This window comes from Cinclus cinclus, chromosome 1, assembly GCF_963662255.1.
Source record: "Cinclus cinclus chromosome 1, bCinCin1.1, whole genome shotgun sequence".
Taxonomy (NCBI): domain Eukaryota; kingdom Metazoa; phylum Chordata; class Aves; order Passeriformes; family Cinclidae; genus Cinclus; species Cinclus cinclus.
Genome location: NC_085046.1, coordinates 31,698,382 through 31,842,560, shown reverse-complemented (window position 1 = coordinate 31,842,560; position 144,179 = coordinate 31,698,382). Strand labels below are relative to the sequence as shown.

Here is a 144,179-nt window from a genome sequence, read left to right as displayed (position 1 = left end):
AAGCAACCTCCTTCTCAAAGCATCATTGGCTTCAGAAGGATACACAGAACTGTGGGTCAGGTTTTGAATATCTCTGACAATTTCGTCAGCCTCTCTGTGAGACTTGTTCCAGCATTTACCACATTTACAGTAGAAAAAGGTTTTTCTTTTATTTGGGTGGAAGCTCAGTGGATTTCCTGTATTTCAAATTGTGCCCATTGTTTTTGTGCTGTCACAAAATAAGAATGAGAAAAGCCTGGCTTTTTCTTTTTGCACCCTCCTTTTAGGTATTTATATACATTATTGAGATTCTCCTGCTCTGAGTCTTCTGTTCTTCAGGCTGAACAGTCCCACTACTCTCAGTTTTTTCTCATGTCAAATGTTCCAATCCTTCCAGCATCTTTGTAGCCCTTTGCAAGACTCCCAGTGTCTTTTCTGCAAGCTGCTTGTTCACTTGGACACCTTTCCTTTATTTCCTGCTTGTCAGGATGGACCACTCAAATTTAGAGGTGATCCTTGAAAAATCAGCCAGCTTTCCTGGACTTAATCACAGGGGCTATTAGTGCCAGTGTTACTGCAGATATACCTACTCCCCTGACCAAATCATCAAACACATCAGCAGCAAAACCTGGCCTGCTGTAAGTGATGTCTTGGGAAAAAGAATCAAACTCGAGGTCCAACCCTGTGGGGTCATCAGCACACTGCTAAAACAAAGTCCTTAACCCTTAGGTGTGCCCAGCAATCCTGAGAAAATTGACTGTAAAGTTGTTGTGACACTTATCCCACACATATAGCTGATATGAAATTTATTCCATGGATATAATGAAATTCACACTACAGGGTATATTTGAAGCCCAAATAAGCTAAAATGAATCATGTATGATATGAGACTATCCATTTTGCCATAGGAACCATAATTTCTGAATTGTTTGATATATCCCTGTGTCTGAACTCTTACTTTTCACATTGAACACAGCACTAGCTGGATTCATGGCTAGGTTTGGTATAAAGACCATGTCAGACAAGAAGCCTATTCATTCCTCTATCTTCTCTGTGTCAGTCAACAGACACCAAAAGAACATGAAAATACTCTCTGTGTCTCCTGGTTCTTCCTGAACGTGTGTTTCCCACTTTCAGCAGTCAGTACCACAGGACTTGCCTTCAAGGTTCCAGGCTCTTTGAGAAGCAACAAGTAATCACTTGTCTCCCCACCCCTTTGTTATTCCTTAGATTTTTCTCATTTCTGCCTAACTTTCTTTATAAACTGATGTCCTAATCCAGTTAGTTTCAACTCAAGAAGAAGCTATTCTATGTGCTAGGTCATTCCTGATTCCTTTTTTGGTGCAGACCCCTAGCTCAGCTAACTCTCTTTTTAGATAAAGTAATGTTCAAGATATGAGGGCAGCATGTGCTTATACAGTGGCAAAAAGTATATTCCTCTTCAGTTCTCACCTTCCTTCTTGATTTCTAACAGCTTATTTTAGAAACAGCTTTTCAGAAAGCTCTGGGAATAAAAGTTCAACTTTCTCACAGGCAAGCATTTCAAAGCCAGAGACACACCTGTACTCTCACACGTGTACATGCACATTCACATAACTACAGTGTCATATATACATAGTCACATAGCAAGTCCTAAAAACTTCAGTATTTAAAAATACAGTCTTCCCTGAAGTTTTTTTGAGAGTGCTTTATGGGATGTAATTCTAAGTGATCTGAACATGAAGGAAATATTGTCAGGATTTCCTTCATTTTCTCCTTCTCTTCTCCATTTCTCCAAGGTATTTTTCTCATGCTTTTTTCAGCCAAACAGAATTGCATGGACTGCTATTTATTTGAAAATCCAGCAAGAAAAGGCCAAAAAAGAAATTTCCCTCTAGAGCTATCACTAAAAATTATCTTTACATGGGGAGTTTCATGTTTTTGTGAGCTCATAAAAAAGTACAATATTTACTTTTGTACTCCATAACATTTACTCTTGCTTTAATTTTTTGCCTAAGCTTAAAATACTGGTTTTGACATTTTTCCTCAAGAATGTGTTGCTTAGTTGCCAAAAGGGAACTAGCATGAGCTCAGGCTTTATTGAGGAGGTGAAATTTTATTGCGCTTCTCCCACCTTTAAAAAATTCTGTGTTGTAAAATTTGGCATTATTGTATATTCCAAATTCCATATGTACCAAACAAGCTAATTTAGGACAATGTAGACCAGACAGGCTTTTAAGCAGAAACTATTCCTGGAACAAAATCTGACAGGTCTGCACAGCTGGAATGGCTTTATAATATTTTGGAGAGGTTTTCTCTTACCATATGGACTGTAAGAACAAAAATTCTCTGGAGCTGATGCAAACTTCCAAGACCAGATCTCTGGAATTTCAACAAAGAGGCTAAAAACTAATAGCAAAAGTCGGCATCCACAGTGCTGTGGGACTCCTTTGGGATACATAAATATATATCTCCCCATGTCCATGAGTATGTGGAAGGTGCATTCAGAATGGAATTTGTGGTCATTACTTGTGGTTTGCATCAGCTGTCTGCACCCAGAGCCCTAAAACTACACCCTAAATGCTTTCTTCCTCCAAATCATTTACTCTATACCCCTGAGAATTCTGCACCACTTACTGTCTCTCATAATATATTTGTTTACTGTTCAGTAAACCTCTTACCCTGCTTTGCTGTAAAAGCAGCTAGAGTCCTCCTGATTGTTTTGTGGCTCGTGTGGTACAAACAGCTCTATTGGAGCGTAGGAGGTTTCACAATGTGTCTACGTAACCTGTATTAACATTGCTGGGAGGCTCTTGTTTTTGTCCAAGGTAAAAACCCATCCCTTCAGTGATGTGTACATCGTGTTGTCTCTGAACACATCCCACTATAAAATACAAAGATGTGGTAATCTGGAACCTGTAAACTTGCAGACCTGTATTGCTCTCTTCTTTTGCACATATTCACTTGTCCTTCCCATTTTACTGTCTTCTGTGCTAACCCCCTGAGCCACCAAGGGCAAAACACAGCGTGGGATGCCTTTTGATTTCACTGTCTCTCCAGACAACACTTTACTCATGCTAAGAAAAGCAGCACCTTTAAGGAATATGTTTCTCCAGAGACCTTTGCAAAAATAATCAGTAGAACTGGGGTTTATCTGTGTAATCATTCTGTAATCTGGGTCAAAACCAGCAATCTAAATGGTAAGCTCCTTTTCTCCTATGAAAAATGTTCATCTTCCAATCTAGAGTTAGAACATTTTGGATCTAAAGGATCTGTCTCACAGATCTATGCACACTTCTCAACACCCTGCGTCTGAATGCTCAGTGCTCCTACTTTACCAACAGCATCGTCTTGTCAAATTATCACTCCAGACACACACGAGAGCCCATGGCCAACATACTCATGGGATATAAAGTACTGTTGGTTACTCCCCCTCCAGAGGAGACAGCAGAGTGCCATAGCCACCAGCTCTGGCTGGTTCTGACAGAGCATTTTTGATTCATCCTGCAGGGAGACCTGAGTCCTGCTGCCTTGATGAGGCCAGCAACTTTGTTGACTCACCCTAAGCAGCAAATACATGAGGAAAACCTTCTCAGATGATGAGCCTACAGCTGGGCAGAGACAACACGGGAGATCTGGAAGAGCTGTGCTAAAGAGAACACTGGGAATATAAAACATCCAAGCCAGCTTCCAACATAAGGGCACTCACAGTGCTGGCCCTCCAACAGTACTGATTTAATGGGAAGCTGTTGCATGCTGCCTCTGTCTCTTTCTTGGCAGTCCCTCAGCTTCATAATTAAGAATGATGCAAGTGTGATTAGAATATTCAGCAAAATCTGAATAGTTTATGGTTTCTCCTAAGTTATTTCCCATGAATCCGAAGAACTCATAAGATCATTCTGAATAATAAAACAAGTTATTCTTATAGGGGCAAGGTATCATTATCTAATATTCATCATGACAGAATATAGTCATCTCACAATTTGTGCTGCAGTATCTAAGATATTATCTAACATCCATTATCAGCTAAGTCTTGAATTGCCTATATTACATTTATTTAAAGAAATTCAGACAGGTGAGATGTTCTGCAAAGAAGCCATTTTCAAACAAGCAAATGGGGGAAAAGGCACTGACTGCTATAAGTGTAATAAACTCCTACCAATGTCTCAAACTCATTATAGTTCACTAAAAAGTATAAAGGCTGATTATGTATGATAAAATAAATAGAGAGAAATAGCTTCCTTTCCTGTAAAGGAAAGGAACAACAGCTACTCCTCATCTGCCCAGCATGTTTCCCATCCTTTCTGTTAATGCTGCATTCATAAAATAACCCGTTTTTTTCCCCTCAATTTTGTAAAGCTAGGCTTTGAACACAATTTAGGATATAGGGAATGCAATTTGAGAGCTATACTTACTGTTTCTAGGGAAGTAATTTAACTGATCATTTCTTTTTCAAGCCCAAAAAATTGAAGACATTTTGCAGTGCTGTTGATATGCCAGTTCCTCCCTCTGTCTTACCGATAATCAGATGGTAATGAGATGAAATTTAGTGTCATGCAACTAGGCAACTAGGGTGCCAAACAGGTTTTAAAAGATTTAATCCTGTCAAAAACCTCACAGAAATGTAAAGCCCACCAGGTATGCGATCAGTGGTAGAAGAGTTAGAGCATTCTAATTAATCATCTTCTCAGCACAAACCAGCACACCCAAATCCTCACAATTTGATAACCCTGGGGGAAAAAAAGCTATTTTGGAATAATAATGGTTAATATAATTTCAGGTAAAACAGACAGGATCCTGATGTCAAAATATATATTTGGCAAAGACTTTTTGTGGTGAGTTTGCTCATGTTTTTTCCCTTGCACATCATGAGGATTTAATCTTGCCTGAAATTTTCATCACCAGTTTCTTATTGATGATGTTAAAAAGACAAATTCAGACTTGGTAGGATGCTAAGGAAGACAAGGTTTCCCTGGAGCCTGGGAGGGGCTGAGCAAATTCCTCTCAGCCCATGGATGAGCTTCAGTACCTGTTCAGGGGCAGGCAAAGCAAGCAGTGAGGCTGAACCCTTCCTCCCTTCTCTCCCCTCTGCTTCAAAATCCTGCTACTGGCACTATAAAACTCAGTTTGATAGTGATGCCAAGATGCCTGAGGAGCAAACAGGGCAGATTTACCATGCTGAGTGCATTTATTCCAAGTCTTTCTGGTTTTGTCTTTTGAATTATTGAACAGCAGAGTGAAGTAAATGAAAAAGGGACATCAAAACACAGCTGCAGTCAAACATCATTTCATGTTTGTTTCCCTCAAGGCCAAATATGTATCTTGATGTTATATAAATGGATTAATAATTTGACAAAATAAATCATTTTTTTACTCATTTAAAGATTGCTTTTCCTTACATCAATCCCATTTTGATGATGAGATACGTGCATCAAGTCCTTCTTAATCTCAAGCCACAGCCCTACTAGGACTTTTCTAAACCAGAGCATATGGAATCAAGGATTCAATACCTGGGTGACAGTGCAGCTCAGAGCAGTCTAATCTGAAACATTATCCTTTTAGCTTCCTCCACTGAGAAAGAAATTGAGCTTAATAATAATAATAATAATAATAATAATAAACACCACAAAACCAAGAGTATTGGAGTAATATGAAGTACTTCATCCCCTTCTTAAAGTGTTCATGAAATGACTGTGTTTGGCACTTCATGCCATGGTCAGTTGACAAGGAGGTGATCAGTCAAAGATTGGATGTGATTATCTCAGAGGTCTTTTCCAACCTAAATGGTCCTGTGATTTTGTGAAAAGGCTTTTGGCAGTGCCCCAAAACCAGCACCTGGCCTAATGCCCTGGAAAGGTCAAGGGAGTGCTGGCCTGCCAGTACCACCAGTACCCCAGGCACTTCGAAGCAGGGATATTCCATCACTGCTTCCAACAGCCACTGCCAGGGGCAGGAACACACAGAAATGCTGGATCTGTTTGGCCATAGAATCAGGTTTTGCATATCTCACAGAATTAAAGAGGAAAAATGCAGCAGTGAAAAAAAGGTTTGCACAGTGAAGGGCCCTTGTGCCCACAGTGAAACTTAAAGCTCTGGGGTCAAAAAACTTTTCAAGAATCCCTTTCCCCACTAATTCAAGCCTTTTCTATGCTGTTTGCAATTAGGGGATAATGCATTTAATTACAAATTGCACCAATCAGTCTTGACTTCCAAAAAGGTCAAGGAAAAGTTGTTTTCCCTTACTTCCACTCATGGAATTGCAAGCACAAGCCAGTGTGCAGACTGAAACAATAAAAAGCAGTGAGTTTGTCTGTTGGAGTCTACCTCCTTCTTCACTTCCAGGCTGCTTTGGTCCAGTGATTCTGGCTGGACTTCTGGTCCCTTGCTGCACAGTAGTTCTAAATTGGAAAAAAAACCCAACCAGCCAACCAACCAACCAACCAAACAAACAAACAAAAAAAACCCCCAGAACTTTGCAGAGCCAGCATGTCCTTTATGAAAATACCATTCTATCTTTAAAAATAAAACATAAAGAGAAAAGCCAATATGCAAAAGAAAAGGGTAAAATGCTCAATCTCTTAAATTCAAGAATAAACACCCAAATCTGTCTACAAATTATTTTGGAAATATGTGCTGTGGTTTAAGTTTGGCTGTAGCACAGGAAGCTAGTCACTCTTGAGGAGAGATGCCAACAATTTTGCAGTGAGCAATGTCATTCAAGTCTTCTGTGTGAGCTGCAAGCCTAACAAAGAAGCTTTGCAGTGTTTCTGAGCTGGGGGTATTATTAGGCAGCAGCATATGTAAGCATCCTTGACACATACAGCTTGTCAACACATTTCAATCTCAGGAGGAATCTAAATAAAATCTTTGCCTAGTACGTTCAATACCGATCTCAAGAGGCATGAAGGAAAGGGGAGGGCAAGATTAACACACATAAACTGTGGAGATCTTGGATTTTGAATCATCAAAAGCAATGAGAATCAGCAGTGGCTTACTTAATCTTTTATTTCCTTTCCATAATGAGCCTTCCTCTATGAATGCAGTTCTCTTGCCTCTCAGCTGTTTTCTGCTGCTTTATAAAGCAAACACAGCTTCAAATTTGACAGTTTTGTTGTTGTTAATCTGTGTTCTGGAACAAACTCTCTTGTTAATCTAAAACGCCAGCAACTCTCAGTCCCATCCTACCTTCATTACAGTCTTTTCAGTGCAAAGACTTTCTTCAACTTCTTGTCTTTTCAATGCTTTGTCTCCCACCCACAAACTACGTCCACATTTGCATTTCATCCTTAACCTTAAAAAGGGAGACAAAACTAGCAATGCTGCAGGGCAGTAACACCACATTCTATAAACTGTCTGGTCCTCAGCTGATAGAAATTTTTCTGACAAAACTTCAACTGCAAAAAATTGAGCAGGACAAGGACAGCCAATAACAAATTCTACCAGCCACAGCAGCATTACAAACACCCACAGAAAAATTGCTTGCTTCTAACAAACAGCTTCTGAGGAAGGACACATTTCGGGAGTTGTTGCTTCTTAAAGCCTGCAGCATATGAGCAGCATTAGCTAGGTTTGTAACCTCTGGTTGGAAATAATATTTAATAATATTTAATAAGAACAGTCCCTCTGAATGTGACAGAGGAGCTGTCTGCTTCACATCCAAACTCCCACAGCAATGAGCAGCACATGCCTCTGATACAGAACAAGTACTGAGCAAGTATGCCAGGATACCTCCCCCAGTGCAAATTCCCTGCTTCAAACAGCCTGAAGCTTGGGCACATCCTCAAACAAATTATGATCTACTGCTTAGCAGGCAAAGGAGTGTTCTTCTTTTACTTTTTCTATGTTTTGGCATAGATAAGACTTTGCAAATAAAGCCTTCTTTAACAGCGATTTTCACTGTTGGCCAGATGCTGTGTAAGGAAGGACCTCCTTTGGTTCATTTGCACCCTCCACAGTCTTCACAGACTGCTCATTTTTGCAGTATAGAAAGTTATAATGACAAGCATTACTACTGCATTGTTCAAATCGTGGCATACGTGGCATTTAAAACCTGAGCATTTTTTCTTTTACTCTTCCATTTCAGTTAGCTTTTTAATTCAAAATACTAAACTCAGTTGAAGGATCCTAAATACTTATGAAAACAGAAAACTAAGAGGTGCAGTTTCCAACTTCTTCAAATTCATGACTTGTTACATTTTATACAAATCTGCATTTAATTTTCTTTTTTCTTTTTTCTTTTTTCTTTTTTCTTTTTTCTTTTTTCTTTTTTCTTTTTTCTTTTTTCTTTTTTCTTTTTTCTTTTTTCTTTTTTTTCTTTTTTCTTTTCTTTTTTTTTAGTAGATACCAGACATGAAGATATTTTTAATGCTTACTTGGAGAGAAATCTTTTTACTGAAGGAAACTTCTGGATCCATGCCTGAAAGTCAAGAATGATCTGAATGTAAGTATTTTAGCCCTGGAGACTGGACACCGAGTTTCATGTAGACCTGCTTGCGTGTATACACTACCACAAGAAAGCTTTCTGGCCATCCCCTATTAAACAAGGCAGATGCTGATGTGTCTTCAACACACCATGTCCTCTGCAGAACTTCAAATTGCAGTCTTGGGCCTGCTCCAGACAGAGCCACGTGTTGAAATGAAGGGAACATAGGAACATATTGGAAAATCAAATTTAAATGTGGGTTTGCTCTTCATCTTAGGGTAAAGCCCCAGCAAAGGCAGCGTCATAGTTACTTTTCCCTTACCCACTTCCCGGAGTGTTCAGCATAAACAGCTTACTACACTAGAGTCAAACATCCCTACTCCCTAACACACTCATGGCTGCTTCTAGCTCTAAGCAACTGTCACTAAAGCAAGGTTAATTAATAATGCATGCAGCCCATTTGTGGGTATACACTTTGCAAAATGCTTCAAATCCATCATCACTTGGTTTTAGTGAAGAATGCGCAGCCATGTAAGATACCCCATTTGGCCATGTAAGCACACATGGAGAGGCAGGAAAAAGATGTTTAGAAAATGCTTCTGTTTCAAAGGTCTGATGATGAGATGTTTGCCAGCAAATAGCATTTGAACTTCAAGACAGAGAAACGAAAAAAAAAAAAACCAGCTTTAACAGCATCACCTTCAGTGAGATTTGGTAGAGAAGCATGGCAAGCAACAGTGGAGACATTCCAATACTTACAGATGCAACTTCTTCTCTGTAAGTTAACAAGTTAAGAAGAAAGCTAAAATGCTAAGTACAAGAGCTTATTAAAAATATCACACAAGGAGAATAATCAAAGCTCAATCATGACTTGCTTAAATTCACTCATAATAATTACAACTACAACTTGTTATTAGAGTGGCCCAAGTCTTGGATTTCCCCCCTGACAACAGTTAAAACAGTTAAAATCGCTACATAGCAAAGTTCATTGGGAGAATAAAAGCTTTGCAGGAGTATAGGAGGAGTATTCAGAGGGGTATAAATACTACTTATAGGCTTAATATGTAAGGGCTGTTTTGAGTGGTACTATCTGTTCCCTCTCTTTCTCCCACACAATGCAAGAGTTCTCACGATGAGCAGGGCTGCCAGAGTTAAGAAAGCAGATCCAAACAAGCACATCCTGTACCTGTCAAGCTCCTCAGTCCAGCACATCTACCTATCCACTCCTAGTGCACTTTCACAGCTGGATTAAGATGATCTAAACCCACATCCTCATCAGAAGGACTAGTGCTGTCCCAGCCACTTGTTCATGCCCTGTTCCAGAGGCAGGGCTCACACAAACATCTGGCTGCACAGACTCACACGGTGATGCACAATTGAAAATTAACCCTGACAAGTATGGTTGCTGACTGAAAACAGATTCAGGTCACTGCACAGCTGCCTGTAAGTCCGTGCTGGTAGAGGGAAAGGAGCACACAAAGCTAGGCAGACAAAAGGCAGCAGTGGCTGGTTCAGAGATAGCATGGACTTAGATTAACTTGATCTGTCAGCAAGCTGCACCCTGAAATCAATCCCTACATTGCTGATGAGACCCCCAACTCCCAGGAACATTAGTTTGTTACATCTTTTGCTTCCTAAGGTGTGTTTCTGGAACAGCCAGGGGCGCCTACCCAGGCAAGTGGGGGACAGGGCTGTCTTCCATCTGCCTATCTCCTCAAGAATTCCTATTCAGTCTCCGCTGCTCTATGCCCCATCCATGGTGATGGCAATCAATATTACCTAGTTCCCTATAGAGCAGTATTGGAAATAAATCCCTTTTGTAGAACTTTTCAGACTACACTAAAGCACAAATTCTTCTCTCTTTTTGGTACAGCTTCTGTTGAAGGCACTTCTCCTAGACTGACATGCAATGTAATGAATACATTTTTGTTACATTTTCACAATCTACCTTCTCTGGTTTATATCAAATGGGACATTCAGCCCAAGTTACCAAATACAAATATATGAGATTAACATCAGGAGACAAAAAATTCTTATCTGAGTTGCATTTATCATCTATCAGTTGGTCATCAGCTCATTAACTAAAGATTACTGTCTTCTAACCTGAGATGTCTTGAGATTCTGCCTGAATACCGGGGGTCCCTTCTGGTTAGCAGACAATTTTTTTAAAAACCTTAATGTACAAACAGAAGACAAATAGCAGAATTTGGAAGAAAACTGTAGTTTGAATCACAGATACTTAAACCATTTAGCTCTGTGCAGGCTGACCATCTCACAACAGAGACTCCATTACAACAAATACAAAATGAGGGACAATCAGGGTGGGACAGCTAAACCACAGATTATCCACAAAACTGTTTCTCTCAAAGGTCTTTCTCAGAGCTCAGGGAACAGCTCTGGAGGTGTCTTAAATGTGATGAAGTTCACTCCAAGGAAGGAAAGGTCTAAGAAACAGACACTATAAGAATATAGGTAAATAGGTCCCATATAAGTATAATTTTGGAGGCCTGGTGGGAGTATTGTTTTGATACTTATGTGAAAGCAATAGATAGAGAATATGCAAATGAAGTTTAAGATTATATTTTTATCACCTTTCAGGGCTTTAAGATCTCCACATGGTGGGGTTGGCAGGGTATTCGTAGCAGATAATTCAAACCAAAAAAAAAACGCCAGAGGAAAATAACACACTTTCCAATTTCAGAAAATAAAACAAAATCGGAGAACAATTATCAAAGCTTGAGCTATTTTTTCCATTTGAAAATAGAACAAAGCAAGAGTTGATGAGTGAATTGTAAAAATTAATGGTTCAGGCTCAACATGCTTTAGAGGAGATAAACATCAATTTAAAACAGTTTTGTAAAACAGGGCGTGAAGTTGCCAGCCAGTTGCAACCCAGTAAGGGGGGGTTTGCCTCTTATTTGATTTCTGACATGAAAGTCACTAAATCCCAAGTCTCCTGATGAATCACTGAGAGTGGGTTAAGATAAACCACAACTCTATATTTTTTGTTTCTTCTAAGTTTTGTGTTACGGTCTAATAAACAAGATTTCTCTTGAGTCATCAAGCAGTCAGCTATCAGCATTAGATTTATTCTCATTTGCTGAAGAGTATTAAGTGCCACTATCACTTAAGCCAAGAAACTTAGCTCATTTTTGCTAAAGTAGACAAGAAATATAACTTGTTTTAACAATGGAAGAGGGCGATATTTTTAAAGCTAGCATATAACATACTTGTGGTAAAAATCAAGAAACCTTGATCCTTTTTGAGCACTTCTTTTTCCCAGAGTCTGGGAAAGGAGTAAATCACAAACACCTCTAGATATCAAAGTCTGTATCTGAAGGGATCCATTTTCTTGATGATGATATTATTAATAGCCATTTATTACCACAGCTTGTAATCTACACCTCTTTGTCCACAACACTCACAGCAGTACACAGTGGACCAAGAGCATCCATACAGATTTAGCTCTACAGGGGATTTTTGATAGCTGTCAATATCTTATATGGTAATAGCATTTCCAACCAACTAAATCCTAGACAGAAGCTGTCACTAGGCCCTTGGTGGAAGGGAGAGAAACTATTAAACATACATCAAACCAGCTGCCATGCAAACCTAAAATACAAGGAAAAAAATGTACAAATAGATTCATTGAAAATGTCAGGGGGAAAAAAAACAACAACAAAAACAAAAATAAAAAACAAAACCCAGTGGTTTGAGGCTAATAGCAACCACAAGTTTTTTAAAGTACATTCATACACAACTACAAGAGCTTTCAGAGCTGACAGCATCTGCTCTCTCTGGCCTTTCACAGTTTAAAATGCAAGTAAGTCCTTCAGTCTTAACCAAGGCAAAGAGAGAAGAAACAATTTCTAAATAGGAGTAAAACCATCTGTAACTGTTAATCATCACCACACTTTTGTAGGAAAAGTGAATAACTAGCTCTTTTTGATCCTGATTTATTTTTACCAGGTTTTACCCAAACATGCAATTTGACACGAAACATATGCAACCCATCTGGGACCTACTCAAAGGGGACGATGCAACTTTATGAACATGCAAGTTGCATGTCAATGGGAATCAGGTGTGTCAAACACCTTTCTGGATTAAGAACCTTAATGCAGGCAGACAAGAAGTACCTCTCACCCATTTCTCCATTCACCAAATTTACCGTGTGGGTGCTTTGCCAGGTCTCAGCCTTGTCAGGAAATGCATTCTTTCTCACAGATGATCAGCTCTTTGCAAGTATTGACATTTTTGCAGTAGTCTTCTCTATCACTGTTCATGGAAAGAAAGGGCTCTTTTCAGAAGAGCTGCAAATGAGGAAGGTTTTGTCACACACATCCCCCCCCCCCCGAAGATATTCAAAATCATCTGAACACAGTCTGGGACAACTGCCTGCATTTGAGACCAGATAATCTCCAGAGGTCATCTCCCTCACAGCCTCAACCATTCAGTGATTCTGTGATGTGCAACCTCCTCTCAGGCACCTGCAGAGGGATCTGTAGTTCTGAAAAGAAACAGAAACAGAAAAAGGCTGCCAGAACAGAAGTACCTTCAGAACGGTAGTCAGAGCATTTGTGTGTCACATCTAAGCTACTCAGCAAAGAAACTCTGTCTTCAGCCCCAGTCTTTCTCATGGCTTAAATACCTGTATCAGTTTGGGATTTACTGGTGTTCTAGATTGCAATAGATTATTTCTAAAATAGAGCCAGGACCATTTCAGGCAGTGCTCTGGGAGCAGCACCAGCCCCCACTCTTTGTAAGGTAATATCTCTGCCTGAGCATCTGCAGGCAGGACTTCTGCACACCACATCTGGCATCAGAGAGGATTCAAACCCACACACCTTTGCTTCTAAGGCTACTGGAGTTTTGCAGATGTTTAGGGGGAGAAAGATTTTTAGCCACATTTTGTCTGGTGGACCAGAGCTGTGCTTGTTCTCGTGAGTGAAAGAAACCAGCAGTGTTTTTGCAGAGATGGGAAAAGCCATTCCCACTGCAGCATCATTAGGGCAAGATGCTGAGAAGGAAATGGCCGGCTGGCTCATGCCAAGTCTCCCATTCCCCACAGCGGAATTTCATAACCACCAACCAACTCCACATACATGAGGACAGGATGCCACTGACCTACTTTTACCCAATTGTTTGGGCAAGAGTGTCAATAACCTCTATTTTCAGAAGGACTTTTAGGTACCACCTGCTGTGTTGCAGACATAGAGACTGACAGATATGATATGAATTCCATAGCCCACAAACATACTCATCATTTGGGTCTCAAGGGAAGCCTTGAAACATCTGAAAATTACCCTTTAGGACTTAGGCACCTAATTTTGCTAAACCCTAAATGACTAACCCTTTTTCTATTTCTCTGAGATATGACTGCAAGAAGGGACATGTGAATTAGAAAAGACAAGAATGAGAAGAGATTAATATTAAATGAGCAATATAATATAGGAGAATATGAATTATGCAATACCTGATATTTATTAACTTCCTTTATTTCGCATTCTGCAGTGATAAATCCTGAGGAAAGACTGTTAGTGCCATTTAGGGGACAAAACTCTGAACAATTGAACAAGATTGGTTGTGCCTTTGGAGAAAAATATTTCTGCCTGTCACTGTTCAAATTTGGCAACTGAAACAGGCGAAGCCACCAAAAAGAGATAACTAGAATAATGAATGTTAAATAATGTCATATCTATACAATTTATAAACTCTATATTTAAAACTCACTTAATTGCAAGCAGAGAATTTCCCCAATGTATCAAATCTTACATTTTTCACTAATAATGAACAGCTTGAATTTAATCTTGACTCCATAAAATGAGCTTTCTTTATCTTAGCAATGGCCATAAAGAAACATTGTGATACTTAAGATACCCAGATTAATTTGTGAGGGTGGCAATACAAAGATACTGCTCTAGAAGCAACTTTAACATTTACCAAAGTCACTCATGGATTTTTATGTCCAGTCAGGAAGATTATGACTATATAGTCTGGACTGCTATGAAACGCGTGACAGGCAAACAATTTCTTCTTCAAAAACCATAAATTCCTGTTAAGATGCCTCCTCACTTTCCAAGGGATGTGTCGATTTTCAGATTTTATGTTATATTGTGTGACACAGTGGCTGTTAGCCCTTTCTGTTAAATATGTACCCCATGTGCATAGAGTGTCTGTCTATACACGTACAAGGGGTTTTAAGAGGGATATAAATTAAGAAATCTTACATCTTTCAGAAGAATCAATTGGATGTACACTGTAAGTCCACTTGAAGAGTCCTCCTCTTCCCTTGACCCGCCCCCAAATTGAACCAATCAAACATTGCAACCATCTCATCACCTGAGGCAACATTGTGACTTCACCTTCTTTGTAAAACCTGGACCACAAGGGCAGGACACAGGCCCAATCACATCTTCATAAATACATCTCCATCAAAGCACTGTATCACCTGAATCAGCATTTTCATTGCCATTAAGGGATCTGTGGATCCTAATACCTCAAAAGACACCAAAAACCTTTTTCCTAGAAATACAACTGCAAAATCAGCCTTTTCATCACTATGGCAGGAACTTATGCTGAAAACAGCTGTAATATTATCACAGAGTAGGGATAAGCTTATGGGTTTCCGTAGGTGACATCCTCTGGACCATGAGCTGCATTGAAACTCCAGGCTTTCCAGAACTGAAGAGGAGACCAGTCTTCATGAGCAAGTGTGGTGGGCCAGCTTTGACAATGAGCCAAACTCGCACCCAGCTGCTCATTCTCTCCATGAGATGTTCACACCTCCCAGCTTGTTCCTGTCCACACAACTGAACTAATTTAACAGGGCAGTAAATAGCAAGAACAGAAATAAAAAGCTTGTGGGATGAGATAAAAACAGTGAGATTTCTTCCTGTTAAAAGTGTGGCTTATTGAAAATTAACTTATTTTGTTGCCTACTGATTAGGGTGGCAGGAAACAAAATGACAAATACTGAAACAATAGCTTTTCTTCCCCTGCCTTTCCCACGACCAGCCTCCTTCCTTGTCTCCTGCCTCCTCTACCAGCACCAGGAGGTCTGGGTGGAGATGAGGATGATTATGATCAACACACAGCGGTTCCTATCTGCTACCCCCTCCTCCTGACATCTTCCCTCTGCTCTGGCATGGTTTTCCACTGGTTACATTCCTTGTCCAGGAAGTCTGCTCTGGGGTGGCCTCTCATTGGGCTGTGGTATCTGCTCTGGCACCTGGAGCACTTTCTCCTTCAGCCTTGTTTATGAACCCAGTTGTTTCCCACCTTCTTTTCCCTCCTCCTGCCCAGTACTTCCTGCCCTTTCTTAAGCACATTTTCCCAGAGGCACCATCAGCTGGGCTGATGGGCTCGGCTGTGTCCTGCAGTGGGTCCACTGGAGGCAGGCATGTGGTGCATGGGTAGACCTTGGTCTGTCCTCAAGGGGGTCACCCCTGCCCTGCTCACCCAATGCAACAGGAGGCAGAAGGAGGCAGCACCACACTTCCAGTTTCTGCACCAGCTCACTGCCAACACCTGCCTTGGGCGTTTTGGAACGTACCAGATGAGCACTCATTTCTGAAACCTCACACTTGTGAGGCACTGGAAACCCTGGCAAAGCATGTGGTTTTACTATATAAAGGATTCGAAGAAAGAAATGAGATAGAATGAAGGATGGAGTTATTTGGACGGAATGTCCTTGATGGTTTCAAAAACCTGCTGTGTAACTGGGAGAAATCCAGACTTGCAGAGAGCAGAAATGGAGAATGAGTGGTGAATCTGCAGTGTCAGAAAGGAGAGGAAACATCTTTTCAAAAAAAATTGCAAATTTATTGGCACTTCAGTAGAGAACATGCAAATTTTCATATATTTAAATGGTCCTGAAGTGTACCAGGTGGAGACACCGCAAATGTTTATTCCCACACTAAAAACAGATGCCTTATTCTGCAAATTACATTTATCATCCATACCTGGAATAAATCCCCTTGTACTGTCACAAGGAACACTGAGCTTCAGTGATTCTTTTGAAGGCATCTGTGCTTCCTCAGGTGAAACTTGGCAAATCCTACTGCTATATATAACATCTACTAAATAGGAAACCCCCTCATCTTGATGTGATCATATATTCTACACCATAGCAAAGAAAAATCTCTAAATCTGAAGAACAAGATTGAGATGAAAGAGACTGCTGCAAGCACTGCTCTGTATCTTGGAGAATTAGACATGTTTATGACAGAATTTTCTTAGTCATATAAAAATACCACATAGGGAGCTTAATTTCACTCTGGCTTTCAGTGTTTGGCAACATTTGGAGGCATTTCAGGCAGCAATATGAAATGAAATAAAAAGAAATAATTATTGGTCTGTGAAATTAAATAAAAAGAAAAAATTACTGGTCTGTGATTAAAACATTAAAATGTTGCAGCTAGAAATCAATTATTATTATGATCACTTTGAGCCCCTTTGTAGGACTGGAGCTAAGATGCACTTCTGAAAACTGGTCATTTCTCAGAAGTATGAAAATGGTCAGGGAAAAATAACCTGTTTTGGTCTCCACAGGCAAACTAGTTTTGATTTGTTAATATTCAAACAAACAAAAAAAGGCTCTATTTTCTAGCTGTAGACAATTTCTCTCAAGAAAATCCAAATGAAGTAGGACTGTACAAGTTTCCTGAAGGCTCTGTTCTTTGCTCTGCCCTGCTTTTTATTTCTTCCCCTCAAGTAATGTCCCCAGGTTTCTCTGCTTTATTCTCATCATGATTTTGTTTAGCAGTGGTATTCTTACACCAAATTCAAATAGTTCTGCTGTTTCTCATTCAAAACTGAAAAGGTCTCTAACTATTTCAAGACCAAGGAAAACTGGATAATAAATACTGGTAATGCTCTGGAGAGCACCCATGTGGCAGGTCATCTGAATAGAAGTATACAGAATGAAATCTTTCCAGAGCAACCCTATACTGATCAGCGCTCCCAGAAACACAGGAAATATCATTTTCCAATGTCATACGACCTGATGGGAGCCCAAGATGCACAAGATGCTTGATCACTGACTTTTATGCGCCCTGAATCCAGAGACATGATTTCAAGAATAATAACACAGAAATGTAAATGTATTCTAAATATTTTTCCTTTACTACCCGGCTAGAAGTTATAGAAATGGCTTCAATATATTGGTTTTGGCATCCAAAGTCAAACAACATTTCTGAGATTAGGCATTGTGAAGAAGGAGATGAAGAGCAAGACAGAAACAAGCTATAAGTTTAATCAGCACAAAGCCAGAGGTGGGTGAAGGTGGAGTTCTGAGCTGTTTTCTTCTAAACATCTGCTAAGGCTGAGGCACTGATTGAAAACAACTGTGTTTGAGCGGCGCTCTGGTTGTAGTAATTAGTCCCTCAATCTCTGCATGCAGGTGTTTAATTACCAAGGTCCCGTTAGCGACATGCTTTTATTGAATCGGCGTCTTCCTTTTGTGGCCTTCATTGATGTGTGTTCAGCCTTGTTGGGATGGTGTCCTTGGCGGAGCACATCTTTGACCTTCAGGGTTTGTTTCAGTTGTCTGAAAACAGGCGTGCGTGAGCCCAGGGCTGAGCATCACGGGTGCAGCAGACAGGCTGTGCAAACAAAGGTTACCCACTAAGGCACACCCTGGGGGAAGCAGGGACTCGTGTGGACTCCTGACTTCCAGGACACACATTACTTTTAACCAACCACTCCGAGACCAGGATTAGAATCCTCCCTCATTCAGAGCAGCACCAAAAGCCGTTTTAAAAGTTCGGTTGTTATCTCACATTAAATCAAAACCTCCAGGACAAACTACACTTGAAAGTTCTTTGCTAGTTCCATAAAACAAGAATAAAAATCTGTTTTACTGCTTTAAACTGTCTCTTAAGTGTCTAAAAAGGGAGCTCCTTTTAAAATAACCATTTGTAGTCACCTTCACATTTCTTTCCCAGAAGCACAGAATTCCTATTCCAATCTTATGAACAAAACAATCTTTACGCTGACACTGACAACAAATTCTTAAAGAGTGGTACAACCACCTTCACCTTCACAGCAAAACTAACCAATGGTTTATGATGTTTGTTATTCTTTCCTCAGGAAGGCAGGTGATTTGAAAGGAACAGAGAGTAGAGTTGGCCCAATGGAGTAAGCAACATTCTTAAAAATTTCTGAAAATTAAGTCCAATGTTCACTGTCATCTGTGATCCGTCTTTGTGTATTCATCTCTCCTTCCTTTCTGTATGTGCTGCCAGTGACCACAGCTGAACTTCTGAGACCCTCCCTCAGGGATTTATTCCCAAGTGCAGAAGAACACTTCTCTGAAGATGTTCACGCCAGAAGTTCCAGCACTAAACTAAAATGCACATTTTATTTGACCCTGCCTTGAACAATGGTAGATCCATCACTTTCAGCAGTAAATTGTCTCCTCAATTACTTTCACTTTCAATCTTTTGCAACACAACCCCAAAAATGTACTGTGATGGTTATCCCTTGAACCAGTCTTCTCACTACTGAAAACTAACTGCTAATCTTCAGACCCAGTGCTCTCCTCCTTACCCACAGATTTGGCAAGGCTGAGCACCAGCTGACGCTCAGCTTTCTCACCTTTTAAAGCACTTACAGCAAATTTATGATCCTCTCTCACCACGTGCATGAGAACATTGGAGGCATTTTTATGAGGAAAGCTGTCAATCCAGATGAGCTCTTTATTTAAAAGATTTAATAAAATAGGAATTAATCCAGGGAAGGCTTATAAACCAAGATATGAGGGATGCCAAATATGGCACCTTGGTGTCCCTGTCATTGGTGTGAAGTTGCAGGCAGAGCTCTGAGCATGTGAAGTCCATGATGAATGGGCACCTGACCTACACCCCATCCCCTTGCTGACAGGTTCAGGGTGCCCCCAGGTGCCAGAAACAGAAGGTTCTTCTCCTGGCTGTCATTTTTTGGCCCTCAATAGCCTCAGAAGTTTACTGAAAGCTGGAGTGGTCTCCTCCTGACAGCCATGACACTGTTTTCTAGGAGCTGTTCACTCAAAACCTGATGCCAGAACTACCCTGATCACAAAATAAACAAAACCCACAATTTCATGTAGAGTGTTTGCTTTACAAAACTGCAACAGAAATACTGAAGTCTGCCATTTTGTTTTACTTCTGACAAAAGAGAAACATCACCTGCATTGGAAAGGACAGTGACTACTACCAGGAAACTGAAGTGTATGCTGCCAGAAATTTGTTGCATCCTCACCAGTAAAATTTCTGGAGACACCCAGGATGCATACAAAATGTGTTTGTAGAAATATCAGGATTAATTCTGCAGAGCACACAAGAGCAGTGCAGTGTTTACACCCCAGACTAACCCAGAAGGTGTTCTGTGTCTCCTCTTGTCCCAGCAGCAGCCTGTGTAGTGATGCTCAGGCACAGGCTGTGATGAGGAGGGCTGTCCTTGCAGAGCATCCCTTACACCACCCCTGTACCCACAGGCCATGTGCTCTGTGGACAGGACTGAGAAGAGCAGTGCTGGACACAATTTGCCTGGAAATTGCATTCTGTTGCAATAAGCTGCACGACACAAAGAGGTTTGATGATGGGGCACAGTGGGAAATCTGAGCTGTCAAAGGGCTGAGCAAGGCTCGCCCGGACAACCTCCCACCCACGGATGTGGTCACTTCCTAAACATAAGAATTTTACGTGACCTCTGTCCCTCCCAATAAAAGCAACATCTCAATTCACAAAGCAGGACCTTTGTTTTTATTCATCAAGATTTCAGAAACAAAAATACAGGTCTGAGCAATTATCCCTGCAGAAAAAGCAAAAGCAAAACTGGAATGCATTAGCCATAAATGAGGCAATTAAGTCTAACCTTTGCTAACCTGGCAGGCCAATGGTATAAACAGTATGCCAAGAGTTATTTGGGTCCTATAGATGCCCTTTAAAAAGCCAATTATCTGGAAATGAGTGACTGTGTCAGATGACAATATAGCAGTCCTTCAGAAAGTGCTGGGAGGGGGGGTGTGAGGGGGTGTCTCTCTGCCTGGGCCCACATACAGCTTTGCAGTATAATTGAACAGCTCTCCTTGTTCAGAGGAAGGCAAAGGTTTCTTTCTGTGGAAGGTCTTTGAAATTAATTACACTGCCTCTTACTGTGGAGCAGTAGAGCACACTTGCTATGTCAACATAGTGAGTAGGTTACTAAGGTAGAAAAGAAAAGGTACAAATGCAAAGCAAAAAAAGACAATGGACACAGTAAGATGTATGAGAGTGCCAAGTCTCAAAAATGCCAGGATGAGATGAAACAAAACTAATTCAGCTTGTATTACTAAAAAAAGAAAGAAGAAAGCACTAAAATGGCTGTCAGGGCACGTATACAAGCAATGGTTATGAAGAAGGAATGCCCATCCAAGGACAGGGACAGAAGGGGAAAGGAGAGCCTTGATTTCAATTTGGCTTTATAAACAAAAATGCACATCTACATGCTATTTCAGAAAGAGCAGCACATCAGTCATGGGACTTCTCCAGCTGACATGGCTGACCTCACAACAGGCATTTCTGTCAAGCAATGGGGGGCAATTCCAGGTCCCAATACATATTTGAGTTCAATTATTTGCCACATCCCTTTTTTTTTTTAAGTTCATTAAACAAACTAAAGCTACACTGCCTTTCTAAGACTCAGCAAGGGAGATTCAGGAAAACCTGAAAGGAAGGCAGTGAATGACATTTACCTACCATCTTTCTTCCATATGCCATATCTATCTACATGCCTCTTCTCTCTCTGCTGTCTCACTCCCATCTTGTCCCACCTTCACTTGCCCCACTGCTCTGAGCATCCATCCCATCTGTCCTTCACTTTCACTGTCCAGAATCCACAAGCAGCAGAGACAGTAAAAGGGCATCAGAGACCATGTTCATGAGCTAGCACTGGGATGCAAGCCAGCATGTGCCTTGTGGGCACACATCCAAAGGATGTTGCTGCTACTTGTCTGAGACGGGCCCTGATTATCTGCATGATGGTCAGGGGACTCATGATGCTCTTGGGGACTCATCTTGTCCAGACCACTTCTTTCTGCCTGTGAAGGAGGATGGTCTGGTTCTCACTGGCCCCAGTGACACACAAAAGCCAGTGCTCATGAAGAGCCCCTGAAACAGTAAGAAGACAATGCTGTCTGGGGTGATGAAATTACATACAAAAGCACTGTTGCTGGTGTAGGCTCCTGTCTTTGCACATACTTGTCTTCTCAGGCCAACAAGAGAGAATATGAAAATCCATAAAGCAGCAGAGAGCAACCAGAAAAACATGAGATCATAAAACAGTGAAGAACTGCATCATAATTATTTGCTCAATTTTGACACACAGACTATATGGCTACAGCTTTGGAAAACAAAACATGAATATCACAACATCCAAAGAAAGTGAAACAAGCAGCAAAACTAACCACATCCATCAGCTCTGTAACTATCCCATACAGCCCTGCCCCCAGAAACCTTTTTAATATTCATTTATTAGTTTCCCACCCCAAATTCAGATTTCAGCAGTAGAGTGCTTTCTCCCAGGAGGCTGTAAAGGACACAATTCACTCACACCCCAGCAGCTGATGCTCTGTAACAGCAGTTTCTCTGTGTGCTGCAGGTGACATGTACAAAAAGCATGTCCTGGGGTATTGCACATTTAACGAGCTGGGAACTCTTAACAAAAGCAGATTTCCAAATTTTACATTTAATAGAACTTTCAGTATAAGTAACTAAAATGCATAGACCTTAATTAAGCTGCTTGTTTTGGCTGACTGTATTAGCAGAACTCTCTGGTGATCTGACTACACCTTTACTTAATGGCAGCAACGGTTGTTGTACCCGATTTGACGTTCATACAGCTTTACAGTTCATTTTCTAAGAAAAAATATCTCCAGAGAAAGAAATCCTGTGGTCCTTCCAATGATTTGGAAGACAAAGAGCACACTAAGCTCTTCTCAGCAACACCAGTCTCCTCAGTTATTAACTTCCCACTCAGTCTACTTACTGCACACCCCACTGATACTGGACCTAGCAGATTGTTTCTCAGAGGTGTTCCAACAAAGTCTTATCAATTCATCCCTGTTCCCATTGCTACTTTTTTTTCCATTTCATTAACTGCTTAGATCTGGGTTTTCCCTTCATTTATGTTATCATGGCAGCAGTTTCAATACACCTCAAGCCACCCTCTGTTCAATATCCACCAGTCTCAAAGTTGCTCTCAGCTCTTTGTTCACTCAGTCCTGCTGAGACAGCCCAAGATTAGGTCTGCTCACACTGCAGCCTGGACATGCGCTTCCATTGACTCACAATGGGAAAAGAGTTAGTACAGAGCATAAAAAAACTTACTCAGTCCTTACTTAGCACTTTTGAAATCCATAAGGGCTCTCACTCAGGTCTGTCCTTCAATCAAGTACAGAGGACAACCACAAAAAAACCAAAAGTATGAAGGTTACTAATGAATACTGCAAGTAAACGTCAAATACCTAAGAGACATCCTTTGGAAAACAGCAGAAAATGTTGAGGTCTGACCTAACCTAGGTGTTTGGCATTACTTGTGCTACAAGTTCAGCACAGCAGACTTTCTTATTTATGGATGATGTGTGAAGCACCTCCATCTGCTATGCAAGATTTACCCACTTCAAGAAACTGGCAAAAACATGAAGGATAGAAGGCTCCTGGCAAAATAGTTTCATTGGAAAATAGAAGTTATATTCGATTCTATCGCAGAATAGTTGCTTCTTCTCACCTGGGAACAAATCCTGTTCTCCTGAAGTCATTCCAAGGCTTTTACTGACAAACACCATAAAAATGTTGTTCGCAGGTCTGTCTTCACACACGTCTTATAGTCTGAGATTTCTCTTCTTCCCTATATTCTGCATTCAGTTCAGCTTATTTTCACATGGAAAAAGTGCCCACAACAGTTTAGACATCCCAGGAGTCCTGTGCTTGCACACATAGTGCTCAGACACGGTTCTCTTTAGATACTGTACAGAAAGAAGCTTGGTATTCCGAAGATTAACTTTATACCACTTCTCCCTCTGCTCACAGCACATTTCCAATTCTATTTTTATGGTGCTTCATGTGATGCTCAGGATCTGCAGGCCTTCAGCATCCTCTCTCTGCTGATTCTACCCATGCATGACCAGTGCCTGCTGCCCCTTCTTTCAGAACCTGGAGAAGTCATCCCGCTCAGAGAAATTTCTTCAGCAGTCCATCCAAACTTACCATCTCATGTTTGACCATCTGAATTCCTTCAAAACAGCCTCTATACAGTTTTTTCTTGAAGTTCATAATTGCTCTTCTCTCATTTAGTTCAGTTCCTTAGATGCTACCTACACGGGAATCCAAATACATCTACACTGACCACCCAGCCTTTCTTATTGATTTAACTCATTCTCACTCTTCTGTGCATACTCTTCTTGCAATACTCATTTATCCTATTTCTCTGTTTTTAATCTGTCTTTCCATCCATTATTAATGCAAATATTTTTTTTCTCATTCTTTTAAATATTTTAAATATTCTTTACTGGTCATGTTACATGTTGTTCAGTTGGTTTTGGCCAAAGACCCCAAATGACAGGTCAGACTCAGCACACTGTAACATCATAGCCTATCCCTCTGTTCTCGCTTGTTAGCAGGACTTCTCACCAGCACCGTTTCAGGGTACCAGATGCATCCCCCATGGTAATTAATGCCCATTTGTGAAGTTCCCCTGCTGCTTAAACTCCAAGAAGACTGTGTGTGAAGTCAGTGCATATGAGTTCTTAACTCCAACTGCACACAACAGCCAGAAGATGGATGGACAGTGGCATTAAATGCTCTCATAAGTAAACAGTTTTGACATTTCCCTGGAAATCTCCCAGCTTCAGAAGAGATACCAAGCAGTCCTGTCACCTGGAAGAGTTAAATTCATCATGGCAATGGGTAGCAGAAGGTAGCTCAAGTACCAGGAGGGAGAAAACTGGCAAAGGAAAATAGCAAAAATAAAAATCACTTTACCTGAAAGATTCTTAAACAAAAGCAAACCTTAATAGCAATGCCCAGAAATCACAATGGTCCCTCAATATAATGTCTGTGGTGGAAATTAAACTGAAGGGAAAAACATGATACGACATTTAAGTTTGGAATTGTAACAAACCTTTGCCTTTAGGTCTATACTAAACCCAGTTTGCCTGCATTCATACAGGAAAAGTAATCAAGGATTGGAATTACCTCTATTCATCTGTTTGGGTTATTCTTGCCTCCCGGTGCTGTAAAGACACAGAACTCCCTATTCATTTTTTTCCCAACAAAACCAAATGATTGCCAGTTTGTTACCACACTCAAAACTTGAAATAAAAACAAGGATCCCACACACTCCTCATGCAGCCTCTACAAAGGGACTCTTTCTTGGAACAAATTACAGTAATATGGGTCTTCTAAGGCATGGACTCAGCAAACAAAAAAAAGCAAGGGTTATGATCTCCTTTTTTTTATGTACTGAAAAGGCAGAATAAATGGAGTTTTTTGCTTGATGTAAGTCTTCTTTTTGTTTAGCACTTTTGTTAAAAAAATTAGGAATGTCAAAAATGTTACATCTTTACTTCAAAACAGCCCAGAAATATCAGGTAGGAAACAGGGTTCTGCAAGTTTAACATTGACAGCTTCTCTTACATTTGCCAGAATTTTAAGATAAATTGTATTGTCTATTTTACAGGCAACATACAAAAGAGAATTGTAAACAGTCCCAGAACAAAGCATCTCCCTACCTCAGTTAATCAAATTCATTTATTTATAATGTATGATCCTACTAGTATTCCAGTCTTTCAGAAAAAAAATGGGGTAGGCAAGACAATGTCATGCTATGAAAAGAAACAAAAGCAAAAATTCTATATGTTATTTCAGCACATCTTAGAAGAGCAACAAGAAGTCCGACTCTTTCCATTTTGCAAATAATTACATCAGTAATTTAGAAGCTGCACCATCATTTCCAAATGCATTATCTATAACAGGAAGCCTCAATTAAATCAGTTATTAAATCTAATTAATTAAGGTCGCATGATTTCTACAGAGGTGCACTTGTTTTTGTTCAAGGGAGTCGTACTTGGTCGTTTTTCTAATCAGCCTAAACAAAATCGATATATGAGAGTTGATACTACCTCTTGGTAGTTGAAGGATGAATTCCAAGTAATTTAGTTACAATTAATTTAGAAACACTTTCTCTACTCCAGAAAGCCTACTGAAATTGCCTTTTTCTCTTATCTCAGAATCAATCATTTCACTTGAAGATGGGGAGGGGTGGGGGGTTACATCCCTTCCCTCTGCAGTATTAAATGACTAATTAATATTTTCCAGGTAACATTTTAAGAGGAAAAGGAGAACTTAGATGATAACAGCTTGTCAGAGCTTGAGGAAAAGCTTCTGTCACACAAATGGCCATGGCTGTTTAGCCAACACCAAGAACTCCCACGAGCTGCTCCACTAAAGGTGTAACACAAAAAGGTTTGCTGTAGTTTTGACTCATGCTCCCTCTCTTCCCACTCACATCCCACTAGCTTTTAAAAGTATTTTTCATTTGGATCTTCCATTCAACAGCTCCTTCAGGTTTTTCTCATGTCTCCTACATCATTCCTTGTCCCTTTTATACCCTCTCTTGTCCTTCTCTCCCTTTGTCTCCTGCTTTCTCCTATTTTTTCTTCTCCAAGACCATTCCTAGGCATTGTAAGTGTGACTGCTCAGCAATCAAGAAGAAAGGGAAAACCCAGGCACCAAGGGAACTTTACTCCCTAGGTCTAACTTGAAATAGACTGACACAGGAGCAATTAGAATGTAATTTTATGTAATAAGATGATTTATTCATTAGTACAAGGCAGGGATAAAAGCTTACAGCTGATGAGAGAAGCAGGTTTGTTACAGCTGTCAGTTCTACCAGCAAAATGTATTAGTCATTTAATTTCCTTTTTTTTTTAAACGCCAAAAGCATCCTATAATTAATGTGTGTTCCCTTCCTTATAGCAGGAGGTTTTGCACAGAGTTCTTTATTTTCATAATGAAAGGAGGACAATTAAAGTGTCATGAGATGATTGGTCTGTCAGTGAGTTTGATTGACCATGTACTACAAAAAAAACCCCATATCTTTTAAAATATATAGTAAGGTATTGGAATCAAAGTACCTATACTTTTTCACAGAAGGAAGGTTATTAAGTATCAGGTAACTCAAGCATACTCTTAGCCAAGATACTTACATGAAGATTGAGATGGTTTCTTGTCAAGGACAGCTGCTTTAACAGGAGTCAGCTCTTATTTATTTCCTGCTTTCAAAGCAATTTCAGTCTAGAAGTCTGATTACCAACTTCCAAAACACTTCTAAGGTTGGCTTTCCAGCCCATAATGATTAGTTCCAGCAAAAGATTGCCATGGAAAGCATCTGCGTCATTGATGACACGTGGAGGAGAATGAAAACAACAAGGCTTTGGTTCATAATCTCACACACCAGCCACAAGGCCTGAGATGTGCAGAAGGTAAAGAGCACTCTGCTTTACCTATCAATGGTCATGACTGGAGACCACACTTCCCACTCTGCAGTACCTCCTGGGTTGAACTTATGGTGGATAGTACTCAAAGCTTGTCCCTTTGCTGTCTGCTGGAGAACAGGAATGCTTAATCCTTAGCAAGACTATAGCTGAACTATGGTTCAGTACTTAGAGGGACTTAGCTGGCAGCATAACATGGCAGAAAGGACCCTTGCCATGTACCAACTTTCCCAGGTCGCAGGCTGTTCCACCCTCCCTCTTCTTCCCATCTGCCCTCCGAGGACTTGGTGCTCTTCAAAATATGAAGTTACAGACTAGGCACCAAAGAAATGTGCTTATCACAGAAACGCTGGTGATGCTGCACTTCAGGCAAGATTTTCAACCTGCATCAACCAGACCCTGTTTGTGCTGTTCATCACCCAGCCGTGGAGAGCAGGAGCATCACCTCGCCACTGTCGTGAGGGGATTGGGTTGTTCTTATGTGTCAGAGTTCAGTAGTTATATTAGCATGTATGGCCCGTGTTAACATTTCAGACACCAAGATAAAAGCACAAAGAGCCAGATCATGATAAAAAGGGAGGTTACTGGTGTCCTGGTCCTTCCCAGGGCTGTCCTTTCTGGGTGGCCATCCTTACTCCTGTTCCCCTCCACAACTTGCCAGCACAAGATGCCAGCTCTTGGTGGGACCTTGAGCTTGCCTGGGGTTTTCCCAGTTCAGGAAACTGCCCCCCAATCCTCATGATCCTCTAATTAGCTGCTGAATGTGCCCGATCACCTCAGCAATCTTTGTCATTCAAGTGACAAAGGTTTTCAGTAAAACTACACCAAGTATTTTCAGATTCAAACTTTCCCCAATCAGTCACCAAGACCACAAACACATACAAAGTACTCACAGGTCTGCTCAGCCCTGCAGCTGCACAAAAAGCCATTCAAACACCTCCTCCAAGAAATCTCAGGAGGGATCTTCCCTTTACTGGGGCAGAGGGGAAGCACCTGCCTGTGCCAATCCCCAGCAGCTCGAGAGAGAGGTGATCCTTCCCTTTTACTCAGCACTGGTGAGTCCTCTGGACCACGAGGTCCAGATCTGGGCTCACAACTACAAAAGGAACATGGACATACTGGAGAAAGTGAAACAAAGATTCACGAAGATGCGGCATGGAGGGGGGATTTGCCACACACAGAGAGGTGGAGAGCTCACAGCCTGAAAACTAGAAGGCTCAGGGGTGATCTTATCAAAGTGTATAAATACCAGATAAGAGAGTGTAAAACAAACTGAACCAAACTCCTAATGAAAGGACACAAAAGGCACAAACTAAAATATAAGAAATTCCATTTAAACATAAGAAAAAGTGGCTTTTTTTATTGTCAAGATGATCAAATAATGGAACAAACTGCATGGAGACATTTGAAGTCTGCATCTTTGGAGATATTTACCACCCAACTGATCATGGTCCAGACAGCCTGCTGTAGTTCCTGCTTTGGACAGGACACAGGACTGGACAATCTCTTGCTGCCCCTTCCGACCTTGCAAAGAGTGAGGTGGGTTTCTTTACCTTCTCCTGGTTCAGGATTTCCCCTCAGCCTCTGATCTTCAGTTTTCCTGAGAAAGAGGCTAATAGCAAAAATACAGTATGAGCTAATGGTCTGGAACACTTTGCTCCCTTTAAAAAAACAAGTCTGGTTGCATCATACTTGTGTACTATTATTAATATTACTCCTACTACGAACAGCTGAACAAAATCAGGAGGTGTATTTCTCAGAAGTTCCCCTCCTTCTGCTGCTTATTTCTCTGTCTGAAGGCAGCTGTGACTGGATTAACCTAAGTATCTCTGCAGCAGATATGCCAAACAAGCACAGTAAAGGGAAATCAACAACAAATTATGACCTGTGTAGAAAGATACACTATTTTTGTAGTCAGGTACTGTTTGTAAAAAAAGAAGAGGCATAAAAACAGCCTGTAAGATTCTGGTAAACTCTCTTAAGGGGCAAAGTCAGTCCCATTTACAGCAGATTATTTGGGATGCACTTTGGTCCCATACAAATACTGATGTAAATGCAGTTTCCTGCCCAGCCTGATGGCAATTTACCAGAGGGCAGTGTGTTGTCTGGCAAGTCTTCCCCTGTGAAAGTCATATAGGCAGCATACTCTAAATAGAATGTTTGTCCAACAGGACGGGGCACTTGTGGGTATTTTCATTACCCAAACAAAGTTTAGTGTCTTGCTAATCATCTACCCTGTAGCATTCTGGCCACAAGAGAGCTGCTGCTTGCAGCAAGGGATTCAACAGCCAGCTAAGGACAACAGGCCTTTGCATAAAATAGATTAAAAACTTTTAAAACTGATTTAGAGATGTACTGAACAAAACTTTATAATGGAGAAAGTCTTTGTTGAAGTCATCTTTGCAAGTAGAACCTATAATTTGAGTGCTGCAGGTCTCTGCAAATGTCAGGTTGCCTTTGGTACAAAGCAAATTGTGTCCAGCTTCCAATAAAGGAAAAATGTCAGCCACTTTTTAAGTTTCCTTGGGCCGGCACATCTCAGTTGCACACAGTTAACCCAGGTCTCTTTACCCCTCTGGTAGGTTCTCTGCCACAGAGAGTTTATGACACAGGTTTCCTCTTTTTAATTTACCTGCTTCAAGGTACTTCAAGTTCACACATTTTTTTCTTGCTGAAACCAACCTGCCTAATAGTGATGGCTTAAGACAGAGTGATACATTAAAAAATTTCAAAAGACAGAGCCAAGTAGAACAGAAAAATAGTTCTCCAGCCCAGCCTCCATTCAATAGTATAGACCTACCTATGTCACTCTGCCAGACAGATACCTTATCTCACTACAAAGCCATATATTCCAGAGTTTAATTATGCTGAATTAGAAGGGGTTTTTCCTGTTAATATCATAGAGTTATATAGTGATTTGGGTTGGAAAGGACCTTAAAGATCATCTAGTTCCAACCCCCACCAGATTTCACTAAACCAGGTTGCTCAGAGCCCCATCCAACCTGGCCTTGAGCACTTCCAGGGATGGAGCATCCACAACTTATCTGGGTAACCTCGTCCACCCTCACAATAAAGAATTTCTTCCTAATATCTGATCTAAACCTACTCTCTTTCAGTTTGAAGCTGCATCTAACTTTAACTTCCATTGATGTAAAATTCAATCCAATAATCCCCAAAAGAAAGACATAGGTACAATAACTCCATTTTGTTCAACTCTGTTCTAGGTTTGTGCCTCTTTGAAGAATAAAACCTTCTCTTTACCCAAGTCTTTTTACTAGCCCATAGATCTGAGTTTGTAGACATTTGACTTTTTTATGCTACTCTCCTTGAAATCTGGAAAAGGCACCTTGGCCAAAAAGAGTTTCCCTATTATTTTACTGAAATGAGAGATTAAAGCATTGAAGTCACTGGACGTATTTTAAGTCTTAAAAAATTCTATCTTCTCCAATTGTTTATGCTTAAGTTGTTTGACATTTCACTTGATAAAGCTAATTTAACCTGATTTTTAGACTACTAACATGACCACTGCATGGTGAACATACATGATTTTGCATATTCTTTCGAAGTGACTTAATATTGCACAGCCAATGGAAGTGAGTTATCGTACTAAAATTTGTAAAAACTTACGATGTAAATGTAAGATTTGGAGATATTACACCGTGTCTGATAGTTCATGGACCATTCCAGAATTAACGTATCTTTTCCAATGGCACAAGTGACTCATTTTTCACAGAGCAGAGATGTAGCTGATTTAAAAGGAAACCAGAAAGCAGTAGTCACGGAGGAATCTAAATACAAATACCAAAATGTGTATGTGTGCCAGTGCAGGATAGTTTCAGCTGTCCTTAACATGGACAGACACATGGCAGAGAGGGACCCTGGTAAGCATTTTTAAAACCCAGGTTTTGGGTCTGGGAAAAGTGCAGCCTCTTTGTGTCACACTATGATTGCATTGTTAATTGGCCCAGGCAGTGCCATGAGCCAATGCCCCAGCACTTTCAGCTTGTATGGCATTTACCTTAGCATAAGCTTATTTATATATCAATATCTATCAGTATCTGAAAGGAGCATGGCCAAAGGATGGAGCCAGGCTCTTCTCAATGATGATGAAAAACAGGACAAGAGGCAACGGGCAGAAACTAATGCACAGGAAGTTACACCTGAATATGAAAAATTTGTTTACTGTGCAGGTGACTGAGCACTGGTACAGGTTGCCCAAAGAGTCTCCCTCACTGGAGATATTCAAGAACCATCTGCACTCAGTCCTGTGCCCTGTGCTCTAGGAAGGCCCTGCTTGAGCAGAGAGGTTGGACCAGATGATCCACTGTGGTCCCTTCCAACCTCGTTTGTTCTGTGATTCTGTGAACTGAGGATACTGATTTGATAGTGAAAGACCACGGGTTCAAAGATGCTGGTCTTATATTTATTTGCCCATAACTTGTTTCTTCTCAGCACTGGTTCCTGAAAAAGCAATATTACTAGAGCAAATTAATTCTCATTAATTAAGGCAATTTCTGATTTTATAATGTACCCCTACCTTCCTATCTATCTAAAGATTGATCCATACTGCAGAGCTTTTCAAATTTCAGGTTTAGTAGGTGGCAGGTACTGTGGCTGACATAGCATCTAGAAAGAGGGGGCATTCCAAAACATATCATACCACTTAAAGATTTTAAATTTTAAGTGAATCCACAGAGAGTAATGGAAAAAGCATGTGTTCTGTAATTAAATTAGAGCCATCAACTATTTGAGAGCCTGACAGTACTTCTGTAGTAGTAGCACTGCTGATTGCTTCCTGCTTAAGTCAGCCCAGGACCACTCTGCAAGTGTCTGTGCACTGATCCATAGTGGAAGGTCACCTTCAGCAAATGAACAAATGCATTTCTAAACAACTTGAACAGACTACAGATTTTAGGTTGAGGTAGTAATAATTAGATAATCTGAATGCCTTAATGAGCTAGTGCTACACTGAAGCACAGGAAGCTGTTTTGCAGATTTAAGAGGTCAGCGGGACAGATTTATTATATATACATAGGAACCATCAGACTTGCCTTCTCTCCTACAACTGGGGTGAGACAAGACAATTCTGCCACCTTACTGTTGAGCTGTTTATCTGATGACACACTAAAAAAAGAAATGAATAGATTTATGAATCATAAAATTATACTAACTGCAGCAGATGATGAAATTCATGACTCAAGCTACTAAGATTACCATGTTCCAAATTATACTACTTGCATTTATTTTATTTATTGCTTTGCGGCTACCATAATTTGTAGTTATCATCAATTAAATGACAGTCATAAACCGAACTTTTAAAAGATAAAAAATTTGATCGTGATGTTGAGCCAAAAAAGCAAATAAAAATGTCAAAAGATTAACTTTATAAGCGCCCTAAGGTATTAACATATTAACACAACTTGCCAGCCTGTCAGCACACTCTGACTAGGAAATTTCCAATGCACTGAGTTCAATAAAGATTCAGCACTTTGGTTCACCTAACATCACTAACAGGTTGTTTCCTGCAACTGTGTTCTTCCAAAGGACTAAACCTGTAACTTCTGGTAGAGTTAGGAGCAACGGGAGCTAATATTACCTCTTGTGTTTGAAGTGGTGTACTATCAAGTACACCTTAGGTGAACTACTTAGAGCAAGTTCCAGTGTATATTTATTAAGTTTCCTATCAAAACCTATCTTTTTTTAAGAGACACTTTCACTGAAACAAAAATACCCGGGAAGGAAGAAGAGGCATTCTAAAACCAAGTCACTGGTATCCAGTATCCCCCTGAACTCTCCACACAATTTCTGTCTGCAACAGTAGGAGCAGAAGACTATAAATAAGAGTGAGATTTTTGATCCTATCTTTAAAGAATAGCTCTTCCCTAGTAAAACACTGGGAAAATCTGCAGCACACATGCAGACACGGCTGGAAGTCTATTATTAAGTTGCAGGGGAAAAGGCAAATCACTAACAAAATACCCAAATGTTCAGCTTCACAATTTCTGCACATTAGCAGTCATACTGTGTGCAAATGGCACCATGAAATAAATAACAGTGTCTCCAGGAGAACACTAGCACCAAACCATTCTCACTATCTACAATAGCAACATTTGTAGAGGCAATGTAAGGAATTAATACTGAAATACAAAGTCTGTCGACTCACAGTGACTGAACTATAAAGCCCCAAGAGCAAAAGATGTCTCAAGAATATAGAAGCTTTGAAGATATGTCACTGTTATACAATCTAGTAAGGCTCTAGTTAACAAAGTATTCCCAAAAAGTATCAGGAAAAAGGCATTAGTGTAAACATACTGTTGTCCAAGCAGAACAATTTTGAAATATTTCTATTTTTCATGTGATATGTTGGAAACTGTGCCCTTAACTGTGCCTGCCAGTCACAACCAGCCTTCAAGGAGAGCTTGGCTTTGGTTTTGTGAAATCACCACTTTGACAATTATTAAATTAAACTAGAAGGAAGAAAAGTTGCTGTGGAACAGAACCACATTTCCCAACAGATTTCAACTTTAAACAAAGCTCTATGGGGAAAAATAATGTTTTTTAAAATAACCCCACTTCTACTTCCATCAGCCTTTACCTGCATCTCCTGATCTAGAGGTGAGTAGGTTTTTCCTTTGAACCCAGCTTTCATCACAGTACTTGGACCAGACCATCTAAACCGTCTTCAATCTACTTGCTCCAAAAGAATTCTCACATTTTCTCTCCTGAGGGAGATTAAATCGATCCTGGAAACTGAAACTCTTGCACACAAAGAAATCTTCCCAGTTGTGCTGGCTATACAGATTCATGCTGCATGTGACTTTTATGCTGCACAAGGCTTCTTGTGTGTTTATTCAGTGTTTCAGCTGGGTAGGACTTGCACAGCCTGCAATTTACCACAGTTCATGCAAACACAGCATAAAAATTTGAAGTGTGTTAATTACCACTAAAATAAAACCTTCTACAGAGCTTCAAGACGCTGGAAATAAACTGTCTAGTGGAGACGTAACTCTTCTTCTCCTTCAAGAATTGTCTTGGTGTCTACTCTACTGCTGCCTAGGCAGGGCAATAACCTAACCCACTCCAGGGTACCTCAGGCAGCACTACTAAGAATTTGCATTTCACAGATCTTCAGGTTCCAGTAACACCACAAGAGACTAAGAGCAACAGAGAAACTTTATTGCCAGAGTAGGGAGAAAGAATGGAAGAAACATTCTCAAGAATTTGGTTAGAAAGAACAGTTGCAGCAGTGCAGGGAGGGCTCAGTAGGTGAGGGAGAGGAGGATGCGTATGTTCCCTCAGCCCCCACAGCCAACTGCATGCACCCAAGGCTGTAACACACACTTTTACAGCACAAGCATCATAGGGCACATCTGGGAGAAAACCCAAGACACACCTGATAAGGGCAAAACCTGCTGTTGAGGCATCCAAAGGAATATCATCTTGTATCTCAAAGCAAGGTTCCCATTCACCATCTTCTTTGACTTCAACCAAGGTCTCTTTCTCCAGAGCTGTCACTTGTCAGTGTCCACTATAACAATGCCAGGTGGTACAGCTCTTGGCTTTGCTGAAACACCAGCCCATGGAGCTAGAAAAGGAGGTCAGAAAGAAGCCAGAGGACTACTAAAATGACAGATTAAACTTGCAATACCATATTCAGAATACCAGAAACTTCTGGTCCACACCAGGACTGCCACGATGAGACAGAACAGATCTGGTCTGCTTGATTATGCTACCAGTTGTTAAGGTTGCAGGAAAGTTGAGCAGCTGAAAGTTCACAAGAGAGGAAAGGTATGTCAGGGAGTTTTGGCAAGCTCTCTCATCTCTGCAGCACGGGAAGTGAAAGGGGGTACTGGATACTCACCCACAGGCAGCTAAATAGCTTCTGGCAGCACAACAGGAGACAAATACAAACCGACATCACATCTTCATGCAGAAGAGCAATCTTGTTTCTCTCCACCTGCTGATAACATAGCTTACAGCATTAACACACAGATGCTAGACATATATAACACACTAAAATATATTTACCAATAGTCCAATTCAGTATTCTAACTCAGCCTTCTACGTGGTGTGGTCTTGATGTATTGCAGTCCCTGAACCTAAAGCTGCCAAAACCCAACTCCAACACTTGATCCCATGTGCCATCACCACATGAGGTAACAACAGATTTAGGGCAATTTGAAAATTGTTTATCTAGCCATGATGTGTCTGCTGTGAAAAACACACCAAGTTGTCCAAGACAACTGCTGCAGGAGCTGTGGCACCATGCATTAGCTTAGTGCCTGTCAGCACATACCCAGAAATCTGAGGAAAGTTTTCACCAGGGTTATAAATTATGTGAATGAAGATCAGACTCTCAGTCTAGAAAGTCATCAGCTTGCAAGCTATCAGACTCCTGATTTGAAATCAGGATAAATTCATGCCAGTTTCCTTGCAAATTGGGGAAATTAAGTGACTGCAGATGAAATTAATCTTAGCCCATTTAGGAGAAGTTTTTGAGGCAGATGCCTATGAAAGATATAATTTAACCTGCAGGTTATACATACTTGCAGGGAAAAGAAACTGTTAAAATACCAGTGAGCGCTAGTTAGAAGCATTATCAGAAATCTCTTTTGAAGTACAAAATGCACACCCCAACCCTTCTCAAAACTACATAGGCACAAGTATTAAATACTGATTAAGTTAACACCAAACTACCTGGAAAGATGCAGTAACGTTATCATGGATGTTAAGGTAGGCATGAAGAATAAGAGGTATTGAACAGAAGAACAGGAGTCTCCAGAGCCGACCAGAGGTGTAGCAGTCAAAACTGAAATAGTTCCTTCTGCTCCACCCAAACCACGGAGACAAGGAATGCTGACGTTCTCCCAACATGCGGAAAGAACTCCTCTTCCCAAAGAAAAGCAGCCTTATGGCAGGTCTGCAGGCTGGGTTGGGTAGAGCCAGAGGAAGTGGTTGCAGGTGCCTGCAGAGAGTGTTTCCTCTGGGGTAGCTTTGTCACCATTTCTACACCCTGGAAGGCAACAGTAGTGGCTGACCTGGGTATGTTGTACTGGGCAACAACCAAGACCGATTCCAAGGCACAGCTGGTGAGCATCAAGGTGAGGAGAAAACACAATTCTGAACAAGTAACAAAGATAACAGCCCTCACAAAAGAAAGCTGTCAGTACCTAGGGCAGGAACTGCAGTCCTACCATTGAAGGCTGTGAGGAGTCCTGAGCCCATGACACCTGAATACCTCACACCTCCCAGTAAAGCAACACCCAGCCCCTGATGGGTCCTCACCATCCTGGTCTGGGCAAGGGCTCTGCTCAAAACTGCAGATTGCTCACACCAAGGAAAAGTGTTTCCCTTGTTTGCCATTTTCGCTTGGGCTTCTTAGAAGAAACAGAAGATGAGCAAGGAGGCAGATGGTTCCTGCAGGATCATTTCAGCCTCCCTTCCCTATCCTCCAGTACTCATGTCCAGCCAGAAGAGGTGCAGGTGAAAGAGATGTCTCAGATCACACAGCAGGCAGTTCATTACCATAGATTAATATTCAGCTTTGGCAGGAGACCTGTGCAACACGACCCTGAACCAACCTATTTTCTTAAGGCCTCTGGCAAATAAGAAAGAAAAAGGAAGCCAGAGCTACAGAATTACCATAGGAAATGTCAACATAGAAACAAACAGAACTGGTGACACTAAAACTAATCAACATTTAATTCAAATAGAAAAGGTTCATACATAACAAAAAGTTTCACACTTACAGCTGATGAAAGAATTTTGTACAATCTGCAATTTATTTTTCTTTAATCAAGTATTCACGAAGATTTCTGGTTTCAGAAAACCAAGAAGGTTAACAATTTGGGGATTTAAGTACACTTTAGATTACATGGATTCTGGAGCAGGAAAACCAGGCTAAGATTTATTCTAACATTTGTTTCACAGCATGATACAAATCAAGTTAGTCTAACCTCTCTTCAGTATATAACATTCATTGAAATTAGAGGTAGAATTTTAATGATGAAATTATTAAAATGTTAGTTAATAGTGAGAGAATGCAATCAGTATTTGAAAAGAATTAGACAAAACTTCTAAAATGTTCATATTCATTGATGAGGTATAGTTCTTCTGTGATTCCTGTAATGAAAATATCTATCACATTAACCAAAAATTCTATATAAAAATACTTCCTATGTCATAAAAATAATTTTTATGTTTTACTGTCTTTGGTTATGTACAGTTTACAGAAACCAAAAATCAGCATCATATAAAGGGAAGAGGATGATCATCTTACACACTATTCCGTATTTTAAAAAATCTAATTTTGGTTTAAGGATAAAAAACCAAGAATAATATCAAACATGAGCCTGATAAGGGTATCTTCTATCCACTATGGACCATATTATTGTACCTGTGGGCTCCCCAGTTCCCCTGATGCTGCTGCTTCCCTATTACATAGTGCATTTTGATATTCTTCATCCAACAACATGCAGCTCCAGTAACTCTCCTGCAGAATAGCAGTCTGCCAACAGCGCTGTCCAAGAGCAACACCCAGAGGCTACAGCAGCACTGCACACTCTGTCCTGTTCCTTTCTGAAGAGAAAGGAAACCCTCGTAAAGATAAACCACAATTTCCTGTAAAGATAAAGAGCTGACAAAATTTTTTCAATAGAAATATCAACAGCCAAGTGTCACAGGCAAAAAAAACCCATTCATGAAAACACACCCTCATAGCTACTGCATATAAACATTTAATAACAGGTGATATATGCACACAGAGCAAGTAAATAGGTTTTGCAAAGGTATGTGTAGAATATTTTGGTTGGCAGCAGCACAGCAAAGAAGCAACTAGAAGAATGGCTGCTCTCTAGAAAGATAATTGCATTTTTCAAAGGCAAAAAGACAGAAAACAGGAAGGTGCTCACCATGTCTTTTATCAGTTTTCAAAGCAGTATACTGGGGGTGTTTATTTAAATCCTGAAGGCAGTTACCACGAGAACAATTGGTCTACGCAATAAAAACAAATCTTCAGCAGAAAGAAAAAGGTGTCCTAGGGCACCTTTAAGAGGAATATGTTATCTGGATTTCAGGCATGAAGAGCGATAGAAAACCCAATTAAAAACCAACTCACTAAAGTTTTGTCTTAAAGATCTCTGGCATCTAACTAGACTGGTCTCTGAAATTTAAAGCCTACATATGAGTTAAAGAAAAAAGCTGACAAACTAAGAATATAATCAGTAAAATCACACTTACAACCCTAAATACTTAATTAGAATAAAACATACTGAAAAGGAAACACCATGAAGACTGTATAATCTGAAAAAATGAATTCACCTACCATACCTTTTATACTTTGATATTTCAGATCAGGTCAATGATATCAAAACAAAAGTCTCAAACACCTGATAGAAAAGTTTTCATCTACTGAGTAGGGTTTGCTCCATTTTCCTCAGTTAATCGCTTTTTTTCCAGTCTGTTGTCTCAGAATTTTCTTTTTTTGTGCAGCTCATGCTCTTTACCTGTTTACAGTGAAACTGGAACCACATCAACTATGAGGAAGCAATCAATCCTCAGCACCTGCTCAGGCATCAGTCAGTTATAGCAGAACAAATTCAGGAGAAAAGGTTTAACTTTATCATCCTACAAACAGAGGGAGAAGGACTTCATCAGTAAGCAAAACAAACTCTATTAAAAATAACAACCAAGCATTTGATGAATACATCTTGTAAGTTCTTAGGGCTCAAAGCCTTCAAAAGATGCAGTACCATAGCATTCCCAATGGACAGCACTTAACATCTTAGTGCTCATTAACAACAAAATTTAAGCAAATGTTCATCACCAGGTCTGCCAACACAGTGCCAGCCAGAAGAATGTGAGGTTTTGAAATTATGAAATATGAGTTCACTGAACTACTATAAATTTCAGAAATAACGAAATTGGTCTTTCTACTGAGAACAAATGAAACAGGTGCCTTTCACATTCTATAGCTTTATCTTTTCACTTTTGTCATCTTGTTTTATCTCTCTACAGGAGCAAAGGGGGAGAAAACCATAAAGTAATGGACTCTAAGTCATCAGCAGCTATTTTGCCATTAAACCATCACTTACACTTAGGCTCTTTGGATGTATCAGGAGGGATTACATGCCTAAATACTTAGCACATTAACAGCACTAGACTTCACACACAAAACATAAATCCACAGCTCTACACATAAGCATAAACATCAGCTGTTGAGAAGGAAGAGCACACACTGGGGGCTACAAGAAAAACAATCTCAAATGCTGATCTTGAAATCTAGATTACCAAAACTCAACAGGAACACAATTTTTATACAGTAAGGCTTGTTTGCTCAGTCTTCAAGCCAGGAGCTCCTCTGACCTGGTCAACATTAACAGCAAAACACAAGATAACTGTGTATCTCCCATCTATCCTTATTTCACCCAGAGAGAAGGATATGGGATGTAAGGGATTGTACACAAGTAGTCAAAAACTTGAAGACAGAAACAAGACATTTCCAATTCTTTCACTAATTATCAGAGTGACTCCAGAGAATTAGTCACTTCCCAAGTCACCTGAAATCTGGGTTAAAAGATGAGATCTGAAAACTGTGGATCTTGCAGCATAAAGGATTGTTCAATATTTATAAAACATTTTAAATACTTGAAGGAAAAATCTCCAGCTAAGAGGATCCAAAGGTATGCAAAGAAATACAGGAGTGAACTGTGACTACACACTTGAAGTGAAGAAAATATGAGCATTTGAAGAGCTTGAAAAGCTTTGTACTTGCATATTTGCATTTCAAGATAGTGTCAAATGTCTGTCAACAAATATCCCCTTCTCACACTAAGGAAAATGAAAATTGGTTCTTCGAGGAATAAGGCTGTAAGACAACATTTCATCACGTTTACTCCATTCCATTGTGTTTGATCTTACTTGGTTTTTGTTTGTTTGTTTTTTAATACACGAAACTGGATGTTGAAACAGGCTGAACATTGAATCTTGGTGTGGCTAAATGAGTGGCTGCAAGATCTTACTGCTAAACATTTCTCTTGCTGCAGTTACCTAACATTAATATCTCTGTTTAAAGCCTTATATTATTTTCCTGTAGCAACCTTTCATTTGCTGAAAACAACAAAAATTTTACTAGTTACAAGTGTGCAATTCCTCTAGGCACAAGATTGAGATGGAAGGGAAATTACCAGTCTGTCAGGAGCCTGCAGATGGGCATGGAGATTAATTCTGAATAAGCCGATTATAGATAAAGCACTTTGAAGCAAAATGGATTTTCCCCAAGAACTGGGACAAGGATTAGCAGCCAGGGGTCTAAAAGACTCCTCAGGAAACAGCTGAAAGATATTTATCAGTATTACAATTCTTAGTAAAACTCTCATCTGAATTTCTGTGCTCTATAGGCAGCACATTGCTTTCTGGTAAAATTTAGTTTGGGTATAGTTTGGGGCACACGCATGTACACACATCCAGAATGAATCCTTAAAAACTGCCAGCAGTGCTATGTTGATTAGAATTGTATCACCTTACAAAGTCAAAATCAAATGCTTCTTTTAATCAGGTAAAAAAAGTCAAAGAAATTTTCTCTTATTAACAGCTGTAAAATTTACTAATCCCTGCTAAAAACAATATCACCTAAATTCATTAATTATGAGAATTAAGAGCAGCTCTTTGCACTTCAGAGGGTACCTGTGACAGAAGAACACAGAAGTATAACACCCTGAAAATGGCCATTAAAATTTTGATTTGAGTATTTCAGAACTTATAGAACATTAACACAGCAGAAATTTTATGAAAAGCAGAAGTGCAGCAACTAGTTTCAAAGTCCCAAGTAATTAATATATTAAGCTCATAATGAACACAACTCTTGTAATTTAGCTCTATTCTTAAACAGTCATCTCTGTAAAGCTGGAAAATCATTAATACAAAAGTATAACTAAGAAAGAAGGATTTATTATTTGGTCATAACTCCTGGCCAGAAGACTGAAAGATTATAGAAAATAGTTACACAAGAAATGAACCTGAGGAAAGATAAGCACTCAGGTAAAGAGCACACAGGTATGAAGCTATAAAATTATGTACTAATGATTAACATCCAAGGGAAAGATAAGTTAGTGAAGATTGACTTCAAAGTTGGAGAGCCAAATTGTGAAGCATGAAGGTGCACAGATCTACTTCTTATTCTCAGAGAGTCACTGAGACCCTGGGCAAGGATAAGCTTCAATAAAGGGTCTGCAAATAGAGTTCAAGGAGATACCAGTTGCTGACAGAAGGCAGGCAGAGAATAGCAGCTGAGAGTGGAAAGAATGAAAACATCAATAACAATTTGTATCACTCGGGTCTTACTTATATCTGTAGGTTTGTTTCAGAAGGGGAAACTTGCTGCACTAAAAAGAAACCCAAAATAAAGAATAAAGGGCACAGTACACTTTTTCAGCTGCATTTACATGATTAAAATTTAATTTGGCTGGTTTAATAATGCTCAAAGACTGTACAGTCATTGTGTTGTAAGACAGATTTAAAAAATCAACTTCCTGACTTCAGAAAAAATGGTTTTCTAATACAAATACCTCCTTTGAGGCTGTATCCCCATCACTTAGTCTCCAAATCTATAACACAGTATCATTTAATTATAAGTTGCTCCTTCTGAAATCTGAGTTTAATATTAAGAAAACTCTGGGGCTTTCTACCTTCTCAACTGTTATTTGTGCAGAAATTACACTATCCAGAATTACACAAATAGTCAATTAAGAGCACTTTTTCAGCCCAGCATTTCAAATAAAATATTTCACTTCAAAATCCAACCAACCACCTCTATACAAGAACCGCCTTCCCTCCCCCATCTGACAACTGACACACCAAGACAACATCTGCCTCATGTGTTCCATTTTCTTTTTATGCCACGTTCCTGGGTTTGAATGCAAAGCTGTAAATGAAAAGACATATAATACGTAACACTGGTGGGTTTTCCCCTTTAGTTTAACAAAACCAAACATCAGTCACGGAGATTCACCAGGTTCCAAATCAAAATGGATTGATATGAAAAAATGGCAAGGAAAGATTTTTTTTTTCTAATTTTACAGTAGAGTAAAACAGGCAAGGGGCTTAAGTTTCCCTTACACAGAAACAAGAGGGATAAAATTTTGTCAGAAGAAACTCTAAGAGGTCAAAAGAAATAGACTTTTAAAAATATGACTGAAAACTCCCTGCCCAAGTTGTATGTTTAAGAAATGCTGAGGGGTAAGCACACTCTGACAAAAGCAGTATTTGTACTCATAAACCAAGTAAAATCTCCCCAGTCTTCATTATTGCCTAGAAGCAGGGATGAGTACAGCATTTTTCAGACTCTGTCTGCAGGTTAAGCTGAAAATGCCTCTGTCCTGAGAGATTACAGAGACAGCAAAAGGAAACTTGTTCAGTCAGTCCTGGGTTCTTGGGACACAAATCAGCAGAGAGCTCGAAAAAATCACTGCCTCCATTTTTTAAGTGGCAACACTATGAAATGACAGAGAACACAATTTCAGATGCCCAACATGAAACTGGAAACTGTTGAACACATTATTAAGAATTTTCCATCAAATGATCAATGCAAGACCAAGTCTGAGCTGAACATTAGTTACATGTAGAGCAATCTGAAATTCACTCACCGAACCTGGATGAGGTTGCTGAATGCCTACCTTGCTGCACCCCAAATATTCTCTTCAAGAAGAATCAGACATTTGTAAAACTGTCTTTGTTTCTTTTGGTTTTGGTGAGTGGTGTTTTTCTTTTTAAGTTAGTTTTATTTTGTTTTGGGTTTTGTTTTGGTTCTTTCTTTGTTTTGTTTTTTTGTTTAGCTGTGTTTTTTTACATTTTCTTTTGTCCTCACTTCTATGTGAAAAACCCTCTAGAACAGAGCAAGATCTGAATAATGGTAGAAAAAGTGCTCTGACTAAATCCTACCATGTTAATAATTTATAATCATCTATGATATCAAGCTACACTTTAGTTAATCTGTTTCATCACTCATTCATCCAAATAGAAAAATTACTTAATTTTAGGCAACTGCTCTCTAAATGGGGAATAAAACACGATGAGGAGTGACTTTTATATGAATCAACTTCATCTTCTCAGCACAGGTGGTTATCCATCAACGTGCAGTTCACATCTCTGTTAGGAATTGTTCTTAAAATGTGACAGCACAGGAGACTTTACTGAAGCCATCACTGTAGAGATGATGGAATTTCCAGTATCTCCCATGGAAACCTGCCCATATACCTGGAGCTCCAGCTGGTACTCAGTGAACCAGTTCAAATATATGAATTGCTCCTGCAAAACCACTGCATGGGAACACGAGCACTTGCTGGGTAGCTTGTGGCTTTTCAAATGTGGGAGCTTTACCAAGTTGGGGAGGCATCAATTCAGTGCCGGAAGACAACAAGGAGGTGGTGGAGATGCTGTCCAACACACGACCTAATGCAGGAAAGTAGGCTGCTTTCTCCTTCCTGGCATACCATGCACTAAGAAACTATTAAAGTTCATAAGGTGGCAAAGAAAAGAAACTGCAAAATTTCTCAAATTAAAAACAAAATTACAAATACAGAAAGACATTCAGCATTATTTTGAAGAATTTAAAATGCCTATTTTTTCTTCTCTCCCTTCCTGCTTTTTACCTATTACTAGTTGCTTCCTCTCTCCTGGTTTACAACATATTTTTGGACCATCTACTGTCAAAATTAAATCCAGACCCTGAGTTTTTAGCCTTTCCATGCTGACAGCTGGCACCACCTCTGACCAGACTGGAGGAGACAAGTTTTCAGACTGGCAGGAGTAACACATCAGTTGCCAGCTCCTTCCTTTTGTGACCAGGGAGAAAGTAGGAGCACTGGGCAGTACTGGCACCTTACAGAGAAGGCACAAACCTGACCCAGGCTGTGGACCATGGGTGAAACTTTCCTGCTCTGTCACATGAGCTGCTCATTTCAGCACAGCACATACCTGTAAGTCTTTCTCAGGTCTTGTACTTTTCACAGTTACATCATCTGTACCTAGAATGACCATTCTGAATACTCAGCTGTCAACAAGTAGTTCAAATCCCTATCTATGACAGTTGGGATTGATCTTTATGTTAAGTAAAAGAGAATTTTTTGTGCCATTTCAAAATCACTATAATTGTTGACTGCGTAAGGAATATCAAAGTCTGTGTATAATTCTCATTCTACTATTATACCAAGCAACAGTAATCTACTACATCAGGATTTATAAACAATTTCCATACAACAGTTCTGGAGTTGAGCATATTCTCAAATGCATATTTTACTCAGTCTCCTTCCTGGTAACCCAAGAGAATCTCTGAAAACTTAATCACTGAGAAAGGTGTTCCCTTTATTTATGTGACAAGCCAAATGTTCTAGCATTTTGCCTACTTGTTTCTAAAGACAAGGAGCTTTTTTTATTATTATTTCTTTTAATTAGCTGGTCACATATAAAAGTAACAGCAAAGTTATTAATCTACCAGCAACACCAGGTTCCATAATTCATTCACTTTTTTTCTCCCCTAAGCAGTCATTTTCTTCATGTCACCTCATTACTCAAGAGTCCTTTTCCCAGCAGGTTTCCTTAGTGCACCTCATTTTAAATCCCTCTAGAGAGCTTACTGCCCCTTTAAAGTGCTCAGAGGCAAACATGTAGGTTCTTTTTTTTCCTTAAGCATCATCATTAGAATAATTAATGTACAATCAAACCAACAGCAGCGAAACTGAAGTGGCATTAACCTTCTTTAAAGCTCTCTAAAGAATAGTAGGGAACCCTGAAAACTGGGGTTGGCTTCTGTCACCAAGGAGAAGATACACATATTACAAACAAACTTTAAAGTAACCAGCACATAGAAAGAGCTGGACAAAACTGTTCAGGCTGTGAACAGCAGCTGTCACCAGAGGGAATTAGTTAAAAGCACAGTGTCATGGCTGGAGACTGAAACAGAAAAGTCTATGTAGTTTTTTTCCCCTAGATGGTTGGTCAGTGGAGTTTTTTGGTTTTTAAAACATTCAAGCTTGGTCTCAGGGGCCTGTAAAACTTTCACACTTAAAGACAAAATTGAATTCAGAAAATACAAGCTGTTCTACATAGTTACCTCTTACTTGGAATAGATAAAATTAATGTTTCTTAACCCATCTGAACAACAACAGACAAAAATTCCAACACTATAAAATTTGTTCTTTTAAACTCTTCTAAAAAGATAAAGGGACATTTACCAAAAAGATATTGTATCAAAAACTGTTAGAAATAAATAAGGCATAAATTCACCTCAACACTGGCCAAGTATCTATTCTGTATGTGATTATACTTTGATCATAGTGAACTTTGTATATAGCTTTATTGCAAGTACTCATAATTACTCCCTTCTGTGCTTCATCATGCTCCTGGACAGAGCTAGAGTGAGAAAAAGTAAAGCTTGAGAGTCACTCTTCTTTTATACACACCAGTCTTTAAGATGTGAAACCTTGACTGAGAAATTCCATTTTTAACGAAAAAATTATTTATCAGATTTTTCTGTCTCTTCTTATAGAGATTCAAAAAGGGAAATTAGCAAGTCTAGGAGTTCATCCAAGAGTTTCAACTGAATAAAACTGCCTGGTACTTCTATGCAGAAGTCCAATTTCTTATTCCACATGCTACTAAAGATATTTTTTTTTAAGGCTAGCACAGTTAAATAGATATGGAATATTAAAGCACACAAGCAATGAAAGTCACTGGTTCTATCACCGAGAGCAGCCACAAGCTAAAGTCCTGGTTTTTGTTGGTATGATGCTACATCAAAGGGCAGATGCAATATTTGCTGAAATGGCCATTCTCTGGCACAGCAGGGACTCTCATTGCAGACAGTGCAAGTACCTCAGAGTGAGCAAAAGGAATGGAGGAAATGCTTATTGGAAAATGTAAATTACTGAGAAAAAGGCTAACACCAGCACAGAAAAAGAGTACCAGTAAGGCAAGAACACCTGTCCCACGTAGAGGAGACAAATCCCTCTGCAGATATCCCTGTGAGGGCCCCCTGGCACTTTCTTTGAGATAAGAAAAACTACTTGCTTGGAATGATTCATGTTAGAAAAAAATGTAAGCTCTTCTTCTTATCTTTTTAGAATATTATTGGTTAGGTTTGATTCTTTATAATTGGTTATCCTAAACAAAGAAAGATAATGTAGTTGGCCAAAATGTGTTAACCCTGTTTTCCATTGGTTTACTTGTGATCCCTCCAAACCCTATAAAATTACATGTGTGATCCTCCATCTCTGGATTTGTAGCATGATGCCTTCCTGGACAATAATAAAGCCTGTGGAAAAAGTCTGAGCTGCTCTCCCGGTCTTTTTCTGCCCTCTGGAAACTACAGGTTTGTGTGAGAAACCATGAAGCTGAGTGCCTGAAAGGCCAGCACTCACAAACCTTGGAACTTTCCCCTGCCCAACAAAAACAGGGCAGGGGGCACAACAAAAAGATACAGTCCCATGCAAAATGAAAGAGATGAAAATTTGTTAATCTCTTAAGACTGGAAAAAGTAAATTTATGCATACACACAGACCCAGAGAGGAGTCTCATCATTTCAAACAGAATTTTTACCTGTATTATTAGCACATGCACAAAAAGTTGGTAAAGCTCAAAGAAAACTTCTCAGCACATAGAGAGGGAAGAACCAGTTTTCCTAATATTTCTTAGTTAAGCCAACTCAAGGATTTCATCCCCACTGTGAACCACTTCCTCTGAATCTGAAGGTGTTTAATGGCATCAGGTTACAACACTTCAAAGAGCAGAAAGGAAAAAATCCCCAAACCTACCCACGCAATCAGCCTTGCAATTGAAAAGAAGAAGTTACCAATCAGACAGTGAAAACAAGCAAGAAATGCAGAGTTAGACCTACTGGAAATGTAATCTGGATTTGTGTCAGATCTCACCTCACACTTGAGTAATATAACAATTTATAGAACTAACAACTTTGAGATTCACCAGGCAAAAATAAAGTTAATTATTCCCTTGATTGGGTTTTATTTTCCTAATCTCACTTGGCTTTTTATCAAAATATGAAACAGTAGAAGAATCAAAATCCTCTCCTGTTAAGTTTCATGTCAAAAAATCAATGTGTGCTACCCACACAGCAGTACACAAGATTCCTATATGGTACTGCCTGAGGTGAAGACACATCCTGGGATCTATTTCACAGTTTATCAAGTGTGGCATGGGGTTAAAGATTTCACCAGGAAACCATAAGTACTTTCATAAAAGTCAGAAATAACTTCAATATATAAAATGCAGAAAGGGACAGAGAAAAATCAGTAAGATCAGCTTATAATTGCACTGAGAATTGGTTTTAGTAAATTTTTGTTTCTCATATCTGCAGAAGAAAAAGATATTACCCTGGCAACCAGAACTAAAATAGGAATATGGTCCTGTATTTAACAGGCTAGACACATAAGAGTAGAGTCATAAGAGGCTAGAGTAATAAGAAAAACCTGTAAACCCCACCTTGTTCATTTACCTATCAAACTTGTGCATTCCACTAAATATTTTGAAAATGTTTTGCTGTCTTTAGCTTAAAGGAACTAAAAAAAAAAAAAACCAACAACAACAACAAAACTTCAACGGTGAGTTAAAACAGTGTTGCTCTGAAATTTTCTTTGTCTGTCACTGACCCAAATCTATACATTTCCTATTGTATGGATTCTCATAGATGCTACTGCAGATGAATTTGAACACAGAAAAAGAGGGAGAGAAATATGTATTTAAATAAAGAGAAGGGAAACCCTTCTAAGAAGCATTTCCCCTACACAACTGCTAACCCTTTGTTAAAGGGGGTACAAATGAAATTACAACAGAAAAATTGCATAGCAAAAGTTGAAGTGGAAAAGAAGAATAAATGAAAAGTTTTTCCTTGATGTACCAACCAGTGTTGTAACAAGTCCACACCAAATTTCTGTACATTTCCTATACCTATGAAGCATTTGCAGAAAAGTTCAGATTTGAAATAGGTAAACCAAAGGTGTTACTACACTAACAAACTTCAGCCATACTTCTCCATGCAGCATACCACTCTAAATTGCAATCACAGAAACCCACCTGCATGCTTGTTTGCCCCTCTCTAATAACCAACATGATTATAAACAGCTGTAAGTAATTATATTTGTTAACATTACACTCTACATGACATGCACCAAGTCTAAACTGCTGCATCTGGCTATAGCAAATGCTCTGGGTACAATGAAATGCAAGAGCAGAAAACTTATTCCCTATGAGAGGGCACAACCCTTGTGATTATGTACAGCTCACACGGGCAGGGAGGCTGTGCTGACATAAACAGAATATTTAGATGCAACAGTGACAAGAAGGAGATTGAAGAAGCTGGGTCTGGAAGAATGGAGAAGGAGCAGCTGACTGTATTTCCAGGAAGATCGAGTCCTAAACTGAGAAAAAACATAAATATTAAGCACAGGGGCAGGAAAGTCTCAAAGTTACCTCCCTACTTTGTGCTTTCTTTACAAGCAGAACTCAGTGAAGGGTAATCCACTTGCACCATCCATCTCCTTTTAAGACAAATAACCTGAAGCCAATTTCATTGCCCCAAACCTCCTACAACTCAGATTGAGACAGAGCATCAGAATGAGATTGCAGGATGGTGTGCACTTTATTTGTATAAATTCTCCATATTTGGTATTTCAATGAGAAAGAAAATCTATTTTATACTTGTCTGCAGCCTGTACCTACATCACATCCAATCAGGTTGGCTGCTCTTTACATAATCCTTCATCACCACCTTCAGAAATATTTTTGAGCTAGAACCTTTCAAAATCTGAAATCTTTCTATCCAAAAGACACTTAAAAGAACTAATTAAGGCATTTCAGCCACACAACCAAGGTGGAAGAGCACACCCAAAATTATACTTGCATAAAAGCACTGACATTTCTGTTTTCTTTTGAGAGGACATCTTTTGTATAAACTCCAGCTCACTGCACCAAGAATAAAGGAAAACTAACACTCTAGTCCTCAATACATTACCTTATGCTCTGTATTGAGACACTGAGATTTAGAGCCATTGTTCATATGCACAATCTCCCTGCCACAAACAGTTTGTCCCCACTGGTGCCTATGCCCCTACTATGCCTCGCAAGCTTGGATAGACAGTGTCACATTTCATCATTTTCACCAACAGAAGAGATGATTGTTCGTTGTACCTTTTAGATGTCACTGAACCAGCCAGCAACAATTTTCAGAGTTGTGTCCATATTATTTCTGACACAAATTAATTTCTTTGTTTAACACTCTTCCACCCAAAGAATTGCTCAAATACCTCCTGAGTCATCTACTTCAGAATCTTGACCATGCATCATCTTCAGAGAAGCTGTCAGCTCCTGTGTGTCAAGTGAATCAAACAAAAACAGGTTTGCATACCTGATGAATTCTGTGACCACATATGACCTACTAAAATCAAGATTCATTTAAAACATAAAAAGTTCGCACTATCTGCTGGTGTAAAATCACTTTTACTACAAACGTTTCTTTCTATATCCAGTGAAGTGTATTTTACTTTATTTTACATTCCACTTTCCTATGGGATCAAGATCCAGTATGTCTACTAGAAAACACAATGCAGAAAACAATCTCACACAGAGATCATTGACTCTATTTTTTAAACTGTAAACATGGAAGAAAAATACTCCACAAAAAGCTTAACAGCTCATGAGAAGTTATTTGTATTCTTGCTACTTTTCCCCAATGGACTTGGTCATGCCCATCAGGATAAAGAGCTAAATGAGGTTCAATTTATAATGCTCCTTAGAGAACTGCTCAAACTCAGAAAATAATATCAGAAAACAAATTCACAAAACAAAGTGAATTTGTACTAAAAAACCAGGTGAGCAGCCAAGCTTCTGAGTGTAAAGCCTTTTGACCATTGAAATGCAGAGGTAAGAGCCACCAAATGGAACACCAAATAAAATGACTGACACCTCCACCAGAGGCTGGAACAGCAGTAGCCTCCCCTTTCTGAGGGCTGCAGGCATTGTGGAGGTGAGGAAGTGAGTTTAACAAGTTTTGTACAACTATGCATGATGATGCCACAACCTGAACTGGCACCACAGACACACCACAGCAAAGTTCAGATTGGGGCCAAAAGAACAAGAATTTCCTCATGTTATAATTACTGAATACAGAGGCAAAAAAGAAAATCCAGAACAAACAGTATTTTGTAAAAATTATAAACCTACTTTCATAACAAGAGCTGCTACAATGAGCAGCATTCATTCTGTGCAATCAGCTGTTTAAACAGCAATTTCCTACTGAGCCAAGTGGCATGAGCTTTGTACAAACATGCTTCCCTATAAGTAACTACCAGGAAGAGGTTTGTGCTCTATTTACGGAAACTATTTAAATTATTCAAGTTCACAACAGAATTTCCTTGCATTTTTTTAATAGCTGGGATTCAATACACCAGGACACGCATGGGTAGAAAATGGCAGGGCAAGGTAATAGCCAGGTTCAAATGGAACACTCTGAAGGAGAGAGAAAAAATCAGCCCACTTAACAGCAGCCCAAAGTGGGTAATAGAGCAGAGAAAAGTGCTCAGTGACAATTTCATATCCAATATCACACTCTGTTTACAAAATAATAGCACTAGTCACACCAGAAGAGTATCTGCATGTATTCCACCAGGCTGTCCTTGAGGAAAGAATCCTGTAAGTTACATCCTATTTCTTCCCATTTATTTTTCATACCATGAACACAGCTCTCTAAAACATTAGCAATTTCACCAGCCATGTGATGCAGGTTCCAGCTCCTAAAACAAGACAGTACCATCAAACCCTGCTGAGCAAAAGCTCAAAATTAAATCAACACACTTATTAGCAGTATTTCAGTACCCCTTCAAACATTTACGAAGCGTTCTTAAAATTTCTCTGCTGTACAAATAGGTACAAGATGCCTAATGCCTACCACCTAGTGGATTTACACAGCATAGCCTTTGAGCATGCACACAGAGAAAAATACCCAAACCAACTCTGAAACAGAAGAAAACACACAACTTTTCTCCATCTGAAGGAGCAGGATGCTCACACAGCCTCCAGCAAGAAAGAGCCACGGTGTGCTACCTATCCAGTATCTGTTCCAATTAAATACCAATCTGTATATAAGACCATTTTAAAAAAAAAAGGTGTATCAAAGATTTTTAAATGCCATTGAAAAATGAATCCATTGGAAATTGAGAAATTCCATGAAAATTTGAATGCTTCAACTCATTGCTGCTCCAAACTAATACGCAGACTGTAACCTTGGTGATTATTCATAAGAATGCAATCTCCTATATGTGTGGATGAATAAATCTCTGGAATTTATACAGACAAGCTGACCAACTACGGACAAAGTTTTCCCTCTCCACACACACTTGCACTGCCAAAATTAAGGGAAGTAATATTTCTGAGGTAAAAAATAACAAAATACATTATTTTTACTAATCAAGGCCAAACTTTTATTGGCAAAGTCCTCTGCAAAAGCTCTTACTGCCACTATGAAGCCTATTTCCCCTTCTATATCCTTACTTTCTGTTGTTGGGTTGGCTGGGAGGAAGAAAGACTCTTGGTAGGGAAGCATATAATCCAACCAACCAACACTCTACCACAATTTACAGGGTGACTGCATTGACTTTTTAATTGTAGGTTCTCTCATTAACGCTCGACTTCTAAATATTCTGTGCATTGTGAAATCTTGTCAGTCACCACACACAGTATTGTAAAAGAAAACCTGGATCTAGACTATAATTCCTCTCTGGGAACAAAACATCTAGGAGACTTTCTATTAAGAACCACAGGTGTCAGCTGTACAGCTTCACTTGGGAGTGTAACCTAAAGCTCCATATGTTGCTGCCAGGTCTCCAACTATAAAATGTTTCACGTTGAGCAAACGCCCACAGCAGGTTCTCAGTGTTTCAAAATCAATACTGATCAGAGCAACTTCCTCACCTGTAATGCCCCTGAGTGCTCAGAGAGGGGAGGTTGATCCACTCCCAAAATTAATTTTGTTGCTGCTGAATACAAATTCTGCTGCACTTCATCTCACTTGATAACTGGTTCTTCTGTTTCTTCCTATGCAGAAGCAAGTCAGAAACTCTCACCAAAGAACCTAGAAAGTGACACCAAAATAAAGCATTAATCCTTGCGAGGCACACGTAACACAATAAACACCTGAGAAATGAGTGAAAAAGCAAGTTTTTTGTTATCCTCTGCTCCTGTGACATGACTGCCTTGCTTCACAGAGTAAAAACATGAGTATAGGATCAAACAACTAAAGGAAGAGTTTCTCCATGACAGCTGATAACAGTATGACTCTTAACTGCTGCTGAAAACTTATAATATCCTAGCTGTCCTCCAGGTTTTGATTATATTACAGAATTTAGAATTTGGATTATCCACATGTCCATACACTCAAAATAACACCCACAAAGTCAGATTAAAAAATATTTCTTGCTGGAAAAGAATTCTCTAGAACAGAAAGAAATCCTCGCCTTCTAGCATGAAAAGTAGGTGACCTGTGAACTTCATAGTGATTATTGTCAGAAAGGTCACTAAACTAAAGATAATTCTTTAGAAACAAAACTAAAAAAGCTTCCTCGAATGACTGGTAGGATTAGTTAGAGGAACCCCATACTTGTATCAGACAAGGTACATATCAGACTCAGCAAAAACAAAACTTTTGAAATGGGTGAAAGGAGTTAAAAATCCATACTCAGAAGCAGGCTTGCAATGTTCTTTTCACTGTGATTTAACCCAACATGCCCACAAAAATATGAAAACATATATGAACATGGAAGACCAAGCTACAGCTTTACAGACTTACTGTAAAGATTTGCTATTCCCTTCTACATTATCTCCAAAAATAAAAGGGTAAGTAAAATGGTTGAAGTACCTCTAACACATTGTCCTGATATGTGTTCTCTTCCCTACCACACACACACACATATTAACCTCTAAATCTTGGCAAGTGGGGAGGGCAATTAGTGAGGAAACAGGACACAACAGAAGAGTTAACATGGCACTAATACCAGTTTCACATGGAGATGATGAGCAATCAAATTCATATCTCCCACTAATAAATCATATGAATATAATATGAATGTATCTGCAGATACATTTAAAATAAATATGTAGAAATACAGGTTTGAAAGTGCTTCTAAATTTAGTATATCTAGTGAAATCTTAGAAATGGACTTCATCAGGAATTTTTAAGTATCCACAGAAGATTGACTAGAAACATTTTACCTGTAACAAACAAGGGCAGAATGAGAACCAATGGTTGGAAATTGCAAGATGGACAAACTCCAATTAAAAATAAATCCCCGAGTTGTAGCACACATTGCTTTAAAAGCTTATCTTAGCAATTGAACAGTTGGTTTAATTCAGCCAGACATTAATGGGCTGGATAACAGAATCCAGTGGATTAAGTTCTGTTATAGAAGGTGAACAGAATTTATTCCTTCAACACTCAAAAGTATGAAACAACAACAGAAAAGATATAATAGGCACTCCTGCACTTTTGAACATCTCTGGTGACCAGAAGCACACACTTTTGTTACAGACTTCCTTCTGTTTTTTCTGCATAAGGCAAGAGCTACTTTGTAAAAAAAAATACTGTAGCACATTTCATGGCAAATAATAAGGACCCCATCTCATGAAGAACACTTTCCAAGACAAGATTTCTGCAGGACATTACTTCAAAAACTAGAGCAAGAGACACTTAATGTAGCAGAAGATTCAACCAGGCAACCAAACTCCAGTTAATACCAGTTCAAGCACTAGAGAAAATTTAACAGTCTACACATGACTAACTGAAAATCCAGCTCAACAGATGGCTTGGGAGCCGCAGGACAAATCCCCCTCCGACCTGTGTGTATGAGGCAGTTCATGGCTCAGATAATGGACATTAGGTAACTTCACAGAGCATTGAATACACAGGCAGCATTTTAATAGTCTGCTTTACGAAGATGCAAGCTCTCCACACTAGCAAACAGAATTAAATTCCTTTAAAACAGGTTAAAGGCGTTTCAAACTACAACATTCAGTTTATTAAAAAAAAAAAACCACAACAACAACAACCACAAAAACCACCATGCAAACAACCACACAAACCATCCCACACAATCAACAACCAGACTCAGTCATATCACCTTCCAAGCCAGCTTCCCTTCTTGTTTCTGATAAGTACAGCAATGCTTATGAAAGTACACAAGAGCAGGTTTTGGGTCCTTTTAGTGCAAGTCACTACTTTGCAGTATATGGAATAACTAAAGCTAGCTCTGGCATCAACTTGCATTCTTGAATGATTCAAATTATCCCACCCTCCCCCACTTTTTTAGTTTTATGAGCAACTAAATAGTTCCCCTTTTTTAAACCTTAGCATGAATATTTTTTGATTCTTCCCATAAAAAAAAAAAGGGCTGACTATGTACACTACAATCTCCAATGCATTTCAAAATTAAAATCACAAATTAGCAGACACATCCACATAAAACAAGTTACAGTGCCTGAAAAGTAAGTATGTATATTACACCCTATTGCTTTGAGTACCTACTTGAGCTGCAATCAAGGGAAATTCTAATTGACCCTGTTTGTTTATCTGTAAAGCTGCCATCCTCTCAGCAACATTTCATAGGACAGCTGGTAAAGTGGTCAGCACCACTACATTCCTCTTTGGACACAGAATTTACATCAAGTTCTATTAGTTTTGAAATTATTTTTAAGCCTTTCTACTCCACAAGAATTATCTTTGTTATTTTTATACACATCATGTCCCAGTGATATCCCAGTTCACTGATTATCTCCTTATGTTTCCAACACATATGTTATATAAATACTTTTCTAAGACCAAATGTTCCAGTCACTCATCTTTAGTTTTGGGACAGTATCCAGGAGAGACACAATTAAACCAACATAAACTAACTAAGAAAGCATAGGCAATGACAACTGAAATAATGCCATTTACTCTGCACTCAAACTTTCCTGGGTTTACTCACACCTGTGATAGTTGTTTGACATGCACCAGGTTTCCCCAAGGCAAGACAAGATGTTCAGTTCCAAGTGCTTCAAAACAAGTGAGGCTTGTGACAGTGAGAAAGGGCACCAGCACTTCAGGGATCTTGAAGGAAGAGCACATTGCTTAGACAACTGAACAGCAAGATTTAATTCAGTGAAGCCAATTTTGACAGTTAGGTTGACAGATTAAGCAGAATTAAACAGTCTGCTTCAGTTTATTAGCCAGCTATTTAATCCATCTGTTTGGGTTCACTGGTCTTCCTGTACAATGAATTTGCATGAACTTCATTTTAACTGAGCTGGAAACAAAATCAGTGACATCCTCATACCTGGTTGCAAAAATATTTGCTCACCTACCTGCAGTCAGTATAATTTAAGTGGGCATGACAGGCAGAATACTAAACACACCTTTTTACTGTGTGAATTTTGGACATTTCTTCTGCCTGAAAATACCATAGCCAAGATTCTGTGGAATGGTGCAACGCAGAAAATAGATCCTTAAAAACTACTCTCATCAAAACAAAAAGTTGAGTCACTACACTGTGCATTTAAAAAGGACAACTTTTGTGGTTCCACGACTCTAGCATGATGCCAGCAAAACTCATGTTCTGCATCCTTCACCTACCAAAGATTTCAAAATACTTAGGACAAATTCCACAAGAGTCTGAAGATGTCCTGGTTCTGGCTGCTACTTAGTCATCGTGAAAACTGCATTAATTCTGCAGGGAGCTCTATGCTTCTACATTCATTACCACTTGCATACCCTTTGCAGCACTCACGCACTCTGGGGGATACCTGACCTTCAGCAGAACTTCTCTCTTCATTGTTCTACATTTAGAATATTTGTGAGAATGGTATGATAACTTCCCCACTTCAGATAGTAGGATTTTTTTTTTCCAATGGCATGTTCTTGAAAATTCAGAAAATTTCATGTCACCATTAATTTTCAACTTAGCTTAGGCAACCAGGAATAATGTCAGAATGGGTGAGGAGATGGGGTAGGGGCCGTGATGTTCCTGAATAAAAATAGTTTTCAAGCCACGCGCTGTCAACACAAAACAAGAGGGCTACACAAATATATGTGGAGCTATCAGAAGCATCAAAGTGTTGTAAGCTCATTTCAGCAGGATTTCAAGTATTTTGGCAGTGTAAGACACAATGCATCATGCAGACATGACTTCACTGTTAGCTATTCACAATTGAAACCGGTGTCAAAAGTCCAGACTGTCTAATATTTCAACAATTTAGTACATCACTCAAGTAGTCTTCAGGAACTTCAAGAAAGCCCTTTTCATTATGTTTTTTATGGAAGAATTGTACTTTTTGGGGTTGGGAACACAAAAAAATTTTAAAAAAAAGAAAAAAAAAGACAAACAAAAGCAAAACCCCAAAGCACCTCACACGCACTGTTATCAGAATGGCACCAAAGAAACTCTGTCAAATGCATGCCCTTGGGACTCCCCAGTCACACCACTGAATCTGCATCTGTTCCAACTCTGGTCCACATTAACAGTTTTCTTTCCCTTTATCTCCAAGCCAACTGAATCAAAACCAAAATGGACAATGGGGTGGAAACAAGTTCCGAGACCGCTTTGCTTTCCATGTGAACTGGTGTTTAACAGGGTTTGTGGACCTCACTGAGCTCAATCACCTCTGTGATCTCCAGAAAACTGCAACTGCTACTGTTTCACACAGGATCAGTAAAGTTTGTCAAAGTCAATCCCTAAACAGCCCTGCCTCACAATCTATCTATTCTTCTACACCCTACTTCCCCATAGAGGATGCAACACTAAAAATGCACCTGCTTGTTAACACTTTACCTTAATGTTACCAAGTTTAAACACTGAAATTGGGATTTAGAGAACAAATTTCTTTTCTCCAGCATCAATCAAATGTATGCCGTGCTCTACATGTTTTCCCTTCACAAGCAACAAAAACAGAATTTACTTCGGTTCTCCTTGAAGCTCACCATTTTCTAGCCCACTTAGCGAGCTGCTACATTCAGTATAAAACAGCCAAGATTATTAAGCAAACACATTTAGAGTGGTTCAGGTTATACTTGAAAACAGCCACAGCATACTTGCTGTCACAGTGCCAGATGCACGGTGACCATCCATCCCTTCCCTGCCTTCCCACGGCTGCCGCAGACCAGGGAGCTCCCAAAGGCAGCGCAGCCCCAGCCTTGTCTCACAGCTTTATGCAGCCGGGTTTCTTCAGCTCTGTGGCTCCAGAGAAGCTGCACTAGATGGCAGCTTCCCCCTGTCCTAATCCATCTTCCCACACCATTCCCCAAGGAAGGGGAGCACTCACTGAGTGGTGACATTCTGCTTTGGAAGACACTGAAGCCGCACAGCTGAAGCGGTTTTTGTCTGTTACAGAACAGAAACCTTTTAGTTGCCACGTTCTGATTTCCTTACAAAATTTTTTACAAAAAAAATATTTACGATTTTTTTACAAAAGCAAGGCTGTCAAAAAGTCCGGGTTTAACGCACACAAAAAGTAAAACTCCACAAATACTTTGGTCGTGGCAAAGGTGGCAAAGCCTTTTGTGTTATCTAGCAAGGGACAGATGTTTTCATGCTGTGCTGATGCTGTCCAGCTACACGAATAAAACTAAAATAATATGTCTATAGCTGTTAAATTCTGGTTTCTAACAAAAAAAACATTCCAACACACCACATTTCTGCATAATTGAATCCTTTTTTGAGTTAAGTCATTCTCTGTCCAAGTCTTCTGCCATTTTTCCAAGGAACACATAACAGTAAGACAAATTTCTGGAACCACTTTTATGGCTTGTGAGAACTGCTCCCCAAAGAGACTGTTCTTATTTGTGGTGCCTATGCTGTAAGGAGGAAACAACCTTTTACAGGGTTTTTTTCCACAACTCAAGCAGTTTAAAAATTAACTCTATTCAGGCCCCTTGAACATACAGATTTTCAGATAACACCTGCCATGTTAATAATTTAGTTTCTTTCAAAAGGTAGCAGCAGCAATTTGTCTCATTCAGCTGATAAATCATTTTTTTTCTTCTTCTTTTTTTTTTTAAGGAATGTGGAAAGACCAAAAATACTTCCTTTATACGTCGGTATTCACCAGGTTGCACATGGCAATTTGTTCCTGCTCCTAATTTCCCTTTTGTCTTATTTCCTCTCTTGGCAGTTTTTTAACTCATCTTTCACACACACACACACACACACACACACACACACACACACACACACACACAAACCCCAATATACTTTCCTTCTTAAAGGAGCTGATGGTAACTTATATTTCAAGCTTCTTCCCTTTTGTTTGCACTTTTGCCTCTTGTTTTAAATTTGGAAAAGTAACCTGGGCTACCCAAAGAAATGCACCTCTCATGGTGATACAAACACCCAAGGAACACTGATTACCCAGTTGCTTCTAGCAACTAGATGCATTTATTAATTAGCATCTTCCTTGGAGATGGAATTGACAGCCCTTTTAGTAAAGGGGCAGAAGGGAACCAAAGTCATCTGATAAGCACTGAGAAGAGGATAAAGCAAATTGCAAAATGAGCTTCCAAAAACAAAAACAGTTTTCAGCCATGCTTTGGGGAAATACTTCCCTCTCCATACATGCAACACTACATTTTTCTTAGAAAAGTAAGAAAATGAAACTTCTGGGAAACAAAAAAGCAGGTATGGCTTCAAGAGATAAGCAAGGCAATGATTAATAATCCTACCTTAGAAAAAAAAAACATACCCAGCTTTTTTTCTATGCTTTCACTCTAGCAGCCAAACTTCATGTTTTTGTTTTAATATAAGTGTGTAGGGTTTGTTCAAAGCTTTCAGCAGTTTTCTTTGATGCTTCCTTCCCTATGAATTATTTATCATTTTTGGAGCAGCATTTCAACAGAGCCAGGGAAAAATGCATCAAGAGCCACAACAGCCATCCAGGGCTACTAACACACAGACCACAGTTTAGACTTTTGAAAACTTGAGATAAACACACACAGAGCTGTCCCTCCTCAAAACACTAACAAAATGCCTAGAAAGACATACAGACCAATGAGAATAACTTAATTTTCTTAAGTAGTTTTGGAAAGGTTAATTGTTAGCTTCCTTCCTCTCATTTCAGTACTTCTTTTCTCCAACTACTCCTCACTTGCTAACAGGTCTCCAGAAAACATGGAATTTTTTTCTTCCCTAGCTGAAAATTCCTACCCATCAGTTCAGGGAGATCAAGTCCTGGGCCTCATTAAACTCCTCACTCCCATTATTGCCACTCCTCAAAGTGGTGTAGCAAAACTCTCACTCTGTATACAGCCAGCCTGACCTTCCTACAAGGAATATTCCTAAGACAAAATAAGGAATATTCTTGACCCACAAAAAGTCCAAACATCATGCTATATCCCTCAAGGGGCAACCTAAATTTAAAAACTCTTGCTCTCATTCCACAGAGATATTTTTATAAAGTCCTCCTTAGGTATTGAAACAGTCTTTAAATATTGTTAGCATTTCAGACTCACTTATATGATGATAAAACAAAACAAAACAAAACAAAAGAATGCCAACAAAGAAACAAACAAAACAAAAATTATAAAGATTTAAATAATTCTTTATTTTCAAATGTGCACTCTCATGATGACATTTTTAAGCACCCCTCGATACCACCACCACCACCACAAATCACCCTTCTAAAATAAATCATTGCCTACCTTAGTGTTTTTAGCAGTGAGCAAAGGTTTTCCCACTTAAGAGAATATCCACAACCTTTTCTTTCAAAGTTATTTACTTGTATTCAATACGAAACAGTAATTAAAATTTGTAGAAAACAGTCTTTTTAAAAAAAGCCTCAGACTGTATGTTAGATTTCCTTATGTTCCGATACTTTTTCTTAGCTGTGTTCTGTGGAAATTTAGTTGGCACAGAAGTGCACAAACATTGTAGCTTCGGTGGATGGAGGATCCACGCAATGACAGTCAGGTTTATGTAGAAACATAGATGTTCTAGGAAAAGTTAAGCAAGTAACAAAGCTGGTTATGGCTAATCTTAGACTGCAAGAAAAAGAAATATCTGTGTGCAAGTTCAGGTTTGGGGGTGTTACTGTGGAAATTCACAGTGGCAGATTTTCCTTTCATATCTGTTGTTTGCACAACATTTTTCTGAATTCATGTAAATGTAGCATCTTTTCACACAATCCCTTTGTATTTCTGCTGTTTATCACACTTAAAACCATTCACAGCATTTTTAACCATATTAAGTACTGTGCTTCTCAGATAATGCCAGGAATAAACAAAAGCATCCTTTTTATAGGCAGCAGTTAAGGAAATTCTCCAAAATTCCACAACTGCTGTGATTCTGTGATGCCTAGGAACTTTTCACCAAACGGAAAACAGAAATCTGTTTTTCCCTCTGTGTAGGGAGAAAAAAATTACAGAAAGCTCCTTGTGTTTTCTCAGTCACTAACTCAAAACTCTTTTTCATCCAAAAAACATCTTACAATACACACTTAGAATACAAGACCTGGGAAAGCCAAGGTCCTAGCTCAAACCTCCCATCTACTAAATAAGCCAAAGAACTTTAGGGTTGGTGTTTGGGATCTCTACCCTAAAAGTTTTTTCTGTAACAAAAAAAGGGTGATGTGAAGCAACCTATCTCTGAATACTCTGACAACACTACACACTACAAAGCTCCACTACAACCCACATCAACTCCATCCTCACCTGCATGGCTTTGGTTCCATCCCAGCTTGTTTCCTTCTCAGGCATGCTACCCCAAAAATGCCTGTGATGTGCTGATTATACAGAAATGGAACAGAGAATCTGCTGGCTGCTCCCTGCTCAGGCCAGTCAGGACAGCTTCGTACATAAAAGTATCTCAACTCTGTGTGCCAAAAAAAGTTAAAAAACACACTTCCTTTCAAAAAAAAATCAGATTCATAACTGTAACTCAAAAAACAGGCTGGATCAGAGTATCAAAATAATTCAGTATGAGGCGTTTTGCTGTAAATTTAGACTAATTTGAAGAGCACGTCACTTCATATTAGTATTTGTTAACAGCACAGACTTGCCTAAATGATCCCACTTTAAACCAGAATTTGGATACTGTGCTGGTATGTGGAAGGGTGTGCCCTCAGGTGATTCATTAACATGTTCCAAAAACTCAGATTATGAAACATTAGCAAATCCTGAACAAGTTTTTTGGGGTAACATTATACTCCTTACACCATCTCAACTTTCTGAATGCCAAGTACAGTTCTTCCCACCCACAAGCGTTTTCCTCAGCAGCCAGTTGCCATGGTAATCCTAGCAGGACAAGTCTCTTTAAAAAGGTTTCTGACAACAGCTGTACCTGCCAGCTTAGCAGCACCTCTTGTCAATGTAATTACAAGTTACAGAGAAACTGTTATCCCTGAACAGCTTGATTCAAACTGTGATAGCTGCCTTTATTTCATATGAGCACACACTGTTACCTTTCCACACTGCTAAATCACCATACCGTGTCTGTCCTGGTAGGCAAATATGCTTTTGCAGTGCATATTTGTGTTCAATGAGTTTTTAACAGAGATAAATTAAGAGGGGATAGCTACAAAAAGCCTTGAGGACAAGCCTATGGAATTTACACAGATGCTAAAACAAGCATCACTGCAAAATCTGTTTGGAGATCTGATGTTCTGCAACCTTCACTTTCAACAAAGCTTTTTGGTATCTTCTCCTCTACTTACAAGCTTCTACCCCTTCCTTCTTCTCAAAATCTTTCATTACGATACATAAGAACAATCTGCCTCTGGAAATCAAATGAGGAAGAGCAAGCTCTCCAACCAGCAACCCTACTAATGAACAGTTTTCTATAGATTAATATCCTAATTCCCACCACCACAGCACCCACACCTACTCACGTGTATTTTCTTTCCACTGAGTACCAGTACTACCTGCTGTAGAAAAGACAGGAATTAAAATTCATGTTTTAGATACTCACTCCCATCTTCTCAGATACTTCCATCTCAGCAACTAAGCTGATCAGATCACTTGTGCCAAGTGTCCTATGACATTCCACTGAAGACAGTGGGGACATACACTGAAGACTTTGGGCCAAATATATGATTTCCAGTAAAATTCCGAGCTGGCAGCTACTGGGTCAGAGTGTTCACAGAAACTATTCATTTAGAAACAGCAAAAGGCCACAATTGGACAGTTGCATCATACGATTAAAAAAAAAAAAAAGCTTTTGAAAGACTGGGGAATGCACTCAAGACCATAGCAGGGTATCTGGGAGAAAATCATCTTTTATTAACAGCATTTTCCCCCTATTGCGCTACCACTTCTGAAAATAAACTAGTTTTGCTGCAAACTAAGAGTGGAAGGTGCAGGGTCTGTAAAGCTACAGAGAGAAAGCAAATAAAAAGGTAGCTCAAGCAATAAAAAGTATTATTTTTTAAAAATAATTTTGAAAAAATACAAAAAAAATATAATTTCTAGAGTATGATCATGGCAACAGATCAGATAGTCCCTCCCAGCCTGCCCTGCCTCCAGTTAAACTCCCCCAGGGAGCACTGTGCTTTAAAATTTGTTACTTGCCAGGTCACTCATGTTTAAGTTCAGACCAGCTGCTATCTGCCGTGCCCAGAGCCTGTACTTCTCAGCAACACTTGGACATTGCAAGTTTGGTGGAATTTTGAGCATGTTTGGTCCATTCAGAATTTAAGACTTTCCACAGTCACCTGATATTGCTTAATAAGACAACATACAGATCAGTGGAGATTATGCAAACCTCCTACAGAAATGTGCACTGACAACTACTACAATATAAGCATGCTGCAGAGGTCAGAATCTGCCATACTAAGGCCAGATACCCTTCAGAGGAAGGAACTGAGAAAAATCTCTTGCACTAAAAGCTTAGTGACGAAACTTTAAGTAACAGAATAGGTCTCTGCTGGCAACTTTTTTTCTCTAAAGGCTACAATTAAGAAGCAATATAAAAGACTTTCTTCATGAGCAGCAATGTATGCTAATGTTTCCATGCCAAACAGCCTGTCTAGACATTAACATTTTAAATAGGAGCTACTAGCCCACTGTATCAGTCTCCAAATGCTGATTAGCAGCTCTTTCAGGTCATTTCCACCAGGGCTAATATGTCACACAAAGCCTACCACTTTCATCAGACAGAAGTTTTGAAATTAAATTACATGTCTTACCAACATTAACTATCACTCCCGAATCTCTTTATCAAGAGTTACAAACAGCACTTTGTAAATATGTCATGTTTGCCAGTCTTTTTATTACAAATTTTTTTAAATGACAGGTCACTTGAATGTGCATCCCACATTATTCACTGTTTTAAAATGCATTCACGTAGCAAGTTTCAAAAAGAGAACGATTCATTTATTATTACTATCATTTTGTATGTAGAACTGTCATGCAATAAGAAACTTTAATAAAACTGTTCCTGCCTATTCACTGTTGATCTCTTGCTGTACCAACACCTGTCTTCAGAAAAACAGCCACCATAAATTTGGAAATTAAAAAATTAGGAATTTGGAAATTAGGGGGGGAAAGCCTACCAAAAATGCCTTTCTGAAAATATAAGCATACATCAAACTGTTATTTGTGGAATGGAATACAGATCTTATTTCTACACTTTCCTGTAATTATCCCAACAGAATTGGGGGGGGGGGGGGGGGAAGTAATGCATTTGATATCTCTTATTAAAAGTATATACTAATGCTTCAAAAACAAAATGTTCTAATCTAAAAACAGTAGATCAAATACAGTTTTGTGACTGAAAAAACACCAACACATTACACAGCAGCCTCACATGCTTTTCCTTTAATATGTTGCTACAATATTTTATTGACAGTGACATCTCAGTACACATGACAAAGGAACAGGCCAGTCATAAAATAAATCTGCAGGTTTTGTTTTCTTCCTTTTTCCAAGAAGAATGTAGAAAGGCATTTAGCTACACACAAAAAATGTTCAGACACATCTTTTAATTTTGGCTTAGTTTTACAATTGGCAAAACCACCAAGAGTTCACATACAAAACCAAAAGCTGCCATCACTCTTTTTATGCTTGTAATTGAGCTGCTACTAAATATGCCCTTATTGTCTTCTCAAGAGGACTTCGTCCAGCATATTCAACATTATGGGTTTTTAAAAGATCTTTCTTACTTCTTGAGATGGAGCAAAGAACCACTTCTCTTCAAAAAGCATTGCTCTCTTGTTAAAGAAAGCCCATAATGTATACTAGACAGAGACTACAGCATTCTGTATATTACCTTCTTGTAGTATTTCCTGAGTGTTAAGAAAAACTTAAACAGTGTTTCCATAATTTTACTGAAGTGTGAAGTACAACAAGACTTGCTCATGCAAAATAAGCACTTTCTTTAGGAGAGCCAACAGTTCTCAAAGAGAAGTTAAGAGAATATAATGCACAACATATTCAAAGATCAAGAAAGTACCTTGAAAAGTGGTTGCATAGCATTAAAGCCTTTACATCCAGGTGAAAAACAAACTCCACACATAGACAAACTTCTTACCTTACTAAAATCTGTTTTGCCAAAAACTGCATTAATCTGAGGACGAGCTTCAGTCAACACACAACTAGTTTTCAAGAAGTCAGGACATCTCCTGACATTTGAAGTGTGGAGAGAGCATACAAGTTATTAGCTGTCGTTTTTCATAGGTGCTTGATGGCTTATAACAGCCAAAAATTAAATCAAAACAGTCGCACTGCTGTTGAGACAAGTAATGCCCCACCTTAAGCTTTCAGTCTTTATTATTTTAGGTGCATTTGCAAGACTGCTCTCATTTTCTTCCAAGAATTAATGAATCAGATCAGGACAGGTAATGTACCTCAGAGAAATAGTTTGCAATTAACACTTTTAACAGTTTAATTACCAGCTAGCAGTATGCAGATCTTACTTTCCAATCCTTCCTCACAAACGTTAGCATGTATCTGCTATCCATTCTCTTTCTCTTCCTAATCAAAGGAGACAGCAGTTCTGGCATACCCCTCATTCTCTTCACATTAAAGACTTGGGCTTTGGGTTGGCTGAGAGAAGCATAGTTTCCACCTATAACTTAGTAGCTGAACCATTGTAAAACAAGGTCCGTTCCAGAAACACAGCTTTTGGTAAACAACATTCTACCTGCAGTTCAAAGGAAAAGATCCAGAGTTCAGAGCCGGAAAGGAAACACCTGTGCAACTGAATATTTTGGTGACCTGTGAAGCACACTCCTATGCTCTGTACCTTGCAATATTAAATAAAACGCTCTGAGTTTTAATGCCAGAATAAGAACCCAAAGGATAATTACTTATGATTATTGAATCTAAAAATCCCTTTATTAGAAAAAGCTAATCCATAAACAGAATGAGTAAAGTTTGGTCCACCTCCCCAGACTCCTACTGGGGACACAACAGTCAGCACTGCCTCCTCCAGCTGGCTCAAAGCTACACAGACTCTGACCAATATGTGCACACCCATTAGCCAGCAGACCAAAGGGGAAAGGCAACCTGTAATACTCCTTCTGGATTTTCCCTTCTCCCTGCTGCAGCCCTCACATTAAAGAAAAATATTCATTGTTTGGGTATTTTTACTTTTACTCAATCCTCCCTTTCAACATCCTCCTGCCCATCTATATAAAAATTAATGCTTTTTAGGGCAGGAGATACACTCCCAGCAGGACTCCAGCTGCCTCCCACAGTATTCTTCAGCCAACAGCATATATTTTAGCCATCAATTTATTTATTTTTTGGCCTACCAAATAATCAAGAAAGCATATCTACAAACTTGCTTGTGCAACAGATTCTCCCTCATGTATTCATTTGATGAACAATTATTTTTGACACTGCAGTTTGAAGCGGAACAACAGTACTTGAAATTCTGAAATCAGAATAAATTATTTTTATTTTTCCAAAATTAAATGCTATCTTTTGCTCTCACTTATACAGAAACTTGTTGGGAGAGGGAGGATAAGATTAAACACCTTAGTTAGAATAAAATAGTTTTGAATGTGTTCATTTGGTGTGTAACAGGACACTTTGCCTAGAATGGGGTAAATCAACTTGAACCATGCCGTATTTGCAAAGCTATCCATGCTGCTTTTGGTGTTGAATAATGCTGCAAGCAGACCGACTCATCAGCTCCAAAATTAAACACCCTGAGAGCGAGGTGAAGATGTAGCTGGCCTGGCAAAGTGCCTGATAAAAGAAGGAAAAAGTGACACTTACTGATAACTTATCTAAAGCTGCTGACCTGGCACAGCTGGCCTGGAGACATCTGACTGAGCAGTCCCAGTCTTTAATGGCAAGGTCTTCTGACATCCCCTTCTTGGAGTGTGTGTGGAGATCCTCCCTCGGGTTGGGGGTGCTCCTCAAGATTATTCCTCAAGGCTGAACTAAAGAAATTTGCCTCCAGTCTTTGGTATGAGTCAGTTACATCAATCTCTACTTATTAATTTGCTTTGCTAGCATTCCCATAATTGCTTCAATATTGCTTAAAAACAGAGAATTAGACTGTACTAATAATTAGAGCTTCTGCCTGTGGAGTAACTGATTCTGATTAAGATATTTTAGTCTAATCATTAGCATAATAAATTAAATATTATATATAAATATATCTGGTTTGCCATCCTCAATTCCACAGAGCAAAGTTGTACAAAGGTTCAATTACACTTGGATAATTCTTTAGACACAAACTGTCAACTAAGTCTGGGGTTAAGATTGGATCCAGCGACACCTAGACTCTTCTCTGAGGAGTTCAGAAAACAAGGGGGTCCTTTTGGCACCTCATTACTCAACTATTACATTTTGTGTGAGGCCTCCATTCTGTTTGAGACACAGCATCAGCAGGTGACAGGTTATGGCTGAGCCTGGTACCTTCCCTAGGGAGGTAACTAAAGGAGCCTGTGGGATCAGTGCCCAGCCATGCCAGATATCATGGGAACAGTGGATGTAAAATCACAGCTAAAACCAGTGTAAAGCAAGTAATGGTTCCTTCTACCAGAAGAGGGGTGTTAAATGCTCCAAAGCAAGAGTAGGCTTCTAGACAAAAATGGTATATTTAATTGCAAAAAAACCCATGACAGATACACATGTGGGAGATCTTTTACAATGGAAAAACCTTAGTGGTTTTTTTGGGTTTTTTTCAATTATATTTGTGCTAAGAACGAATACTATCACTACTTGCAAAGTTGTCTCTTTTCTTCAGCCACATGGCTATAAACTACTTCTAGAGAGGCTTGGGCACATAGAGTCATGAGACCTGCCAGTCATTTAATATGCACATCATGCTGCAAAGACACTGACAACTTGACAAAGTAACTGCACGGATGCCATTACTGGCTGTGAATTCACACATCTCATTCCCCTCGCTCCCAGACCTGAGACAGACAGACGTGGTTTATATTTAGTGTCACAAACACACAGAACAGGGAGGAGCTCCTTTGTGCTCCACATAGGATCACTGACCGCTGTTCACTACAATAACAACCAAGGAACATCTAAGCCTTTCCAAAAGATGATGAAAACTAGCGAAAAATTATGTTGTGCACTCTACGAATGTTATAATATTGGCAAAATACTGATTTTAAAGCCAGTTATTTTAAAAATAAGACACACTTAAGCACTGCCCAGGGCCTATGCAATTAGGCTTTAGCAGCTTAGAGCACTCATGTGCATGAGAACAAATCCTTTTCCCTGTGCCTGACTTTTTTGGGTAAGGATCAGAAAGAGTTAATGCTTCCACCTGAAAGACAGATATGCCCACCCAATAAATCACACAGGTGAATTGGTAACTTATCTGTCCCATAATATTTTGTTCAAAGTTCATGGCTGCTCTCAGGAAAACAAACCATCAGCAAGTACCTGTTAAACCCAGCTCTTTATTTAATGAACCCTGCTAATGGCACACTAGCATTTGCTACAAGCATCGTACTAGCATTTGCTCTCTGTTTTTATAATTAAAAAGAACATTCATTTCTAACAGACATACAAAGAAATTTTTCAATGGAATTGGAGTTTGCAATACTGATACTGCAAAACTATTATTATTGTTGGGTTTTTTAGGATAAATTCAAGTTTCACTTAAAATATGATATCGGTGTCCAGATTTCACAGCCAGCAACGTTGAGATATATTGTACCTGGTTTTTCATGCATAGATACCAATAAAGTTTCAGAAAAAAAAGTAGTATGCAAATACTAGGAAGTCAAATACATGCCTTCTGGTAAGGAAAACAACTTTCTTTGGCTTGGACATCATCAACATGAAAGAACTCCTAAGCAGCATTTAATGCCATTGATATTTTCATGATCCAACCTGTTTTCCAACTAAAAAGAAATGCCACTAAGTAAGTGTAGTAGCTTTTTTATATCCTTAGAGTGGAAACAGTAGATAAGTTAAAACACAGAATATATTTTTAATTGCTTTAATAAAACCAGTTTGTGATGATCAAAGTACAGTTTAGTTGGACGGAATTTGGAAGAGTTAGCATTTAAAACAGACAAATATTGTCAACTCAAAATGTAAAACCATACATTATTTCCTAAAAGGTATGCTCTCAGTATCAAAAGGAGGACAAAATAAAAGTTTTTGTAAGTTCTAGAATCTCTCCCTTTAACAATATTTTGCTATGAGATATCTGACTTCCACAACACACACACTGATTTCCAGAACTGCATTCCCTCATGGGTATAGTGACAGGAATAAGAGGGAAAATAGAGTAAACTTCCACTATTAAGCTTGTAATAATCCTTTTGAAAAATGGAAAGTTTTTTGTCTGTATTTTTTTTTATTTTTATTTATGAATGCTATTTGTATTTGTTTGTTTCTTGTGATTACATTGTGAAAACCCCATTTATTTTCAAGACCAAGCAGAGGATGTGTAGAATGGATTGCTCGCCAGGGCCAGAAGAGGGAGCTCAAATTAGTACTTTCATTTATTAGGTAAAACAGCATGTAACTGTAGAATTTACTAGTAAAGGTACTTTTAAAATATTAATTAGACACTTTGATGCATCATGCATCTAAATTAAAGTAACATATTATCGTCTCTGACTGGCATCTGTAGTAATGGCAGTATAGGTCAGAGTGAAAGGTAAAAGGCTCTCTTAAAACTGAGCCTTCAGCCCACAGGTGATACCTGACCAAAAACAAAGTTGCCCTGCAGTAAATGCCTTCAAACTCACTTCTTTTCCCTTGCCCATCAGGCACATGGAGGCATTGTCTCCAATGGGAAACAAAGTTTGTAGACTTCTCCCAATTCTTGCTGTAAAGTCTCAGTACACACACCTCCTGTAAAACCTCCAGTCCCAGAGACACTTTCAGGTTTTTTTAAGAACAAACTGACTTACACCCCTGTGTTCTCAAAGCAGAATCAGTTAACTCAGGCTCTGTTATTGCCTCCTAAGCTGAACTATCTGCCTGTTATTCTGTACCAAGTCCTTGCTGTTCTGCTTTGCAGAATTAAACCACCACACACTCACTAAATTTTCTACTTTCCTGTCCACTACCTTTAATATAACATATGCTGCCCCAGCTGCTAATATTGACAAAGAACACAAAAGCACAACTCCCTGAGGTGATTCAGTCTGTGTTGGATTAGACATGACGAATCTCTTGGATAAATAAGTTTGTACCAAACAACCTGCAATTATTGTTTTACATGCTATAAATAACATATCCATTTCCACTTAAGGTTTTCAGAAGTTTAGTGTAATAATTGTTATGGACAGTAACAGACAAACAGAACTGGGAGAATGGTACCACCAGAGAAATAAGACCCCTTCAAGTAGCTCATAAGTGTGGAAATGGGTTTTGCAAGTGTACAGAATGTCATATTTTAAAAAATATATATTTATATGATGGCAAGAACAGAGCCTACAGAAGTATGAGAGAAGAAGGGTATGTTTGAATTTTATGTCAAGGCAATGAAATCAACAGAAAGGGGAAAAAGATTTAAAGAAAATATTAAAATGTCAATATTAACAGAACAAATCATATCACATAAAATCCCTAACCAAGATGAGTTTAAAGGATTCTACAGATAAAGAAAATGTATCATAAAGTTCTAAGAATAAGACATAATTTTTCTTTGCCCTCTTACAACCTAATATTTAAATACAAGATTGTTCTCTCAGACCTTTAACCTTCAGACCTGCAACTCCCTAAATATGCTTCTCCATTCTCAAAGAAATATCTGTGTAACAGGTCTGGAGATTAGAAATACACTGAATAAAGAACCAATTTTATTACAAGGAGATAATTAAAAATTAATTTTGGCAAAGGAACAAAACAATGGAATAAATAAATTAATAAATACAGGTATGAATATAGGCACAGAGAAAAATACTCAATGCAATAATGAACGATGTACCAAATAATAAATGTTTATTAATCTTATGGCTTCTTGGATGGCACTGGATTCCTCTCTTTCCGTTTAGCAGCTTTCTCCGCTTTCAGCTGTAACAAAAAAAAAGACACCAGCAGTGGTTCAAGCATGGATTTTCAAATCGGCTAACAATAAAATATTAAATTTCTACATCCAGTCACAAATTTACCCGGGTGATACACGCAGTGCAGAAAGGTACACAACATTATTATCCTGACTTAGGTCTGCTTACGTTTGTACCACAAGACAAAGGAGCACTTCCAGGGCGCCGCAGCTCCTCCACTATTGAAACCTTATCTTGTTAATGGCAATCTTGGGATTCAAGGATCCCTCAAGGCCAGTGTGCTCAGGGTTTATCTCTATGTCAATGAAAGGTGGAGCAGTTTTATAGCAGATGTCTAACAGGCACAGTTAGATGAACCAGCACACATAAAACCACATAGGAATGGTGCTGAACCTTCATCTCAGAGTCTCCTGGCTGGACCCACAAGGCCATGACTTCCTCCTCTACGATTTTTTCCTACAAAACAGACTCTTGCAGAGTGGTAAAATTTATCAAAACACACACATTTCACTCTGTCATTTTGTAGTAAGGCTATTAATCCAAAAAAATATATCTGTTGGTTTTAGAAGCAAAGATTTTTCTCAAGTACTGTTACCCTAGTGAATGAAATAATATTTACAGCAATTATATAAAAGGGATGCAAAGACTTCTGCATCCCATCTAACACATATGCTACTATTAAAAATGCAAGAAAAAGTAATTAACATGCTTTTTCCCATCAAATATCAAAAGGAAACAAGATCTTATTGGGATGTCTACTAATGAACTCACCATTAAGCAAATGTTGTTGGTATACAGAAAAATGCATTTTAAAACACTTTTTCCCCTTTGGAGGCTTGAAGTTTTTCTCTAAAATTCCTACTACCTTTTGCAAAGAAAATAAAATCTTGGGGGGGAAAAGGAAATCGAGAAATTTGAATTTGATGCTTGCTATGAACCAATGTAATATTTGTAACATATGTCCATATTTTGTGATGATTTATAAAACAAAGAAACTTATTTGGAATTTCACAAATCTAGAGCAGCTTTCTCCTTAAAAAACACCTTGGTACATCCAGCAAGCAAAACAGCAAAACAGTTTAGATTTTAAAAATTGATTATCCAACATTGCCTTACAAAAGAATTCATAAAGTTGAGACATATTTCATCTGAGATGGTGGAGCTAAGGGGCTAATGTGGGGAAAGAACAGGTATTTAAACATGTGAATAACCTACACCACTGGGCCTTTAAATTAAAGATAGTCACTGTGGTGGAGGAGGCACCTCTAAGTGAGTGATACAGATCATCTCAAAAAGACAGAACAAATTTAGCCAAACTTGCACAGTCATTAAAAAAAAAAAAAGAACATTATGAAATATTATAAGTGAGGTAGCAAACACACTAAGTGTCACAGGGGAGTTTCTGTGACTCTGCGTTGTTGTTCCTTTTTGTCACATATTAAAATGTTTCGGTATAAATGTAGTAAAATGTTTTTCTCTAACAGAGAGTTACTTCAATTAAAATCTGCCTGGTTAAGATAAATGCCATCCCACAAAAGACTGACCTCTTAAATCCTGTAGTAGCTCATAACTGTATTTTAAAATTTATGTTAAGATGCTAGCTTTCTCAACAATTGAGAAGGAATTATATAACGCATTTATATGCCACTTAAATCATACATGTATGAATTTTAGCCATCCTCCTGTTAAAGTGTGTTTGAATTAAGCAATAAATGTGGTAACTTGCCCGTTCTTGATAACGTTTTTCAAAGTAAGCCATGTCATCAGCTTCTGATTGTTTTCCATGAGAAACTTGCCCTGTGCCGCTTGAACTACCTGAAAAACAAAACATAAGCAAAAATCAAAACCCCTTTTTTATTAGTGATACTTGCTATTCCATTATTTATGTTTTACATTTGGCAAAAACCATTTAAAATGGGAACTCAACTTTATAAGCAAGTACAAAACCCAGCACTTGGGACCAAAGTGGGACCTTTTAAGTCTAGGCTTGCACCTACTATAAATTGTCTTAAAGGAGTTCAACAGTTATATTAATTACTAATTTTTTTATTTTAAAAGGGACATTAAATAAGTGTAAGTGATCCACACTCCCATGGAGAAAAAGCTTTCTGGCAGAAGGCAGTTTCACAGGATTGTGCTGAATATGTACAACCCATTCAGATAGGATGAGTTTCTAAGAGGAATTAAGAATTTTAAAAACTGATCCAAAGAATCTGTGACACCATTGATGGGAAAGATAATAAATACTAAGAAAAATATAATTTAAGGTAATGAACATATCACAAGGAAAAATAAAAAGCATTAAGTTATTCTGAGTATTTGAAGTACCTGAATATTGTATTAGCATCACACAGCAAAGCTTTAATATTCATTTTAATGCCCTGAGTATCTTTCAATTCATTAACAAAATCAATTAATTTTATATTAAATTCTTTCTGTATAACAGCATTATCCTACTTATACATCACCTGCTATTTGTGGCATGGTTTGAGCAGAACTCAAAGGCCCCTGAAATGCTTTTAGAAATGGATGATCCATACTTGTAATGGGGGCTTCTAAAAGTTCAGCAGAAGGAGAACCTGACAGAAAATAAGTCAAATGAAAACAATAATTAACTCCAGGAGATACAGTCCTAATACACATGCTGGGGTCAAAACAAGGTTACAGATTCATATCTACAAGTCTCAGTGCAGACCCCATAAACTGGAGTTAACAAAAGCATTACAAGGATGGCTTCAAAAGGATTGAAAAGCTTTGTTTCTTTAATTACTACAGTAGTGTTTTAGTTTCTAAACTTCAGGCAAATCCAGGAATCCAGATCAGAATTCAAAAAATAAAAAATGGGTACAAGGCAATAATAGATAAAACAGTATTTTGGGACAAAACATGTGTTATTAAATGACACAAAACCACAGAGCAGAAAAAGTATCAAGACAACTAATGTGTCTGTTAAAAAGGTCTACTGATTACCTCTTTTTTTTTTTTTTATGCTGAACAACTATTAACCTTTGAGTTTGGAAACAAAACAAAAAAAAAATTCTGTAAATATATAACCAAGAAATACCTGGGCAGTATTAGGCTAAAGGACTAACACATACAGAAACTGGAAGTACTAGGTTACAGGATGGAATAGAAGTTATAGGCTCTCTCTAAAGGATACTCTGTATTTCAAACAGTAGCAACCAGGGTGAACATCAGAATTGTTGGAAAAGTGTTTTTTATCAGCTCACTACAGGGGGTGGGACAATGTGAATCCCTTAAAACCTTGAGGACAGCTGGAAAGGAACAGCCTTTCTGCAGTTCTACTCCTATTCATCTAATTTGCCTTCAAACTTCAAAACTCTATTTTGATTTAGTACTTTTCAAAACTTGGGTGGAGAATCAAAATTTCATCTCAGGTCAGCTGCACGTACCTATTCCACTGTCATCGAGCCTCATGTAGCCTTCTGCTAGTGAGCTAAAGCCAGTCAGCCCTCCCATGGCAGCGTAAGGAACATCCTGCCCCACGGGCTTTCCTTGGGCTGAGCGCTCCTCTTTCGTCTCCACAACTGTTTCGTGAGCATATGCTGGCTGACCACATGCACAGGTAAAGCAGCTATGGAAGCCTGAACACTTGGAACCTAAGAAACAAATAAATGAGCGAGATGGAGACAGGATTTAAGCATCTAGCTGTGAGAAAAGGCTTTATAAAAAAAGAGAAGATGCCTCTTGGGATTAGATCATGAGGGCCATCCAGTCACAGGATCTTACTGAGCCAAGTTTCAAGTACCTCTGAGGATGGAGACTCCACCTCTTCGAGCAGCCTGGACCAATGCTGGATCAGAAATTTATTTTCTGATATCTAATTGTATTTCCTATGTTGCAAATTGTGTTCATTGTCATTAACAACACACCTCTTACATCCACTTACAACAAATTAAAAAAAAAAAGAAGTTCTGGCATTGGGTAAAGCTGACAACCTGCCATCATTTTGGCAGCATTCCCTCCAAAGGTGTATAGCACATATCAGTGTTGCAGTGCTAAGAAACTTCATTAACCACAATTTATTATACAAATTGCAATTTAAATATCTTTTAAAATTAGCAAAATTTTCTCCGTAGCAAATAGACACTGTGAAAGCAACAAAATGGGTTTTACACGGGAGTATCTTTAGGCTGACTTTCAGGGGTTTTTAAGCTCACACAGCCATGGGATGTAATTGAAATAGTTATACAAATGTTATTTGACATTCAGAAACAGAGTAAAGTGTCCTGTCTGCCCTAGCTACATCTAAAACTGCCATCAAAGCCCCTCTGGAGCAATTAGGTGCCCAAGAATTTGAGGAAGTGATGTTGCAAATGTTTCATTATACAAATTACGGTGCTTCCAGCTCACAGTTCATTTTGTGGAGCACCATGAAAGATTTCTTTAAGTCTTTTGTAATATGTTGACCACATTCTTGAAAAGGTTTTTTCATTTTGGGCACTCCTCAGTAACAGAACTCTGTGTTTGGACACAGAATGCAGTATATGCAGAGCAACAAGCAGTTACATCTTTCAGTTATACCTTATCTGTCATGTTAGATTTATCAACACTGGGCAAGACTTACACCATTAAATTAAAACAAAGCAAGTCAAAAATAGAAGCAATTCTTGTCACTTCAGAAGCCTTCAGAAGTGTCTGATATTTTTAAGAAAAACTAAACAAAAAGCATTTTATATCTTAATATTGAAAACACTGTGTCCTATAGATTCAGTCTGAATTATCCAGCTGTACATCTAAGATTTTCACATTGCTTAGTGCAAATTCTTGAAAGGCTGTCATATAATTATTTTATGGTTTATTCTGTGGGATATGATTCTCCATCAGCAAAATCTGTTTACAGTTTTTTCTATACAAAATAGAGACTTTCCATGAAAGAAATTTAATAACAATACAGAAGTTCAGCAAAAAAATTCTTCACCTTATACAATTTGAGGTTTCAAACAAAAACATCTTTATGCATTATTTATTTCCTGTGGTTAATAATTACCATTGTTTCATTACATTATCCTCAAACAACAGTAGCAAAATGCTTCCTCTTAATCCCTTCTCTAAGATCTTGCTGAAACTCCATTTCCATTTGCATTTCTGGACCCACAATCTGTATGGTCATAAACCTCTTTGTTAGAGTGCTGGCAATAGTACTGTTTGGGAACAGAGCACTACTTCCTGCTGAGCGGAGAAAAGACATAAAAATATATTGATGTTATATTCAACTAGGCTATAGAGGAATGGAAATCAGCACTTCTCTCTCTAAATACCAAGCTCAGGTAGAAATGGCATGCGTATACAGCTGGAAGTGACAAACTGCAAACAGGGTGCTTCCATACCATCTGTCTTCAGGAATCTGTCTCCACAAGCACCTATCTGAAGCATTCAGAGATTTGAACTCTTTCACAGGACCTGGGGAAACTAAAAATGTTGTTCTAAACCCTCCCGTACAAAAGGTGCTGTCTTCCTTCCCACTTCCCATCCTTCCTCAAGGATGAAAATACACATCAGTGGCAAGAGCAGCACACACCCAACACCCTGGGCAGAACGGAGATGCCCCCCATGCTGCTCCTGCTGAGTTTCCAGGCAGAGTGCTGCAAGGCCAGCAGTAACTTACAGGAGTTACAGGAGAGCCCGGGTGCTGAGCTGTGCTGATCAGGGAAGTGCTTGCAGCGGCAGCGGATGGGCTGGGTGCCATTCAGGGGAACAAACTGGTAGGACTGGCACGGGCAACGCTTTACTCTGCAAGGAACATGGATGGGATGCTCTTTGGGAAGCACCTCATAGTCTGTTTTGTGTTGTTTATACCTAAAACAGGGAAAGTAATAACTTTTTAAACTTATCAGAAAATTACCCGAAAGGCTTAGCATTTATGTCACAAGTTTTATTTTGAGGTAGCTTTAATTTTACTGTTTACTCTTAATTGTTAGTTTTCAATTCAATGCTTAATAGCAGGTGGTTTTACATCTATTCATTACATAAATATCACATATGCTTATGCTTCATTTTGGGAGCACTACCAGAAACAATCTGATCTATGCTAACGCATGCCTTGCAGGTGAATTCACTGAGACTGCAAAACCATTTTGGTCTCAAAAATATGTTGACATTTGCATTTAGAAACAATTCTTACTATTTAAACCCTGTTTTTTCTCAACCTTTAAACCGTTAATTAAACTTGCCTATGTGCTACTGTAATGTTTCTGGGAATATTTCACATTTTTCTGACTATAAAAATACTAAAGTGTAAGAGAAGGGAAACTACCCACCGGTGAGTGCAAAAGCAGAGTGTCTCTGGTCCCACAAGCTTACAATCCATGCCAGTTGGTGACCTCCAGCTCACATACATCCTGTTCTGTAGCCGAGCTGGTAATACTTTTCTTTTGTACTCCTCGTATTCCTCAGGAGTAAAGAGCTTTCCTCCATCATCATCACCTACAATTCTGTATACATCGTATTAAAAAGCCATAAGAAAAAGAAGACAATAAAAGTAGCTTTCTCCAGATTTTTTTTCAAATAATATATAACAGAATTTTTTTGTAAATGCAAAACAAATATTGTATTTCATATTACTCTTCAAATAATCTAGCAGAATTATAGCTGGTTTCTAAAGAATATTTTTTGAATCATGCTCTTTTAAAATATTTGCTCTAATGGACTGGAAACCAGTTCTAATAGATAAGGAAAAAATTATTACAGCAAACTAACAGGGGTTCTTTTGTAAAAAAAACCAATGAGCATCCAGGGTCATGTAACCAGCCAGCTCTGCCTCAGACTTCTTGACTGTCCTCTGGCAAATCACTTCACCCATCTACACCCAACTGTACTAAAAATTTGTACCAGGAGATTAATCTTAATCTAGGCTGAGTATTCAGCTCTAAGCAGGTAACACCACTACCATCAAAGCAACAAACAACAAATCCAAGGTGTCTTCTGATGTGCAAGAAGACTATGTTCATTTCTGTTGGTGCAGGCTGTATCCTTCAATTCAGACAGGCCCATTTGTTTAAGCCATTATTAGGCTCAAATTCAAGGTCACTGAATAACTGGAACTCTGGAGCAGCATCCAAATTGTTCATTTATGGAAACAAGGATAATAATAAATAATAATTAAGGACAATAATAACATATGTAAAATACAATTGAGACTTAGCTGCAGCACTTACCTGTGCTGAAAGTGATTTTATTAATGTCTGTAAATATTTCAGTTATTATTTATTGGATATGCTGAAACATGCTGAAGGAGTGATTCTTTGTCAAATATTGTGTGGATTTCTGCACTGCCAGCACTGTACAGCACCAGAATAATGAGCTAACACAACACTATCTTTTGCCTGTCAACCCAGCCAACACCCACTGAATCACTGCACATCTTATGTAAGAAATATCACTGTGCCTTCCTCTGGTGTTTTACTCAAGGTTTTCCTAAACTAAATTAAGACCTAAGCACAACGACTGCGTTTATTTTTGTTCAGCCTTTCGAGAGGACCACTGACAAGATTAGCAAAGACACGCAGCACCGTAGGGGATTTGTACAATGCAAAACTTTGAGCTGGTGATGCACAGATATCCGTGTATTCTGAAAGAGCAGTACGGCTGGCAGATTATCAAATAATGGTTTGGATTGCACGGGACCTTAAGGACCACCCGATCCCGGCGCCACCGCCGTGGGCAGGGATGCCGCTGGTAGACCAGATGGCGTCCCACAGCACATCTCACACCGCCTGACGGACGAGCCCGGGGGCGAAGGACGACGCGCGACTTCACTGCTGACAGCCAGGGCTTGCAACGCGTCCTCGCCAGGGCACACCAGCCACGGCACCTCCGGCTGCGACAGCGAACGGAGCCCGGAGGAGCCAATTCAGGAGGGCCGGAGGCTGGCGAGCATCCCTTCCGGAGGAATGCCGAGCCGCGGGCCGGCTGCAGCGGGTGCGACGCGGCTGAAACCCCGTCCCTCCGCCCCAGCGAGCCCAGCCCCTGTGCCCTCACCGCCGGTACTCCGCGTACTCCTCCAGGGCCTGCGCCTCCACCTGCAGCCGCTCCATGCCCGCAGGGACAGCGCGCTGGGAACGGCAGAGCCCGCGCACGGAGAGCGGCAGGCGGGAGGCACCGGGAGACACCGGGAGGCAGGCGGTGCAAAGGCGGGGGACAGGCAGGGGAAAGGTGGGGACAGGCGGAGGAAAGGCGGGGGACAAGGGGGGACAAGCCGGGGGCAGGTAAAAGGCAGGCGGAGGACAGGGACAGGCAGGGGACAGGCGGGGGACAGGCGGAGGGCAGACAGGGGACAGGCGGAGGGCAGGCGGGCGGCTCGCCGCAGCGCGCTCCGCACCGGCGGCGGACAAACGCACGGATCCCGGCGGTCTGTGCTGCGCCAGCCGCTCGTTACCGGGCGAGCAGCGACGAGTCACACACCGGGAAGAGGCGCTGCTTTGTTTTCTTGTGGTTTGCGCAAAGCAGGGAGCTGGCTGGTAACGCACAAAAAGGCTAGGTCATCAAAACTTTACGCTGTTTATTACATTTTAACAAAGGTTACATTGGTTACGAGTTGCACAATCTTTCTCCTAATTAATATTCAGCCCCCTCCCTATTTGCTGGTGATAACTCTCACTTGTCATGCTAATTAGTACACAGGTATGGTTCTGCCCATTTGAGTCTGGGGTCTGTTTGGAGTAGGTGGTCGCGATTGCCCACAAATGGAATTACCTTTCCCTCAGTTACTGCTGGCTTCACTCGTGGTGGCTCTCATCCAGACAGTCCGTTCATCTTGGAATTGTCTTCTCTTTTCCTTCGAGCAAAAAACTAGCCAGGCATACAACGTTCACAATGCAATTGCTTAATCATAACTGTCCAGCCATGGCTACTGATTAACAACTAAAAAAACTTGCAAAGTTTGATTCAGACCTTGAAGGGCTCCGTATGAAGGAGAGGACACGTGTGATGTGCACACACACTCTCCCCTGTGCCCCTTGGGATAGACGCACTCCCTGAGCAGCAGTGCCAGGGTATGGGTGCGCACACACACACACACACACACACACACATAGGCAGTGCCTCAGAAGGGCACCCACAGTCTTGGGTGCCACCAGCCACACGGCGCCAAAGCCCTCCCAGTAGCCTGCCTTGCACCCACATGGCCCTCTGCTACTGCTGCTGCTATTAAGACCACCACTTTTCTGTTTTTTATGGTGGCTAGGTGAGGGGTGTTTTTGGTTGGTCACCGATTCCTCCTCCTTTACAAAATAAAATATGTTCTATTAGAAAATATGTTTTGCTCATAGTTCAAGACTACAGGAGGCCAACTTTGGGAAACATTCTTTACCAAAGATGGTTCCTAGATTGCCAACCTGCAAGTCGCAGATCCTCTCCATATGCCACAATCAATGTAACCACATTGGAACAACTCCAATGTGTCTTTAGTGAATCCACCACAGACTGCTATTTCTGATACTGCACTATCCTCGTAAATTGGCTAATTCTCTTTGATACAAACAGATTGGCCACAAAGTGACCAAGTATGTGAAGAAAAAACATAATGCATTTATAGTACATTTTTCTTACCTGAGCTTCAGGACATTGGTATTTAAATTGTGTTATGCTTGCTAGCATAAGCTATGAGCCTTCAGACTGTCTAATTCAGATCCAAGAGAAAAGGCTTTTTCCATACCATAAAATATTTCACTGGGAAGGGAAAAAAAAAAAGAACACCACGACAATTCAGGGAAATCTCCACATAGTTTTTAACTGGGCAAGCCACCAGCAATGCAGCTGAAGGTGAAGAAGAATGTCACAAGGACCACGGCAATGTTTTGCCAAAACACCCTCCAGAGGGAGATGAAACAACAGGAACACTCTCAGGTTCCCGGCAGTATCCAAGGAAGGTGATAGGGCGTATGGTCTGGGCATTTGTCCTGTGACTATGCCACATGTATAAGAAATTTCAGCAGAGCAGACAGCACTGCAACATAACACCCACGTTCTGTCACACAGAGATCTGAACAGGCCACCCTCAAAGGCAGGAAAGAGACGGGAGCAAGTCCCCACTGCAGCCAATACATCTTCAAGCAAGCTAGCGGAACAGAAAATTACACACACACCAAAAAATAGCCAGGATTGTCAGGGAAAAGTCAAGGAAGAGAAAATTCCTCTACTGACCAAAACTTCAAGAAAGAAACAGATGGGGAAAAGGGGACCTTGAAAGCAGGACTAGAAGTTCTGCAGAGAGTTTGAATATACTGGGAAAACACTGCTGCACAGGAGCTGCACCAAACCGAAAATCTCTGAGACACCTCATCTGTATGCATATTTTGCTGGTGCCAGAGATGCCAGAGTTGCCAGTAAAGGGGGAGGTGTGGGGGGAGGAAGAGCTCTGGCAAGCCTGGTTCACACAGCATGAGCAGACCTCCTGTGTCATGAGGTTGATGTGCCTCATCTGTGCAAGAGCTCTGTTAAAAACAGACCCATGAAATACAGTTTGGGTTTAGAGAGAAGTAAGGCAGCTTTCAGTGAGGGGTACAAATGTTAGTCTACATGTCACTCACGTCAGGGTTTATGAATGAACAGCCAGTGAGAATTTATTGAGAGTAGGAAATCAAGTAATTTTTTTGTGAAGCATTTGTCCTATGAACTACTTCCCATCAAAAAAAAAGGGGATTTTTTTCCCCCCTGGATTTAGTCACAGCAAGTGTTTAGCAATACACACAGTGTATCAGTTTTTTAGCACCCAGTGCTAATAAGACCCCACCTCAAGGTCTGCTTGGATCCAAATCTGGATCAGTAGAATTACTTGGGAACAGATACAATAGGTGCTTTGTAACTCAGAAATTGAGTTCTTCGCTAATAAAGGCATCTCAAACACTCCCTTTTACTGTCACAGCATGAGTATTGGAATACATTTTGAATTTATAAAACTCATTCTCGTCTCTCATCCCTTCTAGGAGATCGTTAACTGACATCCAAAATAAAATTAATTAAAGACTGCTTAAAACATATTTTTCTTTTTGTAAACTACCAAATAACTTTGAATAGCAGGGAAGAAAAAAAAAAAAAGGCTTTCTACCATGAAGAAGCCATGACACAAGTAAAAGGAAGAGGAATCCAGATGGCATGTTTTCCCTCCTGTAGTTGTGAAGTAGCATACGGATACTGCTGGCCCAAGATCTCTGAACACATCAAAGTGGGTTGAACATATGGACACATACTTACAGTACAGCTCTGTGAGACCTAAGGTGCTGCCTACACATCAAAGACAACATCTTAATGCTTCACAGGGTGTTGACAGTCTCTCTCAACACCCTCTGTTAACAATAAAATGTGTGACCCTTTAAATGTTTTAAAACCCTTAGCAGTTTGACAAGTGCTTAAAATTATTCTCAGTGAAACATCTATAAATTGAAGATAGCCACTTCACTAATGCAAAAATTTAGGGAAAACCTGTTTTAATATTTTAGACAAGTCATCATTTTCAAGTAGTAGTCAGTCATTCTATTTCTATGGATGTGGTCAATGACTGTCTAATTAGCTCTTCTGAAAATGAGAAGAATTTTAGTGGCATAAAGCATAACAGAAACAGTTTCCATCAAATTGTTTCCTTTGTCCACATGTGTTATCAATACCCCAATATACTTAAAAGCAAATGCAAGCAGTATTCACTTTTATAAACTTCTAACCATGAGCATATACAATGCTCCAGTAAAAATTAGTTTGTGTATTATTAAACCTAGTCTACAATATTTAAAAATTTCAACATGTTTTTCTTCTGTTTTGCTATCAGAAAAACACAACCCAATTAGACACCAGCTGACAAAATAAGTTGATGAATGCCACAGGGAATATGGAAGCTTATGTGCAAGCAAGGACCAACTAATAATGAAAGGTTTTTGCAGGAGGTACTGACAAACACAGTCAGGAAACTTGTAGTAATTAAGATCACTTAGAGATACGATAATTCAGCAGCATGTAATGCCACTGGTGCTTAAGAGATGTGATTCCATGAATGCATGTAATGTGATTTTTTTTTTTATTCTAATAACCTAAAGGATATTTTCAAATGCCTATTTGCATCATTCCTAACAGAGATTAGTGAAATACCCATTCAGTACCAGTCCTTTCCACACGGAAAACATAGCAAAAGTGCAATTCGCATTTTTGGCTGCTATAAAGGGAAGTCTCCCATTTCACCCTTGCCTTTGAAGGTGGCATGCTATCACATACACTAAGATAGTGAACCCCAAAGATAGCAGACTCTTTGTTTTGTAAAGTACAGAACAAAAGAAAGACCACAATAGTTAGGTAAGGAGGGTAATATTTGGATTGTTGACATTCTGTATCACCTTTAAAAATACCACACCAATTTAATGTAAGAATATTTTAAGACATTCAGCTCATTTAATTAGTGCATATTTAGGAATTAAAATGTTTTCAAGAGAACATAATAAATTAAATTTTATTAGAATAGATTTTATGCATTTTTCTAAATAACTTCTTGATAGAGGTTCCCAAATTTACTCTGCCTCTACATTCCCCTGAACAAAGACTGTGACAGCAGCAAATACCCCCAGAACATGTACCTGCACAGGAGGTGCTTTGTTGCTAAAGCAACTTGCACACATCACAAACATGACACAGTTTGGAAACCTCTGCAATAGCAAATATCTTTAATTAGAATTCAGATCTATCTAGTCAGCTTCTTTAAACGACTGTGTCATTGAAAAACAAGAATTTAGCAGCTACTTGGAAAAACAGACAGCTGTGCACTATGTGATGAATAATACTGGGTGCCAAATATACTGATGTTTCACCACTAAACACAAGAACCTGTATATCCTGGGCCATGTTCCCATATTTTAAAAATTATTTCATTTAAAACAGATCAGCAAACTTCTGTCATCTTAACAGCACATAGGCAGCTTGTTAAGAGCTGTGTCAGTGTGTTTCAGGAGTGTCTATCCATCTGCCCATCCATTCATGTCAAAAGTTCTTTAATGTGGAACACCTCAGCACTTCTTCACATACAATTGTGAGAAAATGCTTGGATATCTTCGTTACATTAAGATTACTATACAGAGATTCAAACCTAATTATTTAGATGAGAAAAGCAACAGAAAGGACAAGAGAATAAAGACCATTTCTCCATTATTTTTGCCTGCCAGGTATTTAGTTGTAGAACTTGAGGGCTGTATTGAGACCTCTGCTGTTTCTGTCTATTTAGACAGCAATCAATATATATTCTTACCTTTCCACTTTTCTTCATTAGAACTTTTGTTTGGAAGTGGATCTTGAACATTTTTTTGCTACCTACATTAAGTAATCACTCAGAGGCACAGAAGTACTGCCAATTATCTAGTGATATCAGCTGATAAACACTCATGAGGCAAATTACAGCTGGGAAAATTCAAGTCCCCTAACTTACCAAAAGACTGCAAGAACAAAACCAAAACACTCCCCCATCCCCCAAATAACCAGTTCTTTATATAAGAGAGGTTATATGTCCTCCTGCCTTCTAAGGAACAGAAGAAAGAAAAGGAAATAATACCCCAAACCCCATCCAGCCTAAGAACCAACAAACCATAAGGAGATTTCATATACACTAAACTTGAATGAAGTCACTTTTGGGGGCTTTGTAATGTCATCTGTAATGGGAAATACACAGCTGCATCATAAAAACTGCAGCACAGCAGAAATACTGCTTAAGTACTCCTCAGGCTAAAAAACACAACCAAATGCTATGTAATACTATCAAGCATTCTAGATCTGGGGTAAGTTGTAGGCTTTCTCTTGTTTTGTCTTCACAAGCCCTTGGGTTCTTTACACAACCTCCTACCTTTGTAGGGCTGCCACACTTCTCACATGTCCTATATAGGAGGCTGCAGGCTAGAATATGAAGATGTTTTCTTACTACTGTTAATAGGAAAGTTAGCTGAGACCCTACCTTTGTCCTTTGCCATTAAAGGTCTAAATCAGTTCCTTTATTTTCATTTCTTTCTCCCCTCACCTCTAACCTGAGGAAAGTTTCAGGGCATTAGAATTTCAGGAGCAGAACTCAGTGACTAAGAAGGAAGAATACCAAAAGAGTACTACTAAAACTCAGAGATGTACAATTTTACAAGAAACTGATAGAGCACATATAGCAAGAATTACAGGACCATTTAATTACAAAAAAAAAACAAAAACAAAAAAACAACAAACACACAAAACCACCAGAAACATTTACAAGTACAATTAGAAATTTATTCTTCTTTTTCTGCATTGAAGTGAGTACATGTTTACAGACAATATGACAAAAAAATCACCTGGATACTAAGCACTAAGATTGCAATTGTACTTTCCTTTATAACCATTGAGAATATCAGCAGGGAAACAAAAGAATGGAAAAAAGCATATAACTGTGCCTGGTGTATTACCCAATGCCTCTGGTTTTACTCATCCCCAAAACCTCACTTACAGGACACTTTTGGCAAAAGTTCCTGAACATTCTGTCCCCCCTAAACATTCAGTACAGTTTAAAAAACAGATTCAGTGGCACTTTAATATAATTTCAGTAACATTTGAGATACAGTGCACCCACACTGCATGCAATTCACATTGCTGTAAGGCTGATTTAGACATAAGGCAAACATTACCTTAGCTCTCAAATATTCCATGATTAGACACCCTTAGTACATATACCTCTGTTAAATGCAGAGATGCCTTGATTCCCTTCCTTGCTTTTCCTCTGATCAAGAAAGCAATTCAGGGAGATGGTATGCTATACTAAACACAAACTGCAAGGCATTAAAATGTTAAAAACAAACAGCAATGAATAAAAATATACTGTATTCACATATCCAAAACTTATTTCCATCACTTAAATAATTTTATCTGCAATTACAAAATACATACACTTAAATATCTTTTAAGAAATAATCATCTAAGATATCACAGATGATGATGTGCTTTTGATAATCTAACTGCCCTATCTCTGGCATAAAGATAAACCTGGACAGTGTTACTACCTAGAATGTTTTCCTATTATAATAAATTTTCTTAAATATACAGTAAATTCTCTTTAACTATTCTGACAGATAGTGCAAATAAAGACATTCTTTGGGTCACAATTTTAAAATATTATCAGCAATGCTATCCTTAATTTATTGTTTTAGTAAATAAGTAAGAAAATATTTTAAGTGTACACATCTTTAACATCTGTTTAGCAACACATTTTCCTCAGTTACCTTGGCTTAATGCAGTTCACAAAAAAATGAGTAAGCTACAATACTGCTCACCTATCCAAAAGATATGTTATATTCATACTTAAATAAATATATTTATAAACCTACCTATAAGATTCCCATTGCTTTCCATGTATTGTTATTATCCAATGGCCTACTACATCAAATCATATCAAAATATCGTCAGAGACAACAAAGATCACTTCAAAAGCACTGCTCAAAGGCAATGAAAAAATGCTTTGAGAACCTAAGCATGTCAGGCCTACATAGATCCAAGCACATTGTAGAATGCAATAGTTTACGCTTGTTTTAGAATCAGCTACTGCTTTGCCCTAGCTAGAGACAAAAACCCTATCTTAAATATTATCCATCAATGACACAGCAACACAAAGTGGCCCTGTTTGCTATCTAATGTTGCTTGCTGGCTTTGCACGTTTATTTGAAGTCATTGCCCCCTGATGATTTGTTCCATTAGTGGTATTTGTTGCTGAGCCATTCACAACGATGTAATCAACTTTGTTTTCCAATTTCACCAGGCGTTGTAAGATGTCATCCAGAAGAACAGCAATTGTTCTCTTAAGATCAGCTGAAGATAATGGAAAAAAACAAATTACAGACTGTTATTTACTTTGTGTGGAAAAGAACTGCAATTTCAACATATTCGCATCTTAAGATTTGCTATCCTCCCTGCCACTTTTGGAAAGGAGTGCAGATTGGTCTAGAAGTACAGAAATTAAACAGCTGCTTGATTTCTCTTTAATAACATCTCTTTCTTATTTTTGGGAAGGGAGATACCACCTTAACAGTGAACTGTGAAGGCAGCCAATTAGAGTAGAAGAACAAAAACACAAGTTGGAACATTAGAAATGGCTATTCAAAGGTATTATTTCAAATTTCATACAGACAACAGCACTGGAATACTCAGCTATGTAATTTTTTAGCCTTGGATATAAGAGAATATATCTAAATACTTTCCAGCGTATAAAAGATAGTTAAAAGCTTTCCCCTAAATTAGAGATTTAGCCTGTAGAAAAGCTGTTATTAGAAGGTATCTTGTTGCTTCTTACATAAACTGTAATGCAACGGTAAAAAAATCCATTTACATCTGTATTGACTGAAAAAAAAAAAATATGGCAAAAATTTCTCATGTTCTGGAACACAAAACCAGTAATATCCTTCAACAAAAAGCTATTTATGCTGTTGCAAATCATCATCATCATCTTTCAGATCTGAAAAACATGAACAAACTTACCAGGTTTTACAGGGTGTTAAGATCCCCCTTACACACGAAGACATCTACAAACTCTGCCTCCACCCCCTGCCCTCTAGTCAGTTCTTAACTAAGCAGAAAGACTGATCACACACATCAAAGTGAAAAAATAAGAGTAAAACAGATAAAATTAAAAATCAGTAGGAAATTAAATTTCAAAAAATAAGTACTTCCCTCTAAAATTATCTAGTTCCTGTTTAGTAATGTTAACTCTGAAAAAGTAAAAAAAAAAAAAAAATTGCTAAACAATTCAAGCCAGAGCAGGGTCTGCTGTCAATAACAGAAGGTGGGTCATGTACTCAGCAGTATCATTTTGTGCTGAACAATCTGAGGTAGGGAATCGTCAAGTTTTAATTCTGATGATCAAGAGATGACTTAAGTTTATATTAAACTTCAGACAAAACCACAGAACACAAGTCTCATTTAGAAATACACTGTAAGCAGGAGAAAGCTGCAGTACACTAGGATTATTTTTTTTTATTTTTAAATGACAAAAAAAATTAATTACACAGTAAAGGAAGGAAGCCCTGGATGACATAAAAAAAAAAGGCAGAAGGAGAAAATAGGGAAGAAAAGAGAAGGCAGTCTCTTACTGTCACAAAAATTAATTTTAAGAATGAAAGGATTAAAGATTTAAAGATTTCAGACACATTTTTGCTGCTTGCACTCTTACCAAATGCCTATAAAGGATATCCCACAACAGGCAGAGCCATATAAGGCAATCTTAAGGGAATCAAAGTTCATTACTATACATCTTTTGAGATTACTGTTTTTTAAAAATGAACACTTTTAGTTATCTTTTCAACATTTCAGAAGACAGCAACCTATTTATCAAGTTAGACACATATTTACAAGACAGGCACATCAGAGATATGATGCACCAAGTATTATGACCTGCAAGACAAGGGACCTTATCTTATGGCTACTTCTAGAACTAGGGGAGATTCTGCCAAAATCCTTTGCTGTCTCCAGACTGCAAACTCAACAAGTATCTCGCTTTTTCACTGCTTTTTTAAGGAGAAGAAAATTTAAGAATTAAAAACAGAAAGTTAGCAATGAGGTACTAGAAAAATCTGGAATGCTGAAGTGACTTAATATAAAGTTTTGTCCCTGTATCAAGCATATGCTTATTCCTCAACAGCTGAAGATTCTGCTACTTCTGTAACTATATTCATGTACTTAAGGAGATCTTAAAAAGAAATAAAAAATCCTGGAAAGTAAAAATTTCATGTATGAAGTTTGATTTTGCAACTCATCTTAATCTTCAACTTCACTGAGTAAACTAAAACCAAACTAGTCAATACAGAGAGGTTTATTTTCTGCTGAAGAGCATATACTACTTAAAAAGGAAGTTTTCAGAAAAAGAATATATTCAAGTAACTGGTATGGCTTTTTTCCTCTTACCATATCCGGACATGGAGGCTCCACCACCACCATTCATTAGGTTTTTATTTTCTTCTGCCAGTGCTTTGACATATCTTTTACTGAGATCTAATATCTGTCCACGCAACTCAGCACTGCTTTGGCGTCTTGGATACTGGAAAGTGTAGCGTAGCAACATCAAACCCCAAATGATTCCAAAGACTAGTAAAAACATACTCAGTTTCTGGGACATATTTTTTCTTGAAAATGTTAGAAACATTTCTGATGAAGGCCACGGGCACGTCCTAATTTCAAGAAAAGTAACTGAATTTGGCTTTGTCAAATTATATTACATATTAAACAAAAATAGTATTTCTATGAAGTGAAAAATCTTCTGGCTGGATCATCTTGAATGTATCTTCTCATGCTTTAGCGGATCTTGATTTCTGAAATTTGTAAAGTACCACATGGTTATTCAAAACTGCTACAGCTGTTGAGATCAAGAACAATCATCACTTCCCAAATACAGTACTATTGCATCACCTAGCAAACAAGTTTTTTTATCTGCTTAGAGGTACAGCTATATTTCCTTCTAACCTGTTATTTACAGAGTTTCCTCTCCCTATTTTTACTGATTTTTATTTCCCAAAAATCAAAAGTTCTGTGCTTCCACAAAGCACCTTAAGTATTTTAAATACCGGAATTTAAACTGACGTTAAACCCAAATGTATTTGAAAGAAAATGCAGTATCTAGAAGAGACCTGTATAACATTCCTGTACAACACTGTGATGAGTTATACACATACATCTACACACAAGATCTTGTGAAATTATTCTCTTGTCTCTTATTCTTCATTTTGAGGTACAGCACAAGTGCAAACAGACAACACATGGAATGATATTTCTTGGTTGGTTAGCTAGTTCAAAGTATCCTCTCCTGACTTTATACACCATTAAGGTTTTTTATTTGTCTTGGTGTTTTACCATTGAATAAAGACAAAAAACAAAAATAAATTGGCACACTGCACTTCGGCATTTTACTTTGAATTTAAAAAACGTGTTACCAAAAAATGTAGTACCCAATTCTGATCCTTCAACAGATAAGGGCTTCAGGAGGTAAGCAAATGTAGGAAAGCTTCAGCAGTTAAATAATAAACGTTCCGACAGTTTGAAGCAGTTTGAGCCACACATCTTCAGGGATCTCTGTACTGGGAAAGAAAAAAGAAAGATTTAAACAAAAAGTGAAACTATCTTCATTTACTTGTGGAGTAGTTGCAGTTGAATGCTTCAAGTGACATGCTTTTAAAACAGAATTACATTTTCAAACCTAACTTCAAGCAATTGTTAGGGAAGAACATAGAATTACTCTCCATCTTATTATCAATGCATGCATTTGAATGTCCAGCAATTGACTTCAACATACTTCTAAAAGAAAGCTTGGTAAGAACCTCACTCAACATTTCTTTATTCTTGTGTTGTAAGACAGTGACAAGATATGTTCCAGATTCATCATATACGTACATGCACACACATTTACATTGGCAACATTCTCTTACTAATTTTTACCCCTCAAACAGATCCCACATCTTTAGACTATTTCCAGTGTATACCTTGTATCTCTCATGTTTCATCCATCTCTTGACACTATTCCAATTATTCAATACTTTCTTAAAAGAGCATTTCTATTCTTTAACATCGTCTGGATAAAGCTACACATTTTACACAACAGTTAGATTTCCCTCACTATTCCCAGCTCTTCCCCACATACTACCACTCACAAGCACTTTTCAGACTGAAATCACGCACAGAGGTAACAGAGCTCCTCACCAGACTTTCTGTAGCGGCACTGGGTTTGTATCAGAATACTGAGACAGAGTTTCTCGTGCTGCGGAGCTCTCAGACAAACCTGACTCTGGCTCCATGGAACTTTCCATCCCCGCCACGGACCGCTTCCATCGGCCTTATGCCGACACCCCGCTGTCTGCTGCCAACACAAGTGCCACTGCCAGCAGGGCGCCGAGCCCCGCTTGTCACTTACCCTTCACCTCCACTCTTCAGATAATCCTCTCAACAGCGCGCCTGATTCAAGTGGCAAATTTTTGAAGTGTTCTAAAATCAATGTGCGTATCTAAATTATTCTGAAAATTATTAACCCAAAGCACGGGCGACATTAGGACTTGGACACCAAAGTTGCTGTAAAGTAACAGCCAGCTGTGTGTAAAATGCCCTATGGCAGTCACTGCCAGTACACAAACTCTTACTGGGTGCACTAATGCAAGTGACAATCCCAAGTCACTGAATGAGGAACAGGAACCCTCCACTGATGGGCATGGCCATGCACAAGGACAGACAGCCAACACACAGCAATCTGAACTCCCACTGTAAATGCAGTGAGATGTACTTTGTTCAAGGAATCACCCCTAAAACTGTTTTAATATACTAATTTGTCTTAAGTACATAAAATAAGAGGGAAAACAATAAAAATTTACATTCCACAGCACAAATATCTGGAATTGTGTGGTTTAAGATTTCCTGAAACAGATCTTTCCTAAATATGCACTAACCAAAACTTCTTTTCTCTAGCTCTTTGCCAAATCCATGGCTCTGCACTCAGACTTTAAAGAATAAACTGTACCCACATCATTATGTATCTACATAATCTCTGAACAGTATCAAATATGACGGAAAACATTACGAGGTCCAGGAGAAGAGTATCCATGTGATGGCTCAGAAGGCCAAACAGTATCTCTCAAGAAGAGACCATAAGTTTCAAACCCCACTCCCAAAAGTCTTTACTCCTATTAAAAAGAAAAAATACTGAAAAGAACAGATAGCTCTTACAAAACTTAAATTTAGTTCAGCTCTCCACATTCTCCAGCTATATCTCATCCTGAAGCATTTAGACAATATCACTACAGTCCTCTGGAGTAGAAATAACTCTGCCATCACACTGTAAATAAGACCACAAGCCAGGATAAGAGGTCTAGCCAAGAGGAACAGATTGAATAAACTCCTGCCAAGCAGCAGCAGGAATTGCAGACTGGGCCATCACCATGTATATCTGATTCACAGTGCACACGCTGACTACTGAAACTAATGGAAATTAAGGACTTAACCTGCTGGGAAATTGCATAACACCCATATCCTGACACAAAGCAAAAGAAATGGGAGCAAGTATACCAAAATGAAGGGAACTTGCCACTTTTCCTACAAATTTGTAAAGGTTTCATGAATTCCAGTGTAATCTCAAAGTTCTGGAGATTTGGTCTCCTCTTTCGCCCTGAAGTGCATGCACTTCTAGTGACTCATAAGACAGTCCCTGCAACACACTTGGGGTAAAAAAAAAAAAAAAAAAAAAAAAGCCCCAAACCAAAACCAACCAACCAAAAAAAACCAAAACAAAACAAAACAAAAAAAAAACAACCCACCAAAACAAAACAAGAAGGAAACTTATACCCATGTGATTTGGAAGCAGGAAAAAAAGAGTATTGGAGCAGCAAGGTGCACATTTTAGGAAGGAAATAGCACGGTAAAATGGAATACTCTTGTACCTCCTGTTGCCCTGAAAGGGCAACTTTTCTACAAGAACATCATAGTTCCAACAAAACTTGGACTCAGAATGGACCTTTGTTTTCAGTCATTTCAAGGTACTACCCCATAAGATAGCAGCACATGTGAAAGAAGGTATATTGCCTCTTTATTCTCCCTCATTCTCTCAAAGCACACAATATGCCGAGTTGGAAATCCTCCCTGAGCAGGAAAAAAAGGAAGCTGAGACTTCCTTCTTCACACTGATTTATCCTGGATAGCAATGCTGGCATACCACTCTCCCAACCGCAGCTGAGGGACTTTTGTGGCAAAGGCAAAGCACTGCAGCAGAGCAACAGGAACAAAGGGTGCATCAGAGCTAGACCTTGTTGCAATTCCTACCATCCCTAATCACGCAGAGACTGAGACAAAAGGAAGACCATGAAGATGAAGAAGTACAATCAGAACAAAATTTTAAAATCTGAGGAGGGAAAGCACAGAAACAAAACCCCAAACCAGGAAACACAAAACAAAACCAAATATTCAACAAATCAAACCCAAATCAAACAAAACAAACCTGAGTAGACTGCAGGCAAAATAGCAATCCAAGAATCCATGAAGAAGAGAATGCCTTCCAGATAATCCTTTCAATAAGCAACTTAAAGTAATCAGTTCAAGCGCCAGTTTTCCAAAGTACTTTAAATCAGCACAGTACTTTAAATCAGTACGCATATTTAAATTATTCTGAAAGTTACAAGCCCAAGCCAGGAGCAACATTAGAACTTGGAGCTACAACCAATTCCTGAATGAGGATCTGACACTAGGTTTGCCTTTCACAGACATATAAAGAGCTTGGTTTTCTTCACTGTTGCCATTGCTGATTGTCTAAGAAAAGTACTGCCAAAACCTACCCAAGTGAATACAACTTTGTTCAGCAGTACCACAACACTGACATTCATCTGGCAACAAAACCAATGAATTAAGTTGCTCATCCACTCCAAAATAACACCCTGTCTCTATCCTGTAGACCTGCATTTCAAATCAGTCATATATAAATTATATTCTTGACTGCATAAAACAAAAGGAGCAAAGGTAAAGAGCTACAGAAAATGCATTGTATGTTCCATAATAATGCAAAGTTATACTTAACTACTACTTAACTAGCATCAGAGTTCAGTTTGAGTACTGACCCCTCTCCATGGAAACCAGCCCATACTTACAAAACACCCTTCTTGAATTTTGTTGCAGTCTTCCGCAGATTCTGCTTTACTCATTCCCAGAAAACCGAGAGATTTATATTAACATACAACACAAATATTAAACAGTCTATAATGCAAAGGAATGCCTCATGCATGCTCTAAAACAACCTCAGGTTATCAGAAAAACAGTGCATACCTAAATCCTTAAAAGCTTATTGCACCTTACAGCACTGCCACTTCTGCCTGTCAATCAGCTCATGACAGACTAGCACATATTCATCATCATTTTTCTAGCCTGCCCAAGAGTCTCCAGCCTTCCTAAACCACTAGAAATGGTTGTAAGGCAAATTTAAACCCATCCTGCAGAGATGATTAGTGTACCTTCTAGTTTTGAAAAATGTACAGGACAGATGATGGTAATTATTTGTAAGAGAAAAAGAAAGCAGCAGGACTATCAGGTTTTTTTGGCAGTTATTAAAATAAGCAGTTTGCAGATGCAAAGAATGCAGAAAACTAAAGCCTGAGAGAAACTCCTCTGATTCAAAGACAAAAGATACTTTTAAGAATAAAGCCAAGAAAAATGCAGTGAAAATAATATTGTTAACATACAGTCCAATGAAGTCACCTCCTTGATGACTTTTGAAAGATATTTTGAAAGACAAAATCTTAAATACTAAGACAGTAGTTCCACAGTGATACCCTAGAGACCTAGGACTATAATGGACTCATATATTAGGAAAGTAGGCTTGAAAAGTGGGAATTTTACTCCATCTATTACTTACTACCACAATATTTATCTGATCCTCACTTTCAAATTATGATCAACAGCAACACAACACAGCACATTCATGAGCAGGTCTGGCTTTGCAAGCAGAAATTAACTGCATAAATAGAAGTTCTTTATCAAGACAGTGCTTTAAAAAAAAAAAAAAAAGCTACATACAGTCATAGAAGTGTGCATCCAATTAAAGAGGAAATGGAAAAAAAAAATCTTGTAATATAGACAGAAGACAGGACAGTACAAATAAAAGCTGACATGAATAATTACTACAAAATAATTGTACAGTACAAAATTGGAATTTATTACCTTCTCAGTGGGAGCACAGAAATTTATGAAATTATTAATGACTTAAAATTGCCATATTTAAAATACATTTGTACAAGAAATTACTATTAAAATCATGGCAACAAACATCCCTCAGTACAGAGTGGGTACTGTATCAGTAAACAATAAACTGCCTGTAAATATGCAGAGTGATATCTCATTGCAACAAACGTTTCAGGAAGATGAGAATCACTGGGCATTACAGAAAACTAGGAAAAAAATTTCCACAGTAGCATCAAACTCCACTCTATTATTTTCCCTTTTTTTTGCATCCATTTACAGAGTGCACCCTCTGGTCCCTTTACCTCTGTAACCTCCAAAGTATTTTGTTTTCTAATTTTCCAACAGAAAACTTTGAGCATCACTCAGCTGACAGGAATCAATCGTGCTGACCATTCTGAGAGCAGACAGGCTGGTTCTATGTTATTTGGAAAATGCTCAGTCATTTCTGTGAAGCAGTGAAAATGGGAAGTCTAAAGAATGACTGATACACATCAAAACAGCACAGAACATAGTCACTAGCCAATAAATTTTAGAAGGCCAAGACAATGAAATAAGCATCTAGAAGCCCAGGAGCTCACATGTTGAGACTGTCTGGAATACCAAAAATGACATTTGTATTCTGGTAATTTGCAGTCCTAGATTGCTGCTGGTTTGGTAGTAGGTGAAACATCTGCATGAGGTGCAGTTGGCAAACAGGTGCCCAAAGAAGTGAAGTGTTTACACAGAGACCTGATTAAAAGTGGTGCATAAGGAAAAACCACATTCCTCATATGTTATGAGTACACAAGCTCTTGAGAAGATGCCAATGAAACTTCAGTCCTGCACTGGCACATCCATATTGGTGACTGTTGCAGACCAACACTGTCCTTTGGTTCCCAGGTTCACTCATCAGGCTCACTCAGCGGCTCAGCACCATAAAAGAGCAGCATATTCAACTCAGAACCAACCATTAACAGCAATGCCCGTTTACAGACAAGTGAAACTACATTTAGCTGTCTTTTGATAAAATTTATTCTCAGCACTTGAAGTATTCCTATTATTGCTGCTACAAAATTTGGTCAACAGAGAAATATCACAGCAGAGAGGGAAAAGAGGATACTGTTTTAACAAAAGCTGACATAACAATACTAACAATGTCTGACCTAACAGAGCCCACCAAAACATGCTGATGAAATCCAAGGGTCTTTCCAGACCACACCAGAGATGAGTAGAGAAGAGACTGTTTTTATTATGAGCTGCTAGACTCAATAATAATTGTATTATTACTTATACGCTGCTAGACTCAAGTGAAAATATCAGTACTACAAAACACATTGCTATCTTAGGAACAGGTAAGAAGGCATACTTCTGGGCCAAAAAAAAGGCTGCCCTATCACTACAAAGGATGCTGGGCTGCAGGTTTTAGCAGTTCTGCACCACTTTCAGAGCATGCTGACAAAGGAGTCTGCCTTTGTGTCTTTTCCAGGACATCTATCTTTATACTTTCTCCTACAGCATGTGTTCATTCCCTGCTTCTACGTGCCCAAGATTTACAATTACCTTGGCACACTTAAAAAAAAAATACTTTTGTCTCATTGCTAGCTGCCTTTTGGGGAACACCTTTAATGGATATTCCAAGTGAAAAAAACATGAGGCTTAAGGGAATAGCAAAAATGGGTAACCTATTCTTCTAAAAAGAAGAAGAAAATCGTGTGTGCTCCCAAGAGTTCTGTCTCTCAAGGCAGCCTAAGGATATATGGGCCAACAAAAGTCCCAGATCATCAAGCAGACACAGTGTTGCTGCTGAGTGTTGCTGCTGACTGCTGGGACTATCTCAAACATATCTTAAACCAGGAAAGGTTTTACCTCCTACAGGCTTCTAAGAACAGCACCAATTTGTCTCCTAGATGAACTTCAAGTTGAGAGCACAAACATATTGTTTTCAGCTTGAAAACCCACACAGCAACCTTATAGTGGCTCTGGTATAAAATTATCTGAGAGCCCAAACACTAGACTACCTTTTGTCAGTATTTTAGAAATACTGGAGAGCTGTTTCTATTTAAATGCAAGCATTCCTATTTTAATTGTTTTTTGTTTTACATTTTCTATAAAAAATTATTTTCATTTTGCATTGTGTCTAAGAAGTCTCCTCAAGTACCTTAGAGTATCCTTTTTTATCAGCACCTTCCGCCTTTATTTTGCCTACTACTGCCAATGAATGCTTTTAAAATAAAGCAACCATTTAAAAACAGAAATTCTTTGTTCCTTGCCTGTGGGCAGTCAGCCAAGATTCAAGATTTTGAGAGGGGAAATGGCTTGGCAAGACTTGTGAAGAAAATTAAAGCAAGCAGATATCAATAGGGCAGTATATCAATAGGGACAGTATGTTACACTTGCTGAACTTTCTCTCCTCCCACTGGGTCCATCTGGACACCAAAACATTTCTACATGTCTTTATCAGAATCTTAAAAATAATATTACTGAAAAAAAATATATATATTTTTTATATCTCAAAAAAAAGAGCTTCATTTTCCCTTTTCACTTTTCTCTATTTTCTCTTCATGCTTTATTGCCACCACTCAGGTGACTGTAGGACCCTTGCTCCTTGGTAAGAGTCATTTATGACAGAGCACAAGGCACTTTCTTGGCTTCTCATTTCCCAGTAACACTGCCACAATTTATTAATTGCAGGCTCTGACAATTTCCCCCATAGTACTCCCTTGTGAAATTTCACAGATGTCTTTGTATCACTCTTTCCAAAGCCCCTAAGACTCCAAAACTTCCTCCTGAGATGACAATGTTTAGCTAATTTTGACTAGTTTTACAGAGAGCCAAGCCTACAAGATGATGCATGTAGGTTACTTGTAGGAAAGGGACTTTCATTGAATGTTTTAAGGAGACCTAAAATGAAGGCAGGCGTCATTAAAGAGAATTAAGAGGGGAGAGGCTAGACAACTAACAAAGTGACAGCTGCAATGGGGGAGAGATTGCCACTGTTCACACATGTACACAGTGCACCACACAAACACTATTCCCACAAAACAGGAACAAAAAAGGGACTTGTTCCACTGGGGAGAGAGGAAGAATTTAACTTGTCTGATTTTCTTTCAAGAAACCTGTACAATTCAAACTGAGTATGAATTTGTCCACCAAAATTATGTTTCTATGGCAAAACTGCAATACAGACAAGGCTTTGGATTTGTGCTCCTTCCCAGTAGGCTGACCCAGGTGAAGATCTCAGAAAAATAACACTAGAGGAAATATTAAAAACAAGTGATTTCTTTTCTTCTATATCTTTTCCTCTACAATCTTATTTCTAGATTGACTTGTCCACTCAATGCAGCATAATAATGGATTATGACAGGACATTAGTAAACTGTAACACCTCAGTGAGATGCACTGCAAAATACTTCATTCTTAACATTAAGGAAAAGGTACCCATAAATTATTTGTATCATGGTAGCCTCCTATTTCTTTAATATTACTGAAGAAACAAATTTCAATTGAGTAAGTTTTACATTCCCTTATCTATGCCTCTAGTTCAGGCCCTATTTTACATGGGCAAAGTATCCACTCTGTTCTGAGCAACCCAAAATTAATCGTCTAAATTACACAGGCAAATGCTAATATACCTATTTTTTGTGAAGTTTGTAAAGCTTTTCTGTAAACCACGGAAGAAAATATAAGAGGTTGTTATTCATAATGCTCAGTTGAGAAAACCCAGCTCATAAAATGGCACAGATTATCAATCACATGTGAAAGAGGTTATTAAGAAAACAAAGAGCATATAAAGTACATTTTAGCAGTAAACTTGCAGCAGGAAAAAGATTCATTTGAGTGACTGAGCCTTGCAGATTTTTGGCAGCTACTGGAAAATGGTTATTTTTGACACTTACTAGTCTTCAGATACATTGACTACACAGCTTACAATTTTAGCTGACAAGCATGCATTTATCCTACCTACAGTTTAGGCAAGATGCAAGAACTAGTCCCCTTTACTATTCTCAGAAAATGTACAAGTGATCATGAACTCCTGGGGAAATATCTTACTTTTAGCAGCTAAATGACATCTAATCCCTAAAATACATCACAATCTGTGATTACCTGATACCAATGCCTCCTTCAAGGAGATAATAGCCAAAAGGAGTCTCTAAAAGCAGACACTACAAAAGCCTTGAAAAGAAAAAAAAGGGGTGGGGGAAGGAAGTACCTTTATTTGCAACTGTAAAAAACTTTAGGAAAGAGACCTATTTACTACACCAAAGGAATTCAGAATAATTGCTGAATTCTCTAGAGTTCTCAAGTACCTATTAAACAGCTATATATTTTAACACCTAATATAAGAAAAATAGGCCAAAATAACTTAGGCTTTATACTCATGGGTATCTGCAGTTGAAACAGGAACAAAGATAACAGTAAATTTCTACATTTGGTCTAAAACTGCAATCACACTGCTTGTGATACTATCAGAAGATGCTACTCATAATCTAACATTATCTTCATATTGTCTCCTTTCTCTGATATTCTCATGAAAGTAAAACAGCAATTCATTACATTTGTTCCAAAATCAACACTATGTTACAGTTAGGACATACCACATGCACACTAGGATGTGCATCATGTTCATATTCTTAAGGTTCTCTTAAAATAAAGAGTTGCAATTCCTACAAAGATTGCTGTTCAGAGAGAAAAAACACATCCATCTGCCCCCAGTTCACCCACTGAAGGGGCAAAACAACAATTAAAAGAAAAACCCTCAAAACAGTCAACCCAATCTGAACTCTTCTAAGAAAACTCCACATCATGTCATAGCATAGAACAAAAATTCTCTGTTTCTTTTGTGGCACACGAACACAGAAATTACACTCCACTCTAGTTGTCAGTATCTTTTAGATGACAAGAGACATAAAAGAGAATTTACAGGATGCTACCATGTTAGGTTAGGGAACCAAAGAGAGAGTTTATTAATAATTAATGAAAAAACAGAGCTACTGAAATAAGGCAGAGATAATAGTACGCTATACATGTTTACCAAAATAAACTTAATCGAAGATAAGTGCAGTCAAAACATCATCAGACGCTACAAATAAAAGCAACTTTACTATATTGTAAGAAGGAAACGTTATGCAACTCTTGCCAGGAAATTCCACATATTATCATCTCCTGAAACTGAACGTTTCAAATCTTGCAGACTTCATTCAGTATTACTTTTTCCTATTTCTTCAGTAGTACCAACGAGACCAATTTCAGTGAAATATTTACCCGTTTGCTTTGGGGTTTTTTTATGCAGACTTGTTAGTGCCCGAGGATCACTTAACTTGACGCTGTTAAGGATCCTGCCTTTGCCTGAATAAGATTTTTTTTTTCCTTTTTTCCTGCCTCTGAGTTCCATCACATCGCTCTAATCACGCTTTACCTTTTTGGAAGTTGCGTCCTTAGAGCAGAAGACACCGATCTTGCAGAGTCACTGCAGTCACAGCTTTAGACTGGAAGACCACCGCTAACGGCGAAGGAAACCAGAAAACCCCCGTTTGCTCCACCGCTTCCTGCACACCCAAGGACACCGCATCACAGCCCCGGGACACGCATCCCGGCCGCAGGAGCCCCGGCCCCAGCACAGCTGCGGTGCCCGCAGGGACACGAGAGCCTCGAAAGCCGCGCAGCTACCGGGACCGCCGGGAAGGAAGCCTTAAGGAAGGCGAGCTTATCCCGCAGCTACCGGGACCCGCCGGGAAGGAAGCCCTAAGGAAGGCGAGCCCGTCCCGCAGCTCCCCAAGGAGGGGCGGACCAACGCGGACGCTCAGGCGCGGCGCGCACCCGCGCGTGCGGGAGAGCCGCAGCCACCCTGCGCCATCCCGGTCCCGCCCGAGCGCGCAGCCACCCCCAGCCCTTCCCCGGTGCGAACACGGACGGACAGAAGGGCGGACGGATGGACGGAGGGGCCCCCCTCACGCGCCCGGAGCCCCGGCCTAGGGAGCGGCTCCGGGGCTCGGCCGGGGCGCCCCCCGCGCAGCGCCCCCCGCCGGCCGCCCCGCGCTACCTCCGCTCGCCGCCTCCGCCGCCGCCTCCCGGCCCGCGCGCCGCTTCCGCCCGCGCCGCGCGCCCGGAGCCCCGCCCCGCCCCCGCCGCAGCACGCGCCCCCTCCCCCCCAGCCCGCCCGGCGCCGCGGCCGCCCCCCAGCGGCGGGAGGGAACCGCGGCAGCGGCGTGAGGGGCCAGGCGGCGCGTCCTCGTCCTTGGTGCTCCGGGCAGCGGAACGGGAGCTGGGCACGCTTACTCTGGGGAAGACTCAGAGAGGGGTCTCATCAGTGCATTTAAATATCTCGCAGGCGAATAGCAAGAGGATGGTGCCGGGTTTTTTGGTGGTTCCCCGCGACAGGACGGCGAGTAAAGGCCGTGAACTAAAACACAAGAAGTTCCATCTCAACATGAGGAAGAAATTCTTTGCGTTGAGAGTGGCAGAGAACTGGAACTGGCTGGCCGTGGAGTCTCCCTCTCTGGAGACCTTCCAAACCCACCTGGACACGTTCCTGTGTCACCTGCTGAGGATGACCCTGCCTTGGTAGGGGGTTGGACTGGGGGGTCTCCAGAGGTCCCTTCCAACCCTAACAATTCTCTGATTGTTTGTGGCTGGGGTGGTATATAAACTCTCCATGACAATCACCTAAATAAAATTCATCGTGCGTGCAGGACTGTGCTAGAGAGTCACCCCAGGCTCTTCCTGCAAGGCACTGTTTAAAGGAAGCTGGTATCAGTTAAGGAAAGGTGAACATAAGGGCAAAGTAAACAACACGTTCAGCAGCTGCAGAGTCGATAGCATTCAGAAGTACCTGTTGGTCACCTTATCTCGATCCCTTCAGCATGCATCTCCCCCTCTCCCTTCCAGTGGGCGTCAGAGGCCACACGGCTTCTCCCTGTTTTTCAACCTCCTTATTTTGCACAGGTTGGATGCAGGAAAAATCGGCATTTCAATGTGATGCTGTTCTAGAAAAAGGGATATTGGTACATCAGAGTGGTTAGTGGCCTAGACCTACAGGTGTACAGACAAAACTCTTGGCGGGTGCTGTGTCAGCCAATGAATCTCAGAAGTGTGGTAAAAACTGTATCACAAAACAGTATCAAGCACCGTGTTTCTCTTCAGTGACATATGAAAATCAAACCTTAAAAGCATTTATCAAGTTCTTATATTTGTGGGTAATATTTTTGGTATCACTTCAAGGGGTAGATAAAAACCCAGGATTACAGGTGTGTTGCAATGTTGTGTATTACTTGTCAAAACAAAAAAAAAAGCGAAAACAGAAGAACAGAATTAGATTGCTGCTGTAATGTTATTTCATTCCTCTCCTGCCAGTCACTGTCTGTAGACAGTCCTTTCGAATTTAATTTGCATTGCTATTGCTCTGTCCTTTTCAAACATGTGTTAAGAATTTCCTCTCCTGATATGTTTAAACTGCTAAATGGTAATGGCTAGAGAACAGCACACTAATCAATATGGTCTGCAAATAGCAGCTTCTGCCTCCTCACTTAACCAGTTAATCCTATAATCTGTATATGTAGATAAAAATACATCCAACTTTATACCTGCCTTACTGCCACTCCTATTTTTCCCTCTTCCTGATCCCTTACCAGTTGTTTATGCCTTTCACTTTAGGGAATAGGCCTATCTTTCTCCACAAAGTGTATTTTTCCCCAAAATTATGAGTACTCTGTACTTACTACTGCATTAAAGCTAACATTATTAAACAAGTGTATTAATATTTCTTGAGAAACCCCTATAAGGCATGCTTGAAGAACATGTAATTATGTCATGTCAGTGTATCCTTGAGGCCATTTCTAGATGTACCTTCAATTTAGGAGAGATGCTCCCAAAGACCCAGATCAACCTTGGAGTCTTACTAAAAACTAGTGAAAGATGAAATATAATGTAAAATATTTATTGTCTTTATGGACCAGGAAACTACAGTGAAGTTGTAGAGAACAACGAAGGCAGAAGACAGCTTGAAGTTTTCAATTCAAAATGTAAAATTGATTAGACTTTGGAAAAATAGGCATTTGTGCCAGCAACTGCCATTTTTATTCTAGGTTTACTTATCAGAACATTTTAGGACAACAGGAATTAAAAAAAATCTGCTGGAATAATGCAAATATCTTGAATGTGTGCATCAGGTCTAGTGCATCTCTCAGGAACTGAAATCACAATGTGACTGTAGCTAGATCTCATATATGTACATGTTAGCAAGAAGTGTATTCCTGTCCTCTATTCTCCTGACCTTTCCCTCCCTCCCTTGCTTGGTTTTGTTTTGTTTTTTGGGGTTTTGTTTTGTTTTGGGGTTTTTTTGTTGTTTTTTGGGGGTTGTTGTTTTTTTTTTTTTTTGTGTGTGTGTGTAACTAAATACGTGATGTATTTTCAGTGGGTCCTTCATATTCCATTTTATTGTGTAATCCATTATTTGGTAGAAGACTGACTAGTATTTTCATCTCAGAATTTAAGCATGTCCTTCATGCTCATTCCTTTTTGTTCCTGTAGTTAGAATACAGGCAGCATCAGACAGGATCAGAATATGCCAGAACAGTGTGTGATCTTGCAGTAGAATAAATACTAATAAAGTTACATTTGAAAAGGGAGCTGAATAAATCAATCTACCAGAGCTGAATGGAGTAGAGTTGCTATAAAAGACATGGATTCAGAATTGTTTTTTGGAAAGTGAGACATCAGCAGAGGCTAAAACTCAGGCCAGCCTCTTAGGAATGAAAAATTAATTGTAATTAAACAGGAATTGACGGAAACCTTTTAAGAAAGTGACACGCAAGAAACTTTTACCAAAAATAGCCTTCTATACCATTGTGAGATAATTTACTCTTCAGTCAATTATTTGCTTCTGACTCACCAAGGAAAAAGAGCAAGGACTGGCACGTACTGCTCCGGCCTTCCATTTACAACGGAAGCACAAAACATTCAACATAATTTATGGTCTGGGTAGGAAGAAACAGAACCATTCCTGTAAAGAAGAGTGTATGTCAAGGCTCCATTAGAACCTCAAGCTGTGGTGACCACTGGCTACCAGAGTTCATGTGACAGCTCCACTGGGACAAAGCACCTGTTGGGAATCCAGTGCTTTCCTGCACGGACAGAGCAAGTTTAGCTGTTTCATCATCTTGGGAAATTCTCTGACTTAAGGAACTACGTAGCTGGTCTCGAGTGCCTGCAAGGTATCAGCTGCTGTAGCTATTGGTGCATGCTGGAGGAGGAAGCACCAAAACTGCACAGGATACAGGACCAGGGAAACCTGAGCAGAAAGGATAAAACTTTTAATAAAATTACAGTTAAAATGCAATCCTCATGATTGCAAGTCAAAATTTAGGCCTTCATTTGTTTCACAGAAGCACTCAAGATCAGATCCTGTAACTTTACACATTTATGTACAGTAAAAGCAGCCCTCCAGCATATTAAATATCCTCTTGTTGGTGAGTCGGTGGGTTTCTTGAGTCGGTGACAGATCTCCCCCTGCCGGAATTACATTTTACCCAGTCAGATCTCCTTCAGCACAGTCGCCAAGCTGTCTTTTAATAGCTTCTTCCTTGTCTTGGGAGTTCTGCCAAATGTACTTGTGGCCCGGGAATTCTGCCTTCTTTCTGTCCACTATCAGTGGTACATCCTTCTTCCCCAGCTTTGTTAATCTCCCTCTAGGTTGGATACCATTGAAACATGTCCAGCCCTGAACCTTAACAGGGCAATTCTACCGACAGCTAATTTATCTTTTTAACGCCTGGACATCACTTAGCGCTTGCTTGCCAGCTGCCTGTTTCAGGGATTAAATCGCCCTTCTTGCTGAATAGGCTTCAAATCTCCCAAATACCTGACATCAAAGAAGATCCTTTCTTAAGAACATTTGTTTACACGCTTCACATTTCGCAGCGACACCCGTACATCTGGCGGGGCGGGGCGGGGCCGGGGGGCGGCGGGGGCGCGCTCCCGGGGCGGCGGGCGCGCGCATGCGCGGCGGGTCTTCCCGCAGCGCTCGTCGCCTTCTTTGTGAGGGGCGGGCGCGGCTCCGCCCCGAGCGCGGTGCCGGGCGCAGACGGAGCGGCGGCGGCGGCGCCATTTTGCGGCGGTGCGGGAGGCGCGGGCGGGAGGCGGCGGTGGCGGTGCCAATAATAGCGGCAATAGGGGTAACGGCGGCGATAGCACCGGCCGTGGGTGTTGTTGCTGCTATTCGGGACTAGCGTCCCACGTTCTTCCCTAGCCCCGTGGCCAGGACTCTGCCGACATGAGCGACGTGGAGGAGAACAACTTCGAGGGGAGGGTGAGTGGCCTCCCCTGCGCGGGCCATGTCGAGTGGGGGATCGGGGGCGGTGGGTGGCGGCACTCGGCGTCCTCGGGCCTAGCGGGGGTGGGGGCAGCGCAGGTTGGCTCTAAAATGGCTCCCTCAGGCTCCCGAGGCTCGCCTGGGCCGTGGGTGACGGTCCCTGTCCCTCTCCGCTGCCCACGTCTCTCCCTCACACGCTCCCTGCTCCCATCGCCCCGGCGGGATGCGGGCGCGGGGTCCCGGTGCTGCGGCCCGGCCCTCGCCTGGCCAGCGTAGGTTGATCTTGTGCAGACGGCGCTGCTGTAGCCCCGGCGTTCCTCCCCGCTGCTCTGTCTTCTTCCCGCGGTCACCAGCCGCCTTGTTGCAGCCGGGCCCGGGGGTCGCTGTCTTCCTGCCCGTTCCCGCTCCCCCGGCCGCGGCCGGGCCGCCGAGGCCTCCTCCCGCCCGAAAGAGGAGGGACTTTTTGTGCGAGGTGCGCGGTCTCTCCCGGCTGAGGAGCTGCCTCGGGCCGGGCCCCCTCTGGCTGCTGGGGAGGTCTGGCCGTCCTTATTAAACCATTGAAAGTCGTCTATCGTGCAGCTGAAGGCTTCGAAAGAGCTGCTGTGGCTTTGTAACCTCGCTAGGCCTGTGTCTTCCCTCTGATGGCTGCGGGTTTTCATGTACACGTGTGACAGGTCCCTTCCGTTTTCAGTGTTTTTGTCTTTTTTTTTTTTGTTTTGTTTGTTTTTGTTTTTTTAGTGATGATAAAGGCAAGCAGGAGTTAGAAGCTGCTTGAAACAGGAACGGAATGTGTGCTTCTCCATCACAATTTACTTTTTTAATTTTGCAGAGGTTTTCTTTCTGTTTGTCCTTTTAAGAGATTCTTTAGAGAAATTCCTGAGCATCCTCTTGGTGACTCTGATGTTCTGGTGACAGCAGCCTTGCAGTTAAATATGTAGTTACTGTCTGGGGAAACAAGCAATGAAATCTTGGAAAAACGGCATTGCCTTCCAAAAATTACTTCTACATGACTATTGTCGCCATTTTTGTGGTGATTAAAAAGAAAATCAATAGGCTGCAAGCTCTTTACCTAGCTATGCAGTAACTGCTTCCTCGCGTGAGGTAAACAAAACCTGCTCTTCTTTTGATTGCTTGGACGAATGGTGGCTGTGTAGCTAAGCAATATTGGGGTAAATAAACAGATCTCTGAAGGGGAAACAAGTTTCAGAAACTTGAGCAGTGAGAATGCTTGATGGGCTTTTTCTCTTTTTAAAATATGATGTTAATCTCCCATTTTACAGTCAAGATTTGTATCTTTATGGATTATTTTCTTGTCTGTATTCCCAGTGTGGTTTATTGTTAGGAAAGAAATTATTTTGGGTTAGTTGTCAGAGCATTGGTATTGGGCTCTTTGACAGATCTGTTACAAAGCTGTTACAGCTCTGTACTTTCTGTATTTCTGCACACCACCTCCTGCTAAATGTAGGTGAGAGTACAGGAAATCAGAAGAGTCCTGTAGTAGCAAATACTGTGGCTTCTGCTTAGCAGGTTTTATTTTTGGTTGTTTTTTGTTTGTTTTTTTTTTGTTTGTTTTTTTGTTTATTTGTGTTTTTTTGGTTTTTTTTTTGTTTTTGGTGATGAAAATTTACCTGTTGGAAAGAACTGCTGACTGTGTCGAGTATTCATTTGGAAAACTTTTTTTGTTTTTGCTCCCTACACTGTAATTTCTCAATCAGTATGGCATAACTGAGCATAATGGCAGGTACTTGACTGATTGATTTCTAGTTAGGTGTTTTGTGGTTCTACTGAAGAATATTTGTAAGCCATTTAATTTTTTTCTTCTTCTTCAGTAAGACTGCTTTGTTGTGATGGTGCTAAAATTCTTGAAATAAGAAATTCTATTTCAGATTAATGTTTTATATTTCATTTCCATTGAAAGTACTCACAGGCATTAAATTAAGCACATGTAACTTTGAGGCTGTAGTGTTTAGTCTGATATTCCCAGTTGGATAGGACTCTTGTCAGACACTGAATGTCCTGATGCTTCATTTTGCTACATCCAGGCACGGAGCACTGAGAGTAAAGCAGAAGTTTTCATTGGGAGAAAGAACTGCAGAAACAGCAAGACAGTTTGTAAAGAACCTGTTTATGTGGAATTTGGCACAAATAAGAATTCTAAGTACCCTTTCAATTCTTCCACCCCCTGTCAGTTTAAGTGGTAATTAGTGTGATGTGCTTTTAAAAAGTGAAAGTCAAAGAACTAAGGTTGCTTGAAGTTTAGTTTAAGGCCTTTTATATTCTCATCTGTGTAGATGCATATTCTCCCAAAATCACTTCAGTGAAAGCTGAGTATGAGCAGATTTTTCTAAAATGCTAATTTTTTTCGACAGTAAGATACAGTATGTGCTTTGCCTCTAATTCATGATTTTAAAATCATATTAACTGATCTGAACAGGAGATTAATAATTATGGTAATAACTTTCCAATGAAGTTGCTTAGGTTGTGCTCTTTAAAACTTCCATTTCTAAAATATTGGGTGAAATCATTGTAGAGCTTTTCTTTCTTGAACTCACTCCTTTATTTACTTTTTTTTAAAAGCAAATGTTAATCAAATATGCTTGCACTAATCAACGTCTGCTCTGCTTTTGTGTCATTTTGTTTCAACTTAAGCAAGTTCTCTATTAAGAATGTGGCTGGTTGAACAGAAGAAAGCCCCCTCTCAAGTATGGTGATATAATGGAAAGAAATTGACCAAAGAATTAAAAATATAGTGGATGTGCTAGAGCTCAGTTTATGGACATTAAGAATAAAGAAAGATTTTAAATTGTGCTCCTTGTCCAGTGGCTTGGTTTTGGAAACGGCAGAAGTATCTTATCACAATTGAATGCTTTTGTAAGCAGATTAGACAAATTAGGCTTTTTTCATCTTTTATTTCTGTCAGATGGCAGGCAACTCTTACTTCCTTTCATATTTTTGGGGGTTTTTTTTGTAGGTTGTTGTTTATTTGGTGTTCAGTCTGTGGTGTAACTTTAGATATTCCCCAGAGCAATGAACAAAAGGAAGTCTGAACAAAAACACACTTCAGTAGCTCCACTTGAAACTTTGATACGTTTTTCTCTTTTGAGCTTCTAGTAATACTTGATTTCTGCAGTCATAAGAATTCAGTAGTTTTCTACAGGTATTAACGTGTTGTTTGTCTAAATAGGCAAAACCTGCCATTAGAACAAACATAAAATTCCATTTTGCAGCTATATTGATTGCCTTCACTCTAATGATCCTGCTCTGTGGGATCTTACAGTGAGATAAGTAGTATAATCTAATAAAACATTTCAAGAAGTGTATGATTTTGCATATGGCCCATCTTGTCGAAGGAAGTATGCATATTTCATTGGTACCCAAGTGGCTTTTGGGTTAGTTTAGCTGTGAAAGTGCTTTACGCTTCATGAAGTTTGGATGCAAAATACCTAAATACATACGGAATTACCTAACTGATCAACTTTGAGATTATTTCTTTGACCAAAAAAAAAAAACACCAGCTGTGTCAGGGTCGGGCTTGCTTAGCTGTTATATTCTATCTCTCCTGCAGTGGCATTCTGCCACCTCCAGAAAGGAAAGAATGTTGCTTCCCACACCTTTTCAACCACAAGCACAATGGACTGCCAGTGCTCAGGGGTTCTGCATTTGCTTGGAAAGTGCTGTGATCACCCTGCAGTGTCTAATGACCAGCGTGGGAGAGTTTTTCTGGAATTCCAGTTTTTATTTTTTGTTATTTTAATCAATCTTAATTCTGTGTTCTTCCGGACCTTGTCAGCTGGGAAGACTGCTGCTTTTGAACACATTCTTTTTACTGTCTTCCGTGTGTGATAGAGAAATGACTACAGAACCCTCCCTCCCTGAAGAGGTGTATTTTCAAGCCTTAGTGAGATTAGCTTGTAATTTCTAAAACTTTATTGCTGAAGCCTTTTCTTTCTTTTCATAAGTGGGATCATTGAGAAATACATAAAGTTTGTTTATGTTAGTAACTTTTAAAATATCCACGTCTTCAAGGTAACAACTTACAAGATGCTTTTTATAAAGAAGCTTACTGTCTGTACTATTATAATATTTATAGAAGATTAGCTAATTAAGGGATTCTTTTTTTTTTTTTTTTTTTTTAGTATAGTGTCAGATCACAGTATGAAGCAAAAAGGATTTAACTTCTCTTGTGAGTTTCAAGGAAAGTTGGGAGATTCCTGCCAAAATGTTATCTTGTCCTCATAAGTGAGATTTCAGTAGCTTAACAGTTTTATCCAGCAAATGTGGGCTGCTGCTAAATTAATGTTCTTTTTGGATTGCTTATATTTTTTCTGTTCCCTTTTAACAGAGTTCTACTTAATTTGTGTTTTTGGAAATGGTATGCTAGACCACTTGTCCTGTCCTTTTTTTTCACCCCAGGTCAAATGAATTTCACCTGAAATTTGTGTGATTTAATGTTTTGGGTTTTTTTCATTTCCCGTGCTTTGCTATTGAAAGCTTAATTTCAAGTCATAATTATTTTTAGTTAGGATCTCACTCTAAATTTTGATAGCCTTTCAGTCATACTGTGAAATTGTGAGAGTTAAGGTAAGGTGTGACAAGTTCAGGACAGAAGAGTAGTGTGAAAGAATGGGGGTTGTTTTGTTTGATTGGTTTGATGGGAAGTTGGTTGGTTGGATAGTTTGTTTTATTGTGGTCATCCCCCCTTCCATGTTCTTTATCATACCTTCTCTTGATGGGTGGAAAAATGGAAAGAATGCTTCAAAACTTCTGCAATTCTCCTTTGCATTAAAGTGTTTAAAGTTCCATTGGAAAGTAGGATTTCTTTTGAAAAACGCAAGGAATTTAAGTAGTAGGTAGAATTTTTGGATCAGTTAAACAGTTTTACCAGTATGGATGAAATACATGGACTGACTGGTGCCTGGCTCATATGGATCATCTTAAGTTGGTGATAGTTGTTCAGTTTCTGGGTTTATATAATTGTAGAATAATGGGGGAGGAGGAGAGATCCTCTCTGTATCACTTTGGGTTTGTTACTCTTCCTGAGAAGAAAGAAGGTGGTAGCAAGGTTTAAAAATTCTCCTCAATGCTCTCTTTAAATGCTTCTAGCTGTGCATTTTATTCAGAGAATCAGTAACTGAAGCTGCAAACCTTAGATTTTTGTGTTTGTCTACGATTTTGGCTTCAATTCTTGGTGAAGCATTAGTCCCCTTTCCTGGTGTGTGTTTGAGGAAACCACTACATCTTACTCCGAAGAAGCACACTGTTACAATTGAGTTGGGTTTTCTATAATTATTATTACTGGGGGGGGGGTGTATGCTTTTTGTTTGGGTGGATTGGGTTTTTTTGTGTTTTGGGGAGAGGTGTTTCCTGGGAAAAGTGTTATCGGCAGATGCAGTATTTGTTTTGAAAGGGAAATCTGACCTGAAGAGTTTTACAAAGCTCTGTTTATTTTCCTGCAGGCTCTAGTGACAGCAAATCTAGGTAGTTTGAAGTGGGGATAGTGAAATATCTGCCTGCAAGGTGTAAGGGTGAGCGTAGTGACTGCATGATGAAGCCCAAGAAATTAAGATAGGTACTGTTTTGTAGGAAGCTGGTGGGATGAAGAGCTGAGTTTAAGATGAATCTCATCTGTGGCCCTTAAATGATTGAGGATCTTTAGAACAGAAAGATAAGGAAATGCTGAGAATCCAAAGTGCAATTTTAGTCTTTTCTCTCCTACATGATATTTAGTTTTTGTGGTAACAACGGAGCTAAGATGATAATACATAGGTTGTTTTAAGACTAGTACAAAATTGAGGTTTAGTGCTTTGGGATAATAGAGTTGTCTGGTTTCTTATGTTAAAGATGACATACTAAGAATATTGAATACTTTGTTCATACATATTGCAGAATGGGTATAAATAGTTCATGAAGAAGAGTTGGGTTAGTTTGTGGTATAGACTAATATACAGCTTGCTAATTGTTTAATTGTAGTGGGAAGTAGAGGAGAAAAATTCTTTAAAATCTCTCTTTGTGACTCCTTGAAGCTCTGAATCCCTTAATCCCTGCCTGTAGTCTTGTCGATATAAATATTACTACTTAATTTTTCAGCATCATCCTTAAGTCCTTAAACTTCTGCAGGTTATTGTGATTCCCTTAGTCTCCTTTAGAAGCATTGTAGGAGTTGTAACTAGGTGAACTATGTTGCCTCAGAAGGTGGGATGTAATTGCTTGCCAATGACAATATGCAACTGCTATCAGGTAATCTCTCTTTAGATGCAGTTTACATCTGCAGTTACTTGGTTGAGGAAGTCTGGAATCTTTAAGAATTTACATCGTCCCCTCTGTCACTGCAGTTTCCAGGTTGTGTATTTGCGGATACAGCCCCTAAGTGTCTTAAACAGATAATTCCAAAAGGACTTAACCTATATGAAATTAGGTAATATTAGCTTTTGTCAAGTTTATATAGAATTGTTGTCATAGCTGGTATTACTGAAGACTCTATGGGTGGTGTTACAAGATGCTTTAGTTGAATAGTTGAGAGCACTTAAGATGACTTCTACATTGTATGGGAGCAATTGGGTCACCTCACTACACTTCTAAATTGTGCAGAATCAGGGCGTGGGATGGGGGGGGTGCCTTTATTCAAGTTTCCAGAGTTTTTGCTGAGGAATTGATCTTTCAGATGTAAAAGGTATGGACAATGCAGTATCTCTATGAACAAGGAGTGTCTGAGGAGGGTGAATTCTTTGTATTTTTATTGAAGAGTGTTTTCTAAATCTGGCGTCCCTTTGAATGTTTTTCTTTATTACTGATCATTTTTACTAGGGAGAGAAATACAAATAGTTCCCAGAGAAATTGGCAGTTGTTGCAAGGGATGAGTTATAAAGAGAAGAATTTAGGAGGCTGTCAAACATTGAAAAGTACAAAGACAGAGGGGAAGTGATAAAAAAAAACATGTTAGTGGTTATAAGAGAAATTTTACTTCATTGCAAACAGTGGATTTCAAATGTCAAAACACCAAATTAAGTTTAGTAATATTTAAAGGCATGTACATAATTTATTTCAGTGAAGTCCTGTAGTTAGCTCAGTACCTAGCCATCTTCATAAGGGTAACCTGTTACGCAGACCTGATTACATGTCACAGCCAAGCTTTGAATTTGGCCTTCATTGTTAAAGTTTGGCAGGCCTATCATCCTAGTAGGTGACATTCTCCATGAGTCTTTTGTCTTTTCTGTTGAGGTAAAGGGGAATGGTGGTGTGGCTGTAGTAGTTGTTAATAAGGAACCTCTCAGGTTCCATTTCTGGTGAATTTACTGTCTTGAAATACAATGACAGCATCCTTAGAAAAGGAGCTCCAGCCCAAAGTAGTGAAGAATTTTAACTGCAAAAGAAAATGCAAATGTAGACATAGGTAGAGTAAGAAAAAGAAAAATTGTGGGGACAGTCGGGAGGAAAAATCATGCAGTTAAACATGAAATATAACACCTTTGGGAGGGGGAACTTGGTGTGCATTTTTTCATTAAGTGTTTTGTGAAGTTACAAATGTATATAGCATACTATTCTGTAGGGGATTTTATAGCTAAGCTTCCTAGAAATGCTGTGCACTATAAAATGTGAGGAAATCCTAACCTGCTCTTTGTTTGCTTGTTTTCCTAGTTTTTCTCTTGTGTGCCTTACCATGCAAGAAAAAAACCCCTCCCATTTTTGCTTCTATTGGATTGCCTTAACTATACAATTCTACATCTTAGTTTATATGGATTATGTAAGGAAAACAGGATAACAATGAGGAAGAAACTATAGGAAGAAAAATAATTTATGTTGCTTATACCTATATGCATGTATTATGCGAGTAAGTATGTGCATAGATAGGTTTTGACTGGAAATTTTTGGCCATACTGTTGAATTAAGAGTGTATTAGTAATCTGTAGGAGTAAAATTTGGGATATTCAATACTGAGAAACACATAGTTATTTTAGTGGGGGGGAATCGTTGATATCAGTACTTCAGTATATTTGTGCAAAATAGTTTTTAGTGTATCTATATATCTTAAAAAAATCTCAGAGGGGAGGAGGGTAGCTTTGCAAATACAGTAAAACACTGAGAACTCAGTAAGCTTATTGTTAGAACATAGACACTTATACAGTTTTAAAGATATTTTTTTAAAAAGTTGTTTTATAAAATAGTTTCTTGCACTTTACCTGCTGGCTTTTCAATTTTGTAGATAACATCTGAACTCCAGCAGAGTTTTATAATCCCCACGTGCTTAAATATACTAAATGTTCTTTTTCCATTAAGGTTAATGTTCGTGAAGAAATTGAAGAGTTTTTTCCAAGAATGTGGAAGATAAATCAAGATAAAAGAAGGCTAATGAAAAGTATTAAAGATCAGAAAATTAAAATTGAATGGGGGAAAAAATTGAACAGAAGATTGGTCAGATAGAAGCACTTGAATATTTTTTTAAGGCTATAATGAATTGTTTGAATTGGGGAAGAATACACGAAGTATGAAAAATGAAAAACTCAATGAAGAATGAAGAAAAGTAGAAAGCAAGAGTGAAGTAGAATTAAAAGAATCTGGAAGAATGAATGGGTCCTAGGTTAAGTAAATGTATGGTTTATGTTCCAGTGTCTGTATGATCAAGTTGTAGATGAATTTGCATGATTACTTAGTTAATAGAGAATCGGTGATCTGGTTCAAGCAGGGATCTATTTGAGGCAAGCATACAATATTAACAGTGGGTTAGCAAAATGAAATTTATTTTGGAGGGTATTGCCTAACCATTTGTTTTTCAGGAGCAATCAATATAATAGAATTACTGTACTTAAAATGTTAGGAGTTAGGCATTTACACAACCAATACCATTTTTAATACTGTCTTTTTTGTTAGGAGTCTCGCTCCCAGTCAAAATCTCCAGCTGGGAGTCCTGCTCGTGTAAAATCAGAGAGCAGGTCAGGATCTCGCAGTCCATCGAGGGCTTCCAAACACTCTGAATCACACTCTAGGTCAAGATCAAAATCAAGGTATGTTCAGAAGTTATTCGTGTCACTGCTGTTATTTTGATGATGTTATTTTTTGATGAAATTTCTTTTCCCCTGTTGTGAAAAATTATGAACTTATTGGGATGTGTTAGCAGGAATATGTTAATTTGCCGGTTTGTGCTCACATAGGTGGACAAATTTGGGAAATTATTTCATGTGTATGAATAGAGAAAATACACTAATTAAAAGTAGTAACATAGAAATCACGACTAAAATATGTAGGTTTGTCTCTTTCAGAAGAGGGAAAATGGATTGCATTTCAATTCTGTGAAGTTCCTGCTTCCTTCTCCCAAAATTATTTATGGGGGAATTCTTGTGTGGACCTTTCCTGTAGGGGGGGGAAAAAAAGTCAAGTGAGACCTGGTGCGAAGGCATCAGGGTTAGATAAAAAGAATAAGCTGTCTAACTGTTGGAAATACTGGAAAACAGTGTTTGTGAATGTTCTTGACATTCTTTCATTGGAGACTTTAAAAACATAATCAAAACCTACATCTTAAATTGGGTGTGGATAGGTTCTTGATTTATGAGAGTTTTAAGATTTAAATTCATTTTTCAGTGCTGCACATGTCCATGTCTGTCCTTCTCTACCACGAGTATGGATGTGTGGAGGGTAAAGCTTTATAGCTCTTGGTTCTGATGGAGCTTGCACAGATCAGAAGAGACAAGTCTTGAGTTTTTTCCCTAATTATGCCATAAGTATTACCTGGTTTATGCTGCCTATCTTCTCTATTCCCTTTTACCAACAGATTGATGAAAATGAGGAGAGCTAGTGGATCTTTAACAACCGAGACAAACCAGAAGACACCATTTGTAGCACTAGAGGGGAAAAAGTAATAGTCTTAGGTTGTTTCTCCTTCCTAGTTCTTAGGAGACATCAGTAATATATCTTCTCTGTTTATAGGATTTATATCAGAGTAACTGAGGGAGTTGCTTTGAATTGCCAAAGTTCAGCTAATGTTACAGTTTCTCTTCGTGCAGTGTTTAGCCAGATGATTGCCTACTGTTTTAAATAGCTTATTGTCAGCAAAATGTTTGCAAAGAAGTGCTTGAGGAGTGGAGCAGGTGTTTGAGTTTTGCTTTTTTTTCTTGTCTGGAGTGATTTTCATACCTAGACAAACTTCGCTTGCAGATATTGCAGCACTGTAGTTCTGCCAGATTTTTCAGTTTTTCAGTCAAAACAGTACTTTACAGTGTGGCATATCTAGTTGCTGTGTCACTGTGCAATGGTGCAATTGTTAGTTAAATACGAAGCCAAGCTGATGTAAACTCTGAAGTTCCTGAAAACTGTTGTGAATATAATCCTTAGTGTATGCCAGAAGTATTCTTGAAGAGTTAAAAATGATGCTACTGAGCAGGTTGAGATCAGGGCAATGTTTAGATGTGCAAGGTAGAAGAAGCTTAATGGCTTTAACTGTATGCATCATCTAAGAAAAGATTTTTCTCTAGAAAATGTACGGTTTGCAGTTGAATACATTATGACCATATGCATGACCTGACTAAAGGCTTTCTCTTTGTCGAAGATCCAGGTCCAGAAGACATTCACACAGACGTTACACTCGCTCCAGATCCCATTCTCATTCCCATAGGAGACGTTCTCGAAGCAGATCATACACACCAGAATACCGACGTCGAAGGAGCCGTAGTCACTCTCCCATGTCCAACAGGAGAAGGCACACTGGCAGCAGAGTATGTCATGTTCAAAAAGGCTGAGTATCAACAGTTGCTGCTTGTATCAGCATAGTGCAGGTTACTTGCAGGCTGAGTTTGACCTGCTGTTTTGTCACTGGAGGATACAAGAATTGGGTGGGAGTGGGGGGTATGTGTGGAGCACTCTGTCCTTACCAGCACTTATTTCTTGGACCTGCAACTGGAAGGGAACTTGTAGAAATTAGTTGAAAAACATTCTGTTGCAAGTCAGCGTATGCAGATAGGGTGACAAGAGCTTCAACTCTAGAAGCTGATTGTGTTCTGATTATTTTTTTGTTACAGTTCCAAGTATATGTAACCTTTACAAAAATGAGACCACCTATGTGAGTGCTGGCAACCTGACAGTATTGATAAGATTGACATAGGGATCCATAGAAAGAAATTCCCAAGTGTTTATTTGCTTATAGAGCATATGTTGAAGGTTGCCTGTGATTTTATGCTTCTGATGATTTAATTTGGTTTACCTTGAAGTAAAGCCCCATGTTACTACATAATATATAAGTCTTTATAGTAGACTAGAAAAATTTACAGTTGTGAAAAGGAGGCACAGTAAGTCTTTCAAAATGTAAATGAAAAATGTCTGCACGAGGAGAAGGTACAGCTAGACCAACCAAAATCTAAAATGCTAATCTTGTCAATCTGAGATTTCTCCTGTGTCCTTCTTTTTAATGGCAGAATGGTTGGGGTTGAAGGGGACCTTTGGAAATCAGCTAGTCCAATCCCTCCTAAAGCATGTGCACCTAGAGCAGGTTCCACAGGATAACATGTTTTGACCACCTCTAGGAAAGGAGACTCAGCAACCTCTCTGGTCAGTGTGTTCCAGTGTTCAGCCTCAAAGAATCTTTCCTTCATATTTAGATAGAATGTACCATGTTTCAGTTTGTGCCTGTTGCTCCTTGTTCTGTTGCTGAGGAGAGTCTGGCCCCATCTTTGTGATGCCTGCCCTTGAGATACTTGTGTGCATTGATAAGATGCCCTCTCAATCATCTCTAATCTAAACAGGCCCAAGTTCTCTGAGCCTTTCTTCATAAGGGAGGTTCTCCAGTCCCCTAATCTTCTTCATAGCCCTCCATGCCACTTTCTTGTCAAGCCTCTTTCAGTGCTTTAGCTTCTGGTTTCACATCACTTCAGGCTGATCTAAGTAAATGTCACTACACAGCTCTGCATTTCCTTGGTGAGGGCAGTGATATGTTTCTGATCCTCTTAATTTTAATCTGGTTAAGTCTGCAAATTTTATTAACTCTGTCGAAAAGCATACAGGTTTTTTTTTTTTTTCCCCAGGCCTGCCTTGGTGAAGCACATCACCAGGAGCAGGTAATACTAATGTGAGGGATAAGACAAAAGGAAGAAAGGGCAAGACTCCAGCAGTGCTAGCATGCAGTGGCTTAAACTGTGGTGAAGCAATGTTCATAGTAGCTTTTTGTGGATTGTTGCCAGCATCTAATCACTATGAAGGAAATATTAATTCAATGTCTTGAAAAATTGGCAAAAATAGCTGAACTTCAAGCAGGTTAGCCTCTTCCTGGTGAAAGGTGGAAGAATCCACTTTACTACTTTAGAAGGTACTAGTGTGCTTTGCTATATGAAGATGTTTTTCTGCCTTTGAAATGACTTTGTGAAAACACTCAAAGTGTTTCACAGTGGATTCCTTGGTAATTCTAAGGAGTAATTCTAGCAGTGTCAAAATGAAACTGAAATCAGACATTTGAAATTTTCTTAATAACAAGGTCCTAAAGACACCAGGAAAATTGGTAGCAATTTTGCCACTTCTTTTCCTGTAGAGAGAGCTTGTATAGTGGGTTGATGGGAGGCAGTACAAAACCCTAATACAAAAGCTGCCCTTTAGTTGTCCACAGTCAGTTTAGGCCTTCCAGTGGTGATATAGTTGTCACTTGGCACTTGGGGTCTACAGACTGATGCCAGTACTTCTCTTGCCTCAGAAAAATTAATAGGATTTAAGTGTAAAAGGAATGTTAAAGAAGGGAAACAGGTATGGATGTGTGGAGGAATTTACCCAAGCAATGATTTAAAAGACAGATTTCATTATACTTGTAGGAGTTCAGTAATAAAATGAGTATAGTTGCCAGTGCCGTTGAAATACAGAGTAAAAAAATACGTGTCTTGACGTGTATAATTAAAACTTTTGAATTATAATCTGCCAGGTTCTTGTGCTCTTCAGCTCTAGTGAGGAATTGCAGAAGATTCATGTCTTAAAACAAGTTTGAACTTTCACAAATGGAAAGGAGCTTTAAATATATGCACAGCATGAGCATCTTATTTTCACAATAAGTTCCTGAACAAATGCACTGAAAAAAATATAGCAGAAGATCTAAATTCTTTCAGTCAGGCTGAAAAGCAGGCTCTGAGGCATAAATTATTATGCATAGATGACTTAATCTGGAACTGAAATATAACTTTCAGCTGTGTCAACTTCCACTTGTTATTTTGGCAGAAACATAAAATCTCCGTGGTTGTTGCTGGTGTTTTAAATTGCTGCATGTAGTAGTATTACAGGTGCCAGACACCTAACTGAAAAACCTGTTTATTTTGATCAAAATAATTCTTACAGAGAATTTGCCATTAGATACAAATTCTCTGGCATGTGGAGAAGTTTTGAACGTTTAAGAGAACTTGTACCTTGTACTATTACGTATTTGACTTTGTCTAGTTTAAGTGAAATTTATTAAGTATCCCACATCATGTTAGAGAGTCAGGAGTTTTGTGCTAAAAAAATACTCATGCTTTTGGATTACAGTTTCACAGAACTGGCCTTCAACACTTGTTGCTCTCTAGATGAAAGAAGCAGGTGCCTTTCATCCAGTTTACTAGTGGGAAGATTAACTTACAAATGTAAATATTGACTTTCAGTATAGTTGGATAGGAAATGCTGAGGTGGAGGAAGTTTCAGTAGAAGCCAGATCATAGTTCAGTCGTCTGTGCTTAGGAGCTCAAGTGCTCACTTGTAGTGTGGGCAGCTGGAGGCAGTGTGCACTCTAGTGCCTGTGATGAGCATGCAGAAGGGCTGAAGGTGGGAGTTCAGGCTGGGAGACCTGTTCTCAGCACAGATTTGCATGTGGTGTCTGCCCCTTGTTGGTAATTTCACGAGTTCCTCTTGTTCTGTAGCTTTTCTATAAATCGGAACACTTAAATTTTATCAACTGAGTTTTTTACCAACATATAAACTTTGTCTTAGTCGTTTTTCTAAAATTAAAACCAATGGAAGTAATTGCTTTTTGAAGCAATCTTAAAATTAGAATAACTGTTAAAGTGTTATGCTATGTATTAACATACTGTTTTGTTTTCTTCAGATTAATTTTTTTACAATAATTTTTTGTACAGGAATAATTAAAATTTTTTAAACTAAAATTAATTGGAGTTGAATATTTGTGTTACCAGGCTAATCCAGATCCTAACACCTGTCTTGGAGTGTTTGGTCTCAGTTTGTACACTACGGAGAGAGATTTACGTGAAGTCTTCTCCCGTTACGGACCTTTGACTGGTGTCAATGTGGTTTATGATCAACGGACTGGACGATCAAGAGGATTTGCTTTTGTTTATTTTGAGAGGATTGATGATTCTAAAGAGGTAAATGCATGCTTTGCTACTTCGTTCAGGTGTGCTCTTTATGCATTATCTTTGTTAATTGTCTGCAAAAAAAAAAAGTTTTTGAGTGTGTATTCACGAGCAGATTCTCACACTGAGATTAAATTAAAATGCTTTGTTCAAGCAGTGTAGCACTTCTAAACAAATGAAGCATTTGAGTTCAGTGTTCAAATGCGTGGTCAGATTTTGAGCATAAGCCGTATGTGTTAAATCACCAGTGAACACTGGGACTTGAATTTTAGTCTGTTACTTCAAAATGCGAATAAATCTTCGAGGCTTCTATGTCAAAGTATTTTTGAATCATTTTGGTAGTTAAAGTTTTAAGTTGTTTTCTGTATCAAAATTCTGAAGATTGCCTTTGCATTTTCTCCTCTTAGGCGAATTATTGTACCTTTGGAAAACAGTGGGGTTTGTCTTGATTTGTGCCTTGGTCAGTTACATTCCTGGTTGTTTAACAGATAGCTGTTATTAGCTAGACTGAGTCGTTAGTATAATTGATCTGCAGAGAAAGAATCAAAGAGTATGAACAGCAGCCTCTGTTATGAATCACCACAATATACAATAAGCAGTAGTATTTTTACCCCTGTAATGATACCATGAACTTTACCACATTTACTGAAATTTGTAGATAAAGTTGCTATTAAAAGTAAAGACACCCTCTAAAAAATTCTTTAACCCTGCATTGTGTGATTATCACTTTCTTTGGGATAAACCAAGTCCTAGACTACATCTTGTTTATAGATTAATAGGTTTGGGCACATGTTTGATTCTGTGTGCATTTGGTAAGTTTATTTATAAGGAGATAATAAATACGACTCCTCTCTTTGTAGAACATTTAGTATTGAAGGCAGGGAGGATGGCAACTCTGGAACCTTGAAAATAAGAACTCTGATGCTACTCGATATTTTAATGAAGAAGAGAACCACTTTTGTGGATTACTTGATTGAACTGTACTTAGTTCTTGTCTTTGACTTCTGATATGATCCAACTGAGAATCAGTTTGTGGGAAGAGTAGTCTTTGTAGATGTATATATGTGTGGTTGTTGCATGTTATAGAAGTAAGTAAAAGGACACACAACTTTTTTTAGTGTCCCTTCTATGTTTTCCTGCACTCTCAGGTTGGTAGAGAGGTTCTTGGGGTGGATAGCTGTATATCCATCTGTCTTTAATGGCCTGCTCTTTTTACTTCTGGCCTTGTATTACTTTGCACACTGAATGTGTTGGGATTTTGGAAATGTGGCTGTTTTGTAAAATATTTCACATCCAAAATATCTGCACAGTGTTCTTTGACACCTTCATATACCAGTCTTGTTTGTTTTACAGTCTCATATGTCTTTAGAAGTAGGTTTTTTCCTGGTTGCCATGAGCAGTGGTCATGCGTGATACCATGCATTTCTTAAAATGTTCCGTGTAAATAGCATGAAGTAATTTGTTTAGTATAAAGCTGTTTTGGCAGATGCTATGAAGCTGGAATGCAAAGGAAAAGAAAAAGGGATGTTGCTTGCTTTCAGAAATACAGAAGTAAAAATTAGGGCCTTAAGCAGGAACTGAAATAATTTGGAATGTAATTAAACCCATTTTTCTTTTCTCCAACGAGTTGGTGCCTGAAGAGGGAAAGGATGCAAACCCTCCCGACACCTGGAACTTAAATAACTGAAATACTTTGGCAAGAAGGACAGAAGAAAATCTTGTTTATTTGACTTATTTCATGGGCCTTGAGGACAGATTTGAAGATGGCAATAAGTGGCAGCTGCTGTAGAAGAAGGGGAAATATATAAATGTAGGTACATGCATACATATATATAGATAGATAGCTCTAGATGTGAAATTTTGTGACAGGCCCTGTAGGAGAACACTGAAGGAAATTAAGCAGTTCTCCAGAAAATAGTCTGAAAAGTTGAGTATGCATAAAAGCAATGACACTTGAATTACTTCTGTTCCAAGTTAACTCCTCTTAAAAATAATAATAATTTTTAAATGTCCAACAAAAAACAATAACGAGAATCCCAAACCTTCAGCATCCTAAGCATCTAAATAAAAAGAAGAGATGTTGAGCTAAATTCCAGCCCTTTTAAAAACAGATGCATTTAAATGAGAGTAAAACTCTACAGGAAAATGAGGATTTTCCATAATCTTCACTATTGCCCTTCAGGAAGGCTAGCACATGGAAGGTTCTCAGCAGACATGCTCTGAAATACAGGTAATACTAAAATTTTACATCAAATTAATTATGAGTAGTTATGTTTAAACTTCTGTAACCTGAAGAGTGATCAGTGTCAGTTGTGCATGGATTCTCTTGCAGCTGAAATCCCTCCGGATCTTTGTCATCCCTGTAACCACTTTTACAAACTGGGTCAGTTACTGAACTAGTTAAAATGTTGCTGTGGGTCGTGATTCTGAAACTAAGTTGTACAGTGTCCCTTTGGTGGTGAAGGCACTTTAACTTGTCATCTAGCTCAATGTGTTGAAACTCCAAAGACAATGTAAAATAATGTTTCTTAAAGCTGATACTTCTCAGTGTCCTAAAGCAAGCAAGGGGCAGTTTTCAAGTCGATTCTTACATAAACTGTTTTAAAATTTCAGAATTTCAGGTTATGACGCCATAGCAGCCTTATTGTTAGCTGCTCATGAGCATCTTGGTTATGAAGAGGAGCACAAGCTTAGCTTGTGATAACTACTACACAGAGAAGTTGTCAAAGCATCAGAGTAGCTTCAGACAATCCACTATAACTGAGGACTGAGGAGTTTTCAAAGCATGTGTCCGCTCTAGGAGATTACTTGTAGAATATGTTCTATTCTGTTTGAAACTACCGAGGTTGAGATGAAATTTCGTGATCAGACAGAAGGTTCCTTTTCCATCAGATGTATTTTATTGCAGTGGTATAGTGTTTGCAAAATAACACTCAATTGCATTCTTAGGTTTTAACCCATATTGAAGATTCTCATGGGCACTGACTTTAGTTCAAAGTATGATAGCAGACAGTAAGTGTCAAGGACTGATGGATGTCTAATGGTTGTGTAGAAACCTGAGGTTTTGCTTTGCCAATGTTCTTTCTTGTTTGTCAGCTTGTTCAAAGTCTGTTTGAAAAGCTGCTGTCATTATCTGCCTGTTTTTAGAATGAGTATAGTGGGTTTCATTTTTTATGAAGTTGCTTTGTATAAAAAAGTTGTTGATTTTTAAAAACTATTTGGTATTGCTTATTTGCCCTGGGTGGTACAGTGTCTTGTCTTGGCCACCCTTTTCCAGGTCCTCAGAACCACATGTGCAACATGCAGTATCTGTAAACATTTGTTCAAGACTTGTTTCTCGCACTCTCTTACATAGTTTGCAGTATTGGCAATGCTGGCATGGAGCCAGTGTTGTATGTAATGTTGCTTTGCAATATTGTCATTAAATTATAGAGGATATTCATCTGCCCATCATACAAGAATTTTCTTCCTGTCTTTAAGAGGATCACAAACTTCTGTGTACTAGGATGAGAAAAAAAATGAAGTTGATGGGGGAGGAATTGATTGTGTCAGGGTCTTACTTAACAGTAAGTTGAGAAAATAATGAGTGAAAAGTGCTGGCTGTTCTAGGGACATGGTTCTTACCGCAGTTAGCAGGGATTTCATATGCTGCTAAACCAGCTTTTCAGTAGCTCAGACTGTGAAGTGTTAGTTGTTTAAACTGAGGCTACTGTCAATGTACTGTCTGTAGGAGGAACTCATCTAAGAAGCATCAGCTACAGCAGCTGTTGGCAATATGGCATTTTCTAATGCTAGTTAGATGTTCTTCTTGAAAAGTTTTGACCATCTTTCCAGAACCATGCTCTTTCCAGAACCATTTTCTGAACCAAGCTCTGTTCATTAACAATCAACACAAACCATTAACATCATTCAGTTGCCAAAGACCAGAATAATAATGGAGCTTCTCAGTTCAGTTTGAAAAATGTCATCTGTGGTGCAAGCAGACTAGCTTAGAACCAATGTTACTGAACAAAACTCCCATGGCTGGTTGAAGAAATGGTTTAAATGTTGTTCATGGTATCAAAAACAACCCTTGATATACCAGAAAAGAGCACTAGAAGGTCCCAGATGTCTGGATTTACGAGTTACAGACTTCTGGAGACTCTGAAATACCATGAAATTGCTATTACTTGCAGGAACATCAAGTTCTTCATTCTGATTCTCTACAGCCCTTTATTTCTTGACTCTGAAGCTCTAAAGTGTGCTTTAAAGATAATACATTAAATCTATTGATGTTTAAGCTCATAACTGTGTATGTCTAAAAGTTACCATTGACAATATTGTAATTTTTTTTGACATCTCAAACTAGAGAATGTAAATTGTGTGTTGTTCAAAAGTGAAATCGACTTGAACTTGGCAGACTGCAGCAAGTTTTAAAAAGTTGAGTTTCTTAAGTTCTTTATTAATTCAATCACTTTTTTTTTTTCAGAATTTTCTTTCAGCTGTTCTCAGTAAATCCAGAACTGAATGAGTAATTGATATACTGGAGGGGGGAATTCAGTCCACTGTGTCTTTCATCCCTTGCTGTACCTGTGATAGAGTGGAGATGATGTTTTTTATCAGTGGCATTAAATGGCAGTAGAGAAGAACTTCTGTAAAAAACAAAAGGAAAAAAAAAACCCTAAACTACAGTGAGGGGTAGGGGGAAAGGCAGTACCTTGTATAGTTATTTTTAAATTGTGAGAACACATTTTCAAAAGATAACAATATAAACTGTTTATATTTTACTATTTAAGTGTATTCAGTATGTATGTTGCTAACTTTGCAGACATGTCAAGTTATTGAAATAGTTATCCAGCCTGAAAGGCTTTAATTTTTTAGTGGGTCCTTGGTTGCTTAGCTAATACCAGCCACCCATGTAAGTGTGTACATTTAATTAAAAGTTGTGTTTCCAAATCTGTTTTACTCTAACTGGTTATGCATACAGAAAACATCACATACTATATTAAATATCAAATGACATTGAAATCTTTGTTAAATTTAATGCATTCTGACATTTTTGAGCCACTGGAGGTGATACTGTAGCTCAGGAACTGCTCATTTTGACAAACTAACACCTGAGAGATAATAAAGACTTTTTTTTTATTATTATTATGGGTAGTCTGCTGGGGGTTTAAAACTTTATAAATGTGATCCAAGATTGAACCGATGCCATTCCCAGTCCTAGTTCTGTTTTCTGACTGCAAACATATAGGTGTGTGTTCTAATGTACAAAAATCAAGTTTTCTGTAGAATTTGCTACCAGAATTAAGATTATATATTTTTAGGAATGCTGTTTTCTTGCTTACTGTCCTCTTGCTAAAGCCATGTGAGTCTTTGGAAAATAATCCAGGTTGTAATAAAAATAGATCATTGACAGTTAGACTCTTAAAAGAGCATTGTGTGTCTCAGACCCAAATATTATTTGATTTTTTTCTTTCAGAAGTTTCATTTTATCATCTTAAACAGTATTTGAGAATATGTTCAGCATTGTTAGAGAGAATATGCAGTTTTTTCTCTTTGACACTCAAAAATTCTGAACACAGCAGTCAGGCACACCCAAAAACAGCAAGAAAAGGAAACTGAAATTTGTTTTGAATATGACATGCAGTAAGACTGTAAAATCTGAAATATTCTTGTAAACTACTTGAACTTTTAATGAAGCACAGAAATGCCAGTGATTAGGATCACTAATATATTTTTACAACCCTCATATAAAATAAATGCTACTGTATCAGTTACACGTGAACAGAGGTTATCTTGCAGCAGTCCTTACTTAATAATGTCAGCTTAAGTACTTTTCTTCAGAGACCTGAGGTGTGCACCTTGAGTGGTGCAGAGAATCTGGGAACCTCTTTAGAAGGAGTTTCCAGTTGCTAATTACTGAATGTGAGTGATCCATATTATTAATTGCTGTAGGTTTTGGCTTTCCTGCATTTGGGGATGCAGTCAGAACTATAAGAGGCTTTATTGTTTTTGTCTGTATTTTAAAGTTTTTCTTTCTTTTAAATTTTTTAGTTGGCAGGTATTGCTGACAGCTGCTGAACCATAAGAAAATTACATTTAAATCTTTGGTAGGACATTAGACATTATGACCAGGGTGTCTGGAGTTCTGTGCAGTCTGGTAACCATGAACTAATCTTTATCCACTGAAATGTAACACATTTCTTGGTATTTCTAAAACAAACAGGCAACTCTCAAAATTAATTCTTCATTTCTCTTGCTGGTATGTTGGTCTTCTCTGTACTGCTCCTTCAGTCAAAGAGCTCTTCCTCTGGAAGAGGTATTTGTTGGCTTAACTAAGAATAAGATACATATGCCAGATGTTCTGGGTTTGAGGTGGCTTCTTGTCAGCTAAGCTTGCTATTCTGCAAGTTGTTGACAGGACTTAAAAAAATGCCACACAGCAGAAAATTTCTTGTAAGTTAACTTGTTGCATTTCCAGAAAGATGCTTTTTATAAGGATGGGTAATTTTTCAGCCAGTTATTTGCAGCTTCCATTGGTACTTTTGTGCACGCATACTTTCCTAGTACATATGCACAGATTTATCTTAATTTACATCATCCTTGTGGGGGGAGAAAAAAAAAAAAAAAGACTAGAAAACTAAAGCTGAGGAGCATGTTTTAGTCACAAAATATACCTGAGTGTATGTTAAACTACTTGGAATGCTCTTTGCTGTGCCTTGCGGTTGGCTAAATGTAGTTAGTTTTGTCCGGGAACACAAATCACTAGGTGGCGATATAGTATGGACACAAACAGCATTATTAAAATACAGACTCACTCTCGATAAATATATTGGTGCTCATCAGTTACTTCCACTTTGGGCACAGCAGGTAAATCATGTGGATGTCAGGTTTCTGTGTCTCCTTTATGACTTGTATGTAAATTCAGTAAGGCTCTTGTTAGAGTTGAGATTTTTGAAGAAATGTTTTATTATTAAAAAGAAGGAAAAAAATTCTCTGCTCAGAGGCACCTTGATGTTTTGAGGTTGTGTGTTGGTTTTTGCAGATAAAAAATAGCAAAGTGGTTATGTTCTTTAAGATTGTAACAGTGTCTCTTCTCCACACATGAAAAATTAAAATAATGTGTATTGGACTAAGCGCTGTGCTTAGTGTTGAGAAGTGGTGTGTATTGGTATTTCAGAGATCCTGTAGCAGTTAACAAAAGCTATTAAAATTCAAAAAGCAAATTTTTAAAAAATCCTTTCGAGTCCATCATTAACTGCTAAAATTAACTGTTGTGGATTTGTTGGGGTTTGTGTTTTTAGGTTACTTTTGCATTAATATAATTCTCAAAAGTACGCTGTGCTCCTTTGAAAAACTTACTTTGATGGTTGGAGTTTGTGAAAGGCCATTGTATTGATTCTCAGAGTGGAGAAGCTGGGGCAGGAACACCCAGCAAGTGCGTGCAGGGGCTGCGGGCGGTTCTGAAGGCACGGGAGTCTGAGCGCAGACCCTTGTGTGTATCACTTAAGTGAGCTGCTATTGTGAGAGGGAGTGGGGAGGAAGGTTGTAATTAGGTATCCATGTAGGCTGAACCCGCCATTTTACTAAGCTCTGCTGAAGTAGGTCCTTGTAAGGGAGATGGCAGGAGGCTGGGAGAGCATGAAATGGCAGCCGACGAGCAGTAATCCGACCATATGCACCCTACAGGAAGCCACTGTTTTGCACAGCTTTTGAATCCGCCCGTCCCCTCTGGGTCAGAGACGGCGGTAGGAAAGATGCAGTTTTCAGGAAAAATGCTGTTTTGACTTTCAGTTTACCTTTCAGATGGGTAGAAGATAAAGTCTAGGGAGAGTGGCTGTGTTAGTGGTTAGCCTGTGCTCCCTTAAGAAGGGATTGAGAGTCGCATTAGTTCGGCACCCCAGTGCAGTCCTGTAACACCACCGGCAGATGGGCGTGGGGACAAGAGATGAGCCAGTCGCCACAGTGGGGCACTAGTAACCAGTCTAAACAGGACAAGTTCCGGGCTTGCTTTTCTGGTGGAAAATAGTGCTTGAACATAGCCTTCCATAGTTACCAGTAGGTTGCAGATTTCACCTCCCTGTTCCTTGTCTCCTGCAGGCGATGGAGCATGCAAATGGAATGGAGCTGGATGGCAGGAGGATTCGAGTCGATTACTCAATCACCAAGAGAGCACATACACCCACCCCAGGCATCTACATGGGCAGGCCAACACAGTAAGTTCAGTGGATTTAAACTGAATGCTGGATTCTGGTTGAAGAAATTACTGATATCAAGAATGCAGTACTGTGGTTCACATACACTCTTAAATCCTACTGTAGTTTATTGTATCTTTAGTTCTAAAAATATTGAAGGACTTGTTAATAAAAAATAATATCCAGCATGATCAATTAATGTATCCTTAACCTGTTGAAATACTAAGGTGCCCATTTGCCTTTTACTTTGATGGGAATTAGAGTAAAATCCCTCATTTTTCTGGGAGTTCTTGAAGTTTTATTTTATTATTTTGTTTGTATGTTTTTGTGGTATAGTCTTAAGTGTCCTATTTACTACAAGACCACTTTAAACATATTTAAAATAATTTATTTATCTAATAATTTAATTCAAAGAGTAGATATATAAAGGGGGTTTTGTTTTTGTTTGTTCTTTTCCCCTAATAGCAGTGGAGGAGGTGGTGGCGGTGGAGCAGGTCGTCGCCGGGACTCATATTATGATAGGGGGTATGACAGAGGATATGACAGATATGAAGAATATGACTACAGATACAGGTACCTAATCTTTATTTTATTTCTGTAACAGTGGATTTCTTGATTTGTTGAAGGGTTAGATGACAAAATACATCATTGTAGCAATCTTCTGCATGCGTGCCTATTTTGTGTTACAGCCTTATTCCCTTAGGTTTTGTGGGATTAAAATAGTCAGACTCTTCAGTGTTTATGTAATTTGGTTTTTCTGTTGGTTAAGGGGTTAATTTTGCTACGTGAAGGAGGTGTGGAGCATGTACCCCAGGAATCAAGTGGACAGATAAAAAGGGAACTCATTTTTCTGTGCTGTATATAGAACCAGGGACAGCTGATACACACTGCTGTTTAGAAAGGGATTATTCGTAGATGGGATTTTTAATGCTTGACATTTCCTAACCATCTTGCTGTTTTGAAAGTTATCTGGTTTCAGAGAATGTTGTTCAGCAAGAATTGTAGGCATCTGGAAAAGCACTTCATGTGTTTGTAAGGCTAGTGAGAATTTATTAAATTCATTGTCTGGGAATATCTTGGAGTTTAAGCACATCAAATAGAGAAATATAAAAGCATTTGTTAAATAACCATAGGCTACAGCCAAATAAAGCAGAAATCATTCATGCAGGCCAAGTCTTTCAGTGCTAAGGAAGTGGTTCTGTTCTGTAGAAGTGATGTGAATAAGGCTTCTTTCATAATGGATGTTGTTTGGTTTCTTTTTTTAATTTCCTTTAAAGGAGACGATCACCATCACCTTATTATAGTCGATACCGATCGCGATCAAGATCCCGTTCCTATAGTCCAAGTAAGTAAATACAAGTGAATAAACAGAATCTGGCTGATTCAAACATTTTTATATTAATTGATAATGGGAATTCTGAATGTGAAAGCAAAAAACCTGGGCACAGTTAAGCTGAGATAATGTGTACATTAGTTTGATTGTACAATTAGTAACTGTGTCATCTTTTGTCTTTTCCAGGGCGCTACTGAAGATCATAAGAGCTACACTTGAGGACTTGATTTTTAAATACAAAGTTTGGATCTTTAGCTTTCCCCTTCCATCTTCCCTTTCTTGTCCTCCTTACAGCTCTTTCACAAGTCTTTGGTTCATTTAGAATATACATATTTTCAGTTGAAGTATTCCTATTTTCCATCCCTTCTTATTGTAATACTCTTAAATATTGTAATTGTTGTAGTTTTTGTGTAGTAAAACATCTTGAGCAAAAAAATAGAGAACCCCAAAGTGCTGATACAATTTGGAAGTCATTCCTATTTCGTTTCTAAAACAGTTGGACTCCTGACTAATCAGAAGAGAGCATTGATATTTTTGAAGCTTGCATGTCATATGTAGTACACACACTCGGATACTTTAACATAAACCTGCATTTCCAAGTAACTTGTTAATCTTTCTGTTAAAATGTTTACCTATTACTTTCATAAACAAGTAATGACTTTGAGACTTTTCTGTAATGATAAATTAGCTTAGATAGTCATAAACCAGAGGATTTTTTTAATTTTTTTTTTTTGTGTGTCTGGTAGTTGCTTTGAGAGTAGACTATTTGAGCTAGATCAGAATTTGGTATTTGACTGACTGGGAGAATAGATCCTTGTACACTCAAAATTGAGGCTATGTGTTTTATAGAAAAATGTTTCTGGGTTGCTACACAGTGGATAACAGATGAAATTGAAGTTGTTAAATTCCTGGGGTCTTTGTGGTACTTGGTTGAATATTTCCCTTTAATTGGTGCAGCAGAAAGAATATTTATTGAACATAGCAATTAGTTATATAATTTGCTGTTCATGAAAGATGAAATCGCCAACTTTTTGGTATTGAAATAATGATGGAGCAAGTTCTGTTTCCAGCCCTTTTTGAACTTTTGGAAGTATTAATGGAAAAACCTACAGCTACATGTAATCCTTATTTTTTTTTTCCCCCTCAATAAAATTAAGTCCACTGATAATGCGATTTCTTGTCTTTCATTCTGCATTTTTTGTCATGTTGGAATACAGGTCAAACAATACTTGGTTACTGGGGTGTGGATGATAAAATTTGCTTTTACCTGTCTTGTCAGGAGCCTTGTCTTCCCTGAGGATCAGTATGTAGTTATACAGGATGGCTAGGCAGGGTGGGCGGGTACTCCAGCTTTCTCTTATGCCATCCTTGTCACTTGCTGCAGTTGTGGTGTGATGGTTGAATGAGAGAAACACTATTGACTTTGTTTAGCTTTTCAGCAAGTGGTTGGTCGAATGTTGATGTTGCCGCAGCAAGAGGAATGTGACCACGAAGCTCTTGTGGCAAATTTTCATCCTGATTGGCAGGGAAGGCCACCAAAAGAGTTTGTCATGATTTTAAGAGGGTAGATGTATGAAATGTAATTGCATTAGCTATTTCTGAGTGTTGGTGCAAGGAACTATTAACAAGTAGTTAAAAGAAACACCAGCACACATCTTAAAAGTTTGATAGAGTATGCCAGGAGACATTGGTGACAAAACAAGTTCTAATGGGTTATTGCTGAAACACTGCAGTTAAATCTTTCAACTCTTCTGAATTCACCAGTATTTATTGATGATCCAGACATCAGGACATGTTAAGAAAGTTGTTCTCTCTAAACCAAAGTCCCCATATCTCAAAATAAAGAACAGTTGGTATATTTAATTTTGGTTTTATATTTTCAAAACATGGTTAGCCAGTGTGACACCCAGGCACAAGAAGGGCTGGAAGGAGGATCCAGGGAACTGCTGACCTTGGTGCCCAGGGTGGTTATGGAGCAGGTATCACGAGTGCCATCACACGTGTAGGACAACCAAGGGATCTGGCCTTACCAGCATGGGTTTAGGGAAGGCCAACCTGATCTCCTGTGACCTGGTGACTCGCTTAGTGGAAGAGGGAAAGGCTGTGGTTCTTCTACCTGGACTGCAGCAATGCCTTTGATAGATACTGTTTCCCATGGCATTCTCCTGGGAAAGCTGGCACCTTTCACTCAATAAAATAGCAGTCTGGCTCTCTTGCCCCGGAGGCTACAGGGGAATGGTGCCACAGCTGGCTGTTGGCCTGTCGCAAGATGTTCCCCAGGGCTGAGTCCTTTCTGTATCTCTGTCAGTGATCTGGGTGAGGGGATTGAGTGCACCCTCAGCAAGCTTGCAGATGAGGGCAAGATGGGTGGGAGTGTTGATCTGCAGGAGGGTAGGGAGAGTTCTGCAGAGAGATCTGGATTCGTGGGCTAAGGTTCAATAAATTTAAGTTCCAAGTCCTGCACTTGAGTCACAGCAATTTCAGTCAGTGCTGCAGAGTGCTGCTGGGAGCAGAGTGGCTGAAAAGCTGCCTGGCAGAAAAGGACCTGGGGATGCTGGTCCACAAGCTGGCTGATTGTGAGCCAGGAATGAGCTCAGGTGGACAAGAAGGCCAATGGCAGCCTGGCTTGGATCAAGGATAGCGTGACCAGCAAGATCAGTGATTGTACCACTACTCAGCTCTGGTGAGGCCACACCTCAAATCTTGTATCCAATTTTGGGCTCCTGAGCTCAAGAAAGGCATTGAGGTGTAGAGACGGGCAATGGAGCTGGGGAAGGGTCTGGAGCCCAAGTCCTGTGTGGAATGTCTGAGAGAGCTGAGAATTTAGCCTGGAGCAAAGGAGGCTCTGGGGTGACTTCATCACTCTGCAACTGCCTGAATGAGGCTGTAGAGGGGAGGCTCAGTCTCCTCTTCCAGACAGTAAGTGATAGAACAAAAGGACCATGGCCCCAAGCTGTGCCAGGGGACGTTCAGGTCAGATATTAGGAGGGCTCTCTTGACAGAAAGGGTTAAACGTTAGAAGGGATTCCCTGCCCAGGGAAGTGCTGGAGTCCCATCCCTGAAGGTGTTGTGTTCCAACGGGGCACTTAATGCCAAGGTGGTGATTTGTCGAAGGTTGGACTTTATCTCGGAGGTGTCTTCTAGCCTGGATCATTTTGTGTGAGTTATGGAAAGTAGGGTGCAGAAATACTGAGGCAGCCAGATAAAAAAATATGGGGAGTAGCTGTAGTGCAGGTTGAGGGAGGCATTCAGGCTCAGGGAATTAGGATAACAGAAAGTGAGAGAGAGGTGTCTACTTAGTGCAGTTTATGGTATTTCTGGCTTGTAATTGTCAAGGCTTGAGAAGTTGTGTTTGTCAGCTAGGGAACAGTTTCAGCAAACTGGAAGCTGAAGGAGTGTTGTGATAGTCAGCTTGGCGATTGTTGCTTCCAATAGAGAGATCTGTCGACCTAAAGATCCTGCTTAGCACAAATCCATATAAAGTTATCAGTGGTAGCAGCATTGTATTACATGGTTCATTTTGTGCTTCATGTTCAGTGATGTAAGGCAGTCCACTTGGAGAGCAGGTGAGTGTGGTAATTCTTACTGTCCTGCGCATACTTGAAGATGTGTGAAATGTAGGAATAATTGCTAGACTTAACTGGCCATCTCTAAAAGTGGCAGTCCTGAAAAGGAAAGGGTAATTTGCAGCTGTTTCCTCGTTTGTGGGTGGGGTTTTTTTGGTTGGTTGGTTGGTTTGTTGGTTGGTTGGGGTTTTTTAACTGAGATCGTTTGAGCAGAGATCTCTCGGTTAGCATGGGTTTTTTTTAACTTTTGTGGCTTGCATTCTCCCCAGGAATAGGAGTCTCATCTCTGCTTTGTTGTAAATGGATTTAAAAACACTGTTTCTTTATGCTCCAGGTTCTGTATATTAAGTTAATTAGCCAAAGTAATTTTTACACTGTTTCTGTAAACACACCTCCTGAAACATACCTACTTTTCTCTAGACATTTTTGTACTTTTAGTCCTAGGTGAATTATTAGTGTAGTCAGAACTCTGAACAAATACTACACTTTTGCAAGAAAGTGAAAACAAATCAACTGAAATAAAGAAAATTTGATGTTACTCTGTGCTAGTATACAAGAAGCCGAAGTTCAGAACAAACTTCAGAGAATATTTAAATACTGATTTTAGGCAAACCTGATGTTTATCTAGGTTTATGTATGGCCTCAATTCTAGGCGTAACCTAGAGAATGCAAGATAACACTTGCTCCTAAATATGCCATGTTCCCAAATGCTTCCAAGAAGTGGCCACAAGAAGTTCACAACAGCTGCCAGCCAGGCTAGTCTGGGACTGTGTGTGTAATGGAAAATTTGCCCCCAGTGACAACAGTTAAGACACATACTGGTTTACATGTGGAGACAGAATACCTTCCAAGAGGGGGGTGTGTATAAAGACAATATACATGAGATGAAGTTTATTAAGACTGTTGTTTAATTATTTGTCCTATGCTTCAAATTTGTAATGACGTTAAGACTTGGTGTTGCAGTACACAGCAAAGCATTTGACTGTGGTGCTGCATGATGTGGAAATGGTGAGGCCCAGGCAGCTAGATCGTGCTTTTTGGGAAAGCACCTTCTGCTGCATGGCTTCACAAAGTAACAACAGGTCAGGCAGACTTAACACTACTGCCTCCTTTTACTATCAGTCTGCTAAGCTGCTGCAGTCCAGAGAAGAAAAACTATCTGGGATAAACATTTTCTATTTCTTTCTACAAAAGCATTTTTTTTGTGTGTGTGTGCGTGTGTGTGTCTGGGAAAATGATGTGAATTAATTTCCCTCATTCTCACAGTCATTGCTCTTGCCTTTTAAACAGCAGAGCAAAGAAAACACAAATTGTACTTAAGCCACCTCACCTGCAGTACCTGTAGACAATTTCTTGCTTGCTGACATTTACTTTTGCATAAAATCTTTCAGGTAGCACAGGATCTGTACATGGACAGGTTAGGACTGTTAGGTTTCAGCAGAGGAATGTTTTCCTTGTATTTGGCAACACAAGAAATATTTACTTGTATTTGTAAATACAACACTTTGATCAAGTTAAGGTAGAAAAGAGCTTGCCTTAAGAAGGTTGGTATGTCCAGAGAGCCCAAAAAATACCACCATCACACTTTCTCAGTTTGAGGTAACTAGTTATTAAACTGGAACAAATAAACTCTAATAATTTTCCTTCTATTGCTTTAGATACAGAAGTTGAAGCATTCGTTAAAACTGGCAGATACACTAATGGCCTTGAAAAGGCTACGAGCCACTTCATCAGGTCTGTTGCTGAATTTCCTGAGGAAGTGAGAGACCACCTTATACAGAATGATTTCTTAACCTTTGTGGCAGCAACTGAGGCTACATTTTTGATATCTAATGGTAAATCTCTTTCACATTCGAATAGCAACTAAATTGTTTTGGCAAAACATGAAAGAAGATCTGTGTCAACAAAGGTTTGCAAACCTTTGAGTCAGTTCTTAAGCAGCTATGGTGCAAATACTGTCCCACTGCAGAAAAAGCTAGTGGTGCTTCCTTTGTAAGACTATTTTTTAAGTTCAAAACTTATTTGTTTCTCTGCATCCCCCTTTTTCTCTTTTTTTCTTTTGTTTTTGGTGGAGCCTTCCAACTGTGAAGGAAGAATCAAGAATGCACAATTGTGGTCACCAAGAGCCAATATTGGTATAACTGTTCCACCAGTCTGGTCTGAGATTCCACCGTCGTTCTTCTTTCACTACTCCATTAGGACAAGGATGCACTCTCTGCACAGAATCTCAGATTCAGTAATATAGAATCTGACAAACTTCCAGGCTCAGTTTTCTTGTGCTGACCCAGTCCTGTAATACTTGGATTATAGAAGCAGTGGTAAGTAGCACAGGCACAAGGTAATCCTCCACCGTGCTTCTTTGTCTTTCAAGATTCACCCCAAAGGAAAGCACAGAGAACTCCTCAAGTAGCTTTCAGGTGTATCACAGGGGCTTGTATAGACCTTTATATTTGCTTTAAATAAATAAATAAATAAAATCTATTAACTAACTGGAGTGGAACTGTGGATCAGTTCTGTGTAGAGGCCAGTCTCGCAGCTCTCTAAATGGAGGAACCATGTGCTGCCAAGGCCCCTTTGTCTTACAGTTACGTTCTTTGCTCCTGTTCTCAGCTTGATAAGTAGCTGGTCTTTTGCCAGTTTGGTTTGTGGATCCAAGGTTATGATGTAGATGCGTATTTGCAGCACCACCTCAATAATTTTAAGATGGGCCTCTTTGTCTCATGGTAGACATGCCGTAAAACTCATGGCGATAAGATAGCCTGATCAATGGCTAAAGGTAGCTAATGTTTATACCCTATATGATGTTGGGATTTAATAATTTGCAGTGACTCTACTGTCTTTTACAGGTTCTGTGGAAGCAGATGCCCAACTCCCACAGCAGTGCAGAAGAGAGGAACCATGGAGCATTGATTACTAAATCACTGTTGATGATACATGATTCCACTACACTAACAACACACATCGTTACAAATATTGTCTAGTATCTAATCTCACAATAAATACACAAACTGCCTTCACCAGGGAACATTCAACTGGTTGATAACTCTCATGTGCACCACTGGGATATTTTGGTCTGAGCTGAACTGTTGTAGGATGGCAACAGAATGGAGGACTTTGCCAGCCAGCAGCTGTCTCCTGCTTCTCACCTTTCACAGTCTAACATGCTTTCCTAGTGCTCTTATTTCTTGTCTCCTCCTTGATCTAGATGTCAGCTTTCCCCTTTCTCCAGACCACTGGATTCAGTGCAGGGTTGGTCAGAAAGGAGTATCATCTAGGGAAAAAGATTATCTCTTTCACACTGAAAAATCCCAGACGCCAAACCCCATGGTTATTTTACAGCTGCATTCTGTCTGGTTCATGATGCTCTCTTCCAGACAGAGCTGCTAATTTGGATTTGTGATGTACCTTTAACAGTTTTGTGTAGCAAATGCTTAGGAACTGGTCTCTTAAAACAAACAAGCAAACAAACCCAAAACCCCACAAACACAAACAAAAAAAAAAAAACAAACTCAAAAATCCCCCAAAACAATTATCCTCACACCCACAACAAAAAAACACCCCAAGACCCAAAGATTTTAACAGTGCATCAAATACAAATTCAGTTTGACAATTTATAGTTCTAGGAGGCATGAATAGTTTTTTTCCTTCAGAGCAATTAATAAACTTTAGAGGAGGGTTAATTACAGGTAGTCAGGCTTCCCGTTAGCTAAACACTGAATTCCCCAGCTGCTGCCCCTAGCCAGGTGCAGGGTTGCTGCTCAGTGCCTCTTGCTCTCACTGAGTCTCTTCTCCCACTGCAAGGTGTGGAGCACAGGAAAGTGTGCTGAATACTCTGTTCTCCTTGGCAGAGAGGGGGGAAAAAAGCAGAGATAACAGGTCCTAACCTGCATTTCACACTCCAAAGCCTTTCTTCTTCGTGTATCAGCGGACATCTGAACAGGGAAGATGCCAGCTTCATCCCACTGGACCATGTCCAAAGGAACATCTAGCAGACTTGCTGCCTCTTTAGAACAGGAAAGGCAGAGTTATTTGCCAAGCTGAAGACCAGATTATTGCTTGTGTCCAAGTGTCCTTAATATGTTTACAACAATGATAAGTAATATTTAAAGTGGCTGATGCCAGATCTTCTGCTTGAGCAGTGACAGTAGCACAAATGTTCACTGGCTGTTGCTGTGCAGCCAGGGTGGCCCTGAACATCTCTCCAGTGCAGCTGGCTCTGCCAAGGGTGTGTGTGATACCATCACATCCAGTACTGGCACTTGAGAGAAAAGGTAGCAAGAGCAAAACTTCACTAAAAAACCCCAAAAATTTCTGGTGCTGGGCTCATACACAGAGTGGAATGTAAATTGTAGGGTTGTTTTTTTGTTTGTTTTGTATTAAAATTAAACATTCTATCCAAGTCTTGATTTCCAGACTGTTTTATATACAGTGTGTTTAATTTCAATCTACTGGAGGCTGGAAGGGACCCCCTGGCAGCAACTCATCTGCGAATTTCATAGAAAGGAGCTAAGAAGAATAGATCTTCAAAATATAAAAAGACAAAACCTTATGGAAGTTAACAACTGGACTAAATATTTATATAGCTGAAAATATTCCCTGGAAAAGAAAATTCATACTGAAATTGAGTCACCTGATGTGGGGATGTAGGAGAACTGGATGGGTGCATAGGTGACCTTGGAGAAAAGATTTGCTCTCAGTTTTCCACATATGAAGTTAATAAATTCTCTCCTTCCAATTTTTTTTTATTTTGTCTGTTCCAGCTTCAGAAGATGTTGGGCGATCTGCAAGAGGATCTGTGAAAGATGATTAAACATCATTATGTAATAAAAAAAATAAGTTTATAAAGTCTAAGCTAGTACTGACAGCTGCATAACAAGTAAAAGTGGCCTTGTGCACAGGGATAGCCTTAAGGACTGGGTTGTCTGATCCCAAGCAGATGTCACAGGAGATGAGTTTTTAGAGGATTCAGTTCTGGAACTAAAAAATGCAAGAGGTTCCTTTCTTATGTGGGCTCAGATGATGAAGGGACAGAGAGCTTTCTTCAGGTTGAGGAAGTGGTTGGGTCCCATGTCTCAGTCCATACTTATCCCACCCCACCCGTGATGTCCCCAGCCCAGTGCTGGTGGGGAGGACCCTTCTTTCTGAGCACCCATGCAGTCCCTGCAAGCTGCACATTGCAGAGCAGTCCGAAATGCAAGCTCAAACACCAAGACATTTTAAAAACTTTACAGCATCCACGTTTTAATATCCCTTTAAACTTCTACAGTTTAGCACATCCTTGATTGTACCACAGAGTTAATTTAAGTCTTCAAAGCCAGAGAAACCTGAGATCCTAACCACAGAAATCAGAGTGACTCAGGACAGTGGTTATCCCTGCTTTAACCAAAAAGCAGTTGTAAAGCCCAGTCCAGAGGCTGACCATAGAGTAAGACCCACCATACAGTCAGTCTCCAAGTGGGTTTTGGCTCATGGTCCCCTACTGACAACCCCCCAACTCCCCACTGTCAAACAGGGGTCCCTGGGATGCAGCTGTTCCCCACCTTGAAATCTGCTGTGGGCAAAACCTGGGAGCTCCTCTACATGAGCCCAGCCCTAGGAGAGACAAAACTTTCTCCCATTTCTGTGCTGCCAAAATATTCTCCCATTTTCCATGCTGCCAAAACTGGGGGTTGAGGATTTCTGAGCTTGAAGACCTCCTGCACTGAGGAGCAGGAGCAACTGAGCACTGACTGATAGCAGCCAGGTGCACCCTGGGGATTCCCCATCCTTTACTCTGCCAGTCCCAGGTGAAGAGGGAGAGAATGTGCTGGGTCAGAGACTCAGCAGCTCCATCCCTGCTCTGGGGCAGCTTCCAAATCCACCAGCCACGTTATGCTGCAAGCCCAGCTGCTCCAGTGGCTGGCTGAGCAGGTAGGATTGGAAGTAACTGGTATTGTGTTTGGCCTGTGGGGAGCAGAAATATTTAGAAAGCTTGGATTGTGGCCATCTTCTTGTCTGAATCCTTTGGAAAGAAGGTGCTATTTGTGCTCCAGATTTTAATCTCTTTTTAAATGGCCAGAGGAGTCCAGAAATGAATGAATAAAAAAAGTTCATTTTTTCCTTATGAGGGTCCCTGGTGTCCATCTCTGACAGAGAATCTATGTCTGCTTCTGCCCCTTTCCATCTGTGCTTAACCCCTGCCTTGCCATACCTCCAATTTTTTCAGTTTGAGAAAGATATTTTTGTGTTGCACCTGTGAGGAAGATTCAGTGGAGCCTTCATCCAAGGCATAGCCATGCTACAGCACAGTAGTGGCTCCAGGCAAGCCTGCACAGTGGTCAGCCAGAATGGAAGCTTGGACCCCACACTGGGCACCTCCCCCCCCAGGCTGTGTCCAGGTGAAATATCAGGTGATGGTTTGTACCTCGAGACCAGCAAGGTGCTGCTGGCTGTCCTTGCCTGTGTGCATCTCAGCTGTCTCCAAAAGCAGAAAAGCAGAGGTGTTCACTCAACCCCTGGTGTGGTAACACAACCAGGTCAAATACTGTTCAGAAGGCACACATTAAATCCTGAGGGGAGACACAAGACGAATGAAATCAAGAGTCTGGTACCTGGCAAGAGTGTATCAAAACCTTAAACTGGCAAATTAAATGAATTAAACCATTTTACCTGAGTTCCCAATCTGCAAAAATAAGCAACTTCTCTGGGGAATAATGGATTTCCAGCTAGTCACAGGGAGGAAATCTTCATTGCCTGTTGGAACTTCCCAGCCAGGGATACAAAAGCAGCATCTGCCTGCTTCTTTGTCTTTTTCTTTGTGACTGCTGCGATTCTTCTTTGACTAAGAATATCATTAATCAATTTAACTAACTAATAGGAGCAGGTAGCTGGGAAATTGCTAGACCAATGAAGGATATGCCTGTTTTTTCAATGAACTCCCCACAGTGGGCAGATTACTTGCTTATTTCTTCCTTTAACATCTTAAAAAAAAAATTCACAAGTGAACATTTTAAAGTTCTCAGTTCTTATGATTCTTGTGTTAGCCACTAATATCTGACTTTCTGGGGTATTATAAGCTGCACAGGAAAGGAGAAAGTGGGCAAGAGATCTCTAAAGCATAAGAGGAGTTAGTAAGCAAATATAATGAGAATTAAGTAGGTAATAGGACTGGAGTATCCACAGCGGGGGAAATGTGAAGGAACCAGTCAAACGAAAACTTTGCTAAAATTTGCAGCAGAATGAGCAAACCAAAAATTATCTAAAAGCAAAACTTTTGTTTTTGAACCATGGATTTATCCCTCTGCAAGGGAACCTGAGCCCAAACTCCATGGAGGAATGAGCAGAAGAGCTGATGATTTCGCACTAACCTGCCTCAGAACATTTCCCATGCAGAAATGTACTTTTGAGGAGATGGAGAGCTTTAATATCAGCTTTGGAGCTTAGCAGGGAAAGAAAGCCACTATCAGAGAAAGGTCTTGTTTAATGAGATAGGCACCACAGAGATCTGAATGAGGCAGATATACAGACAGTGCCATGGAAAAGACTCCTGCAGTAAGGCTGGAGATGAGAGTTGTATTATTGGTGGAGATGCGTGTCCTGTCCTTAATGATACAAGTCACTCAAAATTTTTTCTTATTGCTCCACTTTGGGATGAGGAGAAAATTAGTGACCCCTTTCCTCTGCTGTGTGGTCAGAAACCACTGACAATCCATAGCAATTGGGACTCCTCCTTCCTGGCAGGAGACAGCAAAAGTGAGTGGGGGAGCAACTCCTTGTGTCACTGGGAGCAAGACCTTAGCTTTCGCTTGCCTGAACATGACCAAAATCTACTCCAGCCTGGATCCAACCTCTCTGATCTTTTAAAACACATCATCATTGTTTTTTCTTGACCAGAACTTCTGGTAACCACTGTTTTCTAAGGAAATTTTAATGGCAACTCCCTTTGTCTTGGAATAGGTGCAGATTCTTAAATTCCTGTGGCAACTGTTAGTCTGCTGAAGCAGAGGTGACATAATGAGAAAGCAGGGGGGAGAGCAGGATGGGAAAGAGGAGGATGGGAGCAGGAATGTATCCATTCCACAACCTGCTTCCTGGAGAAAACTGAAGCTTCTTCTGACTTGCTAGAGCAATACACTAGGAAACATGGCAAAACAGTGTGTAAGGTTTACTTATATTCTTATTTTAAAACAAAACTAGTGAGGTTTAGCCATCCTCAACAGACAGTTTTTATTTATATGACAATGCTTGGTTCCAAGTCCACACTGCCTGGACTTAGCACTTGTAGAGACTCATTTGCTTTTCCCTCTTCTTTTGCCCAGAAAAAAACACTGAATACCATTTTTAAACAGCAAGCTTCCAAGGTGACACAGGTGTCACCCTCTAAAATAAGCAGCCCAAATGACCAAACATTCTCTTTGAGACGATGTCACTCTGTCTCCATGCAGATGGTCTGTGTCACCCTGAGGATGAGCTGGGCTGCATTAGCAGAGAATAAGCAGAGCAGGTCTGATGGCTTCTCACCTCTGCACTGTCTTCTGAGTTGAGACAGTTTTGCCTCTTGGCTTCTGCACCCAGTTCAGACACTCAGTATGTGAAGTTAAGCAGAACCTCTGAGACTCCAAGCATTTAAGGTAACTTTTTTTGGATAGTCATATATTTTTACATTAATAAAATTATTCCCCCGTTAATTTTTTTTTTTTTTTTTTGGCAGAGGGCTGAAGAAGTAGAAAAGTGCCTCAGAAGTGCTCTAGATGCTGAGTGCTGTGAAAGTGGTCTTGCAATCTTCACAAGTTTGGTAACACTTGCTGCCTGAAGGTGATTTGAGTACAAGATTTGCCCGTTAGTCCCTGTGCTCTTACAGGAGCAGTGGTTCCAGAGGTGTAACTGGGATGTCTCGTGAGCACCAGGTTATTAAGGTGTTTGATGGACAGGAAAGCTAAGCTTATCACAGGTATAAAAATCTCTCCAGCTTCTATAAAAACTTGATCTCTTTTGGGGATTGGTCTGGATGAATTTTTCTGCAGTACCTGATTTCTTACCCCTTCCCAACTTGTCTTGTAAAGCACACAGAGGAGAGAGCATAGGGAAAATGTTCCTGGAAGCACAGCAGAGAGCTCATGGCTCCTGCCCTGGTGGGTTTCCTGTTTGCTTAGGACAGACCTACAGTCACAACCCTGCAACACCTGTGGTGTGTGTCACAATGATCCTTGTCTCATCCAGGAGGAGCATCTGGCTTCCACACCCTGCCCTCCCAGCTGGTCCAGCCCCATGGTGCCAAGGGAGGAGCTGTGTCCCCCACCAGCACGAGCCTGTGAGCCAGCCCAGCATGGCATCCTGCAGGTGATAAATCATGGCTGTCCCTGGCCAAGTCTGTGTCCCAAAGATGAAACTCATTCCTTCAACAACTTCTCAAGGAAAAAGTAAATTGCAGCTGCTGCTTGCATTGCAGCACACCGCATGGTGAAGCTTAGCAAATCCAAGGAAGGGGGGTGCTATCATCTCTGGTTGGACCAGGAGCAGCTGTTGATGTATCCAGTTCTGGCTTCAGCACCCACCTACCCCATTGGGACTGGTGAAATGGATATCGGGAGGTAACCAGGCTCTAAGAGCAGCATCTCTGCTCATCTCTTGCTGAGCCAGGCTAGCGGCAGAGAGGATTTCCACTTGAATACCTACCCAGATAGCTAAAATCATCCTCTGTGGCATGTGGAAATATAAACCTTCCTTTTCCCGCCTGCTAAAGCCACCTGCTCTTGTCCCCTCCTGCTTTCTACTTTTAGCTCATTAGTTCCACTGCGACTTCACTCTGCTGTCTCACTGCCTTTTACCGAAGGCACGTCACAGGCAACTAAATGTATCTGAGCAGCTGTTTGACCCTCTTGCTGCTGGAAATCGGCACGGACCAGCGTTGAGTCCCTAATTAATAACAGCCCCAGGGAAGAAGCAGCCCCAAAAACTCTGGCAGCTCCAAACACCACCAAGGTCTTTTTATCACACTCTCCTTTCTAAAAGTTGGATTTGTTGATCCTTGTGGATCCCTTCCAAATCAGGATATTTTATGATTCTCTGATTCTATGATTTCTAATTTGTTTGGAGTAAGAAAGCTTTGGCCTCCATGGCTATAGTGATAATTTTATGAGTTAGCTTCTTAAATATCAGCACGACAATGGCTCATTGAAACATGCTGCAGGCTTACTTTCTTGATGGTGATATCCATGCAAAAACGTCCCATAATCTTCTACTAATCAGGAGGAATGTAAGTAGAATGCTGAGGAGATGCCCAAGAATTTCCAAAATTTCACCAGGTGCATTGGATCAGACTTAATCAGGAAAGGTTCCACTTTGATTCTCTTCCTTTGCTGGGAAGGTGATCTTCCCCTCTAACAAGAGAAAGTGTTGTCAAAATCAGCATCACCTTTGTAATCAAAGTAAAGTTCCTCCTTGGAAAAGATGAAAGAAGAAAACTGTTGTGTGTAAGAGAGAGAGATAGGAAGGATTTGCCAGCCATTTGGGTGTGTGGCAAAAGCTAAATGGCATTTGTGAGCTTCACCAACAGGAATAATGAATCCAACAGAAGTGAAGAGAGAAAGGAGATGTAAGGAAGGAATTCCCTGTTGTTTTGCTAAGCCACACTGCACTGTGAGCAAGGAGAAGGGAAATCAAGGCTGAGGACAGAAGTGCAAATTGGAAAATTCAGAAATTGCTCAGGAAGAAGGGAAGGGAAGGGAAGGGAAGGGAAGGGAAGGGAAGGGAAGGGAAGGGAAGGGAAGGGAAGGGAAGGGAAGGGAAGGGAAGGGAAGGGAAGGGAAGGGAAGGGAAGGGAAGGGAAGGGAAGGGAAGGGAAGGGAAGGGAAGGGAAGGGAAGGGAAGGGAAGGGAAGGGAAGGGAAGGGAAGGGAAGGGAAGGGAAGGGAAGGGAAGGGAAGGGGTTACTGAGAACAAGAATTTGGAGAGAAACAGTTTGTAGAAAGAGGACATTCTGGGATACACCATGGGACAAACACACTGTGGAGAAGGTGGCTGCAGAAATTTTGTGATCTCTTCCTGTGGAGAAGAGCAGAATTTAGCAAGATGAAGATGAAAATGAGGAAGAAATTCTGCTTGTCCAAGAAGTCACTTCTGGCAGTGGATGGCACTGCCTGAAGCTCTGTTTCTTCCACTTTCTGCAACCAGTGCTAAGACTTTCCCTTCTGCCAGTCCTTCTCTGTTACCTCATCTTTCTGCAGCACTGTCACTTCCTCACTTCCAGCTGCAGTGAAGGTTCTTATTACAGAAAGTTGATTTGTGATGAATCCATTTGTATGGTATATTGCTGAGTACAAACTATTAACATTTAAATCAATAACCATGGAACTTGTAAAATTACATAAACAGCAGAGAGATTTGCAGGGAGAAGGTGATGTTTACAATCCTAAAAGTCATTAATAAAGAAGCAAAACTTCAGTTCCAGAGTGAGCTACAGAAAGTTTTATATTTCTTCTTGCAGCTAATACACTGTTTTCCTTCTGGAGTCAGACATCTCTTTAGTTACTGAGTGAACAATATGGATTTTTTGACTACTGCACTCCTCCTTTTTTTGCTTTCCTTTATGCTGGCGTGAATTTGCTCTTCCTGTCAGACATCAGTTACTGCAAACCCACAAAGATCTCATCTGCTTTTTTACTTCCTCCTATCAGCTCAGGGTCTGCACTGCTTCTTCTCCAACACAGTGCCAATTTCTTGGCAGAAACTGCCTCTGCTGTAGCCAGTGTCTGCCTGAGCTTCAGAGCATGCTGACCCCAGCATTTCCATCAGCAGCAGCTTCCTGAGCCCAAGGCTGCTCCACCCAAACCTCTGATGAGACTTTTCCATCACTAAAGTCCTACTCATGGAGACCAGTCATCAAAAAAGTTGTAAGATACCTGAACACTGTTTTTCAAGAACAATCCTGTGAAGGAACTGCTCAAGCATATTATATTGAACTAGTCTTTCACTGCCCCTTGGGGCTGCTTCTTCTCTGCCCCGTCCAAAACCCAGTTTGAGCTCACAGGAATTCCCTAAAGCAGCAGCAAAGCCTGACACTCACCAAATCTGTTCTCAGAGGCAAGTGGGAACCCTGCAAATAGGGAAACCTACATGAGAAGTACATCACCACATAGTTCATTGCCTAAATGGGCTTCCAGAGGGATAGAGGCACCAAATACTGTTCAACAAAGAGAAGAGGGGAGGGAGGCAGGTAGAGAGACAGGGAGATAGAGAATAACAGCTGGGGAAAGAAATTTTGGTGAAAGATTAAGGTCAAGAGTTGTAAAGGGAAGGAGGGGGTAGAAAAGAAACCCAGTTAAATCAGAAAAGGCATGGCTACAAGTTGAGCAAAGAAGAGTAGAGACTAAGTAGGAAAACAAGCAGCACCAGAGGTTTGTCACGCTTTTCCTGTGTAAATACGCATCAAACTTCATGACTAGCTGCCTCTGTTGAACAGCAAGGATCCTGGTGCTCTGAAAATGAGAATGTGAAGGCACTGGGAAGGA

At 39.5% G+C, this 144,179-nt stretch overlaps 3 protein-coding genes across 5 annotated transcripts; 1 reads left to right on the top strand and 2 right to left on the bottom strand.

Annotated features, from left to right (window-relative positions):
• Nucleotides 1-70,293: 70,293 nt before the first annotated feature.
• Nucleotides 70,294-78,406, bottom strand: FAM221A (family with sequence similarity 221 member A). The gene is made up of 7 exons (XM_062495665.1): nt 78,351-78,406; nt 76,631-76,804; nt 75,979-76,169; nt 73,763-73,969; nt 72,818-72,928; nt 72,076-72,164; nt 70,294-70,356 (listed from the first exon to the last, which is right to left on the bottom strand). The coding sequence occupies exons 1-7, from the start codon at nt 78,404-78,406 to the stop codon at nt 70,294-70,296; spliced, it is 891 nt and encodes a 296-aa protein (XP_062351649.1).
• A 5,842-nt stretch (nt 78,407-84,248) lies between these two features.
• On the bottom strand, nt 84,249-88,607 carry CCDC126 (coiled-coil domain containing 126). Its single transcript, XM_062495651.1, has 2 exons — nt 88,242-88,607; nt 84,249-86,153 (listed from the first exon to the last, which is right to left on the bottom strand). Exons 1-2 carry the CDS (start codon nt 88,477-88,479, stop codon nt 85,972-85,974), a joined length of 420 nt encoding a protein of 139 aa, XP_062351635.1. The 5' UTR covers nt 88,480-88,607; the 3' UTR covers nt 84,249-85,971.
• A 15,515-nt stretch (nt 88,608-104,122) lies between these two features.
• On the top strand, nt 104,123-129,308 carry TRA2A (transformer 2 alpha homolog). 3 transcript variants are annotated; one of them, XM_062508368.1, is made up of 8 exons: nt 104,123-104,316; nt 113,185-113,318; nt 114,863-115,022; nt 118,440-118,628; nt 126,699-126,814; nt 127,259-127,366; nt 128,071-128,138; nt 128,313-129,308. In XM_062508368.1, exons 1-8 carry the CDS (start codon nt 104,281-104,283, stop codon nt 128,321-128,323), a joined length of 822 nt encoding a protein of 273 aa, XP_062364352.1. In that variant the 5' UTR covers nt 104,123-104,280; the 3' UTR covers nt 128,324-129,308. The 3 variants fall into 3 exon arrangements, with proteins under 3 accessions (XP_062364352.1, XP_062364344.1, XP_062364335.1); XM_062508360.1 differs by having other exon boundaries at nt 104,125-104,316; nt 114,857-115,022; nt 127,262-127,366; XM_062508351.1 differs by having other exon boundaries at nt 104,125-104,316; nt 114,857-115,022.
• Nucleotides 129,309-144,179: the final 14,871 nt, after the last annotated feature.

Coding starts and splice junctions, on each gene's coding strand:
- FAM221A (XM_062495665.1), bottom strand. CDS start 78,406: ATGGAGCGGCTGCAGGTGGAGGCGCAGGCCCTGGAGGAGTACGCGGAG. Junction 76,805..78,350: donor GAGTACGCGGAGTACCGGCG/GTGAGGGCACAG, acceptor CGATGTATACAG/AATTGTAGGTGATGATGATG. Junction 76,170..76,630: donor CTCTGCTTTTGCACTCACCG/GTGGGTAGTTTC, acceptor TCCCTGTTTTAG/GTATAAACAACACAAAACAG.
- CCDC126 (XM_062495651.1), bottom strand. CDS start 88,479: ATGTTTCTAACATTTTCAAGAAAAAATATGTCCCAGAAACTGAGTATG. Junction 86,154..88,241: donor AGCCTCCATGTCCGGATATG/GTAAGAGGAAAA, acceptor CATTATCTTCAG/CTGATCTTAAGAGAACAATT.
- TRA2A (XM_062508351.1), top strand. CDS start 104,281: ATGAGCGACGTGGAGGAGAACAACTTCGAGGGGAGG. Junction 126,815..127,258: donor TACATGGGCAGGCCAACACA/GTAAGTTCAGTG, acceptor TTCCCCTAATAG/CAGTGGAGGAGGTGGTGGCG. Junction 127,367..128,070: donor GAATATGACTACAGATACAG/GTACCTAATCTT, acceptor TTTCCTTTAAAG/GAGACGATCACCATCACCTT.